Source organism: Tenrec ecaudatus, chromosome 1 (genome assembly GCF_050624435.1).
Source record: "Tenrec ecaudatus isolate mTenEca1 chromosome 1, mTenEca1.hap1, whole genome shotgun sequence".
Taxonomy (NCBI): Eukaryota; Metazoa; Chordata; class Mammalia; order Afrosoricida; family Tenrecidae; genus Tenrec; species Tenrec ecaudatus.
In genome coordinates, this window is record NC_134530.1 from 228810877 (window position 1) to 228955055 (window position 144179).

Below are 144179 nucleotides of genomic sequence, written 5' to 3' on the forward strand. Positions count from 1 at the left end.
CTGGGTAGACTTTTATTTATCATGTATGTTAATCTAGGGTTGTTATCTACCAGGGGTGGTTCTCTGTCCCAAGAATTCCCTTTTGTTTTTGTTTGGTTGGTTTTTGTTTTTACAAATTCCTTTCATTTCTGCTTATCTTGAAATGTTCTGCTGTTGCTGTCTTAAGTCAGGGACCATTCTCTTGCATATGGAATTCTCAGATGGCCTTTTTTTTTTTTCTTTCTTTCTTTCAGGTTGTCTTGCTGGAATGCCTTCTGCCATGACATCTGACCTTCGTCTTTTTGAAAAAGCAATTTTTTTCTTGTGCATTGGGTGAAGGTTTACAAAGCAGAGCAACTTTCCTTTCAACAGTTCATATGCACTTTATTCCTTGACCCTACCTACCCCTTTGATCCATAGCAGTGAGTTTGGTCTTGGAATTGATCTCAACTGGTTCGTTATTCTAAGGTATGCCTATCTCCCTAGTGCGATTGTTCCCCTTATAAATCTGTCTATTGTTTGAAAATTCAGCCACATGAGTGAAAGCATTTCCAGACCTGAAGGGTGACTAAGGGCTATAGTCATGAGGGGTTCATTACATGGTTAGTTTTAGGGTGAGCTGAGTTCCAAGTTTTTCCAGTACTATCTCCAGGACCTTCTAATATGGGCACTTTTTAGTGGTAGCCAGGCACTTTCTAATTCCAGTGTCAGAATCATGGAGACTGATGTTCCTGTGGTCCATTTAAAGCCTTGAACTAATTGTTTCCATGGTTCTTCATTTCTTGTCCCTCCACATAGTAACTAATACTTCCACCTTAGATAGCCGCTCACCAGTTTTTAAGACCTTAGTCACCACTCACTATGGTAGGATGCAGAAGTATTTTAGTTGCCTATACTATTTCAATTGACCTTGTTGTCCTCCTAGGCCTTCACCTGAGCCCCCAGGAACAGGGACTCATTCCTGTAAGGAGATGAGTTATGAATAAACAGTTCCGTAACTTTTCCCTTTGTATGCTCCACCATTTTTATGGATACATTTTTCAGAAAAGGTATACGGTTGTTGGTGTCATTGAGTTGTTCTCATAGTGAACCTATGTAAAACAAAACAAAACCCTGACCAGTTGTATACCATCCTCACGATCATTGTTATATTTGAACCCATTGTTGCAGCCACTGTGTCAATCTATATCCTTGAGGGGCTCCGTCTTTTTGCTCACCCTCTGCTTTACCAAGTGCAATATCCTTTTCCAAAGACTGATCTCTCTTGATCACATGCCCAAAGTATGTAAGACAAAGTCTCACGATCCTTGCTGCTAAGGAACATACTGGCTGTACTTTTTACAGAACAGATTTGTTCCTTCTTCCGGTAGTCCACAGTATTTTTAATATTCTTCACCAACACTTCAATTCAAATGCATCAAGTCTTCCGCATTTAGTAGGCCAGCTTTCACATGCATAGGAGGTGATTGAATGTGTCATGGCTTGGATCCTTAGTCTCAAAATACATCTATTCTCTTTGACATTTATGGAGAAGTCTAACTCAATATACTATGTCCTTTGATTTCTTTCTTTCTTTTTTAAAATATATTTTGTTGGAGGTTTGTTCAGCTCTTATCACAACCCATACATACATCCATTGTGTTAACCGCATTTGTACACTTGTTGCCATCATCATTCTCAAAACATTTTCTTTCTACTTGAGCCTTGGGATCAGCTCTTCATTTCTTCCTCTCCCTCCCCCATACTCTCTCCTTCCCTTATGAACCCTTGATAATTTATAAATTGTTATTATTTTTTTCATATCTTACACTGACCTATGTCTCCCTTCACCCATTTTTCTATTGTCCGTCCCCAAGGGAAAGGATTATCTGTAGATCATTGTTATTGACTCCCCCTTTCTCCCCCACCTTCCCCTTACCCTCCTGGTATCTCTACTCTCATTATTGGTCCTGAGGGGTTTATCTGTCCTGGATTCTCTGTGTTTCCAGCTCTTATCTGTACCCAATGTACATGCTTTGGTCTAGCCAGATTTGTAAGGTAGAATTGGGATCATGAGAGTGGGGCGGGGGGAGAGGAAGCATTAAAGAACTAGAGGAAAGTTGTATGTTTCATTGTTGCTACACTGTACCCTGACTGGCTCATCTCTTCCTTGTGACCCTTCTGTAGGGGAATATCCATATGTCTTCAAATGGGCATTGGGTCTCCAATCCACACTCCCCCTCATTCACATTGATATATTTTGTTCTGAGTCTTTGATGCTTGATAACTGATCCTATGGACATTTTATAATCACACAGGCTGGTGTGCTTCTTCCATGTGGGCTTTGTTGCTTCTCAGATAGATGCCACTTGTTTATCTTCAAGCCTTTAAGACCCCAGATGCTATATATTTTGATAGCTGAGCACCATCAGCTTTCTTCACCACATTTGCTTATGCATCTATGTTGTCTTCAATGATCGTGGCAGGAAGATGAGTGTCACAGAATCCCAGGTTATTAGAACATGTTCTTTTATTGAGGGAGGACTTGAGTAGAGGCCCAATGTCTGTCTGGTACCTTAATACTTAATAAAATATATATGTACATAGATTTATTTCCCTATTGCTATATACAAATATATTTACATATGTACATGCCTGTATTTAGACATGCTTGCCCACCAAGCCCTGAGGACAATATTCCTGTTCAGAGAAGCCAATGCACAGAGCAGACCATAGAGCTGGCCCAACTACAAGGCATGATGTTCGTCTGGGAGAAGGGGAGGCAGGGGAAATGAAGGGGGTGTAACAAACCCAGGATACAAGGGAACATCAAGTGATCCAAAATCAATGGCAAGAAGGGTATAGGAAGCCTGGTAGGTTGTGATCAAAGGCAATCTAACCAATAGGAATGACTGAAATCCAAATGAAGGCTGAACATGATAGTGGGACAAGAGGAAAGTAAATGGACATAGAGGAAAGCACTAGGAGGCAAAGGCATTTATGGAGGTCTAAATACAGGCATGTACATATGTAAATATATTTATATATGAGGATGTACATATATTTATAGGTTTAGTATTAAGGTAGCAGATGGACATTGGGCCTCTACTCAAGTACTCCCTCAATGAAAGAACACTTTGTTCTATTAAACTGGCATTCTATGATGTTCACCTTCCCAACACAATCACTGAAGACAAAGTGGGTGCATAAGTAAGCGTGGTGAAGAAAGCTGATGGTGCCTGGCTACCAAAAGATATAGCACCTGAAGTCTTAAAGACCTGAAAATAAACATGCAGCCATCTAGCTGAGAGACAACAAAACCCACATGTAAGAAGCACACCAGCCTGTCCCGACTTGATCGCTGAGGACAAAGTGGATGCATAAGCAAAAGTTGTGAACAAAGCTGATGGTGCCCGGCTATCAAAAGATATAACATCTGGGGTCTTAAAGGCTTGAAGATAAACAAGTGGTTATCTAGCTCAGAAGCAACAAAGTCCACATGGAAGAAACACACCAGCCTGTGTGATTAAGAGGTGTCCATAGGATCAGGTGTCAGGCATCAAAGAACAAAAAAATCATATCATTGTGAATGAGGGGGAGTACGGAGTGGGGACCCAAAGCCCATCTGTAGGCAACTGGACATCCCCTTACAGAACGGTCGCGGGGAGGAGATGAGTCAGTCAGGGTGCAGTGTAGCAACAATGAAACATACAACTTTCCTCTAGTTCTTTAATGTTTCCTCTCCATCCCACCCCCTACCCCCACTCTCATGATGCCGATTCTACCTTACAAATCCAACTAGACCAGAAGATGCACACTGGTACAAATAAGAGCTGGAAACACAGGGAATCCAGGACAGATAAACCCCTCAGGACCAATAATGAGAGTAGCAATACCAGGAGGGTAAGTGGAAGGTGGGGGAAAAGGGGGGAGTTGATCACAATGATCTAACTAACCCCTTCCCTGGGGGATGGACAACAGAAAAGTGGGTGAAGGGAGATATCAGTCAGTGTAAGACATGAAAAAATAATAATAATTTATAATTTATCAAGGGTAAGGGAGGGAGGGAAGAAGGGAAGGGGGGGAGGGAGGGGAAAAATGAGTTGCTGATACCAAGAGCTCAAGTAGTAAGAAAATGTTTAGAGAATGATGATGGCAACAAATGTACAAATGTGCTTGACCCAATGGATGGATGGGTTGTGATAAGAGCTGTACGAGCCCCCAATAAAATCATTTAAGTAAATAAAAATAAAGACATTCAAATACAAGGTGAGGGGGGGATGACACAAAGTCCCTCACTGATCCATAGCACTCTGGGGGACAACACTGGAGACACAGTGCAGGAATTGTGCCTGATCTGACCCCACCACACCAGAGGAAACACTAAAGGTGTGCAACGGAGCAGCAAGGTTAACAAAACAATGAAATCCCCCGGGAATACCAAAAATATACTTTGGGGTCAGGGTGTGGCACCCCATTAGACTTGACTAGAAAACACTCCAAAAGGCCTGGAATTATCTATGGGCTTCCCCCCACCCCCACCCCATTGTTTTTGTTTTGTTTTGTTGCTTTGTTTTGCTCTATCTTGTTTTTGTGCTTATTATTGTCTCTGCATGTCTATCCAGATAAGATAGTGGGGATAAACTATTCATAGGAGAAAACAATGGGACCAGTGGTTCCAGAGGGGGAGGCAGGGGAAGGAAGGGGATGTCAACCAACCCAGGGACAAAGGAACAACGAGGGATCTAAAATCGATGGCAATGAGGGTATAGATTTCCTGGTGGGGCTTGAACAAGGGCACTGTAGCCCATGGCATTACTGAAGACCAAACATGATGGTGGGGCAAGAGGAAAGGAAAAGGAAATAGAGAAAAGAACTAGGAGGCAAAGGACATTTATAGAGGCCTAAATACAGGCATGTCCTTTGATTTCTTAACTGCTGCTTTTGTGAAGATTGACTGGATACAACGAAAATGAAATAATTGACAACTTCAATCTTTTCTCTGTTAATAATTGATTTAGTCTATTGACCCAGTTGTGAGGATTATCTTTTTCTTTACATTGAGTCACAATCGATACTTCAGGCTGTCATCTTTATTAACAAGTATTTCAAATCCTCCTCAGTTTCAGTTAGCAAGGTGGTGGCAACTGCATATTGCAGGTTTTGGGTAAACCTTCCTCTAATCCTGAAGCTACATTCTTCTTCTTCTAATCCAATTTCCCAGACTATTTACTCAACATAAAGTTGAATAAGTATCATGAAATGATATATATAACCTTGTCACATATCTTTCCTGATTTTAAAACGTGCAATATCCCCCATTTCTGATCAAACTCCCTCTTGGTATATGTATAGGTTTTGATTTTGCCTGAGCACAATCAAGTGTTCTGGAATACAGGCCTACTGAAAATTCACCCATTCTGTTTGTCTCAAGAGCTGCTTTTGTTAGGTTTCCTCTTCTTATCAATATTCAATCCACTTCTGAGCCAATTCCTCTGAAATTCAAGGTTCCAGGATTATCATCCCTGTTTCATTTGATCTTTAGTGTCTTTGCTGTGGAGAGTCTGGGTAGTGTGTCTGCCTAATCTGCTGTCTTGCTGGCAATCCTTGATAAATGTATTTTTAAATATGTATTTTTGAAATGATCTTGTATAACTCTAAAGACTCCAAGTGCACTTCAATTTTACTTTTATCTCTCTTTTTCAGCCACTGAGATCAATATTCGTAGGACCCCTGGTGGTGTTGTGACGGTGTTGTGACTACACATTTGGCTGCGATCAGCATGGCTGGCTGTTCAATACCACCAGCAGGGTCTCTATGAGTTATCAGTGGCCTGATGGCTGTGAGTTTGGTTTTTATTTTCACCACTATTTTGATCTGAGGGGTAAGGAGACATGGGGTGTGTGTGTGTGTGTGTGTGTGTGTGTGTGTGTGTGTGTGTGTGTAAGACTATGAGCTTTCATTCTTGTTTTTTTTAATTTATTAGAATTCTTAAAGAGGCATATTCTATATAACTGCATAGCCCATCTCCACAAGTGAAATCAGTAATTACTTCCCATAAAACACCCCATCGATGTGGTTCTTTTGACCACCACCACCCCTACTCTTCCTCTCCCCCTCTCAAATTTCCCATATCTCGTCTCATCCTGTCCTCCCCATCTCAGCGCTCCCACCCCCTTCCTGGCCTCCTCTTAGTGTTCAAAATCCTCTCACTTGGTGTGAACACCACTTTTCTTTTTCTTTATAAAATAATGTCATTAAGTATTTATCTTTACAAGATTAACTAACTTTGCAAAGCATAATTTTCTCTAGTTTTGTCCATGTCTTCTGGTGTTTAAGAGAGTTCGCATTGCTTTTTATTGATGCATAATATTCCATTGTATGAGTGTACCAGAGTTTATTTCTGAATCTCTCTATAACTGGAGATTTTAGCGGCTTCTATGTTTCTGCTGTTACGGAAATTTCTGCAATAAACATAGGTGTCTGTTCGGGTCCTATTCTTGGTTTCTTTAGGGAATATGCTCTGCAGAGAAATTCCTGGATGATAAGGTAATTGTCTTTTCATTTGTTAAAGAAAGCAGTACTGGTTGTATAATTCTATAGTCCCACCAGGAATGTAAGAGCATTCCAATCTCTCCACAGCCTCTCCTGTATTTAGCATTTTCTGTTTTATTGAATTTTGTTAAAGTTGTTGTTGGGAGATGGTAGCTCATTGTTCTTTTAATTTGTGTTTTTCTTATTGCTAATGAACTCAACCATATCTTCATATGGTCTTTGGCTGCCTAGATGTCATGTTTGGTAAACTGTCTATTCATACCTTGTGCCCATTTTTGATTAGGTTATTTGTAATTTTCTTCTTAAGATATTATTTTCTATAGATTTTGAAGATTAGCCCTTTATCTGAAGTATCATTACCAAATATTTTTACCTAATCTGTGAATTCTCTTTTAATTTTTTTAATCAAGTCTTTTGATAGACATATATGTAGTACTTTTAGAAAGTCCCAGTTAATTATTTTGTCTTTTCTAGTGTGAATATTATTCATTATGTTTGATAGTATGTTTATGCCTTGTATTTGGGCTCTTATGTTTGTCCCTATTTTTTCATTGATGGTCTTTATGGCCAAGTGGTTTGCACTGTGTTCTTTAATTCATCTTTGTGGGAAACTCACACCGAGGGAAATATGACTAGCACTATATTCCCTAACATAAGAGAGGGAATCTGGGAAGCTAATTTCCATGATAGCAAAGTTGGTAAGTTAGAGAGAAAGTCCAAGTACATAATCCTGCTTTAAATATTATTCCCACGGATTCTCCCCAAACAGCTATGCTGCGTTAAAGTGAGCACATAGTTGATTCTATCTCTGTGCAGAAGCAGACATTCCTGTTATCTCCACCCACCGCACACCCAGCCCCCCTCATACCTTCTCCCAAGGCAGGTATTAGGTTTCCTCATCTGTGAGCTCAGGGACTTTACCACCCACCTTGTGACATACGTAACTACTGAATATGCATGTCTTGTGGCTACCTATAAATATTCCAAGATAGTAAAGACGTGCCTCCTTTCTCCTGCTCTCTCTTCTCCCAGCTCCACGTTGACCACCAAGAGGGGCTGAGGTGAGCATGCTACCAAGAAATGTGTCTGGCTCCTTTATTTTATTCTCTCTCCTATCTTCTATGACTTTACTATAATCTTTATATGTTATCGCCATACAATTGCACCTATGGACGCCCGGTTGTTAGAGGCTGGTTTACTCTGACACATTTTGAAGTCCTTTTTCTTATGGTGTGAGGCATGGGTCCTGTCTCATTCTTTTGCAAGTGAAGTTATAGGTTCTCCAGCACCATGTATTGGAAAGGCTATCTCTTCCCCACTTACTGTGTTTTAGTCCTTTATCACAACTTAGGTATCTATAAGTACTTGCTGTATTTCTGGGTTCTCAATTAAAACCCATTGACCTTCATCTCTATCACTGTACCAGGCTGTTTGGTTACCAGGACAATCGATTTTAAAGTCTGGGAATGAACACCTGCCTAATTTGTTTTTATTTTTAAATAGTATTTTTTAATATTGGTTTTCTTTATTTCTAATATAAAGTTGATGGTTACTTTTTCCATTTCTTTGAAGAATTTTGATGGGATTTAGATCGGGATTGCATTGAATTTGTAAAGTGCCTTTGGTTGTATTGATATTTTTGTTATGTTTAGTCTACCTCTCCACGAACATGGTAGCTTGTTCCATTTGTGTAAGCTTCTTTTGGTTTCATATAGTTATGTTTTGTAGTTTTGCTTGTATAAGCATTTTGTTTCTCTGGTAAGATTTATTCTTAAATATTTTATCTTTTGTGTAGTTATTGTGTCATTGTTCTTTTAATATCTTTTTTGGTATCATCATCTTTAATATACAAGAATCCAACTGGTATCGTATATTGAGCTTATAGCCTGGTATACTGCTAGTTTTTTCAATTCATTCCAACAATTGTTTAATGGAATATTTGGGGTTTTCTAAATATAAAATTATAAAATCTTCAAATAAGAATTTTGTTTCTTCTGTATCTATGTGGATGCCTTTAATATCTTTTTGATATGTTATAGCTCTAGTTAAAATTTCCAAAACCAAAACCCAACCACAATGCCATCAAGTCAATGTTGACTCATAATTTTTTAAATTTTAATAAAGCATGTTATTTGGGGTGCTCACCGCTCCTAAAGCAATCCATACATCAATTGTACCAAGCACATTTGTACATATATTGCCATCATCATTTTCAAAACATTTTCTTTCTTCTTGAGCTCTTGGTATAAGCCCCTCTTTCCCCTCACTCACTCCCCCACGCACTCCCCCCATGAACCCTTGATAATTTATAAATTATTTTTATTTTCATATTTTGCACCATCCACTGTTTTTCACCCAGGATTGTGTTGCTCGCCCCCTGGTGGGGGAGGAGGGTAATATGTGGATCGTTGCAATCGGTTCTCCCCGTTTCCTCCTTCTCCTTCCACCTTCTACCTACCCTCATAGTATCGCTACGCCCATTATTGTTCCTGAGGGGTTTCTCTGTCCTGGATTCTGGGTGTTGAGAGCGCGTATCTGTACCAGTGTGCAAGCTCTGGTTTAGCCAGATTTATAAGATAGAACTGATAGTGGGGGGAGGAATCATTAAAGAACCAGAGGAATGTTGTGTGTTTCATTGGTGCTATACTACACCCTGGAGAGCTGGTCCCTTCCTTGTGACCCTTCTGTGAATGCTGGCCCCTTTGGGTTTCTGAGATTGTAACTATTTACAGGAATAGAAAGTCCAGTTTTCTCCTGCGGAGCTGCTATTGGGGGTTTCAAACTGCTAACTGTGTGGATTGCAGTCCAACATGTAACCACTACCCCACCAAGGCTCCTAGGACTAGATTAAATAAAAGTGGTGATTAAGGGCGGCCCTGTCTCTTTCCCATTTGAAGGGGGGACGTTTTCAATCCAACTCCATTAAGTTAGATGCTCGTCATTGGTTTCGATTATACGGTCCTTATTATGTTGGGGAATTTCTAATTTAGTCCCATTTTATTGAGTGCTCTCATCAGGAGTGGATGTTGAATTGATCAAAAATCCCCTTTTCTGAGGAGATTGGGCTGAGGGATTATAACAGGTCCTGCTCACTATTTAACAGAGAGATTTTCATCTACTCGGGGTCAGGATGCCAGTTAATCTTGGAACGATAGTTGTGGTCTTTCTGTGTGTGTGTGTGTGTGTGTGTGTGTGTGTGTGTGTCTATACCGCAGGCAGGATAAGCAACCCCTTAGAGACAGCGATGGGACCAACAGTTCCAGGGGAGCATGGGAGGGGGGGGTGGAAGAAGGGAAGTGGTGAGTCAATAATGACAGGGACAGGGGAAGAGCAAGGGTTATAAAACGGACGATGAGGGGGATGTAGCATTCCTGGGCGTGTTTGATCAAATGAGAATATCTGAGAGGAATTATTGAGAGATGAACAATGGATAAGCATGATAGTGGGGCAGGAGGGAAGAAAAACGGAAAATAGAAAAGAAGAAATCAAAAATTAACATATATAGATATAAATATAGATATATGTACATAGATAATTATATAAATATAGGTGTATTTGTCTATACATGTAAATACAACAAGGAAGTGTATGGACATTGGGCCTCTGCTAAAACTTCACCTAAGTACAAGAAGGTTTGTTCTAATAATGGACGACCTCCCTTTCACAATCACTGGAGACAAAATGGGTGCATAAGTAAATGTGGTGAAGAAAGTTGATGGAGCCCGGCTATCAAAAGATATAGTGTCTGGGGTCTTAAGGGCTTGTATTCAAACAAGCAGCCATCAAGCAGAGAAGCAACAAAGCCCACATGGTCGAAGCACACTAGCCTGTGTGATCATGAGTTGTTGATAGGATTAGGTATCAGAAGTTCCAAAAAAAGCAATCCAATTGATGTGAAAGAGTGTGGACCAAATGGAGACCCAAAACCCACCTGCACAACAATCAGACAGTCCCTCACAGAGAGGCCCCGCAGAGGGTATGAGGAGTTCAGGGTGCAGTGTGGCACTGATGAAATACATAACTCTCCTCTATTTCTTTAAGATTTCCTTCTCTTACTATATGAGCCCCTAATAAATTGTTTTTAAAAAGTAATAAAATAATAATACTAACAAAAAAAGAATTATGTTTTGCCTCATTAATACTGTAAGACCTATGTACGTTCATCTGTATAATTAATATTGTTCAATGAAGAAATGCCAGGATGGATGATCCTTCAGAAATAGCAACAGGAGAAATGATTCCCTGAGGATACAGGAAGACAGTAGGGAGGAAGGGGGTAAGGGAGAGCTGATAGCAATGATGTCTGTATAACCCCACTTGAGAAAAGCAAATAACAGAATTTCAGGTGAATGGATATATTGGATGGGGTTAAGATATGGCTAATGTATACATATATATTTAATAGAATAATAATAATTATATATATAATCATTATAACAATTCCCCTGGGGGAAGCGGAGCTGATATCAAAGAGTTCAAGAAGAAAGAAAATGTTTTGAAACTGGTTGTAGTAGCAATTGTACAAGTATGCTTGGTGTATTTGAATTATGGATAAGAGCTCCCAATAAAATTGTGAATAAAAAATTTAGAAAGCCTTTTCTACATAAATTGATACAATCATATTCTTTTCATTGATGTGGTAAATTACAATGATTGTTTTTCTAATATTAAACCTTTCTTCAATACTTGGTATGAATTCCATCTGATCATGATATATTATTATTTTATGTTTTTTTTAATTTGATTGGCTAGGCTTTTATTGAAAATCTTGGCATCTTTATTCATTAGTTATAACTCAAAAAGTCACTACCACTGAGTTGATGCCAACTCATAGCAACCCTACAGGACAGGGTAAAATTGCCCCTGTGGGTTTTCCGAGACTGGAACACAGAACAGCTGGCGATTGTGAACTGCTGGCTTTCACCGGCCAGTGCATAAACACTACGTCACCAGGGATTCTTTTCATTAGCGATGTTGGTGTTTGTGTGTTCGGCTGTTTGACTAGAGAAACAAATTCAGTGACAGTCACATAAGTATAAAAAACAGGTTTATATTAAGGAGTGATGTGATATCAAGAAAACATCCCAGTCCAGTCCAAATCAAGTCCATAAGTCCAATACTAACCCATAACCCCCTCTTCTGCCTCATGCAGTTACATGCAATGATGGAGAACGCAGGACGATCATAGGCCAGTGGGTGCATAATCTTGTGGATCCAATGGTGATGGAAGCATAACAAGGCTCTGGCAGGTCAAAGCCACATAACTCGCCAACGGGAAGGGGAAGCAGAGAGAAAGAAGTTCCCAGGATCCTCCTTATATGAGAAGACCACACCCACCAGGAGGCACCATCCGTCTGTGATCTACTTAGCAGGTTAGACTCTGTCCATATCTTCTTACGGGTGCCACCGCAAAAAAAAAAAAAAAAAAATCTCACTATCACAGTCTGCAATTTTCAATTCTGGTGATGTCTTTAACTGGTTTAGATTTCAAGGTTATAGTCGCTTCGTAAAATGTGTTTGATAGAATCTTGTCCGTTTGTATATTTTAAAATAGTTCATGTAGAATTGACATTAACTCTTCTCTAAATTTTGATCGAATTCCTCAGTGAAACTATCTGGTCCCAAACTTACTGATGGTGGGAGTTTTTCTTAATGACTTGATCTATTTCTACTCATGATATAGTCTTGTTGACGTTTTATATATCAGCCTGTGGTAATTTAGGCAAATAATACATTTTCTAGTCATGGATCCATTTCTTCTAGATTTTCAGATTTGTTGGGATATAATTTTTCATAAGACTGTGTGATTTCTTTTTAAGATCTCATTTGGTTTTGTTATAATGTCACCTATTCTCTCTCTCTCTTTTTTTTTAACCATTTAACTTGTTTTAATGTTTCTCCACAAATGGTGAAAGATACTAAATACAGACAAGGAATAATCATAATGTTGTGGCCAACATTATAAATATGGACTTATACATTTAAAACATTTTCTGGTTTAAAAAATAAATCTGGTAGTCAGTGCAGCTCTGTGGGGTCTCGGCTAGTAGGGCCGGTCTCTGCGCTCTGGGCGGTGCTCGCCTTTACGCATTTCCCCAGGTCCACCACGCCCACCTCTTCTTCCTCCCACCTGTTCCATCAATGGTCCATGGGGACCCCAGGGACCACCTCATCTTCGATCCTCACGGAAGCCACCTGTCTCCACCACGGCCACCTCTGAACATTGCGCCGGGACCTCCGTGGTCCAGGAGACCTCTCCCGCCCCACATGCCACTAGGGCCGCCTCTACCAAGGTCACCGCCTGGGGATGGGAGGAAGCCTTCAGGCTCAGGAGCCTTACACTGGTTGTATTCGGTTCTCCCGGCGAAGTTCTGATTCCCACAACCCGGCTTGGGACACTGCCAATCCCCAGCTCGGTGCTGGACGTTTCCTCCCACAGAGGGGTTTCCCTGGAACCACGGGGTCCTCGTGGGGGCGAGCCCCCTCTGTCTCCTCCACGGCCTCCCATGCAACCCACTGGCCCACCAGGACCTCCTGGGCCCCTAGGACCTCCACGGAGTGGCGGCGGCATGCCTCTACGCTCTTGGGGTGGCAATCCACCCCGCATGCTGTTCATGGGCGGCTTCTTCAGAGCCAGAGAGACTTTAAGCTTGCTCCCTTGAAAATCTTTCCCGGCCAACCACTCCACGGCAGCCTTGGCGGTTGTTGGGTCGTCATAGGACACAGTGGCATCGCCGTTAGACTTCCTGGTCTCCTTGTCCAGGGAGATGTGGATCATAGGCTGCTCAGTCCTCTTGTTCATCTCAACCACCCCACACTGCTTCAAGACGGCTGTCAGATCGTCCAGAGCCACATTGTCATTTAATCCCTGCACATAAATCGCACTGTTGTCCGAGTCTTCATCAGGATCGACAGGCGGGCCTAAATCAAGATCTGGTCCTTCAGCCATGGGTCCACCAGGCTTACTGAAACCACCTCACTCCCCAGCGCCCATTCCACCGCATCCTCCTCTCGCCTGCCTCTGCTCATGCCTCCATGATCAAATCCCCCTCTTCCCCTGCAGGTAATCAGGGCCACTCATGCTCCGGTTCTCTCCTGGTCCGGAAAATCCTCCAGACTCCTGCCCATAAACACCCATGCTACTGGGGTGGTCCTGTCGGAAGAAACGCTGGCGCCTGTCTCTTCTGCCCTGTTAGCTATATTGCCTTGGCGCCTGGCTGTAGGAGCCAGTGGGGGATGGGGGGGGTGGGAGTGGTAGCTAGTGGGTAGCTGCTGTCCATAGCTGCTCTGTTGCCCTAGCTGCTGGGCCGTCCATAGGTGTTCTGCTGAGAGGAACTGCTCTGACCGTAGCCAGTCGGCTGGGAAGAATAGCTGGTAGGAGGATAAGATGGAGGCTCGGTGACTGGCTGCATGAGGTAACTTCCAGGCACCTGGGAGTAACTGTAGTTACTTTGTCCATACCCGATGCTGGGCTGGTTGTAGCCTCCTGTGCTGGATTGAGGTTGACTAGTTCCAGCAGGCTTGCTTCCATCCTGTGGTCCTGCAGGTGTGGTGGCGGCTGGCTGCTGCCCATACGCTGGGTAGGCAGGCTGAGTACCGTAGGCAGACTGAGCTGCATAAGAGGCCTGGGTGGTGGTCGCCGCTGCTGTGGTGGTGCCATAAGCACCGGTGTCGTAGCCCTGGACAGGCTGGCTGTAGGCCTGTGGGGCAGCGGGATACTATAACCCGTCAGAGGCTGTCTGCATGATGTCGCTATGATAGGCGGTCTGCCCATAGGTTGCAGTGGTCTGAGCCTGGGTATAGCTGACAGCAGTGGGCTGTCCATAGGTTCCATAACTTTGTTGCTCATATGCCTGGGTGGTTTGTGCATATCCTTGAGTGGACTGGGCGGTGTAAGCATTGTAGCCCTGCTGGGCTACAGCTTGGCTGTAGGTACTGTAATCCATGGACGCCATGTTCTCTCCTTCCTCCTCATTCTCTCAACATTCGTCCTGTCATCTATTTCTTTTCTTGTTCTTCTCCTTTGGTTAGGTTTGTCAGTGGTTTTTCAATTCTGTCAATGTTTTCATAGTACCAACTTCTTGTCTAATTAATTTTACTATAGTTCTAAAATTATATGAATAATTTATTTCTTCCCCATGTTAGTCCAAGTGGACTAGAGAAACAAATTCATGGACAATCATATGTGCATAAGAAAACTATTTATATATAAGAGCAATTGGATTTTGAGAAAACATCTCAGCCCAATCTAGATCAAGTCCGTAAGTCCAATATTAGCTGATATGTCAGATATCAAGCTATGAATTCCTCTTCAGACTCACAAAACACATGCAATGGTGCTGAATGCAGGAAGATCATAGGCTAGTGGGTGCAAAGTCTTGTGGATCCAGTGGTGGTGGAGCATCTCAGTGCTGTCAGGGGTCTCCCAGTAGCTCCTTCATCTCCAGGGCTCTAGAGTAGCTTCTTGTGTCATCTCAACAGAAGTGTCTCACAGAGAGTGTCTGTGTGTCCCGCCTCCAATGAGCTATTTATCTCCTTAGCACCTCCAATTGAGGTCATCAAGCTGCAACCTGATTGACAGGCTAAACTCCACCCCTTCCCTCTTAAGTCTCAAATTGACAACAGATTAAGTAACTATCATATGCTCTGATACTTATTATCTCTTTTCTTCTAGTAGCTGAGGATCTGTTTTACTGATCTTTACCCCATTCGTTATTGTTGCTTTGTTAGGTGTTTTTTAATTTTTTCTGTCTTTTGATATGTGCAGTTTTGCTACAAACCGCCCTCTGAGTGCTGTTTCTGCAGTGTCCCAAAGATTTTGGTACATTACATTTTTGTTCTCATTTGTTTCCAGGAGTATTTTGATTGATTTATTTATTTCTTCAATTACCCAGTGGTTTTTAAGTATTGGTCAAAAGTGATGCATTGAAGTCTCCTAGAATTATCATATTATGGGGTCCTCAAACATGCGGCCCGCCGAGGACATTTATCTGGTCTGCCGGGTGTTTTTGTCCCATTTGTTTTTTTTGCTTCAAAATAAGATATGTGCAGTTTGCATAGGGATTTGTTCATAGTTTGTTTTTTAAGCTACAGTCTGGCCCTCCAACGGGTCTGAGGGACAGTGAACTGCCTCTCTGTTTAAAAAGTTTGAGGACCCTTGTAGCCTATTTGTCTCTTCATTTCTCTAAAAATTTGATTAATTGAGGGGACCAGTCCTGCCGCGTGACGTTGAAGACAGAGTCGAACGACACCTGGCCCGGCTTCAAAGACGGTGGGAGTTGGCTGCCCAAGCCTGCTCTCGATATGTATTTGGACTTGTTTGATTGGCCTTGCCATAATTATTTGGAGTGCTTTGGGGCAAGATTCTAAAAAAAGTTTATCATCCTCTTCCACGGTTTTTCCCTTTCCTTATTTTGGTTACCGCATAGGGGGAAGAATATGGCATCCCCCTCCAGGAAATAACCCAAAGAGAAATAGAGTTCCTGGCCCCGATTTACCTTATACGAGGGCTTACAATGAAAATGGCACAAGAATAGTTAACAAAGAAAGGTGTACAAGTTCCTTTTAGTAGTTTAAGTTATATGGAATGGTTAGCAAGAAGAGGCTCTCCGTGATGTTTGAAGTCCACTGAAGCAAAGCTACCTATTGTGAGGCAACTCATACCTTGGTACAGAAAGACTTTGGGGAGTTTAATATATGGGAACTTAGTGGAAAAGAAAGAACAAGAAATGAAAGCCCTAGAGGAACAGCCTAAGGAGGAAGAGAAAGAACAGCCAAAGCTTGTCAAGTAATTTTTGATAATGAAATGTATTAATGCTTTATTGATTTCGTAGTTAGAACAATGCGCCCTAGTTGGATGAAGTGTGCTCAGTTATTGTTAGAAGGTTTATGTCTATCACCCTTGTATGAGAAAATTTTAGTTTCAAGATGTACTGATTTTTAACCATGAATCATGATGTGATTGATGTAACTTGTTAGGGTCTTGTGGCCTGAGAATTTCCTAAAGTATGATCTCAGGCCATAAGCTTTAAGCCAAGAAAAAGAATATATAAGTTGAAGCTTTGCATGAATAAAATTGGAACAGTCACCGCAACCTTTGAGTTGTGTGATTTCTGTCTCCCACTCATCAAAGCCTTACCCACCTAGCGGGGGACCCAAACCCGCTGCGGCTGGACCGCAGCAATTAATGTATCTTGATGTCTTTCATTTGGTGCACATAGATTAATTATGGTAATGGCCTCTTTTTCAATTAAACCTTTCATAACTATGTAGTGACATTTTTAGCTCAGTATGTCATTTACTTTGCTGTCTATTTTGTTTGAGATTACTATTGCTACTCCAGCTTTCTTTTGACTACTGTTAGCCTGATTTTTTTTTTCCAATCCTTTGATTTTGTCTTTTTGTCATTCTATCTAAGGTACATTTCTTGTAAGCATCCCATTAAAGGTTCATGTTTTCTTATAGATTCTGTTAGTCTTTGTCTCTTAACTAATGAATTCAATCCACTTATACTCAGTGTTGTTATTTTTAAATATGATTTATGAGTCCTCAAGGCAATAGTCTTGCTATATATTTTATGGTGTTACTGCTTTCAATTTCCATCGTGATTTTTTGTGTTGTGTTCTTTTTATTTGTTGGTTGTCTTGTCAGTACTGTCTTTGATTTTTTTTGTGATTGTTTTAATGCTTGACTTGCTTAAATGATTTTCATTTTATTTTTGCTGTATTGAGGTTTAAATTTTTCTTTTTGAGAGTTGTTTTTGTGGGTTTCTTTCCAAATTCAAAACAGTGTTGTCTTTTGCAAATGGTTTGATTTTTTTTCTGTTTCACTATCTATTCTGTCCCCTCTGGGGTTTTTGTTGTTTTTTTTATTTTTTCCTCATTGTAAAATATTATCTGTGGTTTCTTGTTCTGATTCTTTAGTTCTGCTTCGCTTTGAGAATTGTTTTCTCCATGCTTTTCTTTTTGATAATTTCTTTTCTTAGGTTGTTGGGTTTTTTTAGACTCTCTGTCCATAGAATTCCTTTGAATATTTTTTTGTAAAAGTGGTCATTTTTTGTAAATTCCTTTAGCGTTTCCTTATCTGTAAATGACTTTATTTCTTCCTCGTGTTTGAAGAATAACTTTGCTGTTTATAGGATTCTTGGCTGACAGGTTTTTTTCTAACAGATTTTTGAATATACAATCCCATGACCTTCTTGTCTGAACAGTTCCAGTAGAAAATCTGAACTTAGCCTGATTAGGTATTGCTCTTTTTTGCCATGTTGTTCTCAGGATTGTCTTTTTCTTTAATACTGGAAAGTTTGATTATAATATGCTCTAGTGATTGCCTTTTTCAGATGAACTCTGTTTGAAGTTCTCTGGACTTCCTCCATAGTTATTTTATGTTCTGTCCTAATATAAGGAACATTTTCCCTTAATACTTCATCAGTGATAAATATTTTTGCCATTAAACTGCTTATTTTCCTGATGCTCATGTTTGCTTTTATCTATATGATAAAGTCTCACGTTGTGTGTTTTTGTTTTATTCTGATTGTCCAGTTTCTAATAAATGTATAAGCAAGTTTGCACAGGAATAGGATAGTGATATAATAAGCCCAGAAAGCCTCTAGTTCAGTCCAACCTCGTCCGAAAGGATATCAGTTGGTTGTGCATTGAACTAGCTACCCATGGGGGGAGGGGAGCCATTTGTTATTCCTCACAAAACTTTCTTAAGAGTACTTTCTGTCTTCTCAATTTGTGAAAGATGACTTTTCATCTAAATTCCAGGTCAAGGATTTTCAGGTCATTGATTCTTGGCCCTTTTCATAACTTTTGCTAGGAAAGGAAATCGGAACCACCATTCATAGGCTTACTCTTCAGTATGTGGCCTCCCTTACCTTTCTTGAGTTCTTCTAGACCAAGCTGCAACCTCCCCTGGAAGCATTCTTGCACCATAACGCTAACACTTACACATGTTTTGATAAAGGGAAATAAATTTAAGTAAGGATAACACTGGCCTGCATGCAAGATTTTTGACAGATCAACAATCAATAAGTATACCTAGGAGACCAAAAATCAGGGACAAACCCTAAAGATACTATTGCTTCTGTATGCTGAGTCCTCAAGGCAATAGTCTAACTCCAGGATAGTCTTATTCAAAGACACCGACACTTTGTGGTACCCACCTTCTTTTATTTTGGTTCTCTTTCCCCTGACTATTACCTGGCCTTTGACATAAGTCACCTTCTTTAGAGCTTTTGCAGGGAGACAATGGCATTGGAAAGTTGCTGCACTGGAAGCAACCTTGGAGACATTGGATTACAACCCTGGTGTGGGACCGAAGTCTCAATGGGTGGTTTTGTGACCTCACAATCTCTATCAGGAATGCTGAGTCCTATTAGATACCTGTTGTTCTGAACTACAAATCTGAATCAAGAGCATCATTTAATCGTTAGTACCAAATACCTCAGTTAATTGTCAGTCTCTCGTCTGGAAATAAAATATTCAAAATCAGAGAAGGATGTTCCACTTTAAAAAACTTGCCTGTGTAAAGTGACGGGAATAAAGCCTGCATGAAGCAATGAAATACAATACAGAAGGCAGAAGAAGACTTCCTTTGAAAATAGATTTGACAATGATCCAAAATTAGAAGGTAAATAAACATGAAAATTGACTTGAAGAAACTTTCAAGCAAGATTCTAGGGTAGACCCAATAGATAGCATAAAGGAAGTTCTGTTTAGGTTGTTTGTTTTAATTTTTAATGGAGTCAATTGTGCGTTATAAGGCTTAATTGGAGAGGAGGGAGCTAATTGATCTAGGAAACTTACAATTCAGAAAATATCCAAAATATGGCTAAATATATTCATGGTGACATAGAAAGCAAGTAAATTTGAAATCAATACAATCTAATATAATTAGATTTTTTGGTAGATACTTACAGATATTGCCAGCAGAGGGTCATTGAAAGGATCAACAACCCATACTGACCAGCAAATAGAAAGATAATTCTAAAAATATCTCCCTAATTATGCTGCTCCATGGGGAGACATTGACACCTAACCATTCCGTTTCCTTTCTCTAAATTTGTGAGTCAAAATCTCACAAATAGCAATGTGCAACCACATGAATGGTGTTCTCCATGAAAAGCAGAGACTACATCTACTTTGGCTTATTACTGTATCCCAGCTCCTAACTCCGATACCGGCACAAAGTAAGTGATCATGAAATATGAAGAATAAAGGAGAGTCTGTTTCTTGGCACACAGTCATCATGTCTTAGCAAGAAGAAGATTGCAAGCTTTTGAATTGGGATGTGGCGCTCCATCCTTAGCTGGGGTGAATCTGGGTGGAATTATTGTGCCTACCTCTGGACCCCCACCCCATATGAATGCCTTGACAGATGCCTGCCTTCCCTTCATGCTCCACTCCACCCAACTGCGGATACCATTGTCTTAGTGGTTTATAAGTCATGTGGGTAATTTCCTAAGGAGTCTGCTATTGAATAAATACCACGGACAAACAAGCCTCACAGACATCATTGGATGCTAGGGGCACTCCTGTTAGGGAGAGACAATCTAGCCAACCCCAGCTCTGGTTTTAGTATCTTCCTCTGAGGACAAGTCAGCAATCCAAGGATGAATGCTTGCCAAGGGTAGGAGAGGGGCTCTCTCGGCCTGGTGTACCTCTCTATGTTGAGAGTGAAATAGTAATGGATAAGCCTCCAGGGCAAATAGAGTCCTTTGGAGGATCCCTGATGCCTGGTGTCTAGGACTGGCTCACTCTGTTTCCTTTTGGGTTCCCTCAGTAGGCCCTGCCTGGTTGCTGGCTGCAAGTTCGGTCCTAGTGTAATGACCTTCTTTTTGGCCTGGGTTTCACCTACTTGTGTCAGGTGACAGACCAGCTGGTTCCAGTGCCAAATCAGGTCCTCTGACTCCTCCCAGAAACCAACCAACTTCTGAGCCGGAAACCCTGCCTCTTCTCAAAGAGTAGGAAACCACGAGGGAAGAAAGAGGTGAAACAGCAGGAAAGGAGGAGGAAGAGAGAGAAGCAAACAGAAGAAGGAGGGAAATAAAAAGAAGTCGGGAATTTGGTTGAAACCTCAAGGTAAGACTTTTTAAAATCACATTATAAAATGGCATCGCTATTTTTCTCAGGGCCTAGGACTTAGCAGGTCTCCTCAAATTGCCGTTGAAATAATGAATCTGTTGGAACGAACTGGAGGGCTGGACAAAAGACAGATTTCAATGCCAAGTGCTGGTCATAAGACAAAATGAAATGCCTGCTGAGCTTTCAGATGTGTAGGAGAGAAGAGAAGATAAGATGCAGTTGGATCTAGAAGTCTGCTACTGGCACAGAGAACATGCCGGTCACCTGGGGTGGAACAAGAAAGTTCCAAATACTTTGTGGAAATATCTGCACGTTCTTTTGAAATTGTGAAAGATTGCACTTTGTAAGTATTTTTCTGACCCTGGCTCTAGGCCAATGACAGAATGCAAACACGATGCTGTATCTTGTGAATTGCTCCCAGTCCTGATAACTGCATTTTGCATCCCATCATCAGCTGGCTTAATATTATTAATATTGAGATCTGGAGATTGGAGAAAGATTGTTTTGCCTCAAATCGTCTGGTTCAATGAACTAAGGGTAGATGAATACTGTCAATCAAATTCTTCATGTGCTGGCTACCTATCCATTCATTTCAGTCCAGTCCGGTTGCCCAGAATACTGACCTGGTAAGTGTGTAAAGACTTGCTCAGACTGAAATGAAAGACATCTCTTTCAGATCAGGGAATTAAAGAAACTCTGAGAGGAACAGGAAATACCATTCCCCACCCCACCATTTACTCAAGCCCTCTCTTGCCATCAATAGACAGTACCATGGGTGTGGTTTACCAATCCAGTCACGTGGAGGGATTAAAAACGTCCGACTCATGCTTCTGAAAGGTCTCTAGCCCGGGATGCGTTTTCATAGCAGTTGGCTTTTCAGAGTCCCTCTGCCCTCAACTTTTACAACAGTGCTTAATATCATCAGGACACACTTGACATCTGTATGTTTAGCGCCAGGATGCCCCTTTCAGAGATGGTGTCAACCAATCAAATTGAGAGCTGCAAAGAGGGTAGGAGAGGAAAGGGGAGACAGAGGAATCTCACTTATGCTAGTTTGCCAAAATATAAAAGGAATTGTCTTTCCCTCTTTGTTATGATATAAAAATAAAATCCACAAGTCCTAGCTTTTTCTTTATACTGCTCCTAGTACAGCTAAATGCTCCCTGCATGGAATTTCTAAGCTGGAGGAAATCTTAAAGACAATCGAAAGTAATCCCTCTTGTTTGCCAGGTAGAAGAAATAAGGGATGGACCTTTCCCAAGCCCCTCTGTGTCAACAATATTTGTGAGACTAGAACTCTGCTCTCTTGGCTCCAACTACAGGCTTTTCAAAACCACCCAAACATGACTGGACTTCAGCCCCCACCCATTCTGAAGAACTCTTAATCTGCTGACTAGGTAAATTCTTTGCTTAAAAAGATGTTCAAGTAATCTTTGTGAGAAAAAAAATGACAGGAAGGAAAATATTGTCCCAATAGTTAAACTTTTCTAGAATCTATTATATGATTATAAGGAATCTAGGGAGCTGAAAAAGTATTCAAGGAAGGTTTATCATGAACCAAAAATCAAAGTCACTGCCATTGAGTGGATTCTGATTTATAACAACCCTATAGGAGAGGGCAGAACTGTCCCCATGAGTTTCCAAAGCAATGAATATTTATGGAAGCAGAAAGCCTAAAATTCCTCCCTTGGGCCTACCTGTGGATTTGAACTACAGACCTGGCCTTTAGCTTCCTAACATGAAATTCATTATACCACCAGATTGGTCATGAGAGAATTAAAATTTCTACCGTTGTTACCACTAATCAACATTTATAACCTATCTCATCTTGTTATGTAACTTGCTTGTTATCTTCATTTTACAAATGAGATTTTAAAAAACGTTCTCAGATACATCAAGATGTTATTTCTGGGTTTGATTCCCAGGTCTCTTGCTGGTAGATTCAGGACTGCCCTCTGGGTATTTACAGTTCCGAGAAAGCTACAGCCTTCCTCGGCCCCCTTTCTAACACAGCCCCTGGTTCCAGCTATTCTAATGCATTTGAAGTTCCTCTCAGAGACTATTTAACTAAACACATGCAGTTCCCTCTGCTTGGAATGCCCTTTCCCTCAACTTCTTTATCTCCATATCTTCAAAAGTCACCTCTTCCGTGAAACCTTTCCTGTCCACTCCTCTGGCCTGATTTGGGCTTCCATGGCACCCTCCTCATACCTCTGTAATTGCATTAATCAAGCTACTGCGAGCTTTGATTCACTTGCCTCCTTTCCTTGTGCTATAGTTTCTTATTCCAAATGTAACTGTTTCTATTCCCAGCACTTAGCCCATTTCTGGCCATAGTCTACTGGTATTCAATCAGTGTTTGAAAAACTTAACACATGAAACAGTGCCCCTTCCTTTCTTCCATCCAAGTGTGTGTTAGTCCAGGTAGACTAGAGAAAGAAATTCACAGACACTCATGTGTGTATAAGGAAGAGCTTTATATAAAAGAGAAATTATATATTGAGAAAACATCTCAGCCCAGTGCAGATCAAGTCCATAAGTCTGACTTTAGCCCCTATGTCCAATACCAATCTATAAAGCCCTCTTCAGACTCATGAAACACATGCAATGACTCCATATGTGGGAAGATTACAGGCTGGTAGGTGGAAAGTCTTGTGGATCCAATAGTAGTAGAAGCAGGGGTCTCCGCATGGCTCCTTCAGCTCCAGGGCTCTAGAGTAGTTCTATGTGTCTTGTCCACAGGAATGTCTCACAGGGAGTGAGTCTGTGTCTTGACTCCAGAGAGCTAGTTATCTCCTTAGCGCCTCCAAATGAGGTCATCAAGCTGCAACCTGATTGGCAGACCAAACTCCACCCCTTCACTCTAAGTCTCAAATTGACATCAGATTATGTAACTACCACAGACCACCCTTTGTCAATTTGACACTTTCACATAACTCTTTAGCCATATATAATTTTCAAACAAACAATAATAAAGTCATATCTGTACCTAATAGGATAACACTAAAATGCATACAATTCAATATGTGCCACAGCCTCAGTTAAAAATTACATTCTCCAAGTGAACAAAACAAAAATATTAGATACTTAACAATTTCAGTTAAGTAATACCTACACCTTAATCCTATAATCCTACGAATATATTCTGCCACCTATGAAAGTTTGTAAGCCAGCCACTTCATGAATTTATCCCCCCAATTTTGGGTATCCAGTTTCTATGCCGCCCACTTACATCAGCCCAGTGCTCTCAGGAGACAATCATACTCTTAGATGTGAAGAATCTTGATTCCAGTTGGAACCGTGTGAAATACGCATACATTAGCAAAGACAAATCAGGACAGGCCATCCATAAAGTCGGTAGCAGTATTGACCAGTTCACAGGCTGAAAAATCTTCTCTTCATCTGTTCAGGTTCCGGTCATCTCAATGTGGGCTGCCTCACTTAGCCTCACCAAAGTGCCCATTTGTCGCCTTGCCTTTAGACCCTGGCCCCATCACAAATTCTTAACAATTTTGGCCCCTTGTACTAGGTAATGAACTTCAGACCACTCAACCCACTCTTGTCTTTTCTAGTCCCTGTGAACCAGGTCCATGGGTGTCAGTGGCCAGACTCAACCCATCTCTCTATTGGTGCTTTTCTCCTACTTCCACTCACAAGTGGATCCAGGTGGTCACCTAGCAAGCATGTCAGGCTACCACAGGCTCCCTTTAACATTCAGTCCTAAAGAGTTTTTTTACATGGTTCCAGATTTTTTTTCCAGCTTCTGACAAAAACCACAAGTCTCTTGGAATGCAAATGTCCTGAGTACTCCAAAGCACTGGATGGAGCTTATCTATTCAGAGCCTTCTTTGTAGACATGTCCTAAACCCACGAAAAGATCAAAATCTAATGGCTCAAGACAAGTGGGCTTACAAACTCTCTATTTTCCTACTTCCCAATAATCATTTCTATCAATCATTATATCAACAATAAAAAAAACAGGAGAAATCAGTATAAACGAAGTAGAATCAGATCCTAAATTTAATTCTTAAAACAGTCAGGCTCAATCCTTATTTAGCTTATTTTAATCCTTATCTAAACTATTTCATTGATACAAAATATGGGATTAGGCCTCTGACAGCATCAAGCCAGAGCCAGGCTTTCTGTCAGCCATTTTGACCTTCTGTCAGCCATTTTCACTAAGAAACTGAGAAATTCAAGGAATGATTTCTACACCTGAGCTCAAAATAAACATTTTACACAGTAATAACCAAAGACCACAACCAAAGAAATAATAATCAAAACTTTAATTTCCCATAACCTTTCCAGAAAACAACCCAGTAAACTGTAAGGACATATCTGACCTCGGGCTAGCCAAAGAAAAACTACCCTGAGGCAGAGGTCGAATGAGCATCCACTCTCCATCTTCATGATTTGTTTCTCTAGTAGGATACCCAGACAAACACAAAGTGATTTCATAAAAAGTCGAGTTTCCAAGCTCTTGGCTCTTGAATAATCTAAGGAGCAATATAAGATATCACTATTATAAACTTTCTCTGCTTTCAAATCTGACAGGTCACTCAAATGTGATATCCCCCTTAAACAATCTGGAGGAGAACACAATGGGACCGACAGTTCCGGGGGGACATGGGAGAAGGGGAGGTGCGGGGAAAGGAAGTGTTGTTAACAAACCCAGGGACAAGGGAACACCAAGCGATCCAAAATCAGTGGTGAGGAGGGTGTGGGAGGCCTGGTAGGGCGTGATCAAGGGTAATGTAACCGAGAGGAATTACTGAAACCCAAATGAAGGCTGAACATGATAGTGGGACAAGAGGAAAATAAAAGGAAATAGAGGAAAGAACTAGAGGCAAAAGGCATTTATAGAGGTCTAAATACAGGCATGTACATATGTAAATATATTTATATATGAGGATGGGGAAATAGAGCTATGTGCATATATGTATAGGTTTAATATTAAGGAAGCAGATGGACATTGGGCCTCCACTCAAGTACTCCCTCAATGCAAGAATACATTGCTTGATTAAACTGGCATTCCATAATGCTCACCTTCTTGACACAATCGCTGAAGACAAAGCAGGTACATAGGCAAATGTGGTGAAGAAAGTTGACGGTGCCTGGCTATCAGAAAATATAGCATCTGGGGTCTTAAAGACTTGCAGATAAACAAGCGGCCATCTAGCTCAGAAGCAACAAAGCCCACATGGAAGAAGCACACCAGCCTGTGTGATCACAAAGTGCCAAAGGGACCAGGAATCAGGCATCAAAGAACAAAAAATCAAATCATTGTTAATGAGAGGGAGTGCAGATTGGAGACCCAAGACCCATTTGTGGGCAATTGGACATCCCTTGGCAGAGGGGTCGCAGGGAGGAGACAAGCCAGTCAGGGTGCGATGGAGCAATGATGAAACCTATAACTTTCCTCTAGTTCCTAAATGCTTCCGCCCACCCCCGCCCCCTATTATGATCCTAATTCTACCTTACAAATCTGGCTAGACCAGAGGATGTACACTGGTACAGATAGGAACTGGAAACTCAGGGAATCCAGGACAGTTGATCCCTTCAGGACCAGTGCTGAAAGTAGCGATACTGGAAGGGTAGAGGGAGACTGGGGTAGAAAGGGGGAACTGATTACAAGGATCTACATATAACCTCCTCCCTGGGGGAAGGACAACAGAAAAGTGGGTGAAGGGAGATATCAGACAGTGTAAGATATGACAAAATAATAATAATTTATAAATTATCAAGGGTTCATGAGGGAGGGGGAGCAGGAAAGGAGGGGGAAAGTGAGGAGCTGATACCAAGGTCTCAAGTAGAAAGCAAATGTTTTGAGAATGATGATGGCAAAAATATAGGACAGAGTAGGACTGCTCCTGGGAGTTTGCAAGACTATGACTCTTTATGGAGGAGAAAGCCTTATCGTTCTTCTGAACAGACTTGATATTTTGAGCAAACATATTTCCATCTGCTTCCTCACATGGTGTCCTGATCACAGTAGGAAAATGTGCATGCTCTTGTTACAGGTTCAAATAAAGGACAGCCACTGTAATGTCTTGAAATTTAGAAGAATCTTTATTCAGTTAACCAGACTGCAAGAATCTAAGAGTGATTCTTTAAGTTGCAGTTGTGTTAGTCCGGGTAGACTAGAGAAATACATCCACAGACACACATATGTGTATAAGAAAGCGATTTATATACAAAATCAATTGAACACCGATAAATCATCCCAACCCAGGCCAGTCCAAGTCCATAAGTCCTAAACGAGCCCATATGTCTGATACCAATCTATAAAGCCCTCTTCAGACTCACAAAACACATGCAATGACGCCAAATGCACATCATAGGTCAGTGGGTAGAAAGTCTTTGGATCCAGTGTCATTGGAAACATCTCAGTACTGGCAGGGTCTCTGCATCAGGGTGGGCCCATGTGTCTTGACAGCTTGCTCTGTCTCCCAGGGTGTGAGCAGAGAGTCTCCCACCTCCAAGGAGGAAATACCAGATTTCCCAGAATTCTCAGGAGAAGGCCATGCCCACACAGAAGCCTCATTTGCTATGATCCGATTGACAGACTAGACTCCACCCCTTCACTCACAATCCTCTCAAATTGACAATTTTATAACTACCACACAGGCCTGAGTGGAGATAATAGCCCGCTTCTATAGACAAAACCCCATTTAGAGGAATTTTCCTATAGAGTGAGCAGGTATGACAAAAGTAGAGAGCAAAATTAATGCTCCCATTCTTTAGAGTTAGTGAATGTTGCAGGGTACAAGATTGATTATAACATCAAAAAGGAACAATATTAAAGAATAACAAAATTAATCACAACATTCAGATTATAACATCAAAATGAACAATATAAAAAAATTAAAAGATTAATTACAATGTCCTGATCTTGGGACATAAGAGTACCTTCGAAAATCAATCACTAGTGAGCCTTTCCAAGATGGGAGTAGGAAGGAGGCAGGTCATTCAGCAGTTAACAAAATGCATCGCTTTGGTTAGTTTGTCTCACTCTAAACCTCAGGGACCAAGCAACCAAGAGAAGGCGCCACAGCAGATGAGAGAGAGCTGGACGTCCTTTCCAAAGGTGGAAAGTAGACGGAGGAATGACGCGCGGTTCAACAAAGACAAGGGCCCCCAGTGCGAAGCCATTAAGAAGCTAGAGGGTGCAGGAGACTTTCACAGATCTGGGCATCAGGAACTGAAAAAAACAGGAGGAAAATGCAGCTGACACTGGGTGTGGGGTGCGGGGGGAGGGAGGATGCGGCATAATACTTCATCTCCTCCTTTTCCCTCCATAGCTACTCCAACTAGAGAAGGGCAGTTTGTTTTATGGAGAAATGGATTAAAGAGGCACCAAGCCCAGCAGAGGGTGGGATTAGGCACAGAGCTAGAGCCAGAGAACTAGAAAAAGCCTCCATACTGACATGTGAGGTCCCCACCTCTCCCAGAACCCCAAACATCATCTTATACCTCTCCCCACCCTCACCACCAAGCAGAAGACTCAAGGGTTCTTTGCTGCAGAAAGTTCCCAACCAAGGAGAACAAGACTGCGGGCATCGGGATTTGGGGGTCGGGGAGGTCCTGTGGCGTAGTGGTTAGACAGTGGGCTGCTAACTGCAAAGTCAGCAGTTTGAAGGCACCAGCCACTCCCTGGGGAGACATATGGGGCTTTCTACTCCCATAACGAGTTCGTCTCCCCCACCCACAGGAGTACTTTTATCCTGTCCTGTAGGGTCGCTCTGCGTCGGAAGTGTTTCAATGGCAGGGAGTTTGGCTTGTGGGTGAGTTAAACTGAAACGTTCAGGAACCCTGCAGATTATCCTGCAGTGGAATCAAGTAATGGGCATGCCCTTTCCTCACGCACAAAGCTTCTAACAACCAAGGGGTTGGATGCCAAGGATTGAGACAGTGATGGCGCTGACATTGACACAGAGGTGATCCGGAGAGTGGGGGTGGGCGTGGGGTGGGGGTGCCATTAATAGCTAAGATTGTAGAAGTTAATACATCCGATGCCAACTTGAAATAACAAAACAAACAAAAACAAATGTTAAAGAACAAAGAAGGCATAACAGATGAAGACGCAGTTGGAAATTTAAAAACTAAACTGAAGTTCTGGAAGGGTAAGTTGAGGAAATCTGACAAAAGGGGGGATTTTTTTTTTTTAAGGAAAAGATAAAGGACTCATCCAAGACCTCTTCTAATGAGCATTCTAAAAAGACAGTACAGAGAAAAGGAGGGTCATGTATTAGCCAAACAATAGTAATTCCTCCTAAACCTTCCATAATCAAAGACTGGAAATTCCATATCGAAAGGCCAGGCGCTGCCCAACACAGTGAGAAAATAAATGATAGAGGTTCCCCCCAAAGCTCATCACTGCAAATGTTAGCATCCCAAGAATAAAAAGATCCCAAAAGTTCTAAAGTTCTAGAGGGAAGAGAGAGAGAGAGAGAGAGAGAGAGAGAGAGAGAGAGAGAGAGAGAGAGAGAGAGAGAGAGAGAGAGAGAGAGAGAGAGAGAGAGAGAGAGAGACAGAGAGAGAGACAGAGAGAGAGAAGCAGTGCTCAAGCCCAGCCCTGGGAATCAGAACAGCAGTGGTCCGCTTGATCACCGCTCTGGAAGCAGGAAGGCACAGCAAGCCCGCGGCGCATGCCATCCTGAGAGATGAGACACTCCCATGTGGACATCCGCGCCGGCCACGCAATCAGTCCAGGAGAGGATAGAGAAGGACACGCAGGCATTGCTGACGCAGCGGCCAAACGGGGTTTTATATGGCAGGGTCTGGCGGCGGCTGCCCGTGTAAAACTGTTAAAAATGTCCATGGAACCCCAAGAGAGAAAAGCAGGCGTTTGCTGGTAGATGGCAAAGGGGCCTCCCCAGGAAACAATCCGTTTTTCCCGTGTTCTAGAATAGAGGCTGAGAGCTATCGAACAGTGTCGACGAGAAAAGAAAGAAGCTAATACTTATCCAATTATTTTGACCTATTTATTTGCGTTTTACAGTCCTGGCAGGGTTTGAAGAACATGGGCGACTGCATAAGCACAGTCAAGCATGAGCTCATTGGTAACTCCGGGCTGGAGACGGAGGTGCGGCTACAGGAGAGATGCGTGCTGGTAGTGCAGCACTCTGCTGGGCTGTCACCGATCACTAAGAGTAATTCGAGCGCTGATTACACTGATTACTGAGTTAGCGAGACTTTGTGATATAACATCATTAGGAACCGACGGGACGGGAATGAGTGTTTGCATGTGTTTTCAGTAGGCAAAAGCCTACTATTCTCTAGCAGGAATTAAAACCAAACTCGCTGCCCTCCAGTTAAGGATGATTCAAAGCCACCCTCTAGGGCAAGGTAGAACTGCACCTATGGGTCTCTCTTTTGTTTCTTTTAGAGATCATTTCACTGGGGCACTTACAGCTCTTCATAGCAATTCACACCTCAATTGTATCAAGCATAATTGTACATATGTTGCCATGATCATTTTCTAAGCATTTACTTTCTATTTGAGCCCTTGGTGTCTTCTCCTCTTTTTCCCCACCTTCCCCTCCTATGGGTTCTGAGACTGTGACTCTACTGGAGTAGAAAGGCCTGTCTTTCTCCCAGGGAACAGCAAGTGGTTTCGAACCGCTGACTTTGTAATGACCAGCCCATCAGGTAAGCACTAAGCGCCAGTGCTCTTCCTAGCAGCAAAAGCAGTACGTGAATTCTAAAATGGCCCCAAAGAATCAAGAAATAGCAGTATAAGTATGAGGTGGTACCTTCCCCCACAAAACTGGATTTTTTTCAAACTATATATTTAAATTTTCTTTACAAAGTAACCTTATCATCGTCAAAGGACTCTCCATTACACTTCTCAAATCTGCGATTCCATTCTTTGAAACATTTTTCAAACTCATCTACTTGGATGGCTGACAGCACCTCCCTCATTTTTTCCTTCAACTCTTCTATGTTGTCAAATCGCTGTCCTTTCATGTCCCTGCTCATTCTCAGTAACAAGAAGTCATACAGAGCGAGGTCAGGTGAGTAAGGTGCACAGGGCAAGAGAGGCATGCTGGGTTTTTTGCCAAACACTGGCAGCCCACCGAGATGGCTGCACAAGTAAGTGCATTGTCATTGTGGCGAAACCAGTCCCCCATCTGCCACAAATCAGGCCTTTGTGTTGCACACAGTTATGCTATCTTTTCAGAACCTCCAAATAGAAAGCTTGATTAACAGTCTGACCTGGTAGAACAAACTCCAAATGCACTATCCCCTCACATCATAAAACAAATGTGAGCATTGGGTTTTGGGGGTAGCCCTTCTTATATTGTTTTAAAAAGAAGAGTTGATTCCCAGGGGAGCATTTTTAGATATGAAAGTCATGGACTGTAATGGGGGATAAAGTGGGGGGGGGGAGGGATACGGGTCGCTGCTATTCATTATAAGCATTTTGATATCCTTTGATGTAACCATAAAAATAAAACTTTAATTTTTTTAAAAAGGCATCCTCATAACAGCCAGTCTCCAGGGATTATATTTTAGCACCCACCAACATTTGGATGTCTCTGGAGTCATTAAATCCTCAAACAAGCAGTAGTATTTACATAATTACCCAGGGCAGCAAATATGCTATGTCAGTAGTACGTCCATGGACAAGTGGCTTCCCATCCACTTGGGGAGTTTTACAAAAATGCAAACTCCTGGGTTCCATCTCAGTGATTCTGAGGCCGCAGCACTGGCAATACCCCCTCTGACTTCTTTTAAGGATCCTGGTGCCAAAGGCGGCTTGAGAACCACGGGACTAGAGCGGCGGTGGTTATTGTGTGGAGCTATGGGCAAGGAAAGGGGTATTATGTGTTTATATGTGTTTAAATGGCTCTATGTCAGTAAGAACGGTCAATCTTCCCTCCCTCCTGCCTGCATCTTAACCCAGGATTTCCTCTATGCTGACAAGGAAACCAGAGCCAGTACCACCGCCAAATTTGAACTTCCTCTCCCAGCCCTGCACCTCCATCTGCTGGTGAAGGCCTGCTAAAACACTCGGAATCCTAAACGTGTGAATGCTCCATAAGTTCCCCTTTGGGTAGTTTTCTGGAGCCTTTTGCAAGCCCTCAAATTTCATGAAGCTTCCCATCAGACATAAAGTAAAATATTAAAGTTAAAAATATTTCCCTACCTTAAAAGTGAGATATATAAAGATTCGGAGGAATTAGGGCAAGTCACCAATGAGAATCAGAAGTAACTATTTCTTTCCTCCTGTATTGTGCTTACTCCTCTTTCACCTCTCAGTAATTCCTCTCAGAGAGATTACAAATGATGAAACACACTCAGGGACACGGCATCCTCCCCACCCATGATTTGATTTTATTTCCTTGTCTTCATTTATTTATTTAATTTCAATCATTTTAGTGGGGGCTCGTACAGCTTTTATCACAATACATTGGGTCAAGCCATATTTGTATATTTGTTGCCATCATCATTTTCAAAACATCTTCTATTTGAGCCCTTGGTATAAGCTCCTTGTTTTCTCCCCTCCTTCCCTCACAAACCCTTGATGATTTATAAATTTTTTTTAATGTCTTACATTGACCAATGTGTCCCTTCACCCATTTTTCTGTTGGCCGTCCCCCAGGGAGGGGGTTATATGTAAATCATTGTGATCAGTTCCTCTTTTCTCCCCACCTTCCGCTTACCTTCCTGGTATTGCTACTCTCATTGTTAGTCCTGAGGGATGTATCTGTCCTGAATTCCCTGTGTCTGCAGCTCTTATTGTACCCGTGTGCATGCTCTGGTCTAGCTGAATTTGTAAGGTACAATTGGGATCATGATAGTGAGGAGAGGAAGCAAAGTAGTATGTTTCTTCGGTGCTATACTGCATCCTGACTGGCTTGTCTTTTCCTTGTGCCCCTTCTGTATGTGACAATTATGACCAAATGTCTACAGATGGACTTTGGGTCTCCATTCCACCCTCCCCTTCATTCACATTGATGTGATATTTTATTCTGGTTCTTTGATGCTTGATACCTGATCCCATTGACACCTCATGATCATCACACAGGTTGGTGTGCTTCTTCCATGCGGTCTTTGTTATTTCTCAGCTAGATGGCTGCTTGTTTATCTTCAAGCCTTTAAGACACCAGATGCTATATTTTTGTGATAGCCAGACACCTTCAGCTTTCTTCATCACATTTGCTATGCACCTATTTTGTCTTCAGCAATTGTGTCGGAAAGGTGACTATCACAGAATGCCAGGTTATTAGAGCACATTGTTCTTGCAGTGAGGGAGTAATTGAGTAGAGGCCCAATATCTGTCTTGATAGTTAACATGTAAATATATGTACATAGATCTTTTTCCCTATTATATATATTTACATATGTATATGCTTGTATTTAGACCTCTATAAAGGTGCTTTGCCTCCTAGTTCTTCCTTCTATTTCCTTTAACTTTCCTCTTGTCCCACTATCATGTTCAGCCTTCATTTGGGTTTCAGTAATTCCTCTCAGTTGCATTGCCCTTGATCAAGCCCTATCAGGACTCCTAAACCCTCCTCGCCAGTAATTTTAGATCACTTATTGTTCCCTTGTCCTTGGATTTTTTAACACCCACATCCTTTCCTGCCCCACCTTTCCCATGTCCCCTACTTCCCCCAACCATCAGTCTATTGTTTTCTCCTCCAGGTTGTTTATCCCACCTATCTTATCTAGGTAGACATTCAGAGACAATAATAAGCACAAAAAACAAGGCAGAGCAAAACAAAACAAACAAACAGCCAAAAAACCAAAACCCTGTAAATAGTTGCAGATCGGTTTGTTGGCTTTTGGAGTGTTTTCCAGTGGAATCTGATGGAGTGCCCTAGCCCCAGTCTTTTTTTTGTATTCCCCAAGCACTTTATTGCTTTGCTCCTCTTGCTGCTCTGTCGCCCCAGTGTCTCACCAATGATTTCAGATTCCTTGATATTCCCCTGTCCCTGACATAATTGGCTAACCCCTCCCCCCCCATTTCGTCCTCTTGTGTGTCCTCCACCCCTACCCCAGAACTGTCTGTCCTGTTGCTGTCTCCTTGGGATTGCTTCACCTGTCCATCTTATGCAACCAGATAGAAAAAATAAAACACATACATAGTTCCAGGTCTAGCTGCTGACCTCTGTGAGTATCCTGGGACCAGTCCAGATGAGGTGCCAAGTATTGCCCCCCCCCAGTCAGAAGTCTGTTTTCAGGGGGTTCTCAGGGGGTTCGTGGGATTGTTCCCAGTGTTGTTCTGTTGAGTAAGAATGATGGTGGGACAGGAGAAAATTTAAAAAGAAATAGAGGAAACAACTAAGGAGTAAATTTATATATAGGTATATCGATTTGTATATATGTAAAAATATAAAGACAGGTGTATTTATCTAGGTGTGTATATATAAGTAAGTATAATAGGGAAGCAGACAGACTTTGAGACTCTGCTTAAATCTTACCCCTGGAGAAGAAATGTTTGTTCCAATAAAGTGGCCGTGTAGGACACTCATCTTCCTGACATGCACGCTGAAGACAAAAATGGGTGCATAAGCAAATGTGATAAAGAAAGCTGATGGTACCTGGGTATTGAAAGATGCTGCAATGATCATTGTAATCGGTTCCCCTTTTCTCCCCCTTCACTCCCCACCTTCCCTCTACCCTCATGGTATTGCTACTCTCATTATTGGTCCTGAGAGTTATTTAATTTTAATCATTTTATTGGGGGTTCGTGCAGCTCTTTTACAATTCCATATATCAATTGTTTCAAACATATTTGTACATATGTTGTCATCATCCTTTTCTAAACATTTACCTTCTATTTGAGCCCTTGGTATTAGCAACTTATTTTTTCCCTCCCCACCCTCCCTCCCTCACAAACCCTGGATGATTTATATATATATATTTATGTCTTACACCAACCGATGCCTCCCTTCTCTCAGTTTTCTGTTGTTCTTTCCCCTGGGTGGGGTGGGATGGGGTGGTAATAGGGCCATCATTTCGACTGGCTCACCCTTCCTCCCCTCCTCCCACCATCTCTTCCCTACCCTCATGGTACTGCTACTTCCATTTCTGCTCCAGATGGGTTTATCTGACCTGGATTCTGTATGTCGAGAGCTTATCTGTACCAATGTACATGCTTTTGTCTAGCCAGATTTTCAAGCTAGAACTGAGGTCAAGATGGTGTGGAGGAAGAAGTATTAAAGAACTAGAGGAATGCTGTGTGTTTCGCTGGTGTTGTACTGCACTTTGGCTGACTCATCCCTTCCTTGTGACCCTTCTATGAGGGGATATTCAATTGTCTACAGATGGGCTTTGGGGCTCCATTCTAATCTCCCTTGTTCACATCAAAATGGTTATTTGTTTTGTGTCTTCTGATATCTGATCCCATCAACACCTCATGATCACACGGGTTGGTGTGCTTCTTCCATGTGGGCTTTCTTGCTTCACTGTTAGATGGCCGCTTGTTTAACTTCCAGCTATTAAGACCCCAGACATTCTCTCTTTTGATAGCCGGGCACCATCAGCTTTCTTCACCACGTTAACTTATGCATCCGTTTTGTCTTCAGAAATTGTGTCGGAAAGGTGAGCATCACAGAACGCCAGGAAATTAGAACAAAGTGTTCTTGCATTGAGGGAGTACTTGAGTAGAGGCCCATTATCCATCTGCTACCTTAACACTTAACCTATAAATATATGTACATAGACTTATATCCCTATCGTTATTTATTAATATATTTAAATATGTACGTGCCTATGCTTATACCTCTATAAATGTCTTTTGCCTCCTAGTCCTTTTACTTTCCTCTTTTCCCACTACCATTTTTGACCTTCATTCAGCTCTCTGTACTTCGTCTCAGCTACATTGCCCTTGATGGAACATCACCAGGAATGCTATGTTCTCCTCACCTTGGGTTTTAGATCTCTTGTTGTTACCTTGTCCCTGGGTCCACCTCTTCCTCTCCCCTGTCCTCAAAGAACTGTCAGTCCCATTGGTTTCTCCTAGAGACTGTTTATCCTGACTCTCTTATATAAATAGACATGGGGAAAAAATAGCCTATGAATAATTCCAGGTCTGTCTGCTGAAAAATGTGCTTGATACAATTGATGTATGGATTGATATAAGGGCTGTAAAACCACAACCATCACCCCCAATGAAATGATTCATTAAAATTTTAAAATAAGTAAATAAAATATATAGTGTCTAGGGTCTTAAAAGCTTGTAGTCAAGCAAGAAGCCATCAAGCAAGGAAGCAACCTTCCTAATGTTGCAACCCTTTCATATAGTTCCTTATGTTGTGGTGAGCCCCCAACCATAAAATTATTCTCATTGCTACTTCATAACTGTAATTTTGCTACTGATATGTATCAGGAGACCCCTGTGAAAGGGTCATTCGACCCCCAAAAGGGTTGCGACCCACAGATTGAGACCCCTGTTCTTGTTCTTTAAAATTTCCTCCTCCCACTATTATGGCCCTAGTTTTACCTCGCTAATCTTGCTAGTCCTGGGTATGTACATGGGTACAGCAAAGATCTTTTGATACACGAAATTCAAGATGAGTCTCCCTTCAGAAACAGTAACAGAAATATTGACTTCCTGAGGCTAAGGGAAGAGAGGGAAAGAAAGGGGGGAGGGGAAACAGATAGCCCCACTTGAAGGGAACGAACATTAGAATTTAAAGAAAATGAATACATGGGATGGTGTAAGTTAAGACAAAATAATAATATATAATCTATATTGAGGTTCAAAGGGGTGGTAGTGTAGGGGACATAGGGGAGAAAGGGGAACTGATATCAAGGAGTTCAAGAAGAAAAGAAAATGTATTGAAAATAATGAGGGCTATTAGAACAAAGCATTATTGCATTGAGGGAGTACTTGAGTAGAAGTCCAATGTCCATCTGCTACCTTAATACTCAATATATAAATATATGTACATAGATCTATTTCCCTATCATTATATGTAAATATATTTACATATGTATGTGCCTTATTTAGACCTCTATAAAAGTTCTTTTTTTCCTAGTTCTTTCCTTTATTTCTTTTGACTTTCCTCTTGTCCCACTATCATGTTCAACCTTCATTCGACTTTCATTTATTTCTCTTGGCTACATTGCACTTGATCAAGCACCACCAAAGAATAAAGAACACTGTTTTCTTTTCTTTTTTTTAATCGTTTTATTGGGGGCTCATACAACTCTTCTCACAATTCATACATACATCAATTGTGTAAAGCCATTTGTACATTCACTGCCCTCATCATTCTCCAAACATTTGTTCTCCACCTAAGCCCCTGGCATCAACTCCTCATGTTTTCCCCTTCCTCCCCACTCCCTCCACCCTCATGAACCCTTGATAATTTATAAATTATAATTTTGTCATATCTTCCTGTCCAAGGTCTCCTTTCACCCCCTTTTCTGTTGTCCATCCCCCAGAGAGCAGGTCACATGTAGATCCTTGTAATCAGTTCCCCATTTCCAGCCCACTCTCCCTCTACCCTCCCAGTATCCCCATTCACACCACTGGTCCTGAAGGGATCATTCACCCTGGATTCCCTGTGTTTCCAGTTTCTATCTGTACCAGTGTACATCCGCTGGTTACAAGGTAGAATTGGGATCATGATAGTGAGGAGGGGAGGAAGCATTTAGGAACTAGAGGAAAGTTGTATTTTTCATCATTGCTAAATCACACCCTGACTGGCTCATGTCCTCCCCAAGAACCTTCTGTAAGGGGGTGTCTAGTGGCCTACAAATGGGCTTTGGGTCTCCATCCTGCACTGCCCCCTCACTCACTATGGTAAGATTTTTTGTTCTGATGATGCCTGATATCTGATCCCTTTGACACCTCGTGATCACACAGGCCAGTGTGCTTCTTCCATGTGGGCTCTGTTGCTTCTGAGCTAGATGGCTGCTTGTTTACCGTCAAGCCTTTAAGACCCCAGACACTATACATTTTGAGAGCTGGGCACCATCAGCTTTCTTTGCGAACACTTTGTTCTAATAACCTGGCATTCTGTAATGCTCACCTTCCTGACACAATCACTGAAGACAAAATGGGTGCAAAGCAAAAGTGATGAAGAAAGCTGATGGTGCCTAGCTTTCAAAAGATAAAGCCTCTGGGGTCTTAAAGGCTTGAAGATAAACAAGCAGCCACATAGCTAAGAAGCAACAAAGCCCACATGATCAAGAGGTGTCATTGGGATTAATTATCAAGCATCAAAGACCCAGAACAAAATATCATACAAAATTGCATGAAGGGGAGGGTGGAGTGGAGGCCTAAAGCCCATCTGTAGATAATTGGACATCCCCTTACAGAAGGGTCACAAGAAAGAGATGAGCCCGTCAGGGTACAGTATAGCACTGATGAAACATATAACTTTCCTCTACTTCTTTAATGTTTTCCGCCCCCCTACTCTCATGACCCCAATTCTACCTTACCTCCCCCAATTCTACCTACCTCCTCCCCTACTATCGTGACGCCAATTCTACCTTATGTGGACCAGAGCATGTACACTGGTACTGATAAGAGATTGCAACACAGGGAATCCAGGACAGATAAACCCTTTAGGACCAATACTCACAGTAGTGATGCCGGAAAGGTAGAGGAAGGTTGTGGAGAAAGAGGGAACCAATCACAATGATCGACCTATAAAACACACGCACACACCAAGAGATGAACAACAGAATAGTTGGTGAAGGGAGGCAACAGTTGGTGTAAGATGTGAAAAAAAATAATTTATAAATTATCAAGAGTTTGTGAGGGAGGGAGGGGAAAATGAGGAGCTGATACCAAGGACTCAGGTAGAAAAAAAATGTTTTGAAAATGATGGTGGCAACATATATAAAAATGTGCTTGACACAATGGATGGATGATGGATTGCAATAAGATCTGTAAGAGCCCCCAATAAAATGATTTTTTCAAGTGATAAAAAATATTTTTTAAAAAGAAAATGATGAGAGCAGCAATCGCCTAATGGAACTATGGATTGTAATAATGTTTGTAAGAGCTCCGAATGACATGTTTCATAAAAAGAAAGAAGTACACATTGTGGTAAGACAATAAGGGTATTAAGAACCCATCTTTTTCTTCCTTACCCTCTTCCAAGAGATAGCTCAAAACTCACAGTCACCTATATATATGTATATATAGGACAGGGTAGGACTGACCCGGTAGGTTTAAGCTCCCTCTTTCTCTCACAGAGTGGCTGGTGGTGGTTTTGAACCAGCTTTGCAGTTAATTATCCAATGCATAACCACTCCATCCCATCAGCAGGGTTTCTCCCAAGAAATATGGATGTGGGGGAAAGCCACAGTCATGTTCCTTCCAAATTGATGAAAGGAAATACAGTGAACAAAAATATAGTACAAAGCTAACTGGACTTGGAAGCAGAAGAGTTGTTGGTTCAAATATGTGCCCACACTCGACTCCCTCTAGACTAAGAAGAAATACTCTCCCATTTCACAGTAAGGTGCCATACCATCTGTAACGTACTGGGTCAGTTCCACATCCTAGTGACACTATGACATTATGGATCCATGGCTCGGGGAAGGACCACCTCAGTCCACCAAGTGACATCTTCACTCTTTAACACTTTAAAGAGGTCTTATGTAGCAGATCTGCCTAATGTAATCTTGAAACTATGAAACAATATCATTAACCTTCCATGAGCATTGCTTGTGGATCAAAGGAATATGAAATCCTTGCTAACTCCAATCTTCTCTCCATTGATCATGAGCTTGTCTACTTGTTCAAATGTGGAGCTTTATGCTTTCCATACTGAGAACCATAGTCGTCATCAGCAAGTGCTTCAACAGCTCCTTGATCCCAGTCCACAAGGTACTATCATCTGCATATCACAAATTGTTAATAAACTTTCCTCCAGTCCTGATGCTGAATTCTTCTTCGTATACTACATACTCCGCATACAGGCTGAACAAATATGATGAAAGGACACCGATAACATTCCTTAATTGATTTTAAACCATGAAATATCCACTTGTGGTGTTCACACAGCTACTATGTATAGATTTCACATGAACACAATTAAGTAGTCTTGAATTCCTATTCTTTGAAATGTTGCCCATAATTTATTTTGATCCAAATGATCTAATACTTTAGCATAATCAATAAAACACACATGAGTATTCTTGACTTTTAATCAAGATCCATTTAACATCAGCAATGATAAGACTTATGCCATGTCCTCTTTGTAAAGCATCATAGAACCTGCTGAGAACCAAAGTCCCTCCATGTTTGCCCCCGAGCAGACTCTATCAAGTTCTTCCCCAAGACGGACCCTGTACAAAGTTCTGCACAAACAGAAAAGAATATGCTCTGGTCAGAACCCAATTATCCAAGGACAGTGATGGTCAAAGAGAAATCAGTGAACCATGGATGATGATGAATGAAAATGACCCCTGAAGCTTTTATGACACCGATCGATCACGAAAACCTTGGCCTGTATTTTCAAACCCAGAAGGGCCAAATCCCTTCCTTATTTCTGTACAGTGTATAAGGACACTAGATCTAGCTCTGCCCTGGTGGTGTAGTGGTTATGAGTTGGGCTGAGTTTCAAATGGTCAGGAGTTCTAAACCAACATCAGCTCTGATGGAGAAAAACTGGACATTCCTACTCCTGTAATTAGTTAAAGTCTTGGAACACCCCACCCCATCCCACGCAGGGGGGTGCTGAGTCAGTATTGAATTGATGGCTGTGGATTTGGTTTGAGTCCCTGAGCTCAGGGCAGATGCAGGCTATGGCTGACACTCTATTGTACCTCAGAACATCTACAACCCATTCTCACTGTGTGCTCATACTTGGCCTCCAGCTTGAATTGACCTCCACCTCATTGGATCTTATGCTCTTCTGAATCCAACTTGGATTTCTGTTGATATAATGTTATAGCTGTTGCTTTAGGAGTATCTATTGCAAAATCGTTACATGTGATATTAATGATATTGTGTTAAAATTTCCATATTCTGTTTATTGCTGTTCTTTGGAATGGGCACAAATAAGAATCTCTTCCTATCAGTTCCCCAAGTGTCTGTTTCCCAAATTTCTTGGTATGGATGAGCATTGCATACATTTGTTGAAACACCTCAATTGGCATTAGCATTGCATGCATCTGTTGAAACATCTCAATTGGTATTCAGTCGATTCCTGGGACCTTGTTCTTTCGTTAATGTCTTGAGTGCTGCTTGGACTTTGAGTTAGTTAGTTTATTGTGCCAACTTGGCCAGTAAACACATGTGGGGTTAATTGATGGGCGGAGGGAAAAATGGCTCAGTGAGCCTCGCCTTTCTAGTTCTCGGGTCTCTTGCTTTGTGATGGTCGCACCAGGGTGCAGCTGCCTTAGCAGTTCCCTGCTTCCACTTGCAGGGCTGACTTCCTGCAAGACATCCCCAAGGAGAAGCTACATGGACCTACCCCAGTGCAGCCCTGGGTGCTGGAGCACCCGTGTGGAGACCCCTGCCAGCGTTGAGATGTTTACATGTTCACTGACTTGGCTTTCCTCCTGCAGTTGGCATCATTGTGTCTGTTTTGTGAGAAGGAGGAGGACTTTGTAGACTGGTGTTGGACATACGGGTTAATGGGTGAATGTTGGCCTTGTGGGCTTAGGCAGCACTGGGTTATTATGTTTTCTTGGTGCACAGTTAACCTTTACATAAAACTCTCTTTTACATCAGTTTCTGTGGATTTGTTTCTCTAAAGTACCCAGACTAATATAGACTTCATCTTTCAAGGCCATCCATTCTTGATTTTATGCTACCTTCTGACTTGCTGGAAGGTTAACTGAATCTTTTGGGGCAGTGATTATATGTATTCCTTCCATCATCCTTTGCTGCATACCATATCATGAAGTCCCGTTCCCACAAAATCTTTCAACATGGCAACTCAAGGCATGGAATTTTCTTCAATTCTTTTAGCTTAAGGAATGCTGAGTGTGTTCTTCCTTTGTGATTTTCTAACTTCAAGTCTTTGCATTTCTCATTGTAATGCTTTATTCTGTCTTCTTCAGCTGCCTTTTGAATTCTTCTAGCCAATTCTTTCTCTCTTTTTTGTTTAATTTAAATTTTATTTTATTGGGGGCTCTTACAGCTCTTATCACAATCCATACATATACCCATTTTCTCAAACACATCTGTACATATGTTGTCATTATCTTTTTCAAACATTTTCTTTCTATTTGGGCCCCTTGTGTCAGCTCCTCATTTCCCCCATTCATTCTCCGCCCTCCCTCCTATTCTTTCCCTTGATCATTTCTTCCACCTGCTTTAGCTATTGTCGTACTCATGAGCAAGCTCAGGATCTCTTCTGACATCCATTTTCATCTTTTTCAACTGTCTGCTTCAAAGTGTCTTATAGCGGTCCATTTCAGCTCACTGATACCCAGAGTATGATCTTTATGTATTACATCCCAATTTTCACAACTGCCAGTTTTCCTAGATTTGTTTGTTGTACCGTCCACCTTCCTAGGATTCCTGGATGTTTGCAGGATGTTTGTTAGATGTTTGTAGTGTCACATCAGCAGAAGGGCCCACAAACTCTACTCCATCCCCATCAGCACTGGCTGTACTTGTGGATGCAGCTCTATCCCAACCCTATTTCGAGAGCCTTCCAACCTGAATGGCTTGTCTTCCAGGGAGATGGCAGGCGGTGTACGGCTGCTCCTCCTCCTCAGGTTTCGCATTCCCGTGCTTTCAGAACAAGATTGCCACGCCCATCTCCTTATTCTGTTTTAGTCTTCAAACCCTGCTGGACTGTGTCCACCGTAAACACCCTGATGGTATTTGAGAGACCAGTAGCCTAGCTTTGGGCGCAGGACACTGAGCCATCACAGCCACGACAAACAGACAAACAGCGGTGAGTCACCTCAAGAGCAATCCATAACCCATGCCCTCCCCCCTACACACACACTCCCGCACTTCCATCTTCAGGCTCTCTGTTGGATCTTTGCCACAAATGGAAAGCACGCTCAGACTGAGACAGAAGAAAGGGTCAATGACACTGGAGACTGAGGCAGAAGAAAGGGTCAGTAACATTGGCGAGGAAGCTTAATTCATTTGTGTTCTTCCCTCAAAACTCCTCCAGTTCTGCTGGCTTCTCAGATTCCTCGGATGTATCGTATCTCCTCCCGGGCATGCTGAACATTCATCTTCAGCACATCGCATTCTGGTTTAGCACATTGAGAACACTCTGACACAGAGCTATGCCAGACCCGGTGGATTCTAATACCCACATACTTGCTTTTCTTACTGTGACATTTATTTATCAGTCCACGTAAAACCTTTGACATTTCCACGATTTTCGTGTGTACAACTTCATGGCATTCACTATGTTCAGCTTGTTATGTAATCATCACCACTATCCATTTCCAAAATTGTCCATGACCCTTAATAAGGACTCAGTGTGCCTTAAGCAATAACTCTCCCTTCCCCATTCCAACTCACCTTAGCAATCATTACTAAACATTGATCGGTATGCTGTTGTTTCAGAAACAAGTGTGATAGCACAAATATAAAAGGATATGTCCTGTTGTGTCTGACTGATGTTACCCAGCCTAATGTTTTCAACTTCCATTTGTCTATCAGTTTGTCATACTGTGGTGTGTTCGTGTTTTACTGTCGAGGCAAAGGCATTCAACTATGTGAACCATAGCCAACAATGGGTAGCACGGAGAAGCACAGGACCCCGAGCACATTTCATTGTGCTCATGCAAAACCCATACGGGGGACAAAAGGCAGTTGTACAAACAGAAAAAGAAAGTGCTGTATGGTTTAAAATCAGGAAAGATGTGCATCCAGGTTGTACCATTCCATCACACTTATTCAATCTCTATGCTGAGAAAATATACCGAGAAGCTGCTTTACATGAAGAAGACGTTGGCATCAGGATTGCAGGAAGTCTTTTTAACAACCTACCCTATGCAGACGTTACCATTTTGATTGCTAAAAATGAGGAGAACTTTGTGGATTACAATGCAATGTAAAAAAATGAAAGACCTCACAACTGGATCAATAGACAATATCATAGTAACTGGAGAAAAGATGCAAGTTGTCAAGAATTTCGTTCTCCTGTGTTCCACAGTCAGTGCTCATGGAAGCAGCCGTCAAGAGATCAAGCAGTATTTGGCACTGGGAAAATCTGCTGTACAAGACCTCTTTAAAGTGTCGAAGAGCCAAGATGTCACTCTGAGGACTAAGGTGGTCCTGCCCGGAGTCACAATATTTTCAATTGCCTCATACGCATGTGAATAAAGATCTACTAAGAAGAATCCATGTATTTGAATCTTGGTGCTGGCAAAGAATATTCAACCATGGGTGGCCAAAAGAACACAGAGACCTGTTTTGAAGGAAGTACAGCCAGAATGTTCCTTAGAAGCAAGCATGGTGGGACGTGGGCTCATGTTCTTTGGACATGTTGTCAGGAGAAACCAGTCCCTGCAAAAGGACACTGTGCTTGGTAAAGGAGAAGGGGAGTGAAAAGAGGAAGATCCTTGATAAGAATGATTGGCCCGGTGGCTGCAGCGATGGGCTGTAAGCATGGCAATGGTTGTGGGGATGGTGCAGGACCAGGCAGTTGTGCCTATAATCGCTATGAGTTGGAACCAACTTGATGGCACCTAACAATAACGACGTAGCTCAAGACCAAAATCAAACTCACTGCCATCGAGCAGATTCTAATTCACAGCCAGCCTATTGGATAGGGTAAAACTTCTCCTGTCGGTTTCTGAGGCGATACATTTTTATGGGAGTAGAAAGCCTTGTCTTTCTACTGAGGACTACCTAGTAGTTTTGAACTGCTGATCTTGAAGTTTGGAGCCCAGTATGTAACCCTGTATGCCCCGAGACTCCTTACATGGTTAGAAGATCCATATTTAACAACTCACTGGATTTCAGTATTTAAGTCACGAATTTCAAGTCTTTGGAGTCTATGTCTAGGAGTACAATTGCTGAGTCACCTGGTAATTCCATGTTTATCTGAGCAGCCACCAAACTGCTTTCCACAGCAGCTGTGGTCCCTCTTGCACTTCATAAGTTTTCAAATTTCTTTATATCCTCACCATGTTTTCATGTACACATCAGCCAATTGTATGATGTCTTTGATGCGTGCATTGATCTACTGTAGTGTGAAGAAGACTGGGGAGTAAGACCCATAGGCATCTTCTATGGTGTTAACAATGCCCCTCCAGTCAAACAGCGACCTTAATAATCCCACATGTTCCAATTGGCCGGGCCCACACAATAAACCTACTTCTTACACCATTCCCGGGTTTAGCAATGCCATTTCCCAAGTGAAATAAAAACAAAAACTTGCACACCAATGTTCACATCCATCTTATTCATAATGGCCCAAAAGTGGAAATCATCCAACTGTTGATGAACTAATGAGTCAATCTTTGTTAATGTTGAATATCCATACAACATAATATTATTTGACAATTATGCATACTTCAATGTGGACCCACCGGAGAGACATCATGCTAAGTGAAAGAGGTCAGATGAAAAATTCACATGCTATGTGAATCCACATATATGTAATGTCCAGAAAAGGCAAATCTATAAAACATAAGAAAGACTATTGGCTTCAAAGGGAACAGAGATAACTGAAATGGGCAGGCGGGACCTCTAGGGTAAATGAAAGTTTCCAACTCTTCAAACTTATTAAAAATCATTGAATTGTACACTTAAAAGGATAATTTTATGATATATAAGTTGTTCTCCAACACAGCTGGGTCTTTTTAATGTCGATTTTGGTAGAGTGAGATAAAGGTGCTTAGGAGTCATGCATAAACGGATGTACTGCCTGGTCCTTAGAAGAAATTCTGCACGGGAGGTGCAGCTTTTCCAAATGCACAACAAGGTAGCAATCAAATCTGGAAGAGTGGGGGGAATTTCCCAGGGAGAATATAGGGTAGAAAGGAGCAAATACAGAATCAAGACCCATTCCAGTGTTCATGAGATGCCAAAGAAAAATAAAGTCTACAAAGAAAACCAAGAAGAGGAAACAGAAATGGGACAAGCCCAATGAATAAGAGTTGGCATATGCTAAGGGACGAGGTTGCTTTGGGCAAGGGCTACTAAGAAATCATGTAAGTGTTAAAGATCCAAAGATAGGAAGGCCTTGTAGAAAAAAGCAGCAGGATTTGGGTGAGCCGGATAATATTTTTAGGCATAGCTTGCTCCAGGAGTTTTGTAAAAGTCCCAGGAACAAGATCACATTCATTGTAGCAAGACTGGTCAAGACAAACGAGCAAACTCATTTCCATTGAATCGATTCTGACTCTTAGTGACCGTATTGGACAGAGTACAACTGCACGTGTGAGTGTCCAAGGCTATAAATCTTCTTTTTCTTTAATCTTCCCTTTTCTTTTTTTTAGTACATAGTTTTATTTGGGGGCTTTTATAGCTCTTGTAACAATCCATACAATCCAAATATCAATCATATTTGTGCATATGCTGCCATCATCATTTTCAAAACATTTCCTTCCTACTTGAGCCCTTGGTATCAGCTCCTATCTTTTTCCCTACCATCGCCCCCACCCCCCAAATTTCCCATCCCTGTGAACCCTTGATAAATTAGAAATTATTATTGTTTTCATATCTTACACCATCTGCTGTCTCCCTTCAGTCATATTTCTGCTGTTTGTCCCCCTGTGGGGAGTGGATCATATGTCGATCCTTAAAATCAATTCCCCCTTTCTCCTTCTCCCCCCTCCTCACCCCCAACTTCCTCCTACCTTATGGGAGTATCGCTATTCACATTACAGTTCCAGGTTGGTTATCTATCCCTGATTCCATGTGCCAAAAGCTCTTATGTATTCCAGTATACATGCTCCAGTGTAGCCATATTTGTAAGGTAGAACTGGAGTCATGATAGTAGGAGGGGGAACATTAAAGAACTAGAGGAATGTTGTATGTTTCATTGGTGCTATACTGTACTCTGGCTGGGTCATCCCTCCCTTGTGACCCTTCTGTAAGAGGATGTCCAATCATCTATAGATGGGTTTGGGGTCTCCACTCAAACACCACTTGCTCACATTGGTATGATTGTTTTGGGTCTTCAGATTCCTAATACCTGATCCTGTTGACACCTCGTGATCACACAGGCTGGTGTGCTTCTTCCATGTGGGCTATGTTTCTGCCTTGCTAGATGACCTCTTGTTTAACTTCAAGCCTTTAAGACCCCAGACGCCCAGGGACAACGGAACTACAAGTGAATTAAAATCAATGGGGAGAAGGGCGTAGGATGCCTAGTAGGGCTTAATCAAGGGCAATGTAGCAGTAAGGAATTACTAAACCCAAATGAAGGCCAAATATGATTGTGAGACACGAGGAACGTAAAAGGAAATGGAGGAAAGAATCAAGAGGTCTACATACAGGTAGGTATATGTAAATATATATAAAGAGAGGCGAATAGATCTATGTACTTACATCTATATGTTAAGAATTAAGGTTTCAGATGGACATTGAGTCTCTATTCAAGTACTTCCTCAACACAAAAACACTTTGTTCTAATAATCTGGCATTCTGTGATGCTCACCTTCCCAACACGATCTCTGAAGATAAAATGGGTGCTATGTTAGACAGGGTTCTCTAGAGAAACAAGACCATAACGCTAATAGTTTTATATATATTTAGATAGATAGATAGATAGATAACATAACATAAGAAAAAAACAGTTAATTAAATTATAAAGCAGTACAAATGGCTAAGTGCCACTCACTCCTATGGGACAGTTGTGAGACACTGGCAGTCCTTCAAGTCTTGAGCCACCAGGTCATCCTCTATAGAGTAATTCAGGCTATGTGGGCACAGGCAACAAACAGCAAGGCAGGTCACCAACAGTCAGTCAGATGCCAGGGTCCGACAGTCCCCAGTTTAAGAGATGTAAATTCCAATTGTGTGGCAAAGCCAGTCTTGAAGGAACCTCAAATTACAGCGACACTGTCCATAGGTTAGGTGTCCCACGGGTAGTATAACTTGCAAATTGAGAACAAGCAAGGCAGCTGCACACTGGTCTGATGATCAAAGAGCAAGACAAGAAAGGTGAGGTTTGCTGAGCCTATTATCTCGCCACCCTTCAATTAATCCCACATGTGTTTATCAGCCAGGTTGGCACAATAAACTAACTACCTCAGGTACATAAGTAAATGTGAGTGAAGAAAGCTGATGATGCCTAGATATCAAGAGATATAGTGTCTGGGATCTTAAAGGCTTGAAGATAAACAAGCAGCCATCTAGCTGAGAAGCAACAAGGCCCACATGGAAGAAGCACCAGCCTGTGTGATCATGAGGTGTTCATGGGATCAGGTATCAGGCATCTAAGACCCAGAACAAAATCATACCCAATGTGAATGAGGGGGTTGGGGGGGGTGGCATGGAGGGGAGACCTAAAGCCCATCTGTAGACAATTGGACATCACAGAAGGGTCACAAGGAAGAGATGAGTCAGTCAGGGTGCAGTATAGTACCAATGAAATACACAACTTTCCTCTAGTTCTTTGGTGCTTCCTTCCCCCCACTATCATGACCTCAATTCTACCTTACAAATTGGATTAGACCAGAACCTACACACTGCTACAACTAAGAGGCTGAAACACAGGATAGATTAACCCCTCAGGGCCAAAATGAGAATAGAGATACCAGGAGGATAAGGGAAAGTTGTGAGGAGAAAGGGGAAATCGATCAAAAGGGTCAACATATAACCCCCTCCCAGCGGGATGAACAAAATAAAAGTGGGTGAAGGGTGAGAGAAGATGGCATAAGATATGAAAATAATAATCATGAGAGAGGGTGGGGGGAGAAGAGAGGAGCGAAAATGAGGAGCTGATATCAAGGGCTCAAGTAAAAAGAAAATGCTTTGAAATGATGATGGCAGCATATGTACAAACAAATGTGCTTGACACAATGGATGAATGTATGGCTTGTGATGGGAGACGTAAGAGCCCCCAATAAAAGTATTTAATATATTTTTTTAAAGACCCAGATGCTATATCTGGTAAGAGTTGGGCACCATCAGTTTTATTCCCCATATTTACTTATGCTTCGTCTTCCGTGATCCTGTTGGGAAGGTGAGCATCCCAGAATGCCGGGTTATTAGAACGAAGTGCTCTTGTGTTGGGGGAGTACTTGAGTAAAGGCCCAATGTTCATCTGCTTCCTTAATACTTCACATATAAAGATATGTGCATAGCCCTATATCCCTATTGTTATATTAATATATTTACATATGTACCTGCCTATATTTATACCTCTGTAAATGTCTTTTGCCACCTTGTTCTTTCCTCTATTTCCTTTTACTTTCCTCCTGTCCCATTAGCATGTTTGTCCTTCATTCAGCTCTCAGTAATTCCTCTTGGCTGCATTGCCCTTGATCAAACCCAACCAGGCATTTTATGCCCTTCTGTGCCATCGATTTTAGAACTCTTGTATTTATTTAGATTTATAGCAGAGAGTCTCACCTTTCTCCTTCAGAAAAACTAGTGGTTTCGAATTCCAGGCCTTGAGATGAACAGCCCAATGCATAACCCACGAGGGCAGTTGTCAGGGCTCCTTGGCATCTTGGTAGAGTGTTGCATGGATAAAAGGAGGGTTAATGAGCCTGAAAATTTCAAGGAATATTTCATATTCTGCTTGTGGCAAAGAAGGTATACAAAGGGCCAGTGCGTGGGCTGAAGTCTGGGATGGGGATAGAGAGGCCACAGGTGCAGGAATTCCGTCACTGGAAGTAAGTGGCCAGCAGTACAGATTAGCAGTGGAGGCTGAAAATCCACAAAGATGTGATCCCTGCTGATTTCTTTAGGTTTATTTCTTACCACCTATCTTCATTTCTATAAGATCCAGACATAAGGAACTATTTGCAGTTTCCCAAACATGCCATTCTCTTTCTCACCTCAGTCTCTTTTCTTCCGAATAAGAAGGAGGCGTGAACCCCTGTCAACAGTCAGAGTCTACCCTGTCCCATGAGGGTCGCTGTGAGTCAGCATCGACTCGATGGCAGGGAGTTTGATTTTTGGTTTGCTCTCATTTCTTACACATCTTTATCTGCCTGGAATTTTCCTACAAACCAACCGTCTCTTCTCCCCCCAGCTCCAGAAACCCACCTCAGTATTCACTCTCCCCTTCCACATTTGCCTGGATCCCTAATCATGTTTCCATATGAAACAAGGATAACTCCTCCCAAGCTTTCCCTATGTAGACATGCGCCATGCAGCGTGACTTGCAGTGGGGTCAACTTCAACGCACAGTGGCACCTCCACGTACAGTATACACCAATATTGCCCAGTCCCACGCTATCTTCATTATCTTCGATGTGTCTAAGTCCATTGCTATGTCACAGTGTATTCTGGCTGTCCTTCAAACTTTGAGGAAACCCTGGTGGTGCAGCGGTTAAGTGCTCAACAGTTCACTGGAAAGTTGTCAGTCCCAACCCAATAACTCCTCAGCAGGGAAAAGATTTACAGCATTAGGAACCCTATAGGCCAGTTCGAGTTTGTCTTACAGGGTTGCTAAGAGTCGGAATTGACTCAACAGCAGCAGGTGTGTTTGGGTGATGGTTTTGGTTTTCCAGACTAGAAGACTTGTCTTCTAGCACCTTATCAGACAGCATTCTGCTTTGATCCATAGGGTTTTTCACTGGCTCACTTTCAGTAGTTGATTCTGAAACCTTTTCCCCTAGTCTGCAAGCTGTGCTAAAGCCTGTCTGTCCACCATGAGTGATCTTGCTGGTATTTGAAAGACTGATGGTGTGGCTTCCACAATTGTAGCCACCTTCAAGCCAACACAATATGACAAATTGGCAGATGAGTACTGCCAACCTCCTGTAGAACAGGCTAGTTCCTTTGTGCGCCCCTATATTAGAGTTCTATCGAAGCACTGGTATCCATTTCATTTATCTCCATTTCTATTTATCTCCATGCCTATTTCATTTAACCATTGCATTTATCTCCATGTCGATTTCCTTGAGGGCTTGAAGGCATTTTGTTGGTTTTATTGTTGTTGTTGCTGTTCTTGTCTTGAAATGCATAATACATGACCCATAGTGGGCCCCAGTTATGCAAACGCCGTGTCATTTGGGTGCTCAAACCCACCCAGAGTCATCAAAGAAGAAAGGTCTGACAATTTGCTTCTTTTTTATTTTTAATAAATTATATTCTTTTATTTTATTTTTATAATCTATTTATTGAGGGTCTCATACAACGCCTCTCACAATCCATACATCTAACTATTGTATCTCAAGCACATTTGTACAATTTGCTTCTTTAAAGGTTGCAGCCCATAAAGCCCTCTGGTGCACATAGGACTGCCAGGAGTCAGAATCAATTTGACGGCAACAGGTTTGGGTTTGGGTTTATCTGATCTGTAGGAGAGGATCCCTGATGACTAGTAACCAAGACAAAAGTGACTGAATAGAAGCAGAGCGCCGACAGAGATAGTGGCAGAAGGTGAACTCATGTCAGAAGGTATTCAACATATAATTGAAGAAGAGCTGCCTTCTCCAAGTACAGTCGATCATAATGCTGAAGATGAAGTAAAGCCAAAAGGCATATAAAGCCTTCAGCACCTTCATTTGCTGACAGGGCATGACTCAAAATGAGAAAGCACTAGCTGCTAACATTTATTAATAACTGGAAGTTGAAATATACAAAGTATGAATTTAGGAAAATTAAAATCCATTGAAAATTTAATAGAATGCATAAAGATCAATATCTTACAAGTCTACAACAAGAAAAAAAAACTAACAATCCAATGAGAAGGTAGGCAAAGAATCTGAACAGACAACTCACAAAGGATGACTGTCGATTGGCTAATAAACACATGAGGAAATGCTCCCATTCACTAGCCAACAGGGAAATGAAAGTCAAAACAACCATGAGATACCACCTAATGCCCATAACTGTAGCCAAATTTTTAGAAATTGAGAACAACAAATGCTGGAGAGGGTGTGGTGAGATTGGAACTCTTATCCACTGCTGGTTGGCTTATAGATACATACAGCCACTGTGGAAGGCAATATGGCGATACCTAAAACAGATGACAATTGAAATACCATATTATCCAGCAATGCCATTACTGGGCACGCACCCCAAAGAAATAAGAAGCAGATCACGAACAGACATTTACTTCCCCATGTTCATCACAGCACAGTTCACAATTACAAGAAGCTGGAAACAGTCTAAATTCCCATCAGCAGATGATTGGATAAAGAAGTTCTGCTATATGCACACAACGGAATACTGTTCATCCCTAAAGGACAGCGACAAATCCATGAAACACCTCTGGACATGGAGGGATCTGGAGGACATGCTGAGTGAAGTTCATCAAGCACAGAAGGACAAATACTGTACGAGTCCACTGCTGTAGGGACAAGCAGCAAAGCAGGCACAAGCTCAGGCATGTAGGGCATTTAGTCTATTGGCTGGAGGACCAGACAGACTGGTAGAAAGCCTGACCCATGCCAATGAACCATAGGCCACCCCCTCTAGGTAAGTAAGTATGTTGGAAGTCACTAGGCCAGAGGGCACCTCACATCATCCAGGATAAAATGGTCAAGAGGGGTGGGGGGAGGGGAGGAGGAGAGCTGCCTAACAAAAGGTTGATATGTAAACCTTTGAGGAGCCTCACCCCACCCGCCCCAGACTGGTAGGCAGGCCTATCAGAGGGAGGAGGAATATGAACAATGCAGGAGAGGGGAAAGGAGTGAACACATCTGGGGGAACACAAATGCATATCCGGTGGCAGGACAGGGAGAACTGACTTCCAGTTGTGGGGGAAAATATCTGAAAATGCTTTTGAGGACACTTGGCAAGTGGGGGCAGTGGCTTTGGTGGTATGCACTGGATGGACAACATTAAAGCCGGGCTGCTGAGTGCATCCTGGGCACCCAGGCAGGGCGCAGTGGAACACTGGGGCACTGAATCCTCGACCTTTGTGGCACAGCATGCTCCAGGGGCTGTCAATGAGATCAGATGTGGGAACTCCACTGGGTGAACTAGACCTACCTCAGACACACTTGTAACTTGAACATTTACTTCAGAAACTGCATGGTGACTGAGGAAGCAGAAGACAGCAGCACAAGACTTGAACAGTCATTAGGAGGAGGACAAAGAAGGTCTTGCTACACCAATGTCCTATAGGCTGTACTAAGATAGGTATTATTCCGGCAAACCTGCCATGGTCACCCTGTTCTAATTGGTTTTTGTTTGTCCATATTAGGGTGTATGACAGAGGCTCCAGGTGATTGGGAGTTACCCACTTGAAGTTGCGGTATAGGTTTTTCTGATTTTCGGTAAATGAAACGCAGGATTGATGGAACCTATTGCGATAGTACGTAGAACAATCCTTTGAGTGATGGTGGAGTAGGGTGTTCAGTGGGGGACAGGGAAGAGGACGGCGGCAGAGTAGATGATGTCAAGGAGTCCAGGAAGAAAAGTATGTTAGGAAATTGATTATGAAAGCAAGTATATAATTCTACTTGATGTTCATATATATATATATGTATATATATGTATATATACATATTCATATGTATATATATATATACACCTCAGTGGACTAATGTTATACTTGTCCTTTTGTGCTTGGCTTACCTCTTAGCATAATTTCCTCCAGTTCTTCCCATGCAGCAATATGCTACATGCATTCATCACTGCTTTTTAGCGATGCATAGTACTCCATTGTATGTATGTACCACAGTTTTTTAATCCATTCATCTGTTGATGGGAATTTGGGTTATTTCCAGCTTCTTGCGATTGTGAACTGTGCCACAATGAACATTGGAACACACATGTCTGGCCGTGGTTTTTTCCTAACTTCTTATGGGTATATGCCCAGTAGGGAGATTGCTGGGCCATATGGTAACTCAATATCCATCTGTTTGAGAAATCGCCAAATTAATTTCCATAGTGACTGTACATATCTACAGGTCCACCAGCAGTGGATGAGAGTTCCTATCTCACCACAGCCCCTCCAACACTTGCTGCTTTCTGATTTTTTGAATTGGGCTATCTTTGAGGGTGTTAGGTGGCATCTCGCAGTTTGGGAGTTTTCCGTCTTTTTCTATGTTCTGGAAGAGTTTGTATAGGATTGGTGTCAGTTCTTCCCTGAATGCTTGGTAGAATTCTCCTGTGAAGCCATCCGGCCCAGGAGATTTTTTTTGTTGGTAATCTCTTGATTACATTGTCTATCTCTTCCATTGCTATGGGTCTGTTGAGGTTGTTGACATCCATCTGGGATAGTCTAGGGAGGGATTGTGTTTCCAAATATTTGTCCTTGTCTTCCAAATTGTTGAATTCATTAGAATATAGACCTTCATAGTACTGTGTAATTATCCTTTGGATTTCATTGGGGTTTGTTGTAATGTCCCCTGTTTCATCCCTCATCCTTGCAAATGTTGTTTGTTCCTTCCTTTATTTGGTTAGGTTTGCCAGAGGTCTATCAATTCTGTTAATTCTTTCAAAGAACCAACTTTTAGCAGCATTAATTTTTTCCCATAGTTTTCTTGTTTTCCCTCGCCTGTATCTCAGCTCTGATTTCTATTATATCTATCCTCTTGCTATTATTGGGGTTGTTCTGTTGACTCTGCTCTAATTGGTGTAAGTTTTGTGTCAGTATATCATCCACGAGTCTCTCTTCTTTTTTAATGTGTGCATTTATTGCTATCAGCCTTCCTCTGATAAATGCCTTTGCTGTATCCCATAGGTTTTGGTATGTCATATTTTCGTTCTCATTGGTTTCTAGAAACTTCCAGATTTCACCTCTGATCTGGGTCAATACCCACTCCTTTTGCAATAGAAAATTTTTCATCCTCCAGTTGTTTACCCTTGTTTTCTTCACTGTCCTTCTGTTACTTTCCAGCCTTATGGCACAGTGATGGGGAGAGATGTCTGTATAACCTCTATGTACTTGAAGTTCGACTTGTGTCACAGCATGTGGTCTATTTTTGAGTATGTGCCACGTGGGCTTGAAAAGAATGTGAGTTTATTTTACATGTGGATGGAAAGCTCTGAAAATATCTATCAAGTCAAGTTGTCCAATTGTGCTATTTACATCTGTAACTTCCTTGTTGAGTTTCTTTCCCAATGATCTGTCTTTTTCAGAGAGTGGTGTATTAAAGTCACCAACTATAACTGTTGAGCCTGTGATCTCTGTTTTCATCTTTTGGAGTGTTTCATTTACAAATTTCTCACGTCTCACATTAGGTGCATATATGTTTATTATGCTCACTGGTTCTTGGTCTATTGTTCCCTTGAGCATTATATAGTGCCCCTCCTTGTCTCGTGTTATGGCCTGTATCTTGAGGTCAATTTGGTCAGATATTAACATAGTTACCCCTCCCTTTTTTGCATTACCATTTGCTTGGTATATTTTTCTCCAGCCTTGAATTCTCAACCTGTTTTTGTCTGTAAGCTTCAGATGAGTCACCTGGAGGCAGCAGATGGATGGGTTGTGTTTCCTGAGTCAGTCTGTTAGCCTCTTACTTTCAATTCCTGAGTTCAGGCAATTGATATTCAGTGTTATTATACCCATCTGTGGACTCTGTGATGTCATCTTGTACTTTTTGTGTTGGATATTTTCCTATCTACCTATCTTATCCGCTTGTTTTGTGTGTGGTTTGTGTTTGCCTTCTTTCCACTATGAACTGATGCTGTCCTGGGGGATGTGTCCTCTTTGTCGTCCTATGGGTGGAGTCGTTCTATCTGATGGTCTCTTATTTGTCCTCGGTGAGTGTTGATCTTCAGTCCATACTGAATTGGCAAGGATCTTTCGTAGGGCTGGGTTTTTTTTTTAATGTATTCTTTGAGGTTGTCCCTGTCTGAGAAGACTGTTACTTCTCCATCTATCTTAATAGATAAGTTGGCTGGGTAAATATTCTTGGGTTTGCGTTGTTTTCCTTCAATTTTTGGGATATGTTACTCCATTCCCTCCTCTTATAGTCATCGTTTCCGCTGATAGATCTGAACATACTCTTATTGGGGTACCTTTATATGTGACTGTTTGCTTTTCCCTAGCTGCTTCTATGATCTTTTCCTCATAGTTGGATAATTTGACAATTATGTGTCTTGGTGCCTTCTTGGGATTCAGTCTGGCTGATGTTTTTTCAGCCTCTTGAATGGGTGCCCAATTTTCATTTATTAAGCTGAGGCAGTTTTCCTCTAAGAATTCACTTGCTATTTTCACTGTTTACTTCTTTGTTGTGTCTTGTTCCGGTAGTCCAATTATTCTAATATTGTTCCTTTTCATAGCATCCGATATGGCTCTCAGGTTTTCTTCAGTTTCTTTGATTGTCTTATTTGACTGCTTTTCCCATTTGCTGAGGTCTGCTTGGTTATCCTCTAGGTCACTGGTGCGATTCTCTTCCTCCTCAAGACTATTGGCAAGGTCTATCAATTTGTCACTGGATTTTGTTATTTCATCCCTTAACTCTTGTATTTCCCTTTGGTGTGTTGCCTTTATCCGCTCTATCATTTCATCTTTTTTTCTGCATTGCTTCCCTCATATGCTTTATTACTGCAAGCAGCATTCTGAAAATTTATTTTTGTGGCGGGTCAATATCTGCTTCTTCTGTGCCCATCATTAGGTTCATGGCTTCTTCTGACATTGTCTTCTGTTTCTCCTGCTTTTTCATTGAAGCTGTTAGAACTGGTTGCTGTTTACGTGTTATTTTAGAGGAGCCTGGAGCCATCTTTCTGAGTTGAAGAGCCCTGGGCTCTCTCTTGGGGGGTTCTTATGAGTACTTCTATGAACTATCTGCTGGTAGCTGTACTGAGGGGTCAGGCTGTCACTATTTTTTCCTGTGGTTTCACTCTTATCCTAGCTATCCAGCATTCAATTAATTGGAATGTGTGTTGGATATTCCTTTCATGTGACACCGGTCGGGTTGTTGTGGGCCCAAGAGGGTGTTGCTTCCCTGGCCGATCTCTAAGTAGGTTTCATAGTTCTTGGAGCACCTCGGCTGTCCTGTAGTGTTTTTCTCTTCAACTGTAGTGCTGAGGAGGTCATGCGGGTATACCCTCCTTGGTGTAGAGCTCTGTAGCTGGCAGGGGAATTACCATAGACAGAAAGATCACCTTGGAGGTTGTTTTCACAGTAGCATAGAGCCCCACAAGTGGTAGTAAGGCGTTTCCCCCAGTCACTTGTAGGGCCTCAGGATTTAGGCTGGGGATACCCACTTTTTTAGGGGAGAACCCTCTGCTGCTTGGTGTGTGTAAAAGGACCGCCATGAATTCTCCAGCTGCTTTCCAAGCCAATTAATGCGGGTGGGAGCTCCCCCAGTTGGGCCTTCAGAGTTTCCCTAGGCAGAGGAGAGTGGCTTGGAGGCCGCTAGTGGCTTGTGACAGGAAAGAGAGTGAAAGAAGAGGGAAAAGAGAGAAAGAGTAAGACACAAACTGGAACAGTAATGCCAAGCAAACTGACACCCACCCCCCCACACACACACAACTACAATGCACAGCGTAAAAAAAAAGTTTAAAAGGCAAATTTAAAAAAAGAAAGAAGACAACTAAAAGGGAGAACTAAATCTGCTGAGGCTGTCGTAGGAAATAGAGAAGAGTTATAGCAAGAGGAAAAAAGAAGAAAATGTGAAAGAAGAACACAAAGAAAGAAAGAAAAAGAGAAGAGAAAAGGAAGGAGAAGAGGGAATTTCAAAAAATAGTTAAAGAAATAGTTGACCCCGTGCAGTGCTGTGTGTAGCACTGACTCGTCCTGTGTCTTAGGGGTCAGGCTGCCCACTGGGAAGACAGGGTTGCCCTAGGCCGAGTGTAGGCGTCTGGGAACGAGCAGTGGCATGTGAAAGGAATGAGAGGGAGCCGAGAGAATCATACGAACAGAGAGAGAAGCAAAGAGAACAAGACAGAAAGAGGGGGGAGGATAGAGAATAAAGAGAAAGAAGGGGGGAACCCAACTGAGTTCACTAATATTGGCTGTGATGGTAAAGGGGGAGAGAGAGAAGGAGGAAATAAAGAATAAAGAGCTAGCTGATCCCTGATTGCTTGAATGTGGGGTCAGAGGGGTTTAGACCCTGCCCCACAATGGCAGCTTAGTATGCCCTTTTAATGCGGGACCCAGTGGTGCTGGGCAGAAAATTGCCCTAGTTGACAAGATCGCCTTAGAGGTCTGACAGAGGTTTCCTCAGCAGCGCAGTGCAGTGTAGATCTTTACCCCAGCTACCTTGTGTGGTGTACAGCACTCCCACGGATGGCAGGCTGGAGTTTCTATGAGCATATCTGAAACTGAAAGAACTCAAGAAAATATTCAAGCCTTGACTGGAAATCTTGAAAAACTACTGAATGATGCGGGAAGCATAAAAAGAAGATTGAAAAATGCAGAGTCACCGTGACAAAAAGAATTAGTCAACATTCCACCATTTCAGGAGACAGCATAAGAGCAAGAAGCAATGGTACTGAAAGAAGACAATCAAGCTGCACTGAAAGCATTAGCCAAAAACAAGCTTCCAGGAATTGATGGAAAACCAATTGAAATAAATCACTGGGAACAGACACTTGTCTACGACAAGAGATTTGGAAGACAGCTACTTGATCAACTGACTGGAAAAGTCCATATTTGAACCCATTCCAAATAAAGTTGCCCAAGCAGGATGCACAAATTATAGAACAATATCATGGATATCACACACATAAATTTGTACTGAAGATCATCCAACAACAGTTGCAGCAGTACATTGACAGAAAACTGACAGAGGGTCAGGCCAGATTCAAAGAGACTGTAGAACAAGGGATATCACTAATGATGTCAGATAGAGCTTGGTTGCAGAAAGAGCATACAAGAAAATTGTCTACTTGTGTTTCATTGACTATGCCAATGCATTTAACTGTGTGGATCACAACAATCTCTAATAGATAGACATGAGAACACTGGGAATCCCAGAACACTACAGTGTGTTCATGAGGAACCTAACCATGGATCAAGAGGCAATTGTGGGAACAGAACAAGGGAACGCTGCATGGGCTAAAGTCAGGAAAGGTGAGTATCAGGGTTATTTCCACTCACCGATTTATTTAATCTGAATGCTGAGCAAATAATGAAAGAAACTGGATTAGATAAAGAAGAATGGGTCATCAGGACTGGAGGAAATCTTATTGGAAGAAATGCAGATGGCATGATGTTGCTTGCAGAAAGTGAGGAGACCCCGAAGTACTTGCTGATGAAGATCAGGGATTGCAACCTTCGGTATGGATTACAACTCATTATAAAGCAACAAAACTCCTCACCACTGGGCCAATAGGTAGCATCATGAGAAATGGAAAAAAGATGGAAGTTGTCAAGGATTTTATCTTGCTTAGATCCACAATCAGTGTGCTCATGGAGGCAGCGATCAAGTTCAAGGATGCACTGCACTGAGTAAATCTGCAGCACAAAACGAAGAGGGAAGGCGAGAGAGTGGAACACATCTCACCCACCAAGCCCCGAGGACAATATTCCAGCTTAGAGCAGTGAATGCACAGAGCAGATCACAGAGCCAGCCCCACCACAAGACACAATGACATCCCTCACTGACACATAACACTAAGAGGGACAGCACTGGGGACATGGTCCTGCAGATGTGCCTTTTCCAACCCCAACACAAGATAAACAAGCAGCCATCTAGCTCAGAGGCAACAAAGCCCACATGGAAGAAGCACACCAGCCTATGTAATTATGAAGTGTTGATGGGATCAGGTGTCAGGCATCAAAGACACAAAACAAAACAAAAAAATCGTATCAATGGGAATGAGGGGGAGAGCAGAGTGGAGACCCAAAGACCATCAATAGTCAATTGGACACCCCCTGCCATAAGGGCCAGAAGGAAGAGACAAGCCCATCAGGGTGCAGTATAGCACCGACAAAACACAACCTTCCTCGAGTTTTTTAATGCTTTCTCCCATCCACTCCCGCACTATCATGACCCCAATTCTAGCTTACAAATCTGGTGAAACCAGGACATTTACACTGCTACAGATAAGAGCTCACAACACAGGGAATCCAGGACAGAGAAACCCCCAGGACCAATAAGGAGAGCAGCAATACTAGGAGGTAAAGAAAGGTGCGGGGAGCAAAGGGTAGGGACAGAAAAGAATCTGCCAAATGCACAGCCATTCCCCTTTGGATACTTCTCTTGAAGGTTCGGTCACCTCCCATCAGCCCTCCAAGGAGTCTGGTGGCCCAGCGGTGAAGTGTGGATGGCACTTCAAACCCACCAGCTGCTCTGAGAGAGAAAGAGGAGGCTGGGTCTCCTATAGATGTACAGCCTGGAAACCCTACGAGTCAGACTCAGCGGGAATGCCCAGAGTGAGCCCTCCTCGGTGCCCTCAGCGGGGCACAGGGGGGACGCACGCAGCTGCTTCACGAAAGGCCAGTGCAGTCCTTGGGAGCAAAATGAGGCTGTCCGCTCCTAGGGCACAGTCTTACTCCATCCTGTGGGCGCCCCTGGGTCAGAATCGCCTCAGCAGCTGTGCCCCAGTCCTCCTAGAACTGACCCCTCTCGTGAGTCCTTTGTCCATTCATCTCGGAGATCCCACAACATTGGTTTTTCCGGGCTCCGCTGATTCAAGTTGACACAATCACGTCGGGAGAGAATTCCTGGCTGGTCTCTGAGGAGCCCTCGCTATGGGTGTTTGAAAACTGCCAGGTGTGTTTCCTCTCTTCTGTGATAGTCTCTGAAAGCAGGCTTTAAATGGAGACGGACTATTCATTTCAAAGGAGGGCCCGGCCCGTGAAGCCGAGTGAACAGCTAGCCCCGTTGCTATGGCAGTGGAAAAAACCGTAATTGCGGAAAATCTGGGTTGAAGCAAATGCTAGGTGAAACAGTTTGATTTCTTTTTTCATTAGTAGGCAGGGGGGCCTTCCAAAGGTCCGTGAAATATCTCATTATCTTTCTATGTCATTTTCCCACAAACTTTTTGAACCCTCTCATCCTTATTTCTTAATGCCATGAGAACAACTGGAATTGGATGGAGACCTGTCCGCACCCCTATACTGAATCCCAGGGGATTTCTGCATATGAAATTGAGCAACCTGGGTGATGCAAAGGGTTAATGGGCCCAGGTGCTAACGGGAAGGTTGGAGGTTGGAAGCCACCCACCAGTGCCTAGGAGAAAAGTCCTGGCGAGCTACTCACCAGATATCAACCATTGAAACTCCCACGGAGCACCGTGCCACTTGATTGACTTAATGACAACTGGTACCTAAGAAAGCCGCAATCTTCTCATTACTGCACCACCTTGGAAGCATTACAACACGAAAGCTTGTTGAAAGGCGATGTGGAGACAGGGCTATGGGGAAATGGCGAGACAAGGGTGAAAATGACAGAGTCCATGTCCTCCAGAAGCTTGTGAGCCAATGTGGGAGTGAGGCATGTGAACTTGGGGCAGGCAGGGCACTGGGTTTCTAGTCCACACCACAGTCAAGATGTGCTTCCCATGGGTCCTCCCTTGGGAGTTGGAAAGGTCAAACCCCTTTTCCTTATTAAAACATGGTTTGCCCTATGACTGTACATTCCCTCACTGAGTTTCTAGAGGTCACAGGGCATGTATGACTGCATCCGTTTGATTGTTAATGGCCTGAGGGCTTATGTGTCCTGGCATTTAAATGTTTCTGTCTTCCTTTCTAGCGCATGAATATCATTACCAATGTATTCAGACATGAGTATTAAAGTACTGTGAACACAATAACATTTTGTCTGCATACATGAAAGTTCTCCAAGGCCATCAGTACTTTTCGGAAGGCTAAAGAGATCCCGAGACCAAAATGCTGGAGAACCGCGGATGTAATGACTTCGTGACGTGCTTTTTCTCGCAAAATGCTATCCTCTTGTCTTGTCACTGCACCCTTGCCCCACTCCTGTGAACTCTGACTCACGAGATTCCGGAGCATCTCTGAGAGAAGCCTATCTTCCTCTTGGCACCACTCACACCAGGGATCAACGCCTTTTAAAAGGGAAATGTCAGAGACAGGAGCAAGGGAGCGTGTGTGTGGGACTTCTGAGGGAATGTGGGAAATAGCACCGGGTGCCAAATCCAAACCAAAGCCTGCTCTCCGCACACACCCTGCCTCTGCTCCCCCGCCCCCCTAGTCCTCCCAGTCAGAAGCAATTAAAATAACAGCAGAAAACAGCAAAATAAACTCAAGGGAAGAAAACCAAACCCGAGCAACATCTTGGAAAACATTCATATGAGAAAGCAGACGCATCCTATAAGCCCCGCACTCCAGGTGAATGAAAATGGACTACAACATCAAAGGGGGGCTGTAAGCCAGCCAGAATCCAGATGACAGGAAACCGAAGACTGACCGGGTCAAGGTTCTCAGGCAAGTGCATCAGTTAGTTTTGCTTTTGTAAAAAATTTATACATTTAATGTAGTGAACTTTACAATGTTTTGTTTCTTTTTGTCAGTTAATTATCTTCCTGAGTATGCCCATTTAGAATCCTCATATTTCTCAGCAGCTTTTCGCTGCTTACTGTGTTTTTATGATACAGAGTCAAGCATTACATAAGGAGGAGGGCCTGTTGGTGGGTCCGGGCCACCCAATCAGCAGCTAGTCCAAAAGTGGGAGTCCGGGTCTCGGAAGAAAGTCCTAGAGAGCAGACTTTCTCCAAGTTCAGTCAGTAACATACATTGGTTTTTGTTTTGTTTTTTAATAAAATTACATCTCTCAAAAAAAATTACATCTCTCTTGGATTCCTGTCATCTAACTTTCCACTGGAATTTCTTTTTCTTTCTTCTGTTCTCCATGAACTTTGACATCTATCTAGTTTCAACCGTTGTCAGATATGCATGGTTTTCTAGCAGTGGAGCTTCTCAGGAGTGGTCTCTGTCGGCAAACCGTTCCATCTCTGCATGGTATCATTCATGTCCCTTGCTCTGAAGCACACTTCAGTGAGTGCTTTCCCCTCAGCCTGGTCCCTGCTCCACATCACTAATCCCATTCCTGGTGTCACATTTCAGTGGCTTTCTACCTCAGAATGAGCTGGAGGCCAGTGGGCTGCTGGAAGGTCCCCATCCTGTCCTCTGTCACTAGATCTAGCCTGGGCTGGGATATGTGCTTCCCAGGCAAGTTTCTCTCCTGCTGTACTGGTGCTCTTTCTTCTGCAATGGGTCTACCCTTGCATCTGTCTCGAATCCTCTCGGTGTTTCTTGTTTCTGCACTGCATTCACAAGACACAGTTTAATAGTGTAGCATCTTGGAGCACTTCTTAGCTCCTCTCTCTTCTCCGTGAGAGCAGTAAGTATCCGTTCCGTTGCACTTGCCTGAGAACCTTGACCCGGTCGGTCTTCGGTTTCCTGTCATCTGGATTCTGGCTGGCTTACAGCCCCCCTTTGATGTTGTAGTCCATTTTCATTCACCTGGAGTGCGGGGCTTATAGGATGCGTCTGCTTTCTCATATGAATGTTTTCCAAGATGTTGCTCGGGTTTGGTTTTGTTTTCCCATGAGTTTATTTTGCTGGTTTCTGCTGTTATTTTTAATTGCTTCTGACTGGGGGACGGGGAGGGTGTGGGGGCCGGGAGGGGGCGGGCGAAAGTAGGCTTTGGTTTGGATTTGGCTCCCGGTGCTATTACTCACATTCCCTAGGAAGTCCCACACGCACGCTCCCTCGCTCCCGTCTCTGACATATCCCTTTTAAAAGGCCGTTGATCCCTGGCATAAGTGGTGTTAAGAGGAGATGGGCTTCTCGCAGAGATGCTCTGGAATCTAGTCTTGTACAGTCATGAGCTTGGCCATCTGGAAGTCTCCTCTTGCTCAATGAAATGGAGTAAACATTGTCCATTATGAAATCCACCACACAGGCTGCCAGGGACGAATGGGATCCCACCCAAAGGCAATCGCTGCTCTGACAGGGAAATTGGCTAGCTCTGCCTGAGACTACTCCAGCCTCCCCCGTCCCTGATGTCACAATTCTGAGGCTGCTGCCTGCCTCGGAGGTTGTAGAAAGCTCTGTAGGGTCTCTCTGTGTGTCCTACAGGGTTCTGCGAGCCAGGTCCCTGCCCGATGGCTTTTGTGAAAAAATATCTCCTCCCCATTGGGGGACTCCTCTTGGCCTACTTCTTCTATTCTGCACATGATGAATTCAGGCCAGGTAAGTGCCATGTGACTCATTTTGGAGGCATAGGTTTGAAACACGGGGGTTCTGGAGTATTCCTGAGGAATGAAATGAGGTCCTGACCTCCAAAGTTGCTTAAAAATACAGAGGGGGCCCTGAGTTGGTACTGTCTTCCTGTGTCCTCCAGCATAGGCTAGGAACAGGAGGGATGTGGGGAGGGGGATCGTGTAGTCAAACACTTGCCAAATAGGCCAGGCTTTCTTTGGCGCCCTGCATGGAACGCGGTTGTAAGCGCTCTACAAAAATGAGGGTCATTCCAAAACGCCGAGCGCAGCCCGGTCATTGGCTCAGTGGAGAGACTGATACAGCGAGTGGGAAGCTGAACAGACTTGACAGCTGAAGGGAAGTGAGTGAGGAATCTCTATGGACACGTGTGTTCTTGACTGTTCTTAAAATGTTTCTCTGAATTGGAAAAGAAAAGATAACAAGCTGGGTACATCTAGAATGCCTGGACCATGTGCCCTCTAGCTTTCTGCTTGTAAATTCTGCCCCCGGGGGGTTTCAGAAAGAGCAGCAAGGAGGCCTGGCTGGCTTTGAGCAACCCAGCTAAACACCCCCAGCAGCTGCCTTCCAAGGTTGGCTGCACTTTGAGACTAGTTTATTGATGGCCATAGACCTTAAAGTGACACATCCAAAGACAGCTGCCCATGCCGGGTGGGGGGAGGGGGTGGGGGAGGGACCGGGGCTGCCAAGTTGGGTACAGTCCTCACTTTCTTTTGGCGTTCCCCAGAAATGCTCCAAGGAAAGAAAGTGATTATCACAGGGGCCAGCAAGGGGATTGGAGAGGAGATAGCCTACCAGCTGTCGAAGATGGGAGCCCACGTGGTGGTTACCGCGAGGTCAGAAGAAACTCTACAGAAGGTGAGGGGTGTGTGCCACAAACATACCTGCTCTCACGAGCGATATGTGTTCTGATGGATACGCACGGGCATGCAGAGGTAGGCACTGTCTACCAAACTCAGACTCACAGCCGTGAGTGGATTGTGACTCACAGTAACCCCGTAAGTCAGGGTAGAGCTGCCCCTGTGGGTTTATGAGACTAACTCTTTATGAGAGTGGAAATCCTCATCTTTCTCCCTCGGAGTGGCTAGTGGTTTTGAGTTGCTGACCTTGTGGCTAGCAGGTCAACTCATAACCCACAACATCACCAGGACCACTTATAGGTCTACCTACACATATTCTCATATACATATATTTAAATGTGTCCTCTCATATACAGGCTCAAACCTCACAGGTATATAAATATATACATTTGGGTGTTTACTCTCCTACACAAATCTATACCACATATGCAGACACAAAGCTCTTGGGCTATATGTATGGTCATAGGCATGCTTATCCATGCGCATTTGCACATGTAACCATAGATATGTAGGTATGTAGGTATGCATCCAGACACCCAAATGCCAGTAGGTGCGCATGAATATGTATCCTCATGCCCACGCCAGCTCCCTCTCATCCCCTCAGACTCACAAACACAAGGATGCGAAACACCTACCTCCTTAGTGTTACACACATACAAAGGCCTTCCCCTATCTTTAACATGTTCAGGGATATATATTCACAAAAGCCTAGCACTTTAAATCATGGGCATAATTCCCAACATAGTGATAATTTATCTATTTACACCCCCACCTGGTGCCAGAAAGTATTTCAGACAGGACAATGATTGGGTAGTTTTATTCAGCAACACCCCTGCCTCCCCCTACATACACCCCCCCCACACACACACACACACATACACACTAGCACTCCTACCATTTCTTATCAAGAGAGGGTTGGGAGTGGCCTCTTGCTTAAAGCACAATTACTTCAGAGAATGTACCCAACGGTCTTTCGCCAAAACCAAGGCCAACGTTGCTGCTGTTGTGTCCCTGCAGGTGGTATCCCATTGCCTAGAGCTGGGGGCAGCCTCTGCACACTCCATTGCTGGCACCATGGAGGACATGAACTTCGCAGAACAATTCGTTGTCCAAGCAGGGAAGCTCATGGGTAAGCTGCTGCTCCTTCCTCTTCCCCTGACTGCCTTCTCAGTCAGTCCCCAGGGAGCTTCGGGGAGGGACGGTGCCAACCCCAGAGGGTGTCTCTCAACACAGCCATCTTTTGCAGGGGGGCTTGACATGCTCATTCTCAACCACATCACCAACACGTCAATGAAATTGTTTAATAATGAGATCCACCACGTGCGCAAAAGCATGGAAGTCAACTTCCTCAGTTATGTGGTCCTGAGTGTAGCCGCCTTGCCCATGCTGAAGCGGAGCACTGGAAGCATTGTTGTGGTCTCTTCACTCGCTGGTGAGTGGAAGGTAGGACTAGCAAACATGCCATTGTTTATCCATTTCCATGAAGAGACGTAACACGGAGTAAAATAGGAACTTGCAATGTTCGCAGCGGTATTTAGACAGAGCTGATGAATGCATCTTCTTGCTCATCCACCTTCTCAGTAAGAGATACGAAGTAAAGATTTGAGTATAGGGATTCAGTGAGGGGCATGCATGCTCAGTAAAAGAGAGACTATTAAGAACAAGTGGGACTATGAAACCAAAACAAACAGGAATTTGTCATGGTTGGTGGAGTAGACAGTGCTTGAGAGTAAGTGAGAGAAACAGTTCGGCGTGATAGCGCCCACCAGAAGCCTGGTGGCTTGTGATTGGCAAATAGGAGACCGGATGGACATTGAAAGACAGCTAGAGGCTCAGCCTGTCCTCATCCTAAGACCTGGTCACCCTCTGTGACCAAGAGTGGTCGACCAGTAAGGTAACGCTAGAAAGGGCACAGCTTTATCATCATAGAGTTGCTTGGTACGTGAGAGAAGCCAAGGCAAATGAAACGAGCAGCAACTGGAGGCATGTTATTAGATCTACCTATCTTTTGAGTGTCTTCCAGATTTTGAACTGGCGACATTACAAACCCAATATAAAGAACCAACTGGAGAGGTGGTGTGCAGAGGGCTATGTGGGATCAGGTGCGGTCCCTAAGGTCATAGAACAGCCAGAGAGTTTTTGCTTGAGGGATTTCTAGGCCCATATCAGCAGAAGTCCAGGAGAGCGATTTTATCTCTCTTTTTGGCTCCACTATTTTTGGAAGGATCTGGCTGCAGGTGCCTAGAACACAGGGCACCAAAGTAGCCTTTTCAGTGTGATTCCTGGCAATAAGAAAACAAATAGCCCCAGGCACTGTCCTGTGTGAAGTGGTCATTATGGTGTCTAATAACTCCATCGGTGTTGTAAAGAGCTCTATTGTCAGCCTGGGGAAAGGTCTGAATGGTGGTGGGGTAAAAAGGGCAGTTCATCTTGCGCTGGACCAGCCAACGGAGTGATTGATATGCATCCCCGTGCTTCCAGACAACACAGACTCCCAACCCCTCCCAGACACAGCCTCTCTCTGGGCTGAAAGGAAGAGAAAGCTTCCGGATGCATACTGAGTGGGAGGGTGCTGGGCACATCCCCAATCCATCCAAGGACATCAGCCAAAACCTTCAGATCAGTTTTCCTGATTTCAGTGGATTCAATAACATCCACCCTAAGATGCGCTTCACCTCTGGCTGAGGAGCTGGCATGTCAATAATGCTCCCACAAGCTGGGTACACTCAGAAGGAGGCTGTTTACCCTAGAAGCCCAAGGTCATGATGAAATTCCAATAACCTCTGTGTCCACATGACTTCTGCACCTATCAAATGCCACTTTGTATTTTCTGTAGACTCCCGGGAGATGAGAGTCTAGTTGGATTTCTGTTCCTTGTGTCGAGTGTTCCTGAAGCTGGGAGGGTTCAGCTTGTTTGCTCTGAAGTGTGGCTGGGAACTTGCAAGATGCAGGTTTCTCCCGCTAAGTAAAGAACAGTCTCTGTTCTGTGACATATTCTTTTTGAACTGCATGTGTAATCACGCTCATGAATCCTTCCTCTGTAAAGTCTGCATTCCACAAACATTCCATGGACACATGAGATAAACCCTCAAATTGGTCCTGAGGTAAGCCAAAGAGTGTTGGGGGGGCGTGGTAAAAGTTCGTCACCCTTCCAGGGAATGCACCCACTGTTTATTGGAATTCAGTGACAGGTGCTTGTTTCCCCAATGCATTTTCAGGTATTGAATGGCCTTGCCAAGGAAATGTGTGCTCCTGTCTGGTAGCAGTCAATGTGCTCGACAAAGGCTCAGCATCATCACGGGCATCAACAGGGGCAGCAATGGCTTTTCTGGGAAACTCTTTCTACATCCATTGGGCAGCACCTTTTGTTTGGTTTGGGACCTGCTGATGGAGCCTGCATGTGTGTGTGAGCCTGCATGTCTGTGTCTCCTCCTTCCCCGACGTATTAGTTTGAATATAAGTTCAGTTGCTATAACAGAGACCCACACTTACGATGGTTTTAAACAAATCAAAAATGCCTTTTCCTTCATACAACAGCCTAGGGTAGGATGTGCAAGGCTACTACAGCCGCTGTTTCTGTGACGTGAGGTTGCTGGAGGACTCAGACTCCTCGGTCTTAGCACTGCCATTCCTGGAGCGGTGTCCTCATGTTCATGTCCAAGAGGGCTCATCGTTCTGTGTGGATTTCAGCAGAGACAGTGGAGAGGAGAAAAGGAGGCAATAACTTAACTTGAAAGTTGGTTACACTGCTCTTGCTCATATCCAGTGGCCACCTGAGTCATTGCCATCCAGTTGATGACTCGTAGTGACTCTGGAGGGCAGAGTAGATCTGGGCCCCCAAGGCTCTGGATCTTTTTGAAAGCAGACTGCCACATGTTTCTCCTGTGTGGTGGTTGTGAGGTTTGAGCCACCAACCTCTCCGTTAGCAAGCAAGCACTTAACCTCTGTGTTACCAGGAGTCTTCCAGCGGCTCGTTGTTTAAAGTGGTCATGTACAAAGCTAAACATCAGAGGGTCTGTAAGACATTGTTGTTGGTAAACAACTGGCAGTCTCTCCTGTGCCAAGAAGCACATTGAGACTAGGAGAAAGCCCACCCCCCTCCAGTCGATCACCCCCCCACCCCACCCCACACAGACCCACTCTCACTCACATCCAACGTTCTTCACAAAAGCACATCCCTTCCGTCAGGGAACAGTAGGAGATGAAGAAGAAGGGAAAAGAGAATGCCTGCGTGGTGTTTACGGAACCACTGAGACAGAGATATTAATACTTGAATTCGATTGAAAAGAAAAATCAGTGGATTGGGCAGGGAACAATTGGAAACATCTGGAAAGGATTTCTCTCCCATTAGTTAAAAAGGGTCTTCTTGACCAGGATTCAATTACATAAAAGTAAAGCCTATGCCATGCCTGGGCTCTCTGGCTTTGAGAACCCCACAATGTGGCCACCACATCAGCTACCTGCCACGGCGAGAACAGAGTTCTTGATGCTGCTGCTGCGGCTTCCCTCTTCCACTGCTTCTCCAGGAAGCCTCAGGCAGAGCCTGTCTCCACTCTGTTCCTTTTCTCTGAATTGCTTTAATTGCACCTCATCTGACAGTCTTTTTTCAGTACTCAACAGAGTGGCTTAAACATTTCCTCTTCCTCTCCTCTTTTATTCAGTAAACTACTTTCAAAAATCTCTCTTTGGCTCTATTGGTGATACTAATAAGAATAAGAATAATACAAGTCCTAAGCACTCCAAACAAGCCTCTGTCGGCATAGTAATTCTTCTGGACCAAGAAAAATGTAAGTCATACTTTTAAGTGAAACTAAAAATAATGAAAGACGGGTTTCATGAAAACGCGTCAAAAGGCATAAAATAACTCGGCAATTAATCTCTGACTGCCTAGAATGCCTTGGAAGATCCTTAAGCGTTGCTGGATGCCTACTTCTCTTTCTCCAAGTAAATCTTTCTTTTTAATAAATCAATATCCAAAATAAATAGATTATTTTTAAGCCTTATCCAAAAATACTCCATTTCTGGTTTACTCATTCAAGCAACGCTCCTTACTATTTTTTAATGTAAATGTGCAGTATTTCAGGCCCTTAGTGAGCTAAGTCTTTGTTTTTTTTAAGCCTGTTGCCAATTGAATTGATTCCTACTTGAGGAAGTAATACCTCCAAAGGCAATGCTTCTGTAAGAACTCTCAGATGAACTAATGAAGTCACTTGTTGGACCTGAACCGGTTTGTCCGGTGAGGACTGCCTGTGTGGTCTAAATCTATTTCAAGAATCCAAGATTAAGAGGGAAAGGGGGAGGAACCAACAGGTTTTTCAACTACATGTATCAACTAACGGCATATGGAATATCCACAATGTTGTTTATACAAAGAAAAGAACAGACAGATGTTAATCTCATCCCTGCTCCCAGCTCTGGGCTACCCACTGCTTTCCAAATGGTTGGCCAGTGCCTCAATGTATGGAAATTCTTGGGAAGCAATGGGGAGGGAGCTCAAAGTCCTAAATGGAAAGCAGCCTAGGAACTACAGTGTAAAGGGAACTTTATCCCTTGCCCGAATAGTCTTAATTTTTCTAAGAAAAGATGAATTCTTATATAATTTTTAGTAAATGCCACCTCCACAGTGAGTGGAAGTGTTTGTGCACATGAACAGAGGAATTTAGATTTACCGTGGCGTTGAAATATGTGGAGGTGAGTTATGTGTGTGTACATGGATGTGTCATCTACGATGCCTGTAGGAGTGCCAAGAGGATCGGAGTAATAGTCAACCACCAGGGCATACAACTTCCAGGGGTCATTGTTGCTTTAATTCAAGAAATTTCTTGTGGGTGGGGGTTGAGGCAGAATTTGCGAGGGCTTATCTAAGCATTCAATGCTGTATCTTTCCCAAAAGCAGAATAGAAGAGGTGGGAACTTGATGGGAAAGGTAGGAGAGGAAGAATTAGACACGACAACCACTGCTTCTGTGGTTCCTCCTGAATGGAGCTTAAGAAGGCAGCTGCCCCTCCTAGACCATAAGTATCCTTCGAGTGTTCTTCTGCATGAAGATAGGTGGGTTCTACTGCCATGTTGAACATATAGCTTATATGCCTATATATTTATTCACCAAGAAGTTTGAGAGAAAGCTTATGGAAAATACACTTTCTTTGAAAATATATAAATAGACGTGTTTTTTTTAAACCCACTGCCATCAAAATGCCACATCCCCAGCCTCATGTCCTCCCATTGATGACTTTGAGTCACCTTACGGTTACTAGGCCAATACTTAATCCACCATGCCATCAGGGTGCCAAATAGGACATTGGGTCTTAAAGGGAAGAAAACACACAAATGTATAAAAATGAGACTCAATAATAGATGCTGTGCTTATGTTTCTAATTTGGCTTTTGAATTTCTCAGCAAGAAATAAGAAAAGCACATAAATAAAATTATATTCAAAACAAGAATGCACAACAAGCAAATAATTTTTTAAACAAACTTCTCATAAAAGATTTAAAATAGAAGGGAAAAAATCATAGAAAGATAAATGCCCGCGATAATTTTTTTAATGTTTCTACGACTATAAAAGTTGATGTATGTGCACTATATATGTGTCAGTGTATGAATATATACTCAAACTCACTACTATGGAGTGGATGCTGACTCTCAGTGACCCCTTGTGGGTTTCTCAGACTGTAACCGTTTATGGGATTAGAAAGCTCGTCTTTCTTCTGAGGAGCTGCTGATGGTTTTGAACTGCTGACCATTTGGAACCCAGCCCATTGTTTAATCACTACATGTCCAGGGTTCCCTAGCATATATGTGTATATATAGACACACATGTTGTTGCAGTTAATTGTCACAGAGTTGGCTCTGTTCATAGTGGCCTTATGTAAAACAGATCAAGACACTGTCTGCGACTGAGCCATCTTCATGGGCATCAGTGTGTGTGTTGGTCTCATATAAACCCATATTATTGAGTATGCCTCTTGTTTTAACTGACTCTCTACCAACCATGATGTCCTTATCTAGCAATTAAGCTCTTCGGAGCCACGCTAAGAAACATGCCGGTTGTATTTCTTCTAACTCTTGGTTTGCTTGTTCTTCTGGCAGTCCACAGTATATTGAGGATTCTGTCCCAGCACCACACTGTCAATGCATGTTTGTCTTGTGTCTTCACTTTACATTAGCCGGCTTTCACACACCTATGAAAAGCTTGGGTCACAGGCACGTTAGTTACCAAAGTGACATCTTTGCTTTCTAAAAATGTAAAGAGGTCTTTTTCAAAAGATACATCCAATTCTCCATACAATACTTCATCTTGTTTTCTAACTGTTGCTTCCATCAACAATGAGTGTTACTCCACACCGAATGGAATCATTGATAACTTCAATTTTAATCTCAATTTATCAGGATGGTGTATATCAGTCTAGTTTTGAGGATTTTTGTCTTCTTCATATTCAGTTGTAATTCATACTAAAGGTTATATATACTCTTTGACCTCATCCATAAATGCTTCAAGCCATACTTGTTTTGGGCAAACTTTAGGCTGAAAAAATAACCCAAGAAACTAGACTATATGAAGAAAAATACATCAGCATTGGAAAAAGAGTCACCAATACCCTGTGATACATAGACGATCCATCTTGTTAAAACTGAAGATGACTTGAAGCACTTACTTATGCTGAAGCACAACTTAAGCAATGTGGTTGTTGTTAGGTAACTTTGAGTTGGTTCTGATGAACAGCAACAGTATGCACAACAGAAGGACACTTCCCAGTCCTCCGTCATCCTCGACACTTGTTCTTAGGTTGCAGCCACTTAGTCGATCCAGCTCATTTCTGGCTTTCCTCTGTTTCACTGCCCCTCCACTTTACCAAGCATGATGCCCTTCTCCAGGGATGGGTCTCTCCTGCTAACATGTGGAAAGTACATGAGAGGCAGCCTCTAAGGAGCACTCTGGCTGTGCGCCTTCCAAGACAAATCTCTTTGTTCTTTCGGCGGTCTGTGGTACTCTCAACAGTCTTCGCCAGCATCATAGTTGGAAGGCAATGGTAGGCCGTCTAATACAATTATCTTCTGGACTATTGTTTCTAAAAATTGCTACTGCATACAAGCTTTTGTCTTTCTGGATCATCCAAGTGCCTTGTATATAAGAATCCAAATTAATCACTATAATATTGCTCGGTAAGAGTGGACTCAAAGAAACCAGAAGGGCATAGTTGTGATGATGTACTTCGTTGATTGCAAAATCCACATTCAGTCACATTCCAGCAACACGGAGGGGGGATAGAGCATACATAGAAATGCCGTGTCACTAACACTGCTGAGGGCACAAAGGATGGCATATGGAGGAAAATGACAAATGAACGTGATTTCAGGAATTCACAGCAGTGATCCATGATTAACAAGCACACAAAAACTCTCTCTATGAAAGTCTAAACAAGTTTTTTCAACAAGTATAGAGCAAAACTTCCACGGGGTGGATAATGGTTCCATTGGCATGTTGTTGTTACTTGGTACACAGATAATGATGTCTCACAGCTGATAGCAGCTCCGAAAACAAAGCAGGTGCCATAGGGTGGACTCTGACTCACAGATATTTGAGCCAGAAGATGCTGCGCTCCCTGGATCTTTCGATAGTCTTTCAGAAGTAGATTGCCAGGCCTTCCTTCTGAGCTGCCTCTGGGTAGATTCATAACTCAAGCCTTCAGTTAGCAGCCAAGCACTTCAACCATTTGCACCACCCAGTGACAGATGGCATTTTTTGAAAAGATGCCTTATTCTTTTTCAATGTTTTTCCATTTACTGGGGCTTGATTTGTGATCCAACAGATGATCAACTCTGCAGAATGTTCCTTGTGTGACAGAGAAGAATATAGACCATACTGTTGCTGGTAGAGAATATATATATACATATAAAGAGATATAGACATATACACAGACATGTGTATATCATAGACACAGACAGATGTGCATATTCGGACATACGTGTATGTTGAAACTCTTTAGTTTATTATGTATACGAGGACGAGTTGATTCTATTGTTTGTATTTTCCATATCTTTATTGTTTCTTTCTAGTTGTGCTTTCCATTATCAAAAGTGGCATTTGAAAGTCTTCTATTATTGTGGACTTGTCTATTTCTTGTTTCCATTCTGTTAAGGTTTGTATTTGTTTGTTTGTTTGTTTTGATTTTGTTTGTTTTGTAATGCTGATATGTTGTTTCATATAATTTTCTGTGAATTCATTTTGTTTACATGTTTTCTTTTCATTTCCTTCATTGCTCCTGATTGTGTGTTTACAGAGCCCTCGTGATTTTCTTTTTAATTTTGGCTATAAGATACTTAATGTTTTTGTGGTTATACAATAATTTACTATTATCTTCCCATTGAAAACAGTCTGTTCTATCTTGATAGAATTTCGACTTCTTCATCTGGAAGTTCCAGTTCCCTCTTTTTGTTTTATAGTTGTTGTCACTTGGAGACTGATGTCTCTGGCACTCTGTTTTCAGTCCTGCACAATATATTGAAAATTCTTTACCTATGTTGGGTTACAGGTAATGTTTGCTGTTTGCTGCTGTCTCTCTGTCCATCAGGCACCCTCGAGCATTTCTTTCAAGTTACCTGGTTTTTATAACTGTTTTTAGTTTCCATTTGTCTGGAAATGATATAATTTCACTATTGTATCAAAGGGATAATTTTGTTGAATATGTAATTCTTGGCTTCCAATTGTCTTCTTTCAGGTTTTTATATGTCATCCCACTGTCTTCTTGTCTGCAGGCTTTCTGCCGAAAACCAGAATATATTCTTTCTTTCTTTCTTTCTTTTATAAATCATTTTATTAGGGGCTCATACAACTCTTATCACAATCCATACATCTACCCACTGTGTCAAGCACATCTGTACATTTGTTGCCGTCATCATTTTCAAAACATTTTCTTTCTACTTGAGCCCTTGGCAAAACCAGAATATATTCTTATTGATTTTCCTTTGTAGATCTCATTTACTTTTTCCAGACCTCCTTTCAGGATTCATTCTTTGTCCTTGGTTTTGAAAAACTTGATTGTGAAAGGTCTTGGTGACTATTGAGGTCTATCCTATTTGGTGTTCATTGAGCTTCTTAAATATATATCTTTTCATCTTTCATGATATTAGGGAAATTTTCTGCCAATAAATCAGCAGTGCTCTCTGTGGGGGTTGTTTTTTACTTTACATGATGACTTTATTTTAACATATTTCATTACAGACATAAAACAGCCAAGGAAGTGGGTGGGCCAACACTAGTCCAATCCTGGGGCTGATAGGAATGAGGTGCAGGCAAGACCTCCCTAATAATCCTCCTCCTGGGGCATCTTCCTATGGGGGGGGCCTATTACAAACAAGGAATGCAGGGAAACCTTATGCCCCCCCCCAACCCTGAGGCCCATGTCCCCTCAGTATGCCCAGGCTGTCCTTCCCAATTCGCTATAGGTGTTTTGTTGTTGTTTTTGTCTCTTCCTGTTCTGGAATTTTAACTTCCATAATTTATTCCTCTTGATGGTATTCCATATAATTCTTCATCCTCTTTATTCAGTCTTTTTTCTAATTATTTCTATAACACATTGGTAATAAGAGATTTGTCTTCATTTTTACTGATTTCATCATCCACTGATGCAACTGTCCTCTTTTACTCTCAGCATTATCTAGTTCTGAAATTTCAGTGTTCATCTTCTGGATTTCTAGCTGCTGTTTTGGTATGGTGTCTAATTATCTGTTTATTTTGTCTGTTCTTGTATTGTTTTTCTGAATTCTAGAATTTTGTCTGTGTTTTTGTTGTTATTTATAATTTATTTGTTTTTCTTTGTTCTCCTTGATTTATTGTATATACATGTATATCATATTATATTATATGTTATCTAATATATATTTAAATACCCTATATATAATTATTTTTAATTTCTTATCAAGTGGTTCCATTATTACTTCTCCCTCTGGGAGGTTTTCTCTCCCTGCATTTTGGGCACTTGCTTAAACCATCTTGTCTTTTTTTGGTGTGTGTATGTATGACTTGAAGTTGTATTTTGTATCCAAGACTTTACGGTGCTATTGTAATTTTTTGTTAATTGTATGTTGACTTGCTTCACCCTGATTTTTTGTTTTGTTTTGCATGCATGTATCCAGATGGCTAGGCTAAGTGTGCTACTCTGCCACTTTGACAGCACTGGGTGTTCACTTCTTGTCTTCAGATGAATTTTGGTCATGGATGAAGGTGTGAACATGAGTCTCTGCTCACTAGTTGGGCAGATGAGAGTGGTCTGGGAAAGTGTTGACTGCTGTATGTCATCCATTCAGTGGTGCTAAAGTTAGGAGTGGCATTTCCACAGTGGGCGGGTTGACAAGCATGGTGAATGGAATGTAGTCACTGACTCATGGAGAGAAAGATGATGATGACAGAGAGAGAGAGAGAGAAAGGAAGAAAGAAAACAAAAAAATGTAAGAGAATAGACAACGTGGTATGGGATCAAGGTCAATAACTCTCCACCAGTTCTGAAGACAGAAGTGAAGGAAATGCAGCACCACCAACCCTGGAGGTTACAGGCACACTGTGATCAACCCATGGGAGCACACCTTGCCAATCACAGAGGTGATGGGCCTATAACTCTTATCTTCAAAAGCATGTGTAGGCCACTAAGAGACCAGAATGACCAAGGAAGCTGGGGTGGGGGTGGGGTGAGAGTGGGTTTCAGGCATGCCATCAAGTGGGGGAGGCTCAGTGTTACTAGACACCAGGAATGTTGGGCATACTTCTGGTCCCAGGGGATGCACAATTTAAGTGGGAGAAAGCACCAGTCTCTGGCATGGTCACCATTGCACTCCTGGGTAAGTGCAACTTTTCACCTGGTTCCTGTCCCAACCCTACACAGGAGAAAGGCCAGAAGCCAGAGTTTTCACCTCTACCTCACAAGCTGTCCCCACTGCATGGTTCCTCTACCCTGCCAACAGTGTACCACTGTGGGTGAGTGGTACTCTCTGTATCTACTTTTTCCCTCCCTGTTTTGTGGCCTCCCACCTCTCTGGAAGCCTAGCCCACTTTCCTTCCTTACATCTACCTTTTGTTCTGCTTGCTTCGCTTCGCTTCAAGTTTGCGTACATCTGCCTCTGACTTATCGGGAATTCCGTGAAGCTGTCCTATAACCCAAAGCCCCCACTCTCTGTGTTCACCACTTTCGTTGTCAGTGTTTGATCTACTTCTTTACCTTTTTGCTTGAAACACTTCGTCCTTAGATTAGCATCTGTTTCCCATGGTTTATCAGGTCTTGCTAGTTTGCCGTCTTAGCTCTACCCTCACCCCCCAAGGCTGTTGGCATCTTGCCCCATGTTGCTGTGTGCGACCCAGTTGAAGTCCAATTCATAGCACCCTCCTGTGAAAAGAGTGGAGCTGCCTGTACAACTGGCATGGGGTACATATGAGGAAGCCGGTCACAGGTCTTTTTCCTGCGGAGGTTCTGGGTAAGTTCCAACTGCCTGCTTTTGGGTTAGCAGCTGAGTGCTTAACCATTGTGCCACCAGGGCTCCTCGGCAGCATCTTAGATGGGATGAAATGCATCATTGCTCCCCATAGTCACTAGGCGGCATACTTCTAAAAGTCAGGACTGTTTATTCACCTCTGCTACTCTGACCAACACAACTGTTGATACACTCCCTGATGGAATGGTTTGCTAGTGTCAATGTTAATGCTGTCGACCCAGGGTGGCATTTTCCCTCCCTGTTTGCTTTCTGTGTCTAGGCTTTTAAGTCAGAGATTCTTACTGCAGATACAGTTGGAGTTTTGCAGAGGGACGGGTCTTCGTTATGGGGGGGCTGTCTGACACATTGTAGGACATCGAGCTCCCTTGGCTTTGGCTAGACTCCTTTGGCAAAGTGCATGACAACTGAAAATGCCCCATTTAAGTTGCACTGTTCTCACTTTGCCTCAAGTACTTTGGACATATTGTCAAGAGAGACCCGTCCCTGAAGAAGGACAGCATGCTTGGTAAAGCAGAGGAGTGGTGAAAAAGAGGAAGGCCCTGGATGAGATGAGTGGCTGAAACAACAGGCTCAAACATAAGAACTCTCGTGAGGACGGCACAGGACCCGGCAGTGTTTCCTTCTGAGTTGGGTCGCTACGAGTTGAAACTGACTCCAGGGCGCCAATCAACAACAGCAACCGAGCTCCCGATGAGAGCTACTGGGAGAGCAGGATCTCAAACTGAGATCATGCACAGCAGTGAGATTTGGTACTGCCATGAACTGCGTAAGAGTGGGGTTTGGGGGGGAGGGTGGAAGAGAGGAAAGCAGATTTGACCCTAGGTGACATCACACAGTATTACTCTTTCTGGTTTATTTTGTCTGCTATTATTTTTCAAAGTCAGAGAGCTCACTTGGCAAAGATTAATCTGCCAAGAGTCTTCGTCCACCCTACAACCCTCCACTCCTTCAAACCCCACCATTCTATCGAGTATTTGGCCTTTATTATATTAAGATAACATTTATCTATATCTCAGCCTTAACTCTCAAGTCCTTTAATGATTACTTGAGAGTGGATAAGATCTCACACATTAATTCTCCGCAAAGCAGGGGCACAACAAGGAGCCTGGTGGTGCCGTGTGAGAACCCTCGTGCTGCTCACCATGAGGCCTGTGATTCAAAGCCGCCAGCTGCTCTGCCAGAGAACGATGGAACGCTCTGCTCTCATAAAGATATAAATAAATCTGCGTAGGGATTCTAGAAGTCAGAATCAACTCAGTGATAGTGGGGTCTGTTTGGTTTGGTTTGGTTTTGGTTTTACTGAGGGTAATCAGTGTCTGGGCAAAATCATACCCGCACCCGTCACCCAATTTCATGATTAATAGATATTGATGGTGATGGGTCAACAGAAATGTCCCTCCCTCCTCCCTTCCCCAGTTGTCTGACTTAGGTTCCTTTCTCCCCCCACCCCATGCCCAATTTATTTATTTAAAATCCTTTTATTGGGGGCTTATACAACTTATCACAATCCATACATACATCCATTATGTCAAACACATTTGTACATTTGTTACCATCATCATTCCTAGAACACTTTCTAGGAATGTGTTTATCCCCTCCCTCCGCCATGCTCCCTCCCTCACACTTGATAATTTAGAATTTTTTTTTCATGTCTTACACTGACCAATATCTCCCTTCACCCACTTTTCTGTTGTCCATCCTCCAAAGAGGGGTTTTATATGTAAATCCTTGTGATCGGTTGCCTCCTCCTCCCTCACCTTACCCTTACCCTCCTGGTATCACTACTCTCAATAATAGTCCTGAGGGGTTTGCATATCTGTCCTGGATTCCCTATGTTTCCAGCTCTTATCTGTACCAGTGGACAGCCTCTGGTCTAGCCGAATTAGGATCATGATAGTGGGGAGGAGGAAGCATTAAAGAACTAGAGTAAGCTGTGTATTTCATCATTGCTATACTACACCCTGAATGGCTCACCTCCTCCCCATGACCCTTCCGTAAGGGGATGTCCAATTGCCGACAGTTGTGCTTTGGGTCTCCACTCCATACTCCCCCTCATTCACAATGATATGATATTTTGTTCTTTGGTGACTGATACCTGATCCTATCGACACCTCGTGATCACACAGGCTGGTGTGCTTCTTCTATGTGGGCTTTTTTGCTTCTCAGCTAGATGGCTGCTTGTTTATCTTCAAGCCTTTAAGACCCTAGATGCTACATCTTTTGATAGTGAGGCACCATCAGTTTTCTTCACCACATTTGCTTATGCACCCACTTTGTCTTCAGCAATGATTTTGGAAAGGTGAGCATCATAGAATGCCAGTTTAATAGAATAGAGTATTCTTGCATTGAACAAGTATTTGAATAGATGCCCAATGTCCATCTGCTACCTTAATACTCAACATATACATATATGCACATAGATATATTTCCCCATCAACAGCTATATATATTTACATATATACATGCCTATGTTTAGACCTCTATAAATGCCCTTTGCCTCCTAGTTCTTTCATCTATTTCCTTTTATTTTCCTCTTGCCCCACTATCATGCCCAGCCTTCATTTGGGTTTCAGTAATTCCTCTCGGTTACATTGCCCTTGATCAAGCCCTACCAGGCCTCCTGCACCCTCCTCTCCACATATTTTGGATCATTTGTTGTTCCCTTGTCCCTGGGTTTGTTAAAACCCCTTTTCCTTTCCCCTGCCTCCCCTTCTCTAAGCCCCCCCCCCAAACCATCGGTTCTGTTGTTTTCTCCTCTCGATTGTTTGTCCACTTATCTTATCTATATAGACATGCAGAGATACTAACATGCACACACAAAAATCAAGAAAGATCAAAAGAAAACAACAAACCAACGACCAAAAAAAAAAGAAAGAAAGAAAAGCCGGTAAATAGTTCAAGGTCTGTTTGTTGACTTTTTGGTGTTTTCCGGTAGAGTCTGATGGAGTGCTACACTCTGGCCCCAAAGTTTATTTTTGGTATCTCCTGGGGACTTCATTGCTCTGTTCCCCTTGCTGTTCTGTTGCACACCCTTAATGTTTTGCCTCAGTGTGGTGGGTTCAGATCAGGCGCAATTCCCACACCGTGTCTCCAGTGTTGTCTCTTGTAAAAGATATAGGTCAGTGAGGGACATCATGTCTCATAGTGGGGCTGGCCCTATGGTCCTCTCTGTGCTTTGGCTGCTCTGAGTGGGAATATCGTCCTCAAGACTTGGTGGACAAGGATGTGCTCCACTCTCTCTTCCTCCCCCTTCATTTGCTCCTGTGTGCTCGGATCAGACATGTCCCTTTCCCTGAGCTGTAGCTTCAGTGCTGTCCTCTGAAGTGAATTCTTCTGTGGGAAGGCAGAGGTGGGGCAGGCGTTGTCCACACAGTTGGGATTGAGGCCGGCCCCTCAGACCTCTCTATTGGTTGTAGTCATGTCTTGGAGCACAGGGTTTAAGTCTGGTCCCTCTTTCCTGTGGAGATATAAACAATACCCTCCTCTTGGGTGGGTGAGTGCCCCAAGCCCTCACTATGCACGTCTTCTTTTTTCCTTTCCCCCACCTCCTTTTTAGTTGGCTACCATATGTATCCCTGGGTTTGGTCTAGCCCCTGCCACACTACACCTGGACCTCACAAACCCCAGGGGCCCTTCAACTTTGTGCCACTGGTATATCATTGGTGTCTCATCTGGTGCCCCCATGGATTTACACCCAGGAGCATGTGGCCCCCCTTTTTCCCTCTCTCCCCATGCTTCTGAATATCTGTCTTATTTAAGGAAAGACAGTAGCCATACAGGGTTAATAGAAACTTCTCAGTAGATCCCTCTCTTCAAATGGCATCTAGGTCATATATTATACCTGCCATAATATAGTTATACCTCTGCCAAAGAACAATTCTTTGAATGAACCATTTATTGCAATTGTATATTATTTTGAGATGTGTGAAGAATGTCTAATATAGATAGCTCTGCTGAAATTTTCAAAGTTCCTGCACACACAGGCATTTCCTTACTAATCAGTGTGTACCAAACATCAATGAGGTTGTGAACTTCCCCAAAGCAAGTGAAATCCAATGTTGTGGAGTTCATTCTGACTCAGAAAGACCATATAGGCAGAGCAGAACTTCCCCCAAAGATTTCCAAAAAGAAATCTTTGCAGAAACAGACTGACACATCTTTCTCCCCTAGAGTAGATGATGAAGTCCAACCTCTGACCTCTCCATTCATTACCAACTTCTTAACTAACTGTGTCACCAAAACTCCTAACTGTACTAATGGGATCAAAATTTAATACAATCATGTTCAGTTATCTGTGCCTAAAGCAAAGATTTTTACAGAAAGATAGAGTCCTAATTTAGATTACAAGACACCTTTCCACCTTGAATCTATCTAAATACAAATCTCAGCCAAGATTTTGCTTATAATTTCCATATCATCACTGAATATTCACTTGATCAAGAGCAAATTTACCTAATTGAATAATTAGTTTGCCGACTTACCAATAACATTTACTACTTACAAATAGTTTGTAGAAATAATGTAAAAATTTTAAAGATTTTAAATTTTTATTGGGAATTAAGGGGGGGGTGCATATCAGATCCTCACTTTTGCATTCAACAACTTAGACGACTGATCACACTCAATGACTTGCCCTGGTTCCCAACCCACTGCCCCCAACTTTTCCCCGCAAGCTCCCTCTACTAGGATATTATCTCCCCCCTCACCCAAGTGAACACCCATCTATTCTTTACCTATTGCTTCCCCACCTCTTCCTTCCTGTCTCACCAGTGATAACCATTAGAATGTGTTTCTTTGGGTATGAAACATTTTCTTTATTTTTTATATCAGTGGTCTCATACTATATTTGTCTTTTTGTTATTGTCTGACTCCACTGAGTATAGTGTGCTCAAATCCATCCATGGTGCATAGTAATCCATTGTAGGCACATACTAGTTTACTTATCCATTCTTCTACCTATGGGCATTTCAGTGTTTCCACTGTTTGCTATTCTGAATAGGGCTTTTAAAAATTTTATTTCATTTTGGTTTCTTATTTGGAAGTAGTTGAGTGATGGTTATTGTTAGGTGCCATGGAGGTGGTTCAGGCTCGTAGCAACCCTCTGTGCAAAAGAGCACAACATTGCATGGCTCCTCATCAGTCTCACGGTTGTTATCATGTTGGAGCCAGTGGTTATAGTCACTGCGATACGCTAGCTCGTCGAGGGTCTTCTTGTTCACTGACCCTACACTTTACCAAGCACGATGTCCTTTTCCAGGAACGGATCTCTCCTGAAACCATGTCCGAAATATGTAAGACGCAATCTTGCCATACTTGCTTCTGAGGGGTAGTCTGGTTGTGCTTCTTCCAAGATAGATTTGTTAGTCATTCTAGCAGCTCATGGTGCTTTAAATATTCTTTGCAAACACCATAATTCAAATGCATCAATTCCTCTGCAGTCTTCCTTGTTCACTATCCACCTTTCACATGCATATAAGGTGACTGAAATACCATGGCTAGGTCAAGGGCACTTCAGTCTTCAAATTTTTTTGCTCTTTAACAATTTAAAGAAATTTTGTGCAGTAGATTTGCCCAATGAAACACATTGTTTTATTTTTTGACTGCTGCTTCCACAGCATTGATTGTGGATCCAAGGAAAGTGAATCCTTATCAACGTCAATCTTTTCTCTATTTATCGTAATGTTGCCTACTAGTCCAGATGTTTGAATTTTCACATGGAATTGTAACCCCTTCTGAAAGCTGTAATCTTTTATCTTTTCCAAAACATGCCTCAGGTCCTCCTTGCTTTCACTCAACAAGGCTGTGTCATCTGCATATGACAGGTTGCTAATAAACCTTTCTCTAATGCTGATGCTACATTTTTCTTCATAGTCCAGCTTCATGGATTATTTGATCAGCATATAGATTGAATAAGTATGGTGAAAGGATACAACCATTCCTGATTTTAAACATTACAGTATTCCTCTATTCTATTAAAGCTACTGCCCTTTGGCCTCATTCTTAGTTGTTTGGTTAGGTTTTCTCATATCTGTAACTGATGGTCTTCTGTATTTTTTGAAATTTTAAGTCCAAATTGGACTGTAGGGACTAAATTGGGGACATTATCTCAGCAGCAAATGTCTATTTGGTAGACTAGCAAACCATATCAGCAAAGGTGGAGAGGATGAAAAACCAACAAAGTTGCATTAAAATGGCAAAATCTTCTTATCGTATAAACATCATATAAACATCAACGAGTAGTTAAATTCAAAGTATAAACAGAATGTGGCTTTATTCAAACTGGTTGCTAAAGTTATGACTTAAAAATAATAAGTATACAAATATGGAATTAAAAATGGGAGCAGATAGTAGGGCTTGATCAAGGGCAATGTGACCAAGAGGAATTACTGAAACCCAAATGAAGACCAAAAATGATAGTGGGACAAGAGGAAAGTAAAAGGAAATAGAGGAAAGAACTAGGAAGCAAAGGGCATTTATAGGGGTCAAAATAAATGCATGTACATATGTAAATATATTTTTATGTAACAATAGGGAAATAGTTCTATGCATATATATTTATTTATATGTTAAGTATCAAGGTAGCAGACGGATATTGGACCTCTACTCAAGTACTCCCTCAATGCAAGGATACTTTGTTCTAATCACCTGGCATTCCATGATGCTCACCTTCCCAACACGATCGCTGAAGACAAAATAGGTACAAGTCAAATGTGAAAAATGCAGATGGTGCCTGGCTATCAAAAGATATAGCATCTGGGGTCTTAAAGGCCTGAAGATAAACAAGCGGCCATCTAGCTGGGAAACAACAAAGTCCACATGGAGAAAGGGGGAAATGATCACAATGATCTACATATAACCACCTCCCTGGGGGATGGACAACAGAAAAGTGGGTGAAGGGAGACATCGGTCAGTGTAAGACATGAAAAAATAATAATTTCTAAACTATTATGGGTTTGTGAGGGAGGGAAGGTGGGGGAGGAAGAGGAAACAATGAGGAGCTAATACCAAGGGCTCAAGTAGAAAGTGTTTTAAGAACGATGATGGCAACCAATTACAAATGTGCTTGGCACAATGGATGGATGTGTGGACTGTAATAAGAGTTGTACAAGCCCCCAATAAAGTATTTTTATTTTTAAATCCACATGGAAAATGCATACCCGCCTGTATGATCATGAGGTGTCGATGGGATCCCATATCAAGCATCAAGGACCCAGAACAAAAATCATATCAATGTGAAAGAAGGGAGTGCCCAGTGGAGACCCAAAACCCATCTGTAGACAATTAGACACCCCCTTACAGAAGTGTCACAAGGAAGAACTCAACCAGTCCAGGTGCAGTACAGCAAAGATGAAACATACAACTTTCCTCTATTTTGTGAATGCTCCCCACCCACCCAACCCCACTATCATGATCCCAATTCTACTTTACAAATCTGGCTAGATCAGAACATGGCCGTGGGTCCAGATAAGAGCTGGAAACAGGGGGATTCAGGACAGATAAACCCCTCAGGAAAGTAGCAATACCAAGAGGGTAAGGGAAAGTAGGGGGAGAAGGAGGGAACTGATCACAATGATCTACATATAACCCCTTCATGGGGGTTGGAAAAAAAAAACGAGGAGCATATTATACCAAAGGTTCAAGTAGAAAGAAAATGTTTTGAAAATGATAATTACAACATATGTACAAATGTGCTTGACACAATGGACAGATGGATGGATTGTGATAAGAGCTGTCCAGGACCCCAATAAAATGATTTTTTTTAATGGGAGCAGAGTGACATCCTCCCTCTATGTTGGAGAAGAGAAACTCGCCTTACAAAGCACATGAACTTTGAAATTCACACACTCACACACGTAATTATCTTTCTCAAGGGTCAAAGTACTGACAATCCCCAAATTCATTGACCTTTGCCTGTCTTTACCAAACAATGAAATCGGTAGGGCAAAACATAAACAGAAATAACACTTAAATTAAAAAATCTACTAGCTTTCCTGCCGGAATAATTCAATCTACAACCATTTAACTTGTGCTTATGACGCTGACTGTGACTCCCAGTACCCTCAGACAGATCAGAATAGAACTGTGCTCTACAGCTTTTTAGTGGTTTATTCTTTGAAAGTAGGTTGGCAGGCCTTTCTTCCAAGGTGCCTCTGGGTAGACTCAAAGCTCCAAATTTAGGGTTAGTAGTAGAGTTTATTAAGTGTTTGTACCACCCAGTGGGTGCTTAAGCCAGTGGGTAAAAGGTTAATGAAGAACAAAATAGTTACCTAGTCTCAAAATACCACCCCACAAATACATTGTGATTACAAAGGTGGATAAAAAGCAATCCCACAGTAGAGAGATGTAACCAACACCATGTGAATCTAGTAATCAGACTTATTTAGCATCACTATTAACAGGATAAATGAAACGGTGACCCTGCCATGAGGATATATTCCTTCCTAGGTGCTCTGGTGGCATGGTGGGTTATGCCTTGGGCTGGTAGCCAAAAGGTAAGCAGTTTGAAACCATCAACTGCTCCAAGGAATAAAGAAGAGGTTTTCTACTCCTGCAGAGTTCCAGTCTCGGAAATCCACAGGAGCAGTCCTACCTTGTCCTATAGGGTCTCTATGAATGCAAATTGGCTCAATGGTAGCGAGGTGGGCGTCTTTTAATTTCTTAATGTGCTGTTAAATGTTTCACATCAATGCTTTAGAAGAGGGAAAAATGACTTGTACCATTTCCATTTCCGTGGTGCAAATCCTTCCAACCGGCCATGACAAGATGGCATCAATTCACTTATAAAGTCACTGAGAAGTCAGCAATCTGTTGCCACACTTTGGCCTGAACCAGCCCTGGCAGATCTCATTCTACAAAAGATATGACCTGTGCTTTTCCTGGTGTCAGAGTGATGAAAAAAAAACCAGGAAAGACTGGGAAACTGCTCCAGGTGGAAGGGGACTTGACGCATCAATATAGCAGATGATTCTGGCTAGGATCTTTGTGCCCTAAAAGGTCTCATTGGAAGAAACTTGAACAGGACATGTGGATTAGATGGCAGGGTGGCATCTGTCTTCTCCCTGACTTCACCACTGTGCTGTCGTTGTATAAGGAGTACACCCTGAAGAACTCCAGGGGACCCGATAGGGCATCAGGTCAGCAACGTTCTCTCTAGAGCTGTGGGTAGGAAAGATTCTTTGTGTTGCTTTGCCGTCTTTATATAGGGCCATGGTTATTTCCAAAGGAAAACGAATCCCCCGCAGAGTGGGATAGAGTCTTGGAGTAGGCAGGAGGGGGAATTTCTTACGGGGATTTTTCTTTGTTTCCTGGAGATCCCCTGGGGGAGATTCCATCTGCCATTTTCTTAGCCTACAGTTTCCTCCTTAGCTCGGGGGCTTCCACCAGCTCAGTCGTCTTGAACGGATCACCCCACCATCCCTAGGACAATGATCCCAGGCTGGCACCCTTCTTGCCCTCTCCAGTGCTGTGGAGTCAATCCTGACTCACAGAGACAGACCCTGGTCACAGGCTACTGTCTGAGTCCAGTGGAAGTGCCCCAAGACTAGAACAAACTGCCGCATCTTTCTCCTATGGAGCAGGTGGTGGTGTTCAACCACTGAGCTTCCCGATAGCAGCTGTGTGTAGCCATTGCACCTCTAAGACCCTGTGCCCTTCTTCAGGGTCCACCTTTGGTGTTCAGGAAGCAAGCACCTGGAGATCCTACCTGGCATCTGCAGGTGTACTTGATCCGACAATGTACTTGGCTCCGGTGTCAGGAGCCCGGCTCCCTGCCCCCTAACTCTACACTTTCAGGTGTGAGTCATATACCAGTCCCCAAACTCCAGGGAACACTGGCCAAATTCTCCAAATAGTCCTCCAGACGCCCCTCTCATGTGGCAAAGGCCAGCACCCTCCGACTATTGGTGGTGTATTCACCATTCTCCCTTCTTCGTGTGCAGTGATTTCCTTAGGCTGAGGGTGGTTGATCGGTTAATACCAGCAGAACTGCTTTGGGCCCGTTCTTTAAGTGTGAGGATTCTTCGTGTGTATTCTTTAGGAAATCTCTTAATACTGTGAGACAGTAGGAAGAACCACATTTAACATCCTGTTCCCCAGGCGCCAGGCCAAATCCTTTGTCAATTATGATTCAGAGAGATTCAGTAGGGCTGAGTAGAACTACCCCATTGGGTTCCCAAGGATCTCATCTTGGTGCATCTTTCTGCTATGGAGCAGCTAATGGGTTCAAACTGCCCACCTTCTGGTTAGCAGCTGTGTGCTGAGCTTTTACAACCCTAGCCCACTAGCACTAGACAGAAGGGCTCTTCTATCGTCACCTTATTGCAAAATTGAGTAACAGGAGTTTCTTACTACTTCTGCGGCAGTTTACACTTTTAGCACCGTGCACTCCCCTCGTCTTATTCTGGTCTCTCTGACTGTCCTTTATCAATGTCCTTTAGACTGCTCTCCATCCTCCCAACCCTTCCTTGTTGGCTTTCTCATCTCTTTCATCCCTAATGACCTGTTCTCTCTTCACTCAGCACATGCTCCCTGAGCAATCACACCCCGACCCTTTGCCTCCATTGCTATACATGCCAGGAGGAAACTCACTGTTCGTGAACCGGTCAGACAAAAAAACTCAACCAAACTCAGGCCACCAAGTCAGTGCCAACTTATAGCAAGCCTATAGGACAGAGTAGAGCTGCCTCTGTAGGTTTCCAAGACTGTAACTCTTAATGGGACAAAAAACCCCTTCTTTCTCCTGAGGAGCAGCTGCTCGTGCCAACCTCCTAACGTTACAGTGCATAACCACTGCGCCACGTGGGCTCCTGCTGATCTAGTAAGAACGTTGCATAAAAAACTGATTTGTAGCATTTCCGTGGTCTAAATACTTCCACCAGTGTCATAGAAACATGGAATTACTTGCTTGCAAAATTTCTGCAGATTTAGCTACCTATTCTCATGATCCAGTATAGGTTGTGTCAATATTGATCACGACACCTCTAGCCCACCGAGGACTGGTCAAGGTCATGGATTGATGCTAACAACCTGAGATGGTGACCTCAACGGCCAAAGAAATTAGACTTCTGAGATCCCACTGAGGCAAACTGTTGAGAACAGCTGGGAACCGCAGGGGCTGGGTCCACAATGGGTTCTTAACCTTGACGTCAAGTCAGTGGTACAAGATGAACCTCAAGTCGGGGCTCGAGAAAGGATGTGGCTAGTTTGCTTGGATCTCTGTAAAATCTTAATGCGGGCAGAAACGAAGCCTTACAATCCTTGTCCCAAGTTCTTCTGCACTCTCAATTAAAGCAGTTTTAAACCAGCCTTTGAAATGGAAATCGTGTCCAAATCTCAGCAAGGCAGTTGGGGATGGAGGTTGGGGAGTGGATGAACAGGACTGAAGCCTCCTTAGGACCTCCTCTGCTCCAGTATTGAGCCCTTGAGCCCCAGCGTGGGACTTCTCTGCCAGCTCTCACTGTTTCCATGGTGGCTGAGACCCAGCGTTTCTGGGACAGAGCTAATTGCAAACATTCTGCCCCATTTATCACCATGTCTGCACTCATATTTGTCAGACTCCCTGCCCTATATTTTGCCTCAGAAAATCTAGTCACCATAGCTCTGTTTCTTTGTGGTTGAAAATGTCCCATAAGAGACATCTAGCTGCCACATACCTACTCTGCCACGGGGACTCCAGTCTCCACGCACAAGCCAAAGCCTAACCTTGGGCAAAAACACTCAGGGGGCTATAGTAGAGCTTAAGTTATAAGCACTTGCCTTGCTGAGGGCTGCAGTTTATAACCAAACTGTTCGCTCCATTTTTAGTCTTGACATAAATTCAGCTTCCATTTGAGTTTTTTCCGTCCATGAACCAGCAGTGTAGCAGAAGCTTGTCCCTCAAGCAGGGTGTGTTTGAAGGCAGATTACAATCCCTTAGCCAGTTCTGGTGGCATCATGGGTTGCACATTGGGCTACTAGCCACAAGGTTGGCAGTTCAAAATCACCAGCAGATTTATAGGAGAAAGATGAAGTTTCTGTAAAGAATTTATAACTTTGGAACCCTTCAGGGTCAGTTCTACCTTAAGGTCACAAGGAGTGAGAATCAATGCCAGGCAGTGAGTTTGAGCCAGTTCAGGGAGAGGCAGTCTTGCCTTCAAGAAACATGACTGTGTGCTCCTTAATGGAAATTGGGGTACTGAGTGGCATGGTAATGAGTCATATCCAAACCATCAAGTAGCCAAGTGGTCAGATGGCCCCAGAAACAAGGGCCTTCTCTGAACTGGAGTTGTGTAAATATTCCTGCTTCCATAGTTCCATCTATGACAGAGATTAATTGATTGGCCACCAGTCATAATTCTGTGACAACTTCCTTTCTTTTCTATAATTAGTGGTGAGGTCATCAATCTTTTGGACACCATATGGCCTAATGCTGATGGTTCCCTTACTTGAATGGTTTGTCAGTGTCCTATTTAAGGTTTAATAAATGGACCTCTATAAAATATAGCCCAAAACAATCAGCCAAAGACAAGGCTCCAGGAATTGATGGAATGCTCATTGAAATATTTCAGCAAGCTGAAGAAACACTGGAAGCATACACCCATCGATGGTAGGAAATTTGGAAGGCAGCTACTAGGCCAATGACTGGAGGAGATGCAAAGTGTGCCCATTCCAAAGAAAGGTGACCCAAGAAAAACCTCAACCTATAGAACAAAATCATTGATAGCACTCACAAGTAAAATTTTGTTGAAGATCCTCTAACAACAGCTGCAGCTGTACATTGACAGAGAAGTGCCAGAAGTTCAGGCCAGTTTCAGAAGAGAATGTGGAACAAGGAACATCATTGCTGATGTCACATGGATCTTGGCTCAAAGCAGAGAATACAGGAAAGATGTTTACTTGTGTTTCATTGAATGCCGCAAAGGCATCCAACTGTGTGGACCATAATAAACTTTGGAAAATCTTGAGAAGAGTGGGAATTCCAGAACATTTCATTGTGCTCATGAGGAACTTGTACATGGATCCAGAGGCAGTTGTGTGAACAGAACACGGGAATACTGCATGGTTCCCCATGGGGAAAGGTGTGCATCAGGGTTGTATCCACTCACCATACTTGTTTAATCTGTATGCTGAGCAAATCAGCAGAGAAACTCAGTTATATGAAGAAGAATGTGGCATCAGGTTTGGAGGAAGGCTTATTAACAATCTACTATATGCAGATGACACAACCTTACTTGCTGAAAGTGAGGAAGAATTGAAACACTTGGTGATGGGGATCAAGAATTGTAGCCTTCAGTATAGATTACAAATCAATGTAAGAAAAACAAAACTCTTCACAACTGGATCAATAGGTAACATCATGATAAACGATGAAAAGGTTGGAGTTGTCAAGGATTCTGTCTTGCTTCGATCTACAACCAATGCTCGTGGAAACAGCAGTCAAGAGATGAAAAGACCATATTGCAATAGGTAAATCTGCACAAGACCTCTTTGGAGTACTGAAGAGCAAGGGTATTACTTGGAGAACTCAGATGCATCTGACCCAATTCATGGTACTCTCCATCGCATCCTATGTACCGTGAAAGTTGGACATTGAATAAGGAAGACCAAGGAAGGCTAGAGGTGTTGGACTTGTGATACTGTGAGTGAGAGTACCGTATAGACTGCTAAAGGGACAAACTGATCTGTTCTGGAAGAAGTAAGGCCAGAGTGCACCTTAGAGGCAAGGATGGCAAGACTTCATCTTACTTATTTTGGACATCTTGTTAGGAGTGACCAGCCCCTGGAGAAGAACATCATGTTTGGTAAAGTGGCGGGGCAGTGAAAAAGAGGAAGGCTTGCAACACGATGGATCAACACAGTGGCTGCATCACTGGGCTCAGTCATAGGAGTAATTGTGAGGACGGTGCAGGATCATGCATTCAGTGCTTCGTTCTGTTGTGCAAAGGGTCACTATGGGTCAAAGCCAACATGAAGGAACCTAAGTACAACAATAAAATATATTTGAATCTTGGGTCTTGTTCTCTCCTAGAACCTGACTCGTTCTCAATGATTGCTTCATCCATTCATATTTAATTAATCGCATATTCTGGTATATTATTTTATATGGTAGTTGAATGTAGAGTGCAGTGTGAAAACAACTCTAATTTTCCTTCTACTTCCCATTCAGACTCATACTTTCCTGAAAAAGCTCTGGTGGCACAGTGTATAGAACAGTGGTTGGACTCCTAACCACAAGATCAGTGGTTCAAATCTACCAGTCACTCTCTGGGGAAAAGCTGAGGCTGTCTGCTCTTGTTATAGTCTGGGAAGTCCTAAGAGCAGTTCTTCTCTGTCCTATGGGTCCACTATGAGTTGGAATCAACTCAATGGCCATGGGTTTGTGATTTTTTTTTTCTTCCCCAAACATAAATATAAGCAAGAATACACTATACTACTGCTATGGTCATTGTAGTAATACTAACTGTTAAAAAAACTGATTTTTTTTTTGGTAATGAAAATGTCCAGTCATGCGTAATTTAATTCATTAAAAGGCTCCTTGTTCAAGCTTGAACTTGTTGCCCCTTTGATCTTAAGTGGTTGATTGTGCTAACACCAAAGTAAATTCACCTCCAGGCTTACAGAGGGACTAAGGGCCATAGTCTTGGGGTCTCACCAGCTTCCATATGACCATTAAGCCTCTTCTCTTTTACTATATTGAATTCTTTCCACATTTTTTTTCTCACTCTATTTAAGACTTTATAATGCAGTGTTTTCCCAAGCGGGTGATTCTCCCCTGGAGGGTGCTGGAACAATCCAGAGGGGTTACAAAAGCAGCTATTCATACATTATCATAGTTTATGGGCAAAGAATTTGTATTGCCAGTAGGGTGATGAGTAATTTTTTTCCAAAAAGGGGAGCATAATAATAAGTTTGGGAAGCAAAGTTTCAATATGATCCTTTTCACAGCATTTGGCACAATCTAGTTATTCTGGTCTTGGGGTTGTAGAGTCTGACGTTTGCATGGTCCATTAGGCCATTCAACTCTTTCCATGTGTCTCTTTATATCCATCACTCTTCTTTCCACTGGACAGGGAAAGACCAACATGTGCATCTTGGCTGCAAAAATGAGCTTCCCGGACAGATAAGTAGGGAAGGAGATATGTAACTACCATCATGGGGCTTGGGAGAAAACATGGTTACCAGACAATAGCAAGTTGACGTTTCAGAAAATTAGCTAATATATTTTCTAGCCTACAAATAGCTCTCTTGAGCCAAGTTATTAAATATGTATACATTCTTCCTGAAGCCTGTGGGGCAAGATTCTTTTGATACCATCTTGGCAAACATTTCTTCACAAATTATGTTTTTGTTCCCTTAAATGTTTGATGAGGGTTGATAAAGTTACACAAGAATCGACAGCTTTAAAACATTGGCTTATTCTTCTAAGAGCAGAAAAGGAGGGTTGGACAAATTTAATTCAACAAGGGAGCTTTGTTTAAACCTAAGACAGTCTTCTTTAATCTTGCCACACACCTCTGCTTTACAGTGCCCTCATCCAGACTTAGCTGACCTCCCCAACAAACGATTTACAACCTCTTTTCTAACATTGTCTCTTTACAATTCACATTTTCAAGATTCTTTCTTGGAATATGCTCTTAATCATCATTATTGCAATCTTATATAATAGCCTGCCAAGAAAATAATTCCTTCCTGTTACAGTGTGCCAAGAAAACAATTCCTTCCTGTATTATCTTGTTAAAGCACACCATTTCTCAAGCCCCTCTCCAAACACCTCCAAAACAAGGGGCAACTGAAAGCTGCTTCTCTCAACGTTGATGATGCCAAACACTCACAGCCATCCAATTGACTCAGACGATCCTATAGGACAAAGTAGAACTGCTCCCTGAGGTTTCCCAAACTGAACATCTTCATGGGAGCAGAAAGCTTCATCTTTCTCCCCTGGAACAGCTGATGGTTTCAAACTGTGGGGCTTGCAGTGACCCACATATCTTTTCGCCCACTGCACCAGAGCTCCCAACGCGAATGAGAAGCAGAACTGAAGAAGCCTTGAGAGCGGCTTGGTTGCTTGGCTTATTTTCTTTAAGACAAAAATGGAGTTCAACTGTACCAGGGTGTGTCTTTTCAGTCATACCAAGCACCTCAAATGTTGGTAGACATCTACACAGTGGGAATTCATAGGAACAAGCCCACCACTTGAGAGTCTCTCTCTCTCTCTCTCTCTCTCTCTCTCTCTCTCTCTCTCTCTCTCTCTCTCTCTCTCTCTCTGTCTCTCTCTCTCTCTCTCTCTCTCTTAAAGGGGGATTGGAGGAAGCCTTGGAAATGACTCCTTGAGAATAAGCTCCTTATTTGGAGAAAAGAGCAATTGACCAGATTTCTCGCCCACCACCAAGAAAAATTCCATTGTCTACTGCACAGTTTCTACTCATTAGGCAGTGGCCGTGGCCATAACCATAGCTTCGTGTTTTTAAAGTATAAGCAGTACAGGGTTCTATCTAGTCTATGTACAACCTGTAATTACAAACCAACCCCCATAAACCATAATGTATTAAAAATTCAAAGTATATACAATGGTCTGTTATCGCAAACAGGCACTACTGTGTAACGCACAGGAAAATATCATACTTGCATTATGATGCTAAAGATGCTTTAGTGTATCTGGATGTGTCTCTAATATACTTTGGGGTGGAGAGTCCAAAGTTTTATTTAAGGATTCATGCAAAAATATTCCCAAGGAATGGTTCTTAATCCTCTTCTTCATCCTGGTTAATCTGGAAGTCGCATAATTCATAACGTTCTTGCTGCTGGTGACCACACGCAACCAATAACATTGATTATTCCTCTTCAAATAACTTTGGATGAGATATTTAAAGTACGTTTTGGAAAAGGACACCTCAGAGGTTACCGTAATCTTGCTTGTGCTTCTTTCCATGGTTATGAGTGCTCCCCCGAGATTCCTGGCTTTCCCATTCACCGTGATTCTTCCTGAAGAAACTGACAGTATCCATGACTGACAGTATCCATGATTCCATCTTCCACAGGGTGGATGCAATCAAGGGCGGACGGCAGAACCTGATTTTTTTGCCTGCACCCCTACCCCCACCCCCACTCCCACCTCTACCCCCGCCCCCACCCTGCTCTTTTCCACAGGTTTTTTCACAGCTGCCAAGGTGGCAGTGGAGGCAGAAAGAGAGTTCAGCAAACTATGCAGACACCTAATATTTTTGCTGCATAGAATGGTACACTCATAGCAGGGAGCACTGTGTCATTCAAATGAGATTAAGAGGATTTCGTTTGTGTTTGTTTTTTTTTTTAAGGGAAAAGGTATGAGCCTCAGTGAGTGAGAACTGTTGATTCCAACTAAAGAACTTCTTACGACAGAGTTCAAGGAAGCAAGAAATTATCATAGCATCATTGTCTTTGACAATCGTTGGCTAAGGCCACAAGGAGGATGTGTGAGGGATGAGGCATGGGCTTCTATGGGAGAATTGTGTACAGAGGTCTACAGTGATTGATTTCAGGAACGAATACAGAGGTTTTCAGTCACACTCACATCCCCCAGGAGAGATCAAAAGGCATCACCAGCTGAGGTTTACACAGCTTTAACCAGATGGGTCAAGAATTCACAAAAACCATTTTGACATCAGTCCATTTCTCAGAAACAGCTTCTTAAACAAAAACCCTTTAAGTTGTTTGGGAAACAGCTCCAAGAAGGTTTCAAACAATTCTCCTTAAACTCCTTGTTGGGCCCACTTCATATAAGATACAGCTGTATCAAGATTCAGGAGCCCTTTCTGTCACTGTTAGATACCCATTTGTCTGTTAACTGCAAGGGTGGTGGTTTGAATCCACAAGCCCCTCCACAGGAGAAAGGCAAGGCTGTCTGCTCACATCAAGATTTGTAGTCTCACTGTGAGTTGGAATCAATTCAATGGCAGCAGCTTAACTCTTTCACAAAAAATTCTGCACTCATCAATTCTTACGGTGCACCAAAAGGGCTCAAATTGTGCTTGGGTTCCTTTCGTTTGGGGGTGAAAAGTAAAACATCTGCCAGAGCAGGACTGGAGAGTGTAAAGTGTAAAGCTTCCCAGCAAAATCTTGAAAGGCAGCCCTTGCTCATGTCAAAGAATGAGTAATTGCATCGCCATGGTGGAGAAAAAAAAAATCCTCAGCACAACTTTTCTTCTTTTTCTCATCGATGGAGTTTTCAATTTTCTTTGGTACAGATGGGAACTGCAAACACAGGGAATCCAGGACAGATGATCCCTTCAGGACCAGTGGTGCAAGTGGCGATATTGGGAGGGTGGAGGGAAGGTGGGGTAGAAAGGAGGAACCGATTCTAAGGATCTACATATAGCCTCCACCCTGGGGGATGGACAACAGAAAAGTGTGTGAAGGGAGATGTCGGACAGTGTAAGATAAGACAAAATAATAGTAATTTATAAATTATCAAGGGTTCATGAGGGGGAGGAGCAGGGAGGGAGGGTTAAAAATGAGGAGTTGATATCAAGGGCTCAAGTAGAAAGCAAATGTTTTGAGAATGATGATGGCAACAAATGTACAAATGTTCTTGACACGGATGGATGGATGGATGGATGGATGGATGGATGGATTGTGATAAGAGTTGTACGAATCCCCAATAAAATGATTTTTTTAAGTGGGGAAGTAAGGCTTTTCTTTAAAATTCAAAACTTCCTTTTTTAAATCAAGATTATTGTTAAAAGATTATAAAGAATCAAGAAAACATTCAATCTATGAAAAAATAAAACTTCCTATACATTGACAAAAAAATCATATTAAGCCCACATGATTGCCTTGTGTCCTTGTAGAAAATCTATTAATATTACTTCTTTGGAATCCAAAAATAATAGTCACCTGAACTTTATGAGTTGACTTCTCTGCTTTGAATTTAACTGACTCTGTAGATGCCCTCAGAATCCACTGCTTGGATTATACTTTTTTTTTTCAAACCATTTTATTAGGACATAATCCAGACATCAAACCACTCAATAGTTCAGTCATATCAAGAAGTGTTGTATAATTTCTACCATCATCACTTTAAAAATATTTCTTTCCTTCTTGTATTCCTTGGCATTATCTCCTCATAAGCTCTCCACCCCTGCCATAGTACCTTCCAGGAATCCTTAGTCTAGCTATTGTCTCCAGAAATTCACAGGTCCTGGGTTTCAGATACAAAAACAGAAAAATGTGAAACAGAGAGTCAAGAAGGCTACCAACAATAACAAAATAAAATATAGATAAACCCCAGTGTGAAAAAAACAGAAATATTAAAACCAGATCAAGCTCAAAAGTGTGTCAAAAAGGGAAATCAAATGATACGTTGTTAATGATTCAAGTCAAAATGTTTCATTTTAATCTACTCTAATTGTCTACAATACTGTCCGGTAACCGGCTACTCGCTACTGTACTGTCTGATAATTCAAATCCTTTCAGGGTGTCCAGAGGGGAAACAACAGAGGCTCATTCTAGGTGTAGATCCGTAGATCCTATGAATGTATTTTGGGTTTTCACAGTCATCCATAGAGTTCTGCAAAACAAAATTTCATATATAAGATCTGACCCCATTCCCTTCTTTGGATCTGGATTATATTATTTACAATCATTAGATCCTACATATTGGTGTACTTCTTCCATTTGGGTTTAGTTGACAACTAGGCCTTGTATTTTTTTTTTAAGAGAGACTGTTGTTGTTGTTTTCGGGGGGGTTGTTGTTGTTTTTTAAGTACTTTCATTGGGAACTCTTACATCTCTTATCATAATCCATACATTCATCCAGTGTGTCAAACACATTTGCACATATGCTGCCATCATCATTTCCAAACCATTCCCTTCCCACTCGAGCCCCTGATATCAGCTCCCCATTTCTCCCCGCTCCCTCCCCTACCCACCCTCCCTCATGAAACCTTGATATAGATTATTATTTGCAGATTTTACAACATCCTCCATGGCCCCTCACCCACTTTTTCGTTATTCATCCCCCTGGGAGGGGGTTCTAGATTGATCCTTGTGAATGATTCCCCCTATCTCCCCCCACCTTCTCCTAATCCTCCTGGTGTCTCTACTCTCCTTGTTGGCCCTGAGGGGTTTATCTATCCTGGATTCCCTGTAGTGCGGTCTCTAATCTGTAGCAGTCTGCATGCGCTGGTCTAATCTAATTGGTAAGGTAGAATTGAGGTTATGATAGTGGGAGGAAGGAAGCGCCAAAGAACTAGAGAAAAGTTGTGTGTTTCATCAGTGCTCTACTGCACCCTGACTGGCTTATCTCTTCCCTGTGACCTCTCTTTTTGTTTTTTAAGTTACTGTGAGGACATGAAGACAGGTGAACCCCGAGAGAATGTGTGTGCAGCTATCTATTCATCACAAAGGCACGAGCAGACATGTGTCATTGGGCATAAACCTGTTGCTGTGTGAATTGGACCCTTACTAGCAACACTTTAATTTATCCTCATCATTACATAAGGGGTTTCAAGTAATTGATCAGAAAATTCCATTATCTTGTCATTCCATTTTTTCAAAACTTCCTTTTTCTTTCTTTTTTTAAAAATCATTTTTATTGTGGGAATCTTACAGCTCTTATAACATTCCATGCATCAATTGCATCAAGCATATTTCTACACATATTGCCATCATCATTTCCAAAACATATTCTACTTGAGCCCTTGGTATAAGCTCCTCTTTTTTCCCTCCCTTCCACCCTTGTGAATCCTTGATCAGTTATATATTGCTATTATTGTTTCATATCTTGTACTGTCTGTTGTCTATCTTCACCTACATTTCTGTTATACATCCCCTTGGCGGGGGAGGGAAAGGGGCTATATATCAATCCATGTGATGGGTTCCCCCTTTCTCTCCCTTCCCCTTCCCCGTTCACACACTTTCTGAGGCCCCTTCATATGTGTTGCAAATATGTCTATAAATGTAATAGAGTATGTAAAAGGAACATTTCTTCCAAATTCAAAAGCTGGAACTCACTACCATCAAGTTGATCCTGACTCATAGTGACCCCATAGGACAAGGTGGACCTCCCCCTGTGGTTTTCCAAGACTGTCAAGCTTATGCTAGCAGCAAGCCTCATCTTTCTCCTAAGGAGTGGCTGGTGGCATCAGAGGGCTGACCTTAAGCCTAGCAGTCCAACACATAACCCACTACCCCAGCAGGGCTCCTCTATCTCATGAAGTACCCTTGAGCTCTAGAAGCTCCCTTCAAAATGGGGAGGTAGCTCCAGTTAATATGCTGAATATTTGTGTTTTCACCTCAGCTATACTGAAACCCAATTAGGTGATTTTGCTTTGTCCTATAGGGTCCCTATTAGTTGTAATAACTCTATGGCAGTGAGTTTGGTTTGGTTATATTGAATCAGAATTGTATTCTCATTCAAGGTAGAACCAGAAAAAACCAGCTTAAAATGCTAGTTGCTCTTATTCTTTGAACCTCAACTGAAACTAGAGTGTGAAAAGACAATTTTTAAAATCCTGTTGCATATCGGTTATTACACTTTGACTCGTTTGTTTTTTTTAACTTACTGGCCTTTTTAATGAAGTTTAAAGGAGCATTCCCCTTGAGATATAATGGGTTGTATGTTAGGCTACCAACCACAAGGTCAGAAGTCAGAATCCATCAGCTGTTCTGTGGGAGATAGATGAGACTTTCTGTTCCTGTGAATAGTTGCAGCCTCAGAAACCCACAGAGACAGTCCTGCCCTTTACTACAGGGTCACTGTCAGTCAGAATAGACTCGCTGACAGTGAGTTATGCTTCTCGGCCTTCTGAAACTCCTAAGTAAGCTTTACAAAGAACAGAACTTAGACTTTCCTCGTGCGATCTAATAAACATCATGCAGGAAAAGGTTTAAAAACCGTGCCTGGGGATAAAAAACAGACTTAAATAGAATACACCGACATTTCTTTGGAATGGTGGAAACATAGGAGATTTTGCTCTCTTCTCTTTTTTATCTACTTTTGGATAGCATTCCAGGTTTCCTTTGCTAGAAACCTAAATGGACCAAGACACCCTCAAGATCAGCATAACAGAATAGTATGCTTACTGTAAGTAGATACTGTTCATATCAGGCAGCCTCAGCCCACAGGTACCAGGCACGTCAAAGAAGTGAGAGCAGGTTACAAAGGTGTGATCCGAGCAGGAGAGTCTCGTGAGAGCCACTGTATTTTCTAGAGAGTATACAGAACTCCAGGGCCAGTAAGCTATCAAAACAAGAGTTACAGTGGGTATACCATAGGCTCATTATGAGTCAGAATCAACTCTTTGGGTTTGTTTTTTTATACCCTAAAGCACAGCCTCCAGCCAGACCTTGCTCTGGCTCCTGGTTCTCTGCTACTCCTCTGCCACTACCTTGGTGTCACAGCTGTCTCCTGGATCAAAGAGCTGTCATGAAAAGGGGGATCTTGGGGTCCACTCTGACTCTTCTCTCTTGCTGGTAGTAAAATCCCCACCTCCTGCTTCTGTGATGCCTGATTTTACACCCAGCAGGATGGTCACCACAATTAACCCTTTGTAACAACCCATCAAAGCCAAAGCATAACACAAGCAGTATCGTTCCTCATCTTACCCAGACATATTAAAGGTCATTTGGTGGGAGTAACAGAGGCCATGGCTAGAAGAGCCATATTAAATAATCCACTGCATTGTAGCAAATCTGTGTACAACAGAGTCTTGAATACTCATAATTCAGTGACTGCTCACTCACCTACCATTATGGGATTTCAACTCTCTAGAAAGACTTCTCCTTACCATTTCTTCTGCATGTCCCTGGGTCAGGTTCAGCAAATCTATGCCACCATGACTCCCTCCCTCAAAACTCACCACATGAATGGCATACATGATGGTTCTCTTTCCTACTGAACTTTTCAATACATCCTTCCACTCTAGATCCAAGTGAGAAAATTCTAAGCACGTGGGATGGGGTGTGAATGTGACTCTGCAGGTTACCAGTCTTCCCACATATTCCTTATGTTTGATCAATGGGAGAAATCCTGGTTTAAATGTTTGCACCTTAACTATGACATCACTCGTTTATTTTCTTTCAATATGATTTGAATATTGAGTAATAGATATAAGGCATGGAAAATTGAAATGCTCTCCCTTGCCTATAGCAATTGGTCTTTATTCCTTTAAAAATAACGTTCTGTTGTGAATTGAGTGAAAGTTTACAAAGCAGATCCTCAATTCTACATTCCACAATTCACTCATGTATATTGAAAGAGATGAAATGTGAAGGTAGTTATACTACAACGACCTAATAATAAAGCTTAATAATGTTTTGCTGGGTTTTGTCCAATCTTGATCACTATTTTTCTTCACCTTCACATTTTAAAAACATTACAAATTATTTTTAATGCATTTAACTAGTGAATTTTCTAGGAACAATCTTCTGCTATACGTTTGACTCTTTACTCTTTTCTCCTTTATTCCTCTTTCTCTTTCTGCCTTCTCTCACTTTGCTTTTAAAAACAAAACAATTCTTTTTTTATTTGGGTTGTGGGGGATCCGTAAGCAAAATTGTCCATAACTCATAATTAGGGATAAAAAGATAGATGCATTTAGCTCCAAGAAACATACAAAATTACAATGTTCCAAATATCCAGGCAATAGGTTCGCACAGCCTCCTGTGCCTGCATCTCCATTGCTACCTGAACAGACAGATTATGAAATATGACAGTCCAACCCCTCACAGAGGGGTCACAAGGAAGAGACGAGTCAGTCAGGGTGCAATACAGCACCAATGAAACACACAACTCTCCTCTAGTTCTTTAATACTCCCTCCACCTCCATCCCCCACTATCATGACCCCAATTTTACTTTACAAATTCACCTAGACCAGAGCATGTACACTGGTACAGATAAGAGCTGGAAACACAGGGAATCCAGGACAGACAAACCCCTCAGGACCAATCATGAGCGTATCGATACCAGGAGGGGGATGTGAAGGGGAAGGTGGGAGGAGAAAGGGAGAATCGATCACAGTGATCTGCATATAACCCCCTCCCAGGGAGGCAGAATAGTGGGTGAGGGAAGACATTGGTCAGTGTAGGGCATGAAAAAAAATGATAATAATTTATAAATTATCAAGGGTTCATGAGGCGGGGAGGGAAGGACAAAAATAAGGAGCTGATACCAAGATGAGGCTTTCTACTCCCATAAACAGTTACAATCTCAGAAATCCACAAGGGCAGTTCTACCCTGTCTTATAGGATCACTAGGAATCAGAAGTGACTCCGTGGCAGTGAGTTTGGGATTACACTGTAGGCACGAGAAAGATGCAGGCAGGAACTGTCTGCTCCCATAAAGAACGACAGTCTCAGAAACCTACAGGGTCAGCTCTACTCTGTCCCACGGGACCACTAGAAGTTAGAATCAATGTGATAGTAATAAATTTGGTTTTGGTTTATACACTGAAAGATAAGCATTGGGTTTCTCACCATAAGGTCAGTGGTTCAAATCTTCAGGTGACAGACTGTCTGCTCCCATAAAGATTTACCGTCTTTAAAACCCCAGGGGGCAGTTCTACTCTCACAGGTTTGCTAAGTGTTGTAATCAATTCAATGGGAGTGTGTTTCATTTGCGTGGTGTATATGGATACTGTAGGGGCAGTGGATTATTTAATGTGGCTCCTCGAGTTAAAGTCTCAAACTCCCACCAAAGGACTTCTCCCTGCACAGGTCTAGGAAGAAGGTCGGGGGGAAGATATGGGCAAGATTCACCCAAGAGTAATTGCAGGCAGGGTTCCATGGCGTGTCATCTTACTGTACACAAAATCATCCTGCTGAGAAGCATGAGGGATTTCATTACCAGTAAGAGCCAAGAACAGAGCACATTCTCTGGACTAGAGGTGCCTGAGCAGTGAAACACCTGGATCCAGACGACAGCTGTGTCATCAGGGGAGCAGCAGCAGAAGCAGAAGCCAAAGCGTGGGACAGAGTGCTGGGCTTCCCGACTCATGGAGAAAGTTACGATGGGTCCTTTGGTGCCGAAAGCTGCCATGCAGACTAGGGTGCCTCTGGGCACTTCATCCAGGAAATTGGGCTTGCTGACCCACAGGAGGGAGCTGCGTGCGTTGGGGCTTAGGTTACTGGAGCACTTAATCCAGGGAGCTGGGTTTGCTGACTGCTTCTAGGTTCGGGCTTACAGCAATTTATCAGCCGACCGGAAACGTTGTACAACTACCCTGAATAAACGTCCTCAATTAACTTCCTTTCATCGTGGATTTTGTCTGTGAGGTCTGGATAGCCCTGGCCATGGCTATGAGAACTCAAAGAAGTAAAATTAAAAACTTACCGGCATCAAGTCAATGCTGACTCGTGGCAACCCTATAGGACAGGGTAGAACTGCCCTGCGGGTTTCACAGACTGCCACTCCTTAAGCGAGTAGAGAGCCTGTCTCCCAAGAAGTGGGGGGATTAACTGCTCCCCTTGTGATTAGCAGCCCAATGCATTAACAACATCACCATAGAAGACCTCACGGGAACTATACGTAACTGTACACATCCATAGGCCAATTTGCCAGTGCCTATTCGTATGTACTCCCCATCAGTCATATTTACTTCAGTTGTGTTGTGCTCACCATAGACACATTCGGAACTACATTTTCCCATGCCCAAAACAAGTGCCTATGATCTAAAGACACCACCACCTGTCTGTCAGTTTGTCGTACTGTGGTGACTTGTGTGTTGCTGTATTGCCATCCTTGCCTCCAAGGAGTATGGCCAGACTTCATCTCACAAGTTTAGACATATGGTCAGGTGAGGCCATCCCAGAAGAAAGACATATCTGGGAAAGTAGAGGGGCAGCAAAAAAGAGGACGGTCCTCAAGGAGATGGACTGACACAGTGGCTTCACCAATGGGCTCAAGCATGGGAAGACGTGAGAGGAGGGTCAGGAGCATGCGGTGTTTTGTTCTGTACATAGAGTGACCATGGGCCAGAGCAGATTCGTTGGCAACTAACAAGCACATGATCTAAAGCATATTCTCCTCCCTCTCCTCTCCATGATAACCATCAGGGTGCACTGGTCACTGTGTATTTATCTATTTTGTCTTCTTATGAAACATAGATCATACGATATTTATCCTTATATGCTTGATTTATTTCACTTAGCATTATGTTCTCCAGGTACATCCACATTGTGTTTTGTGGACTCATCATTGTTCTTTATAGTGACTTAGTGTCCCACAATTTGCCTATCCACTCATCTGTTGAGGGAGTCTTTGGTTATTCCCATATTTTCTATTGAGAATAAAACAGCAATGAACATAAACATATGGCTGTTTGTGTCATTATATTAAATTTATCAGAACTGTAATGAAATAAGCACTGGGCTGCTAACTTCAAGGTTGGTAGTTCAACACCACCAGCCACTCCATGGGTGTCAGGTGAGATTCTCAGCTGCAATAATGATGTACAATTTTGGAAACCTGATGTTGGGTCTCTAAGAAGCAGAATTGTCTATGTGGCAGTGAGTTTGGGGGAGAGTATATGCCAAAGAGTCCTGGTGGCTCAATAACTAAAGCATTGGGCTGCTCACCAAAAGGTTAAACCCACTAGCTGTGGGAGAGGGGCAAGGTGCTCTGCTTCTGTACATCCGCAGCCTTGGAAAGCCTGCAGCACAGTTCTACTCTGACCTATGACATCCCTAGGAGTAGGAATTGTTTTGCGGCAGTGGATTTGGTTTGGGGTGTTTAATCCCAATCGTTGGAGTGGGGTTGCTGGATCCTATGGCAGTTCTATTTCTTTCTTTCTTTTTTCCCCCCGAAACTATCATACTGTTTTCCATAGAAGGCAACTTTCACTTCTGACACCAATGTAGAGTTAAAGGGTGCCCAAGAGGACCCTCAAATTTGCCTTCGTCTCCAGCGCCTCCAGAGGTTGAATTTATACTGCAAGGCTCCACCACAGCATTGTACTGTTAGGCTCTGAGACAGGGGCTTAGAGGTCACCTGCAGTAGCGGAGGGAAGATTCAGATCTCTCGTTGGGTTCTTTTCTACGCATTCATAGTCGCCTATTGAGTGGAAAACAGAATTGTAAAGAGATGAACTTGGGTACTTAGCTGAGGAGGCATTCAAGCCTGATCTTTTTTGCTGCTTATAATAAAAAATGAGAGGAAAGCCAAAAATTGAGGGATCTACAGAGGGGAAAGCACTGTGAAGACAGAGCAGAGGCAGGAGAGATGTGTCTACATGTCAAAAGTGTCCAAGATTATCAGGAGACATGTGAAGCTGGAGGGAAAAAAGGAAACTCTTTCCCATGGAGCCTTTTGAGGGAACATGCTGACACCTGGCTTTGGGACTTCTGGCATCTGGGACTGTGAAGGAATCCCCCCTGGCAGTTTGAAGGCCCCGTATTTGTGATCATTTGTAATACAGAGAAAAAAGAAGTGACTAGTCCCATCGCTCTATGAGTATCCTCACCTGTCCGCTTCGAAGTGAAAATACGGATTTTCATAAACTTTGCCTATTGGGACAGAACTGCCAAATCAGAGTTTGTCCAAGGGCTGGGCGGTCCTGTAATTGTGGGATAAAATGCATGAGACATCAGACAAGATAAAGCATGTAATTGCTCACCTCCCAGACAGCCATGACTTTAGGAGCCAGGTTCACACAGATAGAAAATATATTTTCAACCAAGGCTTATATACACTCGGGGCATGCAAACCCGCCTAATTATAGGTAACCTGATGCGAAACAGAAAAGGGTTGTACAATAGGCATATGGGTGACAGGAAGGCGCATACCTAACAAGAAGGGCAGGTTCTAGAGTCAAGATGGCAGCCTTGAATTATTAGCTTGACCTTAGGTATCTTTGGGCTTTCTTCCTTCAGGGGAACCAACCATTATCCTTATCAGAAGGGAATGGGCCCTACTAGGTGGGACAGACTATAGGGTCTGATTGCTCTAGATGGTCAATACCCTTCAGGCAGATAACCTTTAAGTAGTTGAACTCCAAGTGTATAGTCATTGGCCAAGTGTTATCAGGCAGCACTTTAGGTTTGGCATATATTATGGGGAGACAACCTGGGGAGTAACTTTTCTGTTTCCCACAAGAGTTCACCAAGGGCACTCACTCACTCTCTCACTCAGTCACTCACTCTCTCACTCAGTCACTCACCTCACTCTCTCACTCAGTCACTCTCTCTCTCACTCACTCATTCACTCACTCTCTCACTCACTCACTCACTCACTGACTCACTCTCTCACTCACTCTCACTCACTCTCTCACTCACAAAAAAAAAGAGTTCACCAAGTGCTTCTAGAAATAATATAAAGTGACTTCCATAGAAGAAATTTCCCCCAATCACCCCCACCCCTGCCCCTGTGGTTTGAAATGTGGGAGACTAGACTGGAATTTGAATCTTGGTTCTTCCACTCATGAACCACGCAATTTGGGGCAATTACTGAGCTCTTACAGTTCAGAGTCGTAGGTGTTGTTGTCGTTGCAGTTATTTTATTGTTAGTTGTCATCAAGTCAATTCCAATGCCTAGCGACCCCGTGTGTGCAAAGCAGAATTGCTCCATGGGATTTTCAAGGCCGGGACCTTGGGAAAGCAGATGACCAGGCCTCTTCTGAGGCACTTCCTTGGCCCCTAGCCTGGTAGGTGGGTCCTTCCTTGGCTCCTAGTCCCTTATTATAAGGGATTTCTCCTAAGAACTAAAGAAATATTAGCTCCAATTGAGCTCTAATTTGGGGGGTCCTACATTTCTCTCATATGCCTACTTGTCTCGGCAGGATACTTTTCTGCAACCCAACTGCAGCTAATTAGAACCCCTGTGTGGCATTATTCAATTTCTCAAAAGAGAGTTCATACTGTGTTGTCAAGTCAACTTGTACAGTAGCTGTCACTGACTCCGCCTGTTACAGCTAGGAAGGTAAAGTCTCTTTGAAGAGGGTGTCTGGAGAATGCCAAAGACAAATATTTCCATACACTGAAGACTTTGAGATGATAAATATTCAATCTATGTATCACTTCATTTATTTTATTTTAATAAACCATTTTACTAGGGGTTCTTATAGCTCTTATAACAATCCTTTCATCAATTTTATCAAGCACATTAGTTCATATGTTGCCATCATCATTTTCAAAACATTTTCTTTCTACTTGAACCCTTGATATCAGCTCCTCATTTTTTTTCCTCCCTCCCCCACCCTTAAAACCTATCTCTTCATTTTTATGCCTCACTCCATGAAAATGTCTTACCTCAAGATTAAAATCCCCACACCTTATTTGATATTTTTATTATTTTTTATATTCCATTTGTATACTTCAGTCTCTGCCTCCGTTTTCACACTGAATGTTTCCTGTCATGTAGCTTTGTCCATATGGATGTTTTCACATGATCTTCTTACAAGAACATAGACAGTTCTTAGCAATCGTCCTAACCCAATATAACCTCATCTTAATTCTCTAATTTTAATTTACTTATTAGAATGGTGTTTTCCTTTTCTTCAAATAGTCAGCTATTTGCCTGAATATGATTTATTGAGTTGCTTGTACTTTCTTGCTAATTTAAAATACTACCACTATCACTAACACTACAATTATGACCCACAAAACTGATGGCATTTACTGGATGCTTTCAACCTATCAGATTTTGTGCAAAGATCATGTCACCTTGATAAATAGGTCTAGGGGTGGGTCTAGCCTGTCAATCAGGTCATAGCCTGATGATGCCTCCTTGTGAGCCTGGCCTTCTCATGAGGATTCTGGGAACTTCCTCTCTTCCTCCCTGGTGATGAGATCAGTGTGCTACTTCTTGAGCGAGTTCTTTGCCTCAACTGTGTGCTGCACTACTCCTGGGCTAAGCCAACCTGTGGATCTTGTCACTAGAGCTTGTCCTTTGAGACCTGTTTCTTCCCACCGCCCTCTTCACCCCCACTGCTGCTAGTGCCTACATCACTTGAGCTGGAGGCTGGTGGATCCTGTGCCTGTGCTGTACATGGCTTGAATTCCAGATCCCATTAGGGCCTGCTTCACTAAGCTCCAGTACTACTGACTACTGACTGTTACCCTACCCTTCTGTCTGCTGCCTGCAGGGATAACTCTACCTGTCTTGCCTGAGGGCAGATTCCACTCTCTACTTCCTTGACCTTGGACCAGCAGCCTACATGAGTTGAAGGACCTTCAGTATATTAACTGTTCTACAAAACTAAGTTGAACTGAACCCTCTGTACTGCTGCTGTTGTGTGGGCTAATTAGCCATTATATTCCTTCTTGCTGTATAAACCAACCTTATATATACAATCATAAGTGTCTTGGTTTTGTTTCTCTAGAGGAACCTGCCTAACAGTATATTACATGTATTATTTCATCGTAAAAATATTATTATCCACACATTGCAGCTAAGAAATACCGTACTGGATTCACACCCAGGTCATCTGACTCTAGAATTCATACTTTCAACCACTGTGCTATTCTTATAAATAATTTGGATTTCATTTTGGCTTGAAAAATAAGGAAAATTATTGACATAACTGGAAACCCAGATGTAGGGCGGGTTTCAAAGTTGATGTGGCTCAAACTTAGTGTCCCCATAATTCTCTTGGCTTCCTCCTCAGGCTGACTGTGAGATAGCTACAACTCCAGTCCCCATATCCCTGCATAAAATGCCCAGGGAACGAGAAAGAGGGGAGTTATTTTTGGAAACTCTCAGAACAAAGTACTTTCCAAGATATCCCAACCAAATTCTTCTCATGTCTCATTGGTCCAAAAGATGGCACACCCCATTCCTGTATCAATCATAGATTAATAGGCTGAAATTAAATAGGTTATACAAGCCCATCTTTTTTTCATTTACAGAATGTTTTTATTAACTTGTGGTATTTCTCTTTCTTTCTTCTTTTTAATAAATTATTTTATTGGGGGCTCTTGTAGCTCTTATAATGATCCTTTCATCAATTGTATCAAGCACATTTGTACATATGTTGCCATCACCATTTTCAAATTATTTTCTTTCTACTTGAATCCTTGGTATCAGCTTCTCTTTTTTCCCTTCCTTCTCCCACCCTCCCACCTTCGTGAACCCTTGATAAATCATAAATTATTATTATTTTCATATATTACACCATCCATGTCTCCCTTCATCCATGTTTCTGATTTTTTGTCCCCGGCAAAGGGTGGGGGGCGGTTATACATAGATCATTGTGATCAGTTCTCCCTTTCTTCCCCGATCTTTCCCCTATGCTCATCCTATCACTACTCGCATTATTGTTCCTGAGGGGGTTATCTGTCCTGGATTCTGTGTGTCGAAAGTTCTTATCTGTACTAGTATACATGCTCTAGTCTAGCTGGATTTGTAGGGTAGAACTGGGGTCATGTATGGAAAGCCAGCCTCCTCACAACCAAATGAGTCTAAGGGATGATTGTGTAATTGAGAGATAAATTAAAGACACATCAGACAAGATAAAGCACGCAAAGTCTCATCTCTCATCATGACTTCATGAGCCAGGTCCAAGCAGAGAGGGTGAGTAATGTAACTTCATAAATTTACATAATCTGGGGCATGCAGGTTACAGTAAACACATATATAACAGGAAGGGGTTGTACAATAGGCATGTGCATAACCAGAGGGGGATGAGCTTAGGGTATACAAGCAATAGAAGCAATAGAGGCACTAGAGGCATGCAGGTGACAGGAACGCATTTCTATAACAAGACGGGAGGACTTTAGAATCAAGATGGCAACCTAACCTTGGCCATCAGAGTTAACTTGACCTTAGGCGTCTTTGAGCTCTCCTTCAGGGGTTCCTTATCAGGAAGGACTGGATCCTACTTAGTGTGGGACAGACAATAGGGTTTGATTGCCTTTGGTGGTAGATAGCCTTTAAGCAGTTGACCTCTAAGTGTATCATCAGTGACCATGTGTTTGCAAACAGCTCCTTAGATTTGGCATTATTGTGGGGGGATATTGAGGGGGATAAATTGTACTTTGGAGAATGTGAGTTGGACATCATTCCAACCCACAAACCTGAAGGTTTCCTCCATGGGACCCTTGACCTCCCCATCTCCTGAATGTATGAATGTTGAGAGGTTGTCCCCATACACTCTCTTCCTGACTCTGTTTCCCACAGTCGTGATTGTGGAGGAGGAAGAATCATTAAGGAACTAGAGGAATGTTGTGTGTTTTGTAGGTGCTATACTGCACCCTGGCTGGCTCATCCCTTTCTCTGAGGAATTATCCAACTGTCAACAGATGGTCTGTTGGTCTCCACTCTGATCCACCCTTCTTAGAATCTATATGATCATTTGTTTTTTGGTCTTCTGATGCCTAATACCTAATCCCATTGACACCTCATGATCCCACAGTCTAGTGTGCTTCTTCCATGTGGGCTTTGTTGCTTCCCTCCTAGATGTCTGCTTATTTATCTTCAAGCCTTTAAGATCCCAGACACTATATCTTCTGATAGCCAGGCACCATCGGCTTTCTGCACCACATTTGCTTATGCATCCATTTTGACTTCAGTGATCTTGTTGGGAAGATAAGCATCACAGAATGCCAGGTTATTAGAACAAAGCGTTCTTGCATTGAGGGAGGACTTCAGTAGAGGACCAATGTCCACCCGTTACCTTGATACTTAACATGTAAATATATGTGCATAGACCTATATCCCTACCATTATATATTAATATATACATGCCTATATTTGTGTCAGCTTTCCTTTGGCTCATGGCTGCAGAGAGGTGAAAATGGCTATAAGAAAGTATTTGATTTAGCTGTGAGATACCAAAACTCAAAAGCAACAGTAAATTAAACAAATCAAAAGTATGTTTCTCAGGTAAATGGAGATTAAAAATAGATCGGTACAAGTTTAGTATGGCAGCTCCATTGTCAATCAGTGGAGACCAATCTTGAACTGACCTAGATTTTGTAATTAAAGGACCAGTATTTTTAAAAGCTATTATAACAGCAAAGGGTCAAAGGTCTCAAGCCACTGCTCCGTCCTCTTGAGAAGGGTATGAGTAATAGGCTTGTTTCTTCTTAGGAATATGCCTATTTGCACTCCAAAATTACCAGACTGGTAAAAGTAAGTGTATTAATTTCCCAAAGTTGTTGTATTAAAGAACCATGCACTGAGTGACTTAAAAAAAATCTAGAAAGTTTGAGCATTAAATCAAGGTGTCAGCAGGGCCCTGTTCCCTCTGAAAGCATTTAGAGAAGAATCCTTGCTGGTCTCTTCTTAACTTCTGGTGGTCGATGGTCATCCTTAGCACTCCTTGACTGGAGCAGCATTACTTCAGTCTCTGCCTCCATTTTCACAGGGATTTTCCTTGCCGTATATCCGTGTGTCTATATGGATATGTTTACATGATGTGTATTGTTGTTGTTTCCCCATCTCATTTACTGCAAACCCCATAATACACTACTGTTTGACCCAACTCCTTCTGTGTTTCACACCTCTGCTCTTCCCTCTCTCTTGTTCTGTCCCCAACAGTTCTATTGGCATTTAATTCATATATCATGCAATTCAATCATTGAAGCATATCAAGAGGAGTTATACAATCATCACTACAATCAATCTTCGAACATTTTCTTCAATCATGTACTCATTATTAACTCCCTATTTCTCCCCAACCTCCCCTGCCCTACTGCTAAGGAACCGTTTCCAGTTACTGTTTCAAAAGATTTAACTATGCTGGATTTCATCTACAGAAAGAAAAAAATAACATTTGAAAACAAACTAACAAGGATAACAAAGTAAAACTGAGAAAACCCTCAATCAAAAGGAAAGCAGAAAATACTAAAAACTAGAACAAACTTAAATGGACCTTAAGGAAGATTACATGCCAGGGTATTAAATTGTAAGCTAACTGCATCCGCAACAATCTGCTTTCCATTGCATTTCGTATGTTAAGGCTCTTCACACCCCTGGTCCATGGTCAGAGGAGATTCACCAAGACTTAGTCCTGTATATTTCCCTTCACTTTTTTTTTAAGTTAAACAGCTTTAAAAATAAAGGAAGGTCTAAAGGGAGATAAAATGATAAGACATCACATTTTGACCTATGTATGCCTTACAATGCTCTCTGCCTAATACCATGAATATCCACATCCTTCAACTGTGATCAGAGAGTCAATCCATGTGCGGACCCCGCAATGGATTCTGGGTTTCCACCGTCATCCATAACCTTATGCAAATCACAATTTAAACTCTGATGCAATTCGCTCCTTTAGATTGGGATTATATTATTAACAATCCTCACATCACACAGGCTGGTGTGCTTCTTCAATGTGGACTTAGTTGAGACCTCGCTTAGTTGTCTACTTGTTGGAAAACAAGCATTTAAGAACCCAGACAGTCTTCTTTCTCATAGCCTGGCACCATCTAGTTTCTTCACCACACTTTGCTATAGCACTCATATCTTCAGTGATCTCTTTCTAAGAGTGAGTACCAAGCAGGTCCATGTCATAGAACTAAGTATTCTTAGATTAGGGTTAGAATTATGTCCAAACCCAAAATCCATTCATGGTTCATATAGGTCTCTGGTTCACCTTAGAGACATCATGGTCATTTTATATTAGGGAACATTATCAAGCATCCCCCTGGGGCACCACTTCCACTGCTATCAAATCAATGCTGACTTAGATTGACCCTTTAGGACATGGTAGAACTGCCCCTGTGAGTCTCTGAGCCCACAAATCTTTTTTTTTCTTTATTGGCACAAAATTTATTTACCATACAATTCAATAATTCAATCACAAACAACAAAGGTTGGTGACCGGGCAAATCTTCCAATAATATTCATTCACAGCAGCAGAACCATGCCAACCAGATAAATGCATGTCATAATGAAGGAAGTGTGATATTAAAATAGTAAGTATATGGTAGTTCCCAGCCACCATTCATTGGACACCTTCAAGGCAAGAGATTGGAACCAAAATCCAAGGTTCACCAGTTCTATGCCATTTGGTCTGGTAGTCATCTGCTTCTTCTCACATGAGGGAGTTTCAGCTGTAAGTCCAATGGGGACAGGTGAATTTGAGATAAAGCCCAGTTCACTTAGTGGGTCCTTCTGGTGTGGCCTATGAAGAGTGTTGTGGGCCTTGAACTAGGTCAAAAGTGTTCAATTAAGAACCTATTAGCAGGCATAGTCTCCCCTTGAGTTCCACATAAGTATTATTAAGCATTTTTTCCCCTTTGGAAGGTTGCTCCTCCTCATTTTCCTAACAACAGAGATGCAGTTGTCTTCTCTGGGACTTAGATGCTCTCCTCCTACCATTTTGACTTGAATTCCTAGTAAGGTTTCCTTTGTGGAACTCTCTGTTGGATTGGGGTGACCTTGACACAGTTTTGTATGGCAGCAGCTGGATAATCCCGTCCCCTCCCCAAAGCTTGAAAAAGTGACCCCAACGGATGTGAGGTCTACTTTGTCAAAGAGGGTTTCAAGATGTACATTTAGGGTGATACATATTTCATGGATACTAGGCAGGCTCTCTCCCTTATTACTTAGCAGAGAGGATTAGAAGAATACATGTTCTGGGAGCAGTGGCCTGCCTTCAGCTTGTTGTTTAATAGGATCTTCTTTTAAGGATATAATCCAATTTGGAAATTGCCCTGATCCAGTATAACCTCATCTGAATTTAATTAAATACATCTGCAAAGACCCTATTCAAATAAAATCACATTCTGAGGTTCTGTGTGGGCATGAATGTGGGGAGAATACTATTCAAATAAGTAAAGAAAACTTCTGTTGTCTAAGTGAGGCATGAACTAAGTCTCCACAGAAGAAGCACACCAGCTTGTGTGATCCAAGGATTGTAAATAATAAAATCCAAACCCAGAGGAGGGAATGGTGTTAGAGCTTAAAATCTGTAAACCTGGCTATGCAGAAGGCTATGGATGACAGTGAAAGCCCAAAATCCATATGCAGGAACCCCACATGAATTAAGCCTCCTTCAATTCCTTCTGACTTTCATGAATCCCTTCGAGCCATAGTCCAGGTATGTGAATAACCTTGTTATCACACAGAGGGCATTCTAAGGTCAATTATGGCGGATGTAATTAAGTTAAAGTGTAACACCTTATCATTTGATCTCCCTCTTGACCCATTTTACATTTGTTCCAGTTTTTAATATTTTCTGCTTTCTTTTCTGTTGTGGTTTTCCTGTTTTATTTTGTCATTGGTGGGTTGTTGTTGTTTTGTTTTGTGGTTTGTCTTTGTGTTGTATGTTTTTCTGTATAGGAAACCCAGGACGGGTAAATCTATAGAGATCATAACTGGATTAATGATTTCCTAGGAGCCATTGGGGGGACATGCGTAGCCAACAACAATGAGCACAAGAAAGAAGAAAATGATCTGAAATTGATTGTGGTGATAATTCCACAAGTCTTTTTCATATGATTTTACTATTGAATTGTATGATATGTGAATTATATGCCAGTGGAACTATTTTTTAAGTGCTCGGTAGAAAAATAGGTTAAAGATTGCACAAAGATGTGCATTACCATCTTTTTGTGTGTTGGAAGTAAAGCATAACCTCTCCATTAACAGTGACAGATCACTGAACCTTTGGCCACTAACTGTCTTGGGTCAGAAGTGGGAGGGTTGGAAGCTCTGCAGTCACGTGGCTCTTTTGTTTGTTGCCCAGCTTATTTACATTTACTTCAAATGTAGCCGGTCCTTTTTCAAAAAGTCTGCTCCAAAGCCCACCCAGGCTTTGTGAGAAGAGTTTCTTCAGCACTTAAATCATTTTTTTTCCTTTCAGCAATTCAACATAGAGGGACTATCTCCATAGGAAAGAGTGATAAATTAAGAGTCAAACAGATAAGAGGATTCCATAGGAGTTGTAAAACCTACTATAGACGTAGCAATGATCAGCTTTCTCAGAAACTGAAGTACGTCATCTTGCTAACCCATTTCTTTAATCTATTATTTAGGGAAAATGGCTAATCCATTGATTGCTCCTTATTCTGCAAGCAAGTTTGCTCTGGATGGGTTCTTCTCTTCCCTCAGGACAGAATATTCAATAACCAAAGTCAATGTGTCAATCACTCTCTGCTTCCTTGGCCTCATAAACACAGGTAATGTCAAAACATTGTAAATTAAATGACTGGAAATTAAGTTCTTGCCTCACCACTCTGAGAAAAGAAAGGTACTGAACTCTGTGACTCATGAGCAATGCACTAAAAATATAAGAGAAAGCACCAATCTTCTCATTTAATGAAGGACTTCTGTCACTAGTAGGACTTCTAACCACTCTTGGACTCTCCGTTCCATTCCAACCACTAAGTAGATCAGATGACACCACACTCATCACCCACCCCTCTTGAACAACTATGTCTTATGGACACTCAGTGGCTATGTTAGGATATGAGACTTACCAAATACAAAGCTGTGATTTTTCTGGAAAACATGGACATCAATATAGAAATCAATATTATATGATGAGAATATATGACATAGGATAGACTGAGGACACAGCAACATTGTTGAGCATTCTTGTCAACAGTGGTGTGAATTCACTGCCATCATAACAAAACACCAGGCACACTCCAAGTGGGGGACATGCTACAAAAAAATTTTATCCATATTCTTAAAAAGTGTCAAGCCTGGGAGCGAGAGAAAGACTATGAAAACTGTCAGGAGAAGACAGATCAATACGCACAATCCTGGATACGATCCTAGAGAAGAAAGGGGGCATTAGGTTGGCTATATTTTAGTTACATTACCTCATACACATAAGGCTTGTGTATGAGGTTAAGATTAAGGGGAGCAGGATCAAGGACCCAAAGGAACACTTCCTACATTTAGTCTGAAGTCCAAATACAAGTTTACCATGGAGAAGGTAATAACTATATATCTAAGTGGTAACTAAACAATAGTAATAAAATATGAAAGTGAAGTAGAGAGTCACAGAAAGAGATAAGAAAGGGATGGCGGATGGCCTTAAATACCTTAAAATAATGTAACCAACAGTGACAAAGATTCTTGTACATCTCTTCCTTTCCTAAGTTGCGACAAGTCATTATCAAACAGCATTCTGTTTTGCCCACTGGTTCTTCGCATTAGTGACCTGTTCATCTTCAGCCTGAACCCCATATCTCTCCTAGTCAAAGAACCAAAGAGAGCATGGTTCAAATCTCCCAACCAATCACTTCCAGATACTCCAACACATCTTCATCTGGGAACATAACCTGTGTTAACATTGCGCCACAAATCCTGAATATATCGTCTTTCCTATGTGTTCCTTACCATGACAAGTACATACTGGCAGACAGTGTGGCAGCTACACTCCGGGTATCTACAAGCCTTCTGTAGACTAGACTGTATTATTTTTATAACCTCACGCTTCCCTTGTTATTCTACAGAAACAGCCATGACAGCAATCTCTGGAGTATATGATGACGCCCCAGCTCCAGCTCCAAAAGACCAATGTGCGCTAGAGATCATCAAAGGGGGAGCCCTTCGCCAAGAAGAAATCTATTATGGAAATATCCCTTGGGTTTCTTTTCTTCTGAGGAACCCAGGAAGGAAGCTCATGGAATTTCTCAGCTTAAAGAGTTATAATATGGATAAATTTAAAACCAACTGACCACTCCCTTACGTGTAGACCATGTGGGGGAGGCTTTGACTGTTCTGCATGGTATTTATCTGAGCCTCACCCAGGAAGCCATTTTCCAAAGGGATAAATTGACTATCCCTAGAGATTTGCAAGTCACAGATCACATCTTATGCTTTGAAGGGGTTCTTCTAATGGCCGCACTGTAGAAATTTAATTATAAGAAATATCAAGAACCATTGCAGACAGCAGACCTACAATTACCCAGCAATTTGTTAGCAACCACTGATGTAATTCTAAGGTAGTTATATAAAATTTACCTCTTTATATAAATAATATTATGATGATTAAGACAATATTAATTATAATAAAGATCACATGAAATTTTTTTAAATCATAGCTATAAGCTACAGCTTGAATTTATTTAATATACTTTTTAACACCATAAACAAGTGGAAGTTTCTGAATATGCATTTTGTAATTTGTGGTCTTCACATGTTGAAAAAAAATCACCTGACTTTCCATTTGATGGACATATTTTCTTACAGTTTCTGAATATTTCAAATGTTCTTTACATTCTTTCATAGAGTTCTTTATTTAGGCTGGGTTCTCTAGAGAAGCAAAAGCAGTAAGTCGTACATATTTATATGTATATATAAAGAAATTCCTCTCACGGAAATGGCTCGTGTAGTTGTATAAGTTGGAAAGTCTCAAGTCCATGAGCCCGATGTCACGCTGGAGGATTCTCCTGACTTGCATTGATGAACTCAAGATCAGCAGATCCGATCGCAGGTAATATAGCAGCCTCAAGGGTTAAGTACCGGGGGCCAGATAATGATGAGTTGGAGGCAAGATCCAAAGTGAGCAAAAAAGTCAGAGAGCTTTACCAGATAGTCCATTTTTGTTACATATAAGCCACAACACTGAGGAAAACTCCTGTACAATTGATTGGTCATTCATAGCAGATTTTATCATGAAGAGGACTATTTATATCAGATTCCATCATGAAGATTACATTATATAGGATGGCAAAATGGGGGATAACTACCTCATTACATACCTACTGAGTTGCATTATTACATGATTGCCAAATTACATCGTAACTGCCAAACCACTAAGAATCATGGCTCAGCCAAGTGGACACACAACCTCAATCATCATGTTCCTTTTGGAAGGACGACACGTGGGCATGAGGCACTAGGGCGGATTCATGGGAGCGGGGCTCTCCGAAAAGCAGAGGCCTGAAACCTGTGCCTGTTTACTGGGCTGAGAGTACATCAAGATTTTCTATCTTTTTTGTGACTGCTCATCAGTACATTGGAAGTTTGGAGAAGCTTTGGAATTTTGATCTTTCCATTCAAGTGTTTTGGTCTGTTATTCATTCCACAGACACTTGACAAACATCATTTGCCAAGGACCTAATGTGAAACACCATATCAACTGCTCTACCACCTCAGCAAAGCCTTATGTTAGTCAGGGAAACAATAGGTAAGGGACGGCACACTCAAAGTAGAGAATGCTTGTAGAGTTTAATTAGAAGGAATTCTACAAAAACATGGACAAGCGGCCATCTAGCTCAGAAGCAACAAAGCCTACATGGAAGAAGCATACCAGCTTGGGCGATCATGAGGTGTTGAAGTGATCAGGTATGAGGCATCATAAGAACAAAAAATCATATCACTATGAATGAGGGGGAGAGTGTGGAGTGGAGACCCAAAACCCATTTGTAGGCCACTGGACATCCTCTTACAGAAGGGCCTCAGAGAGGAGACGAGCCAGTCAGGGTGCGATGTAGCAATGATGAAACATACAACATTCCTTTAGTTCCTAAATGCTTCTTCCTCCCCCACTATCATGATCCCAATTCTACCTTACAAATCTGGCTAGACCAGAGGATGTACACTGGTACAGACAGGAACTGGAAACAGGGAATCCAGGGCGGATGATCCCTTCAGGACCAGTGGTGTGAGTGGCAATACTGGGAGGGTGGAGTGAGAGTGGGCTGGAAAGGGGGAACAGATTACAAGGATCTATATGTGTCCTGCTCTCTGGGCGGGATGGACAACCGAAAAGTGGGGAAAGGAGACATCAGACAGTACAAGATGTGACAAAATAATAATTTATAAATTATCAAGTGTTCATGAGGGCAGGGGGAGGGTGGAGGGAGGGGGAAAATGAGGAGCTGATGTCAGGGATTTAAGTGGAGAGCAAATGTTTTGAGAATGATGAGGGCAACGAATGTATAATTGTGCTTTACACAATTGATGTATGGATGGATTGTGATAAGAGTTGTATGCGCCCCTAATAAAACAATAACAATTAAAAAAGAAAGACTTATAATCTCAAAAAAAAACCATGGACAAGGTCTAAGGAAAGTACAAGAGATGGTATAGTGTCTCAGGACAGGATCAGTAGAACTGTGAACTGTTTCCAGAGCCTAAACGGCAGAAAGAATTGTTTGGAAAAGGCCTTGACAGGAGCTGTGGTATTCAGTTAAGGAATCAACCGGCAGTCCAAGCCCCGTCAAGAAAGAAACTGGGAGAATAACTGCCTCAGGCTCATTCTCTTCCCCATTCAGACCTCGTGCTGGCGCTGCCGTTAGAAGAGCAGATTGGCAAGGGGGCAGGTGGGTGTGCACAGACCATACAGATTAGCTCCCCAGGGCACAGCGTAGAGTGGAAAGAGTACGATATACTCCAGAGAGGCAGATAGAGGGTATTCAGGATGAACTGTCAAATGTAGGGTATCCATGCTAAGTAATGCTGAGACAAGAGACATGCACCTGAAAGCCCAAGGAAAACAGCTCATGTTCCCTCCTCTGAATCTCAATGCCTGATCAGGCAGAACAGAGTTGAGGTCATTGTGCCGGCTAGCCTTGGAGACAAGAAGCTAGATCTGACAGTATGCCTATGGTAGAATTTTTATTAACAGGGGGTCTTTTCCAGGGAATGTTCAGTGCAATGAAGACCTGACCAAACAGAAACTAAAATTGCAAGTTTGGTTTCTGACTACATAGCTTAATTTAACACACACACACACACACACACACGGCACATTAAATGTGGCCTAAGAGACGTCTCTGCTTCTGACCTATCAGGTGAATAACCTTCACTCCCCTGTAGAAATGAGTCTGCTTTCCATTCATAGACTTTGGTGAGGGGCTGGAATGCAGCCATTCCACGAGTGAAGACTTGAGACAATATTGAAATTTGATGGTGAGAAGTTAAACCTCTTGCTAACCAAGGCCTTCCTCAAAATCCAAAAGCAACGAAGACATCTGTAAACACATACTTCACTGTCTCCACTACCATGATCTTACAACCCCACTCTCTTTGTCATCGTGGCATGACTGGTCTAGGAAACTTGCCAAGGAAGACAAATGTTGCAAACACATTTTTAAATACTTAACTTGTCAACAAGCTGCATCAAATGACTATTGTTCAAGATTCTTTAAAATCCTTAAACCGTCACCTCATTGTGCTCTTCCATGCCAAACTATTATGTCATGACTTCTCCTGCAACCTAATTATGGTACCACACTGAAAATTCAGCCCACCTCATGTGACACTCCCAGAGCTCATAAATACCAACTTTTTCTTCCACACCCAGAGATGGTACTAAGCTCGATAAAGGTTAGTCATAAACTCAGTTTTGCGTTATCAACAGGTCATTTTAGTTCTATTTTCAGGAGGCCAGGATTCAATAAGCCCTTCCCAAAAGGGTCCTCTCAAGAGGCCTCAACCAGTTCCTCACCTGACTTCCCTCTATCCCTTTTCTCAGGCACTTACTTCTGTGTGAACTTTTACCGCCTCCCGAAATCTTACCCCTGTGTGTGTGGGACAGAGTTACCCTCCTTGGATCAAACTACCTCCCTAGCCATACTAGGGTCAAACATTTCTGTTATGCCAAGTCTCAAGTTCAAGAATGGGCATGGATCCTAACGGTCAAAGTTACTTTTTGGTATCTCCCAGTGTGAGATACAGGCATGTAATTTTCTTTGTTCATTGGAACACTTAGGCCAAAAACATCTCTCTCAAAGACAAACATTCTTCAGGGATGGCATAATTTCAACTCTTATTGGAAAAAGGAGGCATCCTCATCTTGCCATGAGTCACCAAATGTTATCATTGCTCAGTGCATCATTTGATGTCATACTTGCTCCATTGGCATGACCTAGAGAATAATAAAGGAGCTATATTACACCTTAATGGATTTTCCCTGCTCTGAGGACATTCATGGAAGCATCCTTATTTTGAAGTGGATAGGAACGAGGAACCAGTTGAGAAGGGACTGAGGTGACACGTAAATTTTTCTTTCATTAAAAAGTCAACTGAACAGGCTCCACGGTGTTCAAGAAAGGTTTTTAGAGGTAAAAATCATGACTTTCAAACAAATATAAGATAAGCATGTGCCAAAGATTTTGTTGAACTCTGTATTTAATAAGAGTAGCCAGTAAAATGTTGCACTCAGCTCAAAGGGAACCGCAAAGAACCACATCTATATAGGTAATCAAGAATATGGAAATGAATTTGTTTGAGAAATACGAAGCTGTTCAATATCTCTAGGGCAACGTTAAACTGCGTCTCTGTGGCACCACATCCACTTCCATGAACAAGAATCACAACAGGTGTTCTATAACGTAACGCGCTGAGCAATGGTGCAAAGCTGAGGAATCTCAGAAGGAGCGACGCACACATCCTCCCTGCGCTGTGCTTTGCTTCATGGTGCTGCGCGGACACCGTGTGCCTTTGACCACGTGCCGGCTTATGGCACCTGTGCGAAACCCAGTTCATCGGCAGTTTTTCCAACAGGGTGTGCTCTCTTCATGAACCCGTGTCCTATTTTGACAGTTCTCTTGGCATTTCAAGGCTTTTCATAATGCTATTGTACACTTAGCAGACCACAGTCAAGTGTAGACATAACTTTGCATGCACTGGAAAACCAAACATTCACATCGCTCGCTGTATTGCAATATCTGCTTTTTTGTGGTGGTGGCGTGGAACTAAGACCACAGTAGCTCTGAGGTCGACCTGGACGCACACAGCCCGGTCACGTTCCTTCTTCTTCTTCTGTTTTTTGTTTTCTGAAGGCTGACGGAATGAGGGAGGAGAAGCATTGCACAGTCTGTGCATGTAAAGACTCATCAGCGGTCAAGAAAAAAACAAGTTAAAACAATAAAATATCCTAGCCCCGTGTGAGCAAGAAGGATAAGAACAAGCGTTGGCAATGTGCAAGGATAGGACAACCATGATATTTTGTTGGTTGGCGTGCAACTTGGCAACATTACTTTTTAGAATCCATTTAGATACTAATGAATGTACCCTACTCAGAATAAGTTCAACTTAAACATTAAGGTGAATTTCAATTTTTCAAATAATTCTTTATATGGGTAGTTCTAATGTTGATTACTTCTGTTATATTAGGGCCAGGCTCTTCTCAACTTTCCTCTTGGGGTAGTTTATCTCCTGGTCCCAAAATGATTGCTAACATTCTAGTTGGTATGTGTGAAGTATACCATCCTCATGCAGAAAGGGTATTATTTAAATCTTATTTATATGATTTATTATTAAATGTATTATTCTTTTTATTATTAAATTTGTTCATATTTAATTACTTGTTAAGTTAGTTAAATTATTTGAGTCTTATTTAAATTATTATTTTGCCCTCCGTAGATAGTCACCCTGCTTCTGTGTTTGGCTCCTAACGTCCGTTCTTTGCACCGCACCAGAGCCATCTCTCAGAATGCACATAAGAGTATATCATTCCGTTCATATTGACCCTTGCGGTTTCCTTAATGCAAAGGACACTTGGACCAGAGAGTTTTTTCCCTTGCTGTTCTGTCTAACTGAAATGCCTTTTCCCAGATAAATGGCTAGCTCCCTCTTTACACATCCATCCAAATGCCATCTATCAGAGAGACCTGTGCCCACCACTTCATGTAAAATAGTAACCCCAGCTCTTAGGCTACCGATCCCATGTTCTAGAATTTATTTGTCAGCATCAGTGCCTGTTATATTGTTTAATATTTGCTTGCTTACTGCCTCTCTATCCTCCACACCAACTCCAGCACTTACCAGAAAATAGATAAATATATATCTCTGAAAGAATGAATGGCAGGGGCACGGGGGGGGGGGTGGCGTGGGAATGACTTTCCTGGAAATCCCCAGCATAATTTCTCTCACATTCCATTCATCTGGAATAGATGGCATCGAATGACCTTGCCATCCAGTTACTGGCAAAGGTATTGAGGCGACCATCGCTGGCTTGGATCAATCATGACTTACCTCCTTGATCTTGGGAGGGACAGGGACCCTGAGAAACAGATATCCTGATACCTAAACAAACGAGCAGCTTTGTTGACAAGGAAGCAATGAGAGGAAGGTTTCTGGATAACCAGCAAGGCCAGTCCCACAGAATAATTTGTTTAAATTTAAAAAGAAATAAAAAGAAGATGTTCATCGCCTGCAATCCAACAATTCCACCACTAGCTATCTACCCAGATAGGCACAAAGATACCCCAAAAAAGAAGCTGCAACACTGCCTATAGTACCCCTTCGACACAGCCTAGCTGGGACTCAGTAAAAGAAGAACACATACACAGTGATTCCACCAAATGCAACAAAACACTCTAAGTCAATCATTCTTAATATATGTAGCAAACCGACTACGTGCTCTAGCGATTTGCTTTGTGTGGACTCTGGTGGTTTGGTTTATTTTGTTTTGTTCTACATCTGTTCTACATCAGATTCCCCTCTCAATGAGAGGGTAGACCCAACTTTATGAATCTTGGTTGGAAGAAAAGTCTGATTGACCATTCCCACTATAAACTACAGAAACCACAATCAGGTTTCCGATTTACTTCTGGGTTCATCACCCCAGACCTCAACTCGGGAGCTAGTGTTGTAAAAAGCAGAGACTGTACCGAATCCATCGGGTGCCAGTGGTGGTAGTGAATGACAGGGAGTCTAGCAACACAAGCCGCATCCCAGTACCGTTAGACTAGCATTGCAAAGGATGGTTTCCTAGGATAAGCTCCATTTAAAAGAACCTTGCCTTCCAGGCTCACTTCATCATGAGCTCAATCATGTACAAGCATGACTCTTTAACATTGCAGGTGGAATCCAGATGTTCACCGGTTCCTTATCATCCACATGCCACAAAACTCTGAATCTCTGTGGATTTCAAAAGTAATTGTATTCTCATCATAAGTGAGCCATTCCATATTCAGAAGACTGAAGGATGAGTGGGTCCACCTGAACTCAGTGTGCACCATTTAGCTCAAAAGATTCCCTTTGGCCATGTCTCTCTCCCAATATCTCCTCCCGCATTTATCTCATATTTGACTCTGCCCCAAGAATATCCATCCAGCCCCATCTCCTTCTTCTTCTTCGTTGATCATGCAAAATTCATTCTGACTAGTTTTAGACTATCCTGCATTTTCAAAATTTAAATCACTTTATTGGGGGCTTGTACAACTCTTATTACAATTCATATATATATCCATTGTGTTAAGCACATTTGTACATTGGTTGCCATCATCATTCTCAAGACATTTGCTTTCTACTTGAGCCCTGGTGTCAGCTCCTCATTTTTCCCCTCCCTCCCCATTCTTCACTCCCTCATGAACCCTTCATAATTCATAAATTATTATTTTATCATATCTTACATGACCCAACATCTCCCTTCACACACATTTTTGGTGTCCATCCCCCAGGGAGGAGGTTATATGTAGATCCTTGTAATTGGTTTCCCCTTTCTACCCCACCTTCCCTCCATCCTTTCTGTATTGCCACTCTCAACATTGGTCCGAAAGGGATCATCCGCCCTGCATTCCCTGAGTTTCCAGTTCCTATCTGTACAGTGCACATCCTCTGGTCTAGTTAGATTTGTAAGGTAGAATAGGGATCATGACAGTGGGGGGCGGAGAGGAAGCATTTAAGAACTAGAGGAAAATTGTGTGTTTCATTGCTGCTACACTGCACCCTGACTGGTTTATCTCCTCTCTGAGACCCCTCTGCAAAGACATGTCCAGTTGCCTACGGATGACCCTTGGGTCCCCAATCTGCACTCACCCTCATTCAAAATGATAGGACTTTTCATTCTTTGATGTCTGATACCTGATCATAGGCAGGTGTGCTTCTTCCAGATGGGTTTTGTTGATTTTGGGCAAGATGGCCACTTGTTTACCTTTAAGCCTTTGAGAACCTAGACACTATATTTTTTGATAGCCAGGCACCATCAGCTTTCTTCACCAGATTTGCTTATGCAGCAATTGTGTCAGGAAGGTAAGCATCATGGAATGTCAGTTTAATAGAACAAAGTATTCTTGCATTGAGGGAGTACTTGAGTGAAGGCCCAATGTCCATCTGCTACCTTAATACTAGACCTATAAACATATACACATAGATCTATTTTCCCATCATCATATATAAATATATTTACATGTGTACATGCCTGCATCTAGACCTCTATATATGCCCTTTGCCTCCTAGTTCTTTCCTCTATTTCCTTTTACCTTCCTCTTCTCCCACTATCTTGCTCAGCCTTCATTTGGGTTTCAGTAATTCCTCTCAGTTACATTGTCTTTGATCAATCCCTATCAGGCCTCCCCCACCCTCCTTGCCACTGGTTTTGAATCACTTGTTCCCTTGTTCCTGGGTTGGTTAACACCACTTCCTTTCCCCCACTTCCCCTTCTCCCATGTCCCCCCAGGGACCATTGGTCCCATTGTTTTCTTCTCTACATTGTTTATCCAGCCTATCTTATCTAGAGAGACCTGCAGAGATAATAATATGCACATAAAAACAAGACAGCACCAAACAAAGCAAATTAGAACAACAAAATGACAGCAACAACAAAAAACAATGACAAAAAAAAATCAAAAGCGAAAACAAAAACAACCAAAAAGGGGGGGGGGTCTGTAAATAGTTCAAGGTCTGTTTGTTGACCTTTAGGAGTGTTTTCTGGTCAGGTTTGATGAGATGCCACGCCCTGGCCCCAAAGTCTATTTTTGGTATTCCCTCAGGACTTCCTTTTTTAGCTACCCTTGCTGTTCTGTTGCACACCCTTAGTGTTTTGCCTCGGCTTAGTGGGATCAGATCGGGCACAAATCCCACACTGTGTCTCCAGTGTTGACCCTTGTAGGACTATGGGTCAGTGAGGGATGTTGTGTCTCATAGTGGGGCCAGCCATATGGTCCTCTCTGTGCACTGGCTGCTCTGAGTGCGGCTTTTGTCCTTAGAGCTTGGTGGGCCAGGGAGTGCTCCCCTCCCTTCCTCCCCCTTCATTTGCTTCCACTTCTGTCTGGGTATGGTAGGTCAGTTCCTTTCCCCCACCAGAAGATCTAGTGTCGTTCTCTGTGACACACACTTCCATGGTGGGGGTCAGGCAGGTTCTGGTTGGGGCCGGCCCTATAGTCCAGTCCAGTCTTTTCATGGATTCCTCTACATGCTATGTTGCCCTCCTGGTTTGGCGTGTCATGGTGGGGTCTGTATGCACGCTCCAATTCTGTGGAGACGAAACAAATATGCTCCCCCTGGGTGAGTTAGTGCCCTGTTCTCCCCATGTCATCATCTCAGTTTCTCCTCACTCCCATTCTCTCTCTTCCTTCCCTCTTTCCCCTTCTTTATGTTGGATTCACATGTACCTCCCTGGGTTTGGTCTTACCTCCCCCCAACTCCCTATGCTTCTACCCGTTTATTCCGAGATAAGTATCCATTCTTCTATTCCGGCTGTGACTATTGTATTTACTCATGTTATACCTGTCCTTTTGAGATTGGCTTACCTCGCTTAACATGATTCTTTCCAACTTTTACCATGAAATGACATGTTTCATGTGATCGTCCATGCTTTTCAGTGCTGCATAGTACTCCGTTGTGTGTATGTGGTAGAGTTCACTAATCCACCCATCTATCCATGGAAACTTAGGCTGTTTCCAAGTCTTTGCAATTTTGAATTGTGCCACAATAAACATTGGTGTGCAGATGACTGGTCATGTTTTATTTGTTACCTCCTCTGAGTATATGACCAGTAGAGGAATGACTGGGTCATAAGGTAGATCAATTTCAATTTTCTTTAAATATCGCCAGATTGCTTTCCACAGTGGCTGTACAAATCTACACGACCACCAGCAGTGGAGGAGGGTTCCTACTTCACCACAGCCCCTCCAACACTTGTTGCTCTCTGATTTGCTGATCTGGGCTAGCCTCGGGGCTGTTAGGTGGTATCTCCTGGTTTTTTTGATTTGCATTTCTCTTATGGCTAATGACCAGGAACCCTTCCTCATATGCTTGTTGGCCATATGGGTCTCCTCCCTAGTGAAAGTTCTTTTAAGCGCTTTTGCCTACTTCTTAGGGGTTAACTGTTTCCTCTGTTTGCAGGCCATGAGGGTGTAGTAGATTTCAGTAATGAGCCCTTTGTCCGATGTGACATTACTAAAAATCCTTCCTAGTCTGGGGGTGCCTTGTCACCCTTTTGTTGAAGCCTTTCAAGGCACACAGGTGCTTTATTCTTATTAAGTCCCACTTGTCGATTTCCAGTTCACCTGTGTGTGTACCCTACCTGATTCCTGCAATATTTTTTAAACAAATAACATTTATTGGAGCCAAAAAATGATGACAACCTTAAAGTCCATATGCAGAATGGCTAAAGTATTAACTCACTGCCATCAAGTAAATGCCAACTCTGAGAGACCCTATAAGGCATGACAGAACTGCCCCTGTTAAGTTCTGAGACTCTAACTCTTTACGGGAGGAGAAGGCACCCATTTGTCCCGTGGAGCTGCTGGTGTTTTGAACTCCTGACCACATGGTTAGCAGTCCAACCCATAACCACTACACCAGCAGGGCTCCTCCTTAAATAAATTATAGGGTGTTAATATGATGCGATCTTTATAATAACAAGGGATGAAATATACTTACCTGGGAATCCTATTCTCCCACAAACATTTTTAAGCTCCTTTATACTTTTAATAAAACTATTTTCTGAAAATTACTTATAAGTATAATCAATTACACCTAATCAATTACTTAATAAGTTACACTTGAATAAAGCAATTTGCTGATAAATGGTTAGGGGCATAATCCCACTTATGTGAAACAGTATATCCCTGGGGCAGAAGTCAACGCAGGAGAATACAAATGGCACAGTGCCCCACTACAGCCGAAAATGTGAACGTTTGTAACCTGAGGACTACCTGTGCTTCACTCACCAATCTGTGACCTGGGCAACAGTCAGCAGGCATAACTTATTTCTACTTTCCACAGCACAGCTGAGGCAGCTTGAAGGTTAGAAGCTAGAATCATCTGAAGTCTCCCTCAAGCACAGGTCTAGTGCCTGAACTAGAAGGACTTGAACAATTGGGGCCTGCAAGAGCTAAGATACCTTGGGTGCTCCTCTCTATTGTCAGCAACCTCCACAAGGCTTTCTCAAAGTGACAGCTTCCAGGTCGCTGAACACAAAGGCTCAGGGATCCAAAATGTTGTGGTAGTAACACAAAATTGTGAGCATACTCTCCCAGGACAATCACTGAAGACAAAATGGTACATAAGAACATGTAGTGAAGAAAGTTGATGGTGCCCGGCTATTAAAAGATATAGTGTCTGTGGTCTTAAAAACATGAAGTTAAACAGGCGACCATCTAGAAGAGAAGCAACAAGCCCACATAGAAGAAGCATACCAGTCAGTGGGATCATGAGATGTCATTGGAACAAGGTAACCGGCATCAGAAGACTCATAACAACAAACAGACAACAAAAAGCCTATTGTTGAGAGTGAAGGGGGTTGGAGCAGAGACCCAATGCCCATCTGTAGACAAAGTGGCATCCATCCACAGAGGGGTCACACGGAAGGGATGAGTCAACCAGAGCGCAATACAGCACTGATGAAACGCAATATTCCTCTGGTTTCCTCACCCCTCACCATCATGACCCCAGTGCTGCCTCTCACTGTGGACTAGAACAGAGCATGTACACAGGTACAGATAAGAGCTAAGAGCTCAGGACACAACTCCAGGAACAGAAATGGGAGTAGCGGTAGCGATAGCAGGATAGGGAGAAGGTGGAGAGAGAAAGGGAAGAAGGGGGAACTGATCACAATGGTGGACACATAACCACACACACCCCTCCAGGGAGATGAATAGCAGAAACCATTGGGGAAGGGAAAAAGCAGTCAGTATAAGATATGAAAATAATAATAACTTATGAAGGGGTTGAGGAGGGAGAAGCTGATACTAAGGGCTCAATAGAAAGTAAATGTCAGAAAAGAATGATGGCAACATATGTACAAGCATGCTTGATATAATTAATGTATGGATTGTTATAAGAGTTGTAGGAGCCCCTAGTAAAATGATCTTTAATAATTAAAAAAATGAGTATACTATAGTTGTTGGGTTTTGTTTTTAAATGTTTTTTTCTATGAAATTCAAGATAAGTAAATTTATCGGGGCAGTAATTGAATTCAGAGTTTCTTGGGATTGTGGCAGGGGAGATTGGGGAAATGGAGCACTAATAACAAGTTCAAGAAAGAAGAAAATGTTGTAAAATGACCGTGGTGATGATTGCACAATTAAATATGTTTAAATTGCACAGTGTATGATACATGAAATATATGTCTATAAACTGTTGTTGTTTTTGTTGTTTTAATTGTGAACATACTAAATCCCACTGAATATGGGGATCCATTTCAATATTTTAAAAGTCAACGAAAAGAAGAAGACCATATAGGGTAAGTTACATCTGTAGGGAGCCATGTTTAGAAAATACATTATAGAGATTGCTGTTAATCTCATGAATCAAAACGTGGATGTCTTATGCCATGGAAAGCCAGTTTTCTCTGTAAATTTTCACCTCTATGAACACAAAGCCAGAAATAAATAGAACTACATAGGGCACAAGCGCAGTTCTAGCTTGATACACAAGAATTGGAAGACACTGGCTGTGGACAGACATGTAAATACTCTGACCATGGTTTCAAGCTTCCAACGTGACATGACTGTCTTTGACTTAGAGATGGAACCATAAGCCCATGGACATGGTTTTCACTTTCCATATTGCTGACAGAATTCATTATTTTTAAAGGGTCTCACTCACTGCTGCTCTCCTCAAAAATACGGGATGTCTCTCTCTGATAAGATAGGTTAGATGAGGGTTTTTTGTTTGTTTGATGACTTACTGAGAGACAGAACAACTTGCTTTTCCGAGTACCAGGGAATGAGAAAGGTAAAGACTCATAAAGACATGGAGATGGTCACACTCTCCTCCAAGGACTCCAGCACCTTGCATTGGAATCCACAGTGTGAAACAAAGTGTCTGAGAGTCACACAGCCATGACCTTCACATCTGTGAAGATCGCGCTCCTCTATTGGAGTAACAAAAGCCCCGATTTACAGAGTTTGAGTAAAGCACATGTGTTTACTTCATGGAACATAGTCCATGAAGGGTAGACCCAGGTGCCTTCTGACTCTCCACCCCCATATCTTTCTTCCTTGAGTGGAACAAACAGTAAATGTACTCAACTAATCAAATGGTTGGAAATTTGAGTCTACCCAGGCATACCTCAGAAGAAAGGCCTGGGATCTACTTTCCCAAATTTGGCCATGGTAAACCCTTTGAATCAAAATGCCAGCATTGAAGCATAACTTGCAACATTAAAGGAGAACCTATTGGCCACTCCAATCCAGGTGCACATGATGCCTCGCAACGTCTGCAGGAACTCTGCCTCAGGGCCATCCCAGGCCCCTGGGTCTCCATCCTGCCCCACAGAGGGCCACCAGCTCAGAGAGAATGGGGAGGTCATTCAGCATGCCTCTAAATTACTGGAACACATCTTTCCCTTCTTGGAAAACCATCCAAGTTCTCTGGATAGGGAAAAATGTGAGGAGTAAAGCAAGTGGGAAATGAGAAAATTTCTAAAAAAAAATATGGGGGGTCACTTAGAACCCCTATGTCAACTAACCCGCCAGGCAGAAAGGCCAAATGAAATAAAATTATGCATACATTGATCCACAGAGCACCAAGAGAGGACAAAAGTTGATACACACATCCCCCCCTCACCACTCCCTCCCCCCTCCTGGCTGGTAGAAAGAAGAGGGAGCCCAGTGGAGCTGAAAAGAACGGATTTTTCACTTCTGCTCAATATCATACTGGAGGTCCTAGCTAATAACATAAGACAACAGAAGGACATCAAAGGTATCCAACTGGGAGAGGAGGAGGTGAAATACTGTTATTTGCAGATGACATGATTCTGTACATTGAAAAATCCCAAAAGCTCCACAACTGGAGCGAGAGAGGAATATGGATCAAGATATATGGATGCAAGATCAACAAAAAGAAGTTGATTGGTTTGCTGTATACATTGGACAAGACCATGGAAGAGGAGATCAGGAAGGCCGTTCCATACACAATAGCCAAGAGCAAACTGAAATATCTAAGGATATATCTAACCAAAAAAAACAAAAGACCAATACAAGGAAAACTACAAGACCCTACTACAGGAAACCAAAAGCAACCTCCACAAATGGAGGAATATCCCATGCTCCTGGATTGGAAGACTCAATATAGTAAAGATGTCTATCCTACCCAAGGCACTCTATAAGTTTAATGCTATCCCAATTCAAATACCAACAATCTTCTTCTGAGAATTGGAAAAACTGACCAGCAATTTCATATGGAGAGGGAAGAAGCCCAGAATTGGCAGAGATCTCCTCAAGAAAAAGAGCATAGTTGAAGGGTTCGCTTTACCTGACTTTCACACCAACTGCACAGTCACAGTGGTCAAAACAGCATGGTACTGGCATAATGACAGATACAAGGACCAATGGAAAAGAATAGAAAACCCAGAAATAAAACCATCAGCATACAGACAACTGATCTTTGACAAGGGCCCCAAAAGCATCAAGTGGGATGGCAACGCCCTATTTAACAAGTGGTGCTGAAAACAATAGAAATCCACATGTAGAAAAATGAAACAGAATGTCTACCTCACCCCATGCACTAGAACAAATTCAAGGTGGATCACGAACCTAGAAATAAAACCCCAAATCATCAGGACCATTGGCAAAGGAATTGGGACAAACCTAAGAACCTTGGCCCAGGGAATACAAAGGCTAACTGCAATAGGGCAGGGTACACACGCAGGGGAATCTGACATTGACAAATGGAATTTACTAAGGATAACGCATCTGTGTGCATCAAAAGACTTTACCAAGAAGGTAACAAGGCAACCCACAGACTGGGAGAGGATTTTTAGCAAGGACACAACAGACAAAGGGCTTATTACGGATATATACAATACTCTCCTTGCCTACAAAAAGAGGAAAAGAGTTAACCCTTTGAAGAAGTGGGAAAAAGAACTGAAAAGAAGTTTCACTAGGGAGAACAGTTTGGCTAATAAACACATGAGGAAATGCTCCCAATCATTAGCCATCAGAGAAATGCAAATCAAAACAATCATGAGATACCATCTAACACCAGAAAATCAGAGAACAACAAATGTTGGAGGGGGTGTGGGGAGATGGGAACTCTCCTACCTTGCTGGTGGTCTTGTAGATATGTACAACAGCTATGGAAAGTGGTCTGGTGATACTTAAAGAATATGGAAATTGAGCTACCTTATGACACAGCTATCTCTACTGGGTATATACCCAAAAGAGGTAAGAAATAAACCATGACCAGTTGTATGCATTCCAATGTTTATTGCAGTGCAATTCCAATCGCAAAGAGTTGGAAACAGTCGAAATTTCCATCGGTAGATGAGTGGATCAGTAAACTCTGGCACATACACACAAGGGAGTACAATGCCATCACTAAAAGCACTGATGAGCACATGAAGCATGTCTTTTCATGGGAAGAGTGGAGGAAATTATGCTAAGCAAAGTCAGCCAAGTAAGTGTAATCAGCACGGTAGATGTAGAAGAGAAGCCACCTATATCATCACAATTGGGTTGTGATACAAGGAAGTGGTAGGAAGTTGGACCAAACCCAAGGAGGTACATATTGGTACAAAACAGTAACAGGAAAAGGACGGAGGGGGGAGGGAGTAAAAGGGGAGGGTTGAAAGTGAAATGATAATGGAGGGAGCAGGGCTTTAATCCACCAGGGGGAGAGTGCTGGTCTTGTCTCAACAGAACCTGGAAGGAGCATGCAGACCATACCATGAAGCACCAAACCATGAGGACAGCGTGGTCACATGGAAGAATGCATGAAAAGAGAGCTACAGGGATGGCCCCCACCAGAGCCAAACTGACCCCCTCCATGGAAGTGGGTTTGGCGGAGAGCAGGTTGGGGAAGAGGCTGAGTGTGCTACGCCCACATGGAGGCAGGCCAGGAGAGAGGAAGAGAGAGCAAGTCCAACTGGGCCCCACGCTGGCACAGGATGCTCAGAGGATGGCATCCCTACTAGGAGCTAATGGGACATAGAGGGGATTGAGCAAATGACAATAGCACATACCACACTGTCCCCTTACTGGAGCAGACTGTGACAGAGGACATTTCTGGGGTCACATGGTGGGGAAGCAGTGTGGTCTGAACCTCCCAAAATGGAGCAAATCAAGAAGGGAACATAGCTGGATAAACAATCTGGAGGAGAAAACAACAGGGCTGACTGTTCAGGGGGAAAAGGGAGAGGGGGAGGAAGTGGGGGGAAAGCAGGTGGGTGTTAAACTAAGGAACAAGGGAACAACAAGTGGTCAAAAATCAGCAGCAAGGAGGGTGTGATCAAGGGTAATGTAACCGAGAGGAAATGCTGAAACCCAAATGAAGGCTGAGCATGATAGTGGGACAAGAGGAAAGTAAAAGGAAATAGAGGAAAGAACTAGGGGGTAAATGGCATTTATAGAGGTCTAAATGCAGGCAATGTACATATGTAAATATATTTATTTATGAGGAAGAGGAAACAAATCTATGTGCACATATTTATAGGTTTAGTATCAAGGTAGCAGATGGACATTGCACCTCCACTCAAGTACTCCCTCGATGCAAGAACACTTTGTTCTGTTAAACTGGCATTCCATGATGTTCTGTGGGAAAGAGAAGGATTTCTCCCAAGTTATCTCCCCCAAATATATGCCAAACTTAGCTGCTTGCGAATGACTACACTTGGAGGTCATCAGAAGGAGAACACGGGTTATTCTCCCTAGAGCAAGCAGTCACCACTGTTTACCCCACAAGTAGGGCCCACTCCCTTTTAATAAGGATAGTAGTTGTCTGTTTCCTTATAGGAGACCCCAGAGAAGTTAAGCCCACCCAAGGGTGACCAAGGTGAGGCCACCATCATGAATTTAGGGTCCAGCCTTCTTGTCACATGTGTACCTCTAGTTACTCCCCTTCCTATCATGTGTACAGCCCTAGCTCATCCCCTTCCTGCTATGCCTATGTCCATTGTTCATCCCCTTCCTATAATGTGTGTGCCTATTGTACTGACCCTTCCCGTGACGTGTGGTTATCTGAAATCACACCCCTCCGAATTAGATATCATCCTTGGATAGCAAGAAACAGGGTCCTCAAGTCTACGGCCCACCTTACTTCGGCCCATGCTGTGCGCGGACCTGGATGGTAAGATCAAGATAATGGTCATCCAGGTGGTGAGCATGCTACTATGAAATGTGTCTGACTTATTTATTTGACTCTCTCTTCTATCTCTCATGCTCTCTGTGACTTTAATGTAATCTTTATGTATCTCAACCGTACAATTGTGCTTACTGAACTCGTGATTAGTGGTGGGGGGCACTCCACCCAACCACAATGTTCACCTTCCCAACATGATCTCTAAAGACAAATGGGTGCATAAGCAAATGTGGTTAAGAAAGCTGAGGGTGCCCAAATATTAAAAGATATAGCATCGGGGTCTCAAGGCTTGAAGGTACACAAACAGCCATCTAGTTTGGAAGCAACAAAGCCCACATGAAAGAAGCATACCAGCCTGTGTGATCACAAGGTGTCAAAAGGATCAGGTATCAAGCATCAAGGAACAAAAATCACATCATTATGAATCAGGGGGAGTGTAAAGTGGGGACCCAAAGGGCATTTGTGGGCAACTGGACATCCCTTTTCAGAAGGATCTCATGGAGGAGACAACTGGTAAGGGTGCAGTGTAGCAATGATGAAACATACAACTTTCCTCTAGTTCTTAAATGCTTCCTCCCCACCACTATCATGATACCAATTCTACCTTACAAATCCAGCTGGACCGGAGGATGTACATTGGTACAGATGGGAACTAGAAACACAGGGAATACAGGACAGATGAACCCTCCAGGTCTAGTGGTGAGAGTGGTGATACCGGGAGGGTGGAGGGAAGATGGGGTAGAAAGCGGAACCAATTACAAGGATCTACATATAACCTTCTCTCTGGGGGACAGACAACAGAAAAGTCGGTGAAGGGAGATGTTGGACAGTGTCAGATATTACAAAATAATAATGACTTATAAATTATCAAGGGTTCATGAAGGAGGGAGGAGCAGGGAGAGAGGGGAAAAATGAGGAGCTGATGCCAGGGGCTCAAGTGGAAAGCAGATGTTTTAAGAATGATGATGGCAACAAATGTGCTTAGTACAATGGATGGATGTATGGATTTGATAAGCATTGTACAAGCCCCCAATAAAAGGTTTAAAAAATAATAATTAATAAAATAAAAATTTACAAAAGAACTGGATTTTTTTTTAAGGTCATATCAACCAGCTGGAAAGGCTAAGGAAACAGAAACCAATGGTGCATGTGTAATTGCATGACCTGGACCTGGAGGAGGAAGGGGAAGTGGCCAAAAAGGACTGCCTGCAACTAGGAAGGCCAAGGCCAAAGGGCACAAGAGAGAGCAGAGGTTGTTAATACTTCCCTTGATGCCCACTGATGGGTCTTCTTCATTCCTTCAAGCTCTCCTTGACCAGTTCCCTTGCACCATGGACTCCAGGGAACAGAGCAAACACAAAAGCGAGCTGCCTAGCCCCCACACTACCTTAGTCCCCACCAAAAGCAAGACTGTCACAAGTATTTTCCCTTGCTTCTGCCTTTTATTTATTTATTTTTTACCTTAGAGACATTCACGCCACCCAGTGGCTAAATATAGTGGTGTACCGCATTTCACCACAACTTCTCTCCTGTATTGGTGCCAAGATTCTACCCAAGGGCTTCTGTCACCCCTTTGTCAGATTTCCTATGGTGAGTCACCACTTAAACCAAACAAAGCCCATTGGTATCAATTCTGACTTATAGTGACCCCATAGGACAGAATAGAGTTTTCCGGTAAGAATGCCATGGCTGAAAATCTGTCCTGAACTAAGACTGCCATTTTAAAACGTTTTATTTATTTTTCAAAACCATTGTATTGGGAGCTAATACAGATATCATACCATTCACAGTTCACTCACATCAACCAGTACTGTACAACTGCTACCACAATCAGTTTCAATGTCTAGCTACAGGCAACCCTCAGAAAAGGGGTTCTTGGAGAAAGAAATGTTGAAGTTTGGGGAAAGCAACACAGTTTTAGCAGTTAGTACAGGCTGACATGTATCTAAAGGCATTCTTGAGTAAAATGGTAACAGAAAGCCCAAATCCCTTAAAGTGATAAAGGCTATCTCGGGCTACCTCTCAGCTGTTCAAATCCACCCCCTGCTCCAGGGAAGAAAAATGAACCACCTGTCCCCATCAAGAGTTACTGGCTAAGAATCTCTAGCCTATAAAGTATCACTAGGAGTCAAAATCAACTCGATGGCAGTGGGTTTAAAACTACTGGGTAATAAAGTAACTAAAATGAAATTAAAATTCCCTTGGCTCAAACAAGAATTTAAAGAGCACACACGTTTATGACACAGCAAAAACAGGGCTCAGAAGCCAATATAGGCAATGCACGCACGCATGAAAGAAAAAGATGGAATGAAAATCAACACCTTAACCAACATCTCCAACAATTTGAAAAGAACAGCAAACTATCCCTGAAGTCACCCAAAGAAAATAAATCATAAAGATTGGCATAGAAATAAAAGAAAAAGAAAACAATGGAAAGAATCAACAAGGCCTCCTCCACCCTCCTTACCACCATTTGGACCATTGTTTGGTCCAAATGGGTAGTAAGGAGGGTGGAGGAAGCCTGGTAGGGCGTGACAAAGGGTAATGTAATTGAGAGAAATTACTGAAACTCAATTGAAGGCTGAACAAAAGGAAGGTAAAAGGAAATAGAGGAAAGTGCTAGGAGCAAAGGGCATTTATAGAGGTCTAAATAAACGCATGTACATATGTAAATATACCTATAGATGAGGATGTAGAAATAGATCTATGTGCATATATGTATAGCTTTAGTATTACGGTAGCAGATGGACATTGGGCCTCCACTCAAGTACTCCCTCAATACAAGAATTATTTGTTCTATTAAACTGACACAATCGCTGAAGACAAAGAGGGTGAAGAAATCTGATGGTGCCCAGCTATCAAAAGATATAGCGTCTAGGATCTTTAAGGCTTGAGGTAAACAAGCGGCCATCTAGCTCAGAAGCAACAAAGCCCACATGGAAGAAGCACACCAGCCTGTGCAATTAAGAGGTGTCAAAGGGATAAGTTATCAGGCATCAAAGAACACAAAATCATATCATTGTGTGCTCACCTCCCGATATGCTCACTGAAGACAAAGCGGGTGAATAAGCAAATGTGGTGAAGAAAGCTGATGGTGCCCAGTTATCAAAAGATATAGCATCTGGGGTCTTAAAGGCTTGAAGATAAACAAGTGACCATCTACTTCAGAAGCAACAAAGCCCACATGGAAATAGCATACCAGCTTGTGTCATCACGAGGTGTCGAAGGGATCAGGTATCAGGCATCATCAGAACAAAATATCATATCTTATGAACGAGGGGGTGTGCGGAGTGGAAACCAAAAGCCCGTCTGTAGGCAACTGGACATCCCCTTACAGAAGGGTCATGGGGAGAAGACCAGTCCGTCAGGGTGCAGTGTAGCAATGATGAAACAAACAACTTTCCTCTAGTTCCTAAATGCTTCCTCCCCTCCACTATCATGATCCCAATTCTACCTTACAAATCTGGCTACACCAGGGATGTACACTGGTACAGACGGAAACTGGGAACACAGGGAATCCAGGGTGGATGATCCCTTCAGGACCAGTGGTGTGGGTGGCGATGCCGGGAGGGTGGGGTGGAAACGGCGAACCAATTATAAGGATCTACATATAACCTCCTCCCTGGGGGATGGACAACAGAAAAGTGGGTGAAGGGAGATGTTGGACAGTGTAAGATATGACAAAATAATAATTTATAAATTATTAAGAGTTCATGAGGGAGGGGGAGCATGGAGGGAGGGGGGGAAATGATGAGCTGATACCAGGGGCTTAAGTGGAGAGCAAATGTTTTGATAATGATGAAGGCAATGAATGTATAAATGTGCTTTATACAATTGATGTATGTATGTATTGTGATAAGAATTGTATGTGCCCCTAATAAAATTATTTAAAATAAATAAATGAGAAGAATCAATAGGCAAGAAGCTGGTGGTCTGGAAAGATTAACAAAATGAACAGACTGCAAGCTTAAACAATGGAAATGAAGGAGAATGTGCAAATAACATGGATCAGAAATGAAATAGGCAAAGTAGCAAAAAAAACCACCAGAAATAAAAAGGGTAATAACAGAATACTATGAAGGACTGTACTCCAACAAATTTGAAAACCTAGGGGAAAGGGACTGAGCAGTGTTTCACTGTGCTGTACATAGATAGGGTCGCTATAGGTCAAATGGATTCAAGGGGAACTAACAACAACAAACCTCAGGAAAGGAATTCAGTAAAACCATCATTTATAATAGCCAGCCAAAAGATTAAATACTTAGGAATAAATCTGACCAGAGAAACAAAAGATCTATACAAAGGAAACTACAAACCACTAGTAAAAGAAACTACATAAAGAGAAGACTATATCAGGCTCTTGGATAGGAAAACTTAACATCATGAAAATGACAAATCTACTCAAAACAATCTACAGTTAACATGCAATCCCAATCTAGATTGCAGAATGATTCTTTAAAGAGATGGAAAAATGAATCACCAATTATACAGGGAAAAGGCAAAGGCCCAGATCAGCAAAGCACCACTAAAATAGATCAAAGTAGGAACCATCTCACTTCCTGATTTCAAAACCTACTAACACTGGGCCATATGATCAAAATAGCCTGATACAGTCAAAACAGCCTGGGATTGTATAATAATAGACACATGGACCAGAATTAAGAAAAAAGAAATAAATCCATCTACCTACAGCTATCTTATCTTTTAAAAGGGGCTGGAACACCTCAGTTGGGGAAGAGATCATCTCTTTAGCAAATGATGTTGGCAAAATTAGATATCCATTTGCAGAAGAATGTAATTGGACCCTTGTCTCAAAGTACAAAAATAAACTCAAGATGGATCGATAATCTAAATGTAAAACCTAGAGCTAACTATAAAAATCACCAATGGAAAAATAGGTACAAACTTAGGGTCCCTAATATGAGAAAAATACACTATGAAGCATACCTGAAAACACACAAACAGCACAAGACAAATTATACCACTGGAACTGCCTAAAAATTAGACACTAAAATGTATCAAAAGAATTCACCAAAAGAGTACAAAGAAAACACATGGACTGGGAATATTTGGGGGGCAATGACATATGAGACAAGGGACTAATCTCTAAAATTTATAGCAAACTTCAACACCTCATCAAGAAAAAGAAAAAACTAATCTAATTTTAAAATAGATGCTTCACCAAAAAAAAGTTCATAATCAATGTCCATTTGAAAGATGCAAATCAAAACAAAAATTAAATATCATGTCACATCAGCATTAATAGCAAAATTGGAGGAAAAAAACAGATCATAAAAAATGCTGGCAAGGATGTAGATTGACTGGGATCCTCAAACATAGTTAATGAAACTAAGACAGTGCACTCACTGTGGACTGTGATATGGCCCTTCCACACAAAGTTGTGAATGGAAATGCAGCATACCCCAGAGACCACCCCCCATACTCAGTATATGCCCTAGAGAAATAAAAGTCATGACAAAAATAGATACCTGCATACCCATATTCATTGCAGCACCATTCATAATAGCAAAAAGATGAAAAAATATCTAAAAAGCTCATCATTGAAAGAATGGATAAATACCCTTTGGAACATACACACCACATAATGCTACACAATGCTATGAAATGATGATAAATCTGTGAAATACCTCATAACACAGATGAATCTGCAAAATATTATACTGAGGGAAAACCGTCAGCTACAAAGGGACAACCATTATAAGAGACTACTATTGTAAAAAGTCAAGGAAAGATTTTCACACTAAATGAAGCATTATTTGATGGTTACAAGGTATTATGAAGGAAGGGAGGGAGGGAAAAATCACTGGCTAGAGAATAGACAAGAATTAACATAGGTGAAGAGAAAAGCAACATACAGTAAGATGGAGGTTGGCAAAATATGAAGGAGGTAGGGGAAGATATTGGAAGGTTTTCAAGAGTTAAACACAACAGGCAAGTACACAATTACACAACTCTGCAATAACTGGTAGATACAAGAATAGAATGCAGGCTAAATAGTTACACGAGCCAGAGGGGGAGTATAGATGCACAAATTTATATAGGTTTGAAGGAGGATAATTATGTATATGCATTTACCTCTGCTGCAAATATATCCAAGAAAGTAGTGGTACTTCTTAGACATAACCAAACGCATTGCAAGAAGTAGTCACTGGGCTCAGAACAATAGTTTCAGGGTCATTGAGATCAATTGACATAACGTAGTCCACAAAGACAATGGTCAGCATCCCATTTTTCTGAGTAGTGAGTGGCTGCGGTCTTAAAGCTCATGGACAACCCTCTAAGGTGCAACTCACCCTGACCAGAGGAAAGCAGAGTGATACAATCAAAGATGCATAGAAATTATTAGCCCGGTGAATTAACAAATTACTCAAACATCAGTCTCCACGACACTGAGACCAGAAGAACCAAGTGGTACCTGGTTAGCACTATCAACTGGTCTGAAAGGAATCATATTAGTAGGTCATGCGTAGAGTCAGAGAAAAATGTGGTTAGACTGAGACTACCAGAACCCCCAAGGTTATCATAACCTTTAGTTACCATTCAGTTCTAGAACTGAATTCACCTCTGTGGCTCCGTTTTCAGCCACACAGTAAACAGGTCTATAAGGGGACCACCATCCCTTGTCTGTCACTTTGTCATACTGTGGTGCTTGCATTTTACTGTGATTCTAGAAGCAGTATCATTGATATTTCATTACCAGCAGGGTCGCTCATGGTGAACAGGTTTCCATTAAGCTTCTAGATGAAGAACTGACTAGAGGTGAAGAACAAGCTGTCCATTTCTGAAGAACTGGCCTCTGTAAACATAGGAACAGCAGTAGAACATTGTCAGATACAGAAGATGAGCCCCCTTATTTAGAAGGTATTCAAAATATAACTTGGGGAAGAGCTGTCTTTTCAAAGATTTACCTTTAATGACATGGATGGAATAAAGCTTTGGGGACCTTCCTTGCTAATGGGCCATAGGTTGGTCTAAGGAAAAACAGCTGCAAACATCCACTAGTAATTAGAACGTAGACTTCTCAGAGTATGAGTCTAGGAAAACTAAAAGTCAGCAAAAGTTAAAAGATTAATAGCCTAGGCATTAGTGAACTGAAATGGGCTGGTATTGGCCATCTTTAGTCAGATAATCGTGTAGCTTACTATCCTGAGAATGACAAATCCAAGAATGGTGTCGCCTTTATTGTCCAAAAGACCCTTTTGAGATGTATCTTGAAGTACAGTGTTCCCAGTGACCTGTTCACTTAGAACAAAGTTTAGTTAATACAACTATTATTCGAATGCAGGTATGAATTACTAAAATTACTGACAAATAAATCAAAGAAGTCTACCAACATCTTCAGTCTAAAGTTGTCCAAACATTAAATTAAGATGTATTAGTAACCGGTGGTCACTGAGATGGGAAAGTTGGAAATGGAAGAATTTAAAAATAAAGCTCTGGTAATAGAAAGAAACTGAAGATCACATAAAGGAATTTTGCAAAACTATGATTTTATCATCACAGATACCTTTTTTCAGCAACATCGTGACTTTACATGTTGACCTTTCCAGATGAAATACACAAGAATCATTATAAGTCATTTTTTGTGGGAAAAGACAATAGAAAATCTCAATATAATTAGCCAGAAGAAGACCAAATATTGACTGTGAAACACTCTATTAACTGGTCATACACAAGGCCTGGATAAAGCTGAAAAAAATTAAAACAACTCCTCTAAAGCCAAAATATGACCTTGACTATATCCCACCGGAGTTTAGTGAACATTACAAGAGTAGATCTGATTCACTGAACACTAATGATAGAAGTCCTGATGAGTTGCGGGATGGCATCAAGAAGCTCATTCATGAAGAACCTGAAAGCTCATTAAAAAGACAAGAGAGAAAAAAGGAGATCAAAGTGAGTGTCGGAAGGGACTATGAAACTTGCACTTGAACGTAGAGTAGCTAAAGTAAATGGAAGAAATGAGGAACTAAAAAGAAAATTTTCAACGGCAGCTTGAGAAGAAAAAGTATTGTCAGGAAATGTGAAAGAAAACCAGAAAGGAAGACCATACCCAGCATAAGACAAGCTGAAAAAAATTAAAGCCTCAAATTGTAACATTGAAATTTTCTATGGGCAAAATGTTGAATACAGAAAGTATCAAAAAAAAATGGAAAGGATACACAGAGTCACTGTACCAAAAGAATTGATTGTGTTCAAACATTTCCAGAGGTGAGCAAGAACTCACAGTATTGAAATTGCACTAAATGTATTGGCAAAAAAAAAAACAAAAAAAAGTTTCTGCAGGAATTGATAAGATACCAACAGAAATGCTTCAATAAACTGATGAAGCACTAGAAGCACTCATTCATCTATGCCAAAAAATTAGAAAGACAGCTACTTAGTCAACAAACTGGAAAAGATCCATGTTCGTGCCCAATTCAAAGAAATGTGATTCAACAGAATGCAGAAATTAGAAAACAATATCACATGCAAGTAAACTCGTACTGAAGATAATTCAAAGAAGAGTACCTGACAGGGTGGTGGTAGGTAGGCAGGTAGGTAGGTAAGTAGGTAGTTAATTGCCATCAAGCACTTTGTCTGATGTATCATTAGGGCCCTTGCATTTGCTTGGTTTCTTATTGATTATCTTTATAGTTCTAGGAACTTTGGAAGACAGTTATTTGACTAACTGACTGGGAAAGATCCCTATTTGTACCCATTCCAAAGAATGATAACCTAGTACAATGGTTCTCAACCTGTGGGTTGCAACCCCTTTCGGAATTGAATGACCCTTTCCAGGGGTCGCCCAATTCGTGGCAATAGCAAAATTACAGTTATGAAGTAGCAATGAAAATAATTTTATGGTTGGGGGTCACAACCACATGAGGAACTGTATTAAAGGGTGGCAGCATTAGGAAGATTGAGACCACCGACCTAGCAGGATACTCAAGTTATAGAATAATATCATTAATATCACATGCAAGTAAAATTTTGCTGAAGATTGTCCAACAACGGTTGCAGCAGCACATTGATAGGGAGCTGCCAGAGATTCAGATTGGTTTTAGAAGAGGTCATGGAACAAGGCATATCCTTTCTGATGTCAGATGGATCTTGGCTGAAAGCAGAGAATATCAGGAACATATTTACTTGTGTTTTATTGACCAGGCTAAGGCATTCAACTGTGTGAACCATATCCATAACAAACCATTGATAGCTTAAGAACGGAATCCCAGAACACTACATTGTGCTCATATAGAACCTATACATGGATCAAGAGGCAATGGTGCAAACAGAACAAGGGAATATTGTATGGTTTAAAATCAGGAAAGGAGTGAGTCCTGTTTGCACTCTCTCACTGTACTTACTCAGTTTGTGTGCTGAACAAATAAGCCAAGAAGTTAGACTATATGAGGAAGAGCTTGTTAGCAGGATCCGAGGAAGTCTCTTTAACCCCTACCCTATGCATATGTTACCACCTTGCTTGCTGAAAGTAAAGAGGACCTGAAGCACTTGCTGCTGAGGATCAAGGATGACAGACTTCACTATGCATTACAACTCAGTGTGAAGAAAACCAAAATCCTCACAATTAGAGAAGTAGGTTACATTATGGTCAACAGGGAAAAGATTGAATTGTCAAGGATTTCATCTTGGTTGGCTGTATATTCAATGCTCATGGAAGCAGCAGTAGAGAAATCCAGTGATGCCTTGTGTTGAGTAAGTCTGCTGCACAAGACCTCTTTCAAATGCTGAACAGCAAGGATGTTACTTTGGGGACTGAGGTGCGCCTGGCCCAAGCCAGGGTATTCTCCGTTGCATCATATGCATGATGAAAACTGGAGATTGAATAAGGAATGCTGAAGGAGAATCAACATATTTGAACTGTGGGCCTGACAAAGAACACTGAAAGTACCATGGGCTGCCAAAAGAACAAACAAATCTGTCTTGGAAGAAATACATCCAGAATGCTTCTTAAAGGAAAGGACGGTGAGACTTTGTCTCAACTACTTTGGACATGTTGTCAGGAGAGATCAGTCCCTGAAGAAGGACATCGTGTTTGGTACAGTAGAGGGCAAGAGGAAAAGAGGAAGGCCTTCGACAAGACAGATTGGCACCACGGTGGCAGCAATGGGCTGAGACATAAACACAACAGTGAAGATGACACGATTTGTCGGTAGTTTGTTCCGCGTATGCAGAATAGACCTGATGGCAGTGAATTTATATTTACGTGGCTGGTTGGTTGGTTTTGTGAATAGGGTTTATATGAATTGGAACTGACTCGGGGGTACCTAACAACAATAGTTCTAGGGGTCACATTTAGGTCTTTAATCCATCTTGAGTTTATTTTTATATATGGAATGAGATATAGGTCATTTTTATTCTTCTACACATGGAACTCTAAAGATACTTTCTTCCCTATTTAATGTATTTAACCTTTGGTTGAAAATAAGTTGTCTGTAGGTGGCTGGATTTATTTCTTCATTTTGTATTCTGTCCCATTGGTCTACATAGCTATATAAAAACCAGGCTGTTTTTTTATTAATGTGGCTATATATCAGGTTTACTCGTTGAACTTCCATCCCAAAAGTTGGCAGTTCAAAATTATAGAAACTCACAGGTGCAGTTCTACCCTGTCCTATAGTGCCATTTTGAGGGGGTGTGTTAGTCGGGGTACTTTAGAGAAACAAATCCACAGCAACTCATGTATAAGAGAGAATTTTATATAAAGGTCAAGTGCACATCAAGAAAACATCCCAACCCAGTGCTGCCCAAGCCCACAAGTCCAACATTAGCCCATGTATCCAACACCAATCCACAAAGTCCTCCTCCATCTCACAAAACACACACTATGATGCCGACTGCAGGAGGAAAGCCGAGTCAGTGAACGTGTAAGCATCTCAGCACTGGCAGGGGTCTCCACACGGCTGCTCCAGCACCCAGGGCTGCATCAGGGTAGGTCCATGTAGATTCTCCTCAGGGATGTCTTGCAGGAAGTCAGCCTTGTCAGCTGAAGCAGTGAACTGGCTAAGGCAGCTGCACCCTGGTCCGACCATCAGAAAGCAAGAGACCCGAGAACTAGAAAGACAAGGCTCACCGAGCCATTTATCC

At 42.3% G+C, this 144179-nt stretch overlaps 1 protein-coding gene and 1 pseudogene across 1 annotated transcript; one reads left to right on the forward strand and one right to left on the reverse strand.

Annotated features, from left to right (window-relative positions):
* Positions 1 to 12556: 12556 nt before the first annotated feature.
* Positions 12557 to 14474, reverse strand: LOC142437358 (RNA-binding protein EWS-like; annotated as a pseudogene).
* Positions 14475 to 20487: 6013 nt separating this feature from the next.
* On the forward strand, positions 20488 to 115920 carry HSD11B1 (hydroxysteroid 11-beta dehydrogenase 1). The gene is made up of 7 exons (XM_075540565.1): positions 20488 to 20597; positions 63530 to 63643; positions 64398 to 64528; positions 65548 to 65659; positions 65777 to 65962; positions 113888 to 114031; positions 115319 to 115920. Exons 2-7 carry the CDS (start codon positions 63556 to 63558, stop codon positions 115540 to 115542), a joined length of 885 nt encoding a protein of 294 aa, XP_075396680.1. The 5' UTR covers positions 20488 to 20597; positions 63530 to 63555; the 3' UTR covers positions 115543 to 115920.
* The last annotated feature ends 28259 nt before the right edge of the window (positions 115921 to 144179 follow it).

Excerpts from the sequence above, each read along its gene's own strand:
- HSD11B1 (XM_075540565.1), top strand. The coding sequence starts at position 63,556 with ATGGCTTTTGTGAAAAAATATCTCCTCCCCATTGGGGGACTCCTCTTG. Across the intron at positions 63,644-64,397 it reads ACATGATGAATTCAGGCCAG|AAATGCTCCAAGGAAAGAAA; the intron begins GTAAGTGCCATG and ends GGCGTTCCCCAG. Across the intron at positions 65,963-113,887 it reads TGTGGTCTCTTCACTCGCTG|GGAAAATGGCTAATCCATTG; the intron begins GTGAGTGGAAGG and ends TCTATTATTTAG.